The 144,179-nt window shown below is 43.0% G+C and overlaps 1 protein-coding gene across 2 annotated transcripts; it reads left to right on the forward strand.

Annotated features, from left to right (window-relative positions):
* The first annotated feature begins 47,107 nt into the window (after positions 1-47,107).
* On the forward strand, positions 47,108-103,298 carry MMD (monocyte to macrophage differentiation associated). 2 transcript variants are annotated; one of them, XM_073588113.1, is made up of 7 exons: positions 47,108-47,271; positions 72,444-72,525; positions 87,652-87,812; positions 88,965-89,039; positions 90,751-90,852; positions 93,239-93,308; positions 93,506-94,524. In XM_073588113.1, exons 1-7 carry the CDS (start codon positions 47,249-47,251, stop codon positions 93,524-93,526), a joined length of 534 nt encoding a protein of 177 aa, XP_073444214.1. In that variant the 5' UTR covers positions 47,108-47,248; the 3' UTR covers positions 93,527-94,524. The 2 variants fall into 2 exon arrangements, with proteins under 2 accessions (XP_073444214.1, XP_073444213.1); XM_073588112.1 differs by lacking the exon at positions 93,506-94,524 and adding an exon at positions 98,456-103,298 and having other exon boundaries at positions 47,111-47,271.
* The last annotated feature ends 40,881 nt before the right edge of the window (positions 103,299-144,179 follow it).

The following is a 144,179-nucleotide window of genomic DNA, read 5'->3' on the forward strand; positions in this document are numbered from 1 at the left end:
ACTCTTTGTGAGTCAGAGGTTTGCCAAGTTTACTTCCCTTAATGCTTTTGCAGGGATTTTTTTAAAGTTTATAAGTTTACAAAAGTGATTTATTAAAAAGTGCAAAAAAAAAAAAAAGTTACTTGGAATTTATAACCCATCACAGCTTTGCAGTTTAGGAGTCAGGTGGAAGTTGCAAGTTGCGAACACGTTAAGGTGGACTCATTTTAACTAATAGAGGAGGTAAAAAGCTCATGGTGGTGAACAGGCTCGGCTTTGGTGGCCAGCCTCAATGATATTGTAATGGTAGCATCAATCAGGGCGGGCACAGTGGTTATGCACAGGAGTGAGTACATTAGGGTCATTGGGGCCCTGAAAGTTTACTGGTTCTGCTTGAATGGCAAGCCAGTGTGTGCCGCCCCTTTATGGCTGTCTGTCCTGGTTCTGTATGTCAGACAGCTGGGGATATCACAGTACTTGTGAATCCCAATGTACTAGCACTTCACCTGACTCCTACTGTGATTGTTTTAATCTTGTGATTTAAATAAAGCTGTGGCCATTTTGACAACCAAAAATAGTGTTTTGTGTATTTATTCCAGTGCCTAGGTTTACTGTAGTTATGGTTGTTTTAAGATGGAGGTGGGATCCGTCCCATATCCAAAAGTCATGAGATTAACAGTCCACAATCAAACATAATTGACATCTCCCCCATGATCAGTCGGCCGGCAACCCAATACACATTAGACCACTGTCTGAACCCGTCACTGTCGATGAGTTTAGCCAACATAAGGTATATGGGGGACTTAAGGCGAAAAACAGGCATTGCATTGCAGAATTATACTGACCTTTGAATACACTATTTATCCAGAATGTGTTAGCTACATATATACAGTATAATATACTACTTATCTGGGCACTGGATACACTTTTTATCTGGTTTCTCAGTCCTGGGTAGCACTGTCTACCTGGCTGTTGCATGAAGCATTATTTCGGCACCGTTAGGAAATGGAGGATTGGAAACTTAATAACGAGAGTACACGGTCTCATTGAGGATAAGGAACTCCGCATGTACAGCTGCTGTAAGCCAAGGACAATATACCCATGTGATTCCATCATATGGCGGCATGAACATGGCATCACAAGCACAACACAACAGTCTTAACGCTGAACACCGCCTAGTGGCAGTAGTCGGCGACAGCACAATTTTGAGAGGGGACATTAGCCGCTTTATAAATGGAAGCATTGAAATGTAGTTTTTACAATACACATATGAAATTTAACTCATTTGGATCTGATTGTTGAGTTTTACTTTTAAAGATAATGTGGATAGTTTTCTTGTAGTCCTATGTCGATAGTACATGGCTGTATTGCCAATTGGAATGAAAAACTCCACCAGCTTCCCTTTAAGAGACACACGGGTACAACGAGGGACACAGTGTATTTCCCTTTGACATCAATTTTTTATATCAAGCTCACTGAGCAGGGACAATAGCCTTTGTCCAGTGAATGAATGCAGTATGTTACCCTGATGGATTTCGGAGAATCGCATCTATTCAGTCACTCCTGGCTGCTTCATTGCCTTAGTGTCATATATCTTTTTCAAGACCTCAAATAAAAGCATATAAGACATAGAGCAAATAGATATTTTAAACTGGGATTCCATTCAGTAATAATTACAATATGTAATAATGACCACATAAAAAATAAATAAGTAAAAAAAATGATTACTTAGTGAAAAGACAGAAACAATTTTTCTGAAAAGTAAATTGCAGTAATAAGATTCTATTTATTTGTAGAAAATGTTATGAAGTGCTGTTAGGTCTACTGTCACATATCAGCAGCCGTATGGGTCCACATCCATCTCCATTTGCAGATTGCATGTGTAAGGAGAAGGACATATTGCTCATGTTCTCTCTTGAAGAAACAAGTATAATGTTATGTGTTGTAATGTGAATTGTGATGTGTGTTAAGATTTTAGTAATGTTGATTATGTGAATTGCTTGACAGTAGGGCAGCCAAGAGGGAATGTTTGGGATTAGCCCAGAGTGGGAGGGGGTAAGTTGAAGGGAAAGTGACAATTTCCTGGTAGTGAGGCATATAGGGACTGGAGTGCATAGAAAAAGGACCTAAGGTCCAATGTGAGCAGAGCCACATTCTGGATGTCCCTAAGGTGAGAGGAGACTGAAGAAAAGAGATAACAAGATCCGGTACAGAAGTGACTAAGAGACACAGTGATTTATCTAAGATGGGTCCTGGGAGAAGATGCCTAGCCGCAAGGCCCAGTGTTTATAACTCTTGAAGGTAACGGGCATAAATAGGACAGAGTGCGTGAGAAGAATAAAATGCCTCGTGTGGCAGTTCCAGCACTAGAGAAGATATGTACCAAACATACTGGCACCCTTAGGCAAAAGAAGACGCAGAGCCGTGGGATGAGTACACAAATCTTGCTAAGTAGTACTCTAGTGCCAGGCTGAGTTGTGGTGAAGTAGTGAGAAAATAGTGAAATCAGAGGACAAGTAGAGAGATTAAAGAGGAAAGGTGAAGATAGAAACAATTAAGAAAAGATGGAAACTGTGTGAAAAATGCTTTGAGTTGTAAAGGAAGCGTTCATAAGACTATGTCGCTATCTCTTGTATATATTCCCTGCCATGTTTCCATTCAGTAAAAAGTTTATTTTTAAATGGTGGTCTCCCTCACTGAACTCCTGGTCCTAGCAACATCGGTTACATGCGGCCCTCACAGCACAAGTGCACACACCCAGCCAGGACCCCCACTTTCATGTAACATGTCAGGGTCATGAGTACCTTGCCCATGGCTGCCACTCTGTGCCACGTTACACAAAGTTTTCACAGAGAAAGGGGTTGGACACTATTTGGACGATACTTCCTTAAATGCTGTAGTCCGTTGTGTAAAATAAAACACCTAATATTCAGCCCACAATGTTGGTATCAAGTCTCCAAGCGCTTGCACAACATTGCTATTTTGCATGAGCACTACAGCCTACCACCACTCACACTTCCCACAAATTTCGGATATCCTAGGGAAGTTGGAGTGAAGCAGCCCATTAGCAGCTGATAGGCTGGAAAGCTCATGAAGCGCCCCAAGACGTGGACGTGTATTACTTGGTACCGGGCCGGTTGTCTTAAAGGGATGTGGCAGTGACCCGATCCGTGGTCCCAGGCGTTCATGTAAAAGTAGGGAATGGAATAGGGAATAAAGTTTGTGTATAAATTCGTGATGCCACTTGTGGTATTCTGGTCAGTAGTGACCAGCGCTGCAGTGTTGCTTCTCTGGGACAGATGGTACAATGCAGCAAAGTTGGTAAAGCTCTCCACAGGCAGAGCTATAGTCCCAGGGTAGTTGAGATGAGTTTAACCCCTTTCTGTCATGTGACGTACTATCCCATCCATGTGCCCTGGGACTTAATTCCCAGGGACGGGATACTACATCACAGCGATCAGCGGCGCCCACCTGGTGAGCACCACTGATCGCGGCCGGGTGCCAGCTGATTATCACAGCTGACACCCGGCACAATGTGTCAGGGGCGGTCACGGACCGCCCCCGACACGTTAACCCCTTGCACACCGTGATCAAACACGATCGCGTTGTACCGGGGGTTAAAGGGAAGCATCGACAGGGAGGGGGCTCCCTCCGTGCTTCCCTGAGCCCCCCACAGCAGCGCAATGTACAGCACTGCTGCAGGGGGCTCCTTCCCTGCAGGTCCCCGGATCCAAGATGGCGACGGGGACCTTCGGGGGCCTGCAGGGAGCTGGCTTCCTCAGTGCCTGCAAAGTGCAGGCAAGGAGGAAACCTGCACACTGCCTGTGACAGATTGCTGATCTGTCACAGTGATCTTTGATGTGACAGATCAGCGATCTGTCACAGGACAGTGAAGTCCCACCTGGGACAATGTAATAAAGTTAAAAAAAAGAAAAAGTGTCAAAATAATTTTGAAAAAAATCGCTAAATAAATTAAAAAAAAAAAATATTCCCTAATAAATTCATTCTTTGGAAATAAAAAAAAAAACAATAAATACACATATTTGGTATTGCCGCATCCGTAATGACCTGCCCTATAAAACTGTCCCATTAGTTAACCCCTTTAGCGAACCCCTTAAAAAATAAAAATAAAAAATGAAGCAAAAAGTAATGATTTATTATCATACCGCCGAACAAAAAGTACAATAATGCGTGATCAAAAAGACGTATATAAATATGCATGGTACCGCTGAAAACATCATCTTGTCCTGCAAAAAATGAGCTGCCATACAGCATTATCAGTGAAAAAATAAAAAAGTTATAGCTTGCAGAATAAAGCAATGCAAAAATAATTATTTTTTATATAAAATTGTTTTCATTGCATAAAAGCGACAAAACATAAAAAAAAGACCTAAATGAGATATCGCTGTAACCGTACTGACCCGAAGAATAAAACCGCTTTATCAATTTTACCGCAGGCGAAACGGTGTAAACGCACCCCCCAAAAGAAATTCTTGAAATGCTGGTTTTTGTTCATTCTGTGTCCCAAAAATTGGAATAAAAGCGATCAAAAGATGTCACGTGCCCAAACATGATACCAATAAAAGCATCAACTCGTCCCGCAAAAAATAAGACCTCACATGACTCAGTGGGTCAAAATATGGAAAAATTATAGCTCTCAATATGTGGTGATGCAAAAACTATTTTTACAATAAAAAGCGTCTTTTAGCGTGCGACAGCTGCCAAATATAAAAACCGTTATAAATAGTAAATCAAACCCTCCGTTATCACCCCCTTAGTTAGGGAAAAATAATGAAATAAAAAATGTATTTATTTCCATTTTCCCATTAGGGCTAGGGGTAGGGCTAGGGTTAGGGCTAGGGTTAGGGCTAAGGCTGAGATTAGGGTTAGGGGTGTGTTGGGGTTAGGGTTGGAGTTAAAATTGGGGGGTTTCCACTGTTTAGGCACATCAGGTGCTCTCCAAACCCAAAATGGCGTCTGATCTCAATTCCAGCCAATTCTGCGTTGAAAAAGTCAAATGGTGCTCCTTCCCTTCCAAGCTCTGCCATGCGCCCAAACAGTGTTTTACCCTCACATATAGGGTATCAGCATACTCAGGACAAATTGCAAAACAACTTTTGGGGTCCAATTTCTCCTGTTACCCTTAGGAAAATAAAAAATTGGGGGCAAAAATATCATTTTTGTGGAAAAAAATAATTTTTTTATTTTCACGCCCGGGCGTTATAAACTTCTGTGAAGCACTTGGGGGTTCAAAGTGCTCACCACACATCTAGATAAGTTCCGTGGGGGGTCTAGTTTCCAAAATGGGGTCACTTGTGGGGAGTTTCAATAGTTTAGGTACATCAGAGGCTCTCCAAACGCACATGACACCCGCAGAACATTCCATCAAAGTCTGCATTCCAAAACGTCACTTTCGAGCCCCGACGTGTGCCCATACAGTAGTTTTCTCCCACATATAAGGTATCAGTGTACTCAGGACAAATTGAACAACTTTTGGGGTCCAATTTCTCCTGGTACCCTTGGGAAAATAGAAAAATTGGGGACTAAATGATAATGTTTGTGGAAAAAATACGATTTTTTTATTTTCATGCCCTATCATAATAAACTTCTGTGAAGCACTGGGGGATTCAAAGTGCTCACCACACATCTAGATAAGTTCCTTAGGGGCTCTAGTTTCCACAATGGTGTCACTTATGGGGGGTTTCCACTGTTTAGGTACATTCGGGGCTCTCCAAAGGCATCATGACACCCGCAGAGCATTCCATCAAAGTGTGCATTCCAAAACGTCACTACTTCCCTTCCGAGCCCCGACGTGTGGACATACAGTAGTTTTCTCCCACATTTGGGGTTTGAGCGTACGCAGGACAAATTGGACAACAACTTTTGGGGTCCAATTTCTCCTGGTACCCTTGGGAAAATAAAAAAATGGGGACTAAAAGATCATGTTTGTTGAAAAAATACGATTTTTTTATTTTCACGCCCAGTCGTTATAAACTTATGTGAAGCACTGGGGGAGTTCAAAGTGCTCACCACACATCTAGATAAGTTCCTTAGGGGCTCTAGTTTCCACAATGGGGCCACTTGTGGGGGGTTGCCACTGTTTAGGTACATTCGGGGCTCTCCAAAGGCAACATGATACCCGCAGACCATTCCATCAAAGTCTGCATTCCAAAACGTCACTACTTCCCTTCCGAGCCCCGACTTGTGCTTATACAGTAGTTTTCTCCCACATATGGGGATCAGCGTATTCAGGACAAATTGGACAACAACTTTTGGGGTCCAATTTCTCCTGGTACCCTTGGGAAAAAAAAAATTGGTGACTAAAAGATCATGTTTGTGGAAAAAATACGATTTTTTTATTTTCACGCCCGGGCGTTATAAACTTTTGTGAAGCACTGGGAGGTTCAAAGTGCTCACCACACATCTAGATAAGTTCCTTGGGGGGTCTAGTTCCCAAAATGGTGTAATTTGTGGGGGGTTTTCACTGTTTTGGTACATCAGGGGCTTTCCAAACGCGACATGGTGTCCGATCTCAATTCCAGCCAAAAACATCAAATGGCGCTGCTTCCCTTCCGAGCTCTGCCATGCACCCAAATAGTGGTTTACCCCCACATGTGGGGTATCAGCGTACTCAGGACAAATTGCACAATAACTTTTAGGGTCCTGTTACCCTTTGAAAAATAAGAATTGAGGGTGAAAAGATCATTTTTGTGGAAAAAATGATTTTTTAGTTGTACGGCTGTACGTTATAAACTTCTGTGAAGCCCTTGGGGGTTCAAAGTTCTCACCACACATCTAGATAAGTTCCTTGGGGGGTCTAGTTTCCAAAATGAGGTCACTTGTGGGGGGATTCCACTGTTTAGGTACATCAGGGGCTCTCCAAACTTGACATGGCATCCGATCTGAATTCTAGCCAATTTTGCATTGAAAAAGTCAAACAGCGCTCCTTCCCTTCTGAGCTCTGCCATGCGCCGAAACAGTGGTTCCCCCCCACATATCAGATATCAGCGTACTCAGGACAAACTGCACAATAACTTTTGCAGTCCAACTTCTCCTGTTACCCTTGGTAAAATAAAAAAAATTGAACCTGAAGTATTTTTTTTGTGAAAAAAAGTTAAATGTTCATTTTTTTTAAATATTCAAAAAATTCCTGTGAAGCACCTGAAGGGTTAATAAACTTCTTGAATGTGGTTTTGAGCACCTTAAGGGGTGCAGTTTTTAGAATGGTGTCACTTTTGGGTATTTTCTATCATATAGACCCCTCAAAGTGGCTTCAAATGTGATGTGGTCCGTAAAAATAAAATGGTGTTGCAAAAATGAGAAATCGCTGGTGAACTTTTAACCCTTATAACTTCCTAAGAAAAAAAAATTTGGGTTCCAAAATTGCGCTGATGTAAAGTAAACATGTGGGAAATGTTACTTATTAAGTTTTTTGTGTGCCGTATCTCTGTGATTTAAGGGCATAAAAATTCAGTTGGAAAATTGCAAAATTTTCAAAATTTTTGCCAAATTTCCGTTTCTTTCACAAATAAAGGCAAGTTATATGAATGAATTTTTACCACTAACATGAAGTACAATATGTCACAAGAAAACAATGTCAGAATCACCAGGATCCATGGAAGTGTTCCAGAGTTATTACCTCATAAAGGACAGTGGACAAAATTGTAAAAATTGGCCCGGTCATGAACGTGCAAACCACCCTTGGGGGTTAAGGGGTTAAAGATGATGATGTAGTGTGGAGTAAAGGATGTAGCAGTGCTCTTGAAGCGATGGCCGGGGGGACCACCACAATGCAGGGAGACTACAGTACGCAAGATGAGGTGCAAACAAGAAAAGGGTTAATTTATTTACAGGCAAGGAATGCAGTGTTAGGAAAGTGAAAACAGGGGTATGCAATGACATAAAACAATTTACAAACGTGATATTCTCTAGCTGGGCCGTACAAATGGCACGGTGCACCAACTATTACAGACCAGTGTATTTTGCAAAAGGCCAAACAATACAATAAAGTATAGTATGCTGCAGCTCTAACTATAGCCTGACTGGCCGCTGCTACTCCAGCCGCATGGCTACCGTGCTCTGTCTATTGCAGCCTATCCTACGCCCTAAACATGTGTGCACATGGGGTTAACACTCACAGTAGTTGGTATCTCAGTCCATTCCCAGGGCCCCTGAAGCTTTGCAAGATGGTGCGCAGTTCTTCCTGGAAGCTCTGTGCAATGTGATCTTTTCCTTGTGTGCAAGTTCAATGATGCTCCTAGAAATGGTGGATTCCTCCTCTGTGTTACTTTCTTGTCTTTCCTTTGTGGCTTCTCACGATAAGACAGGAAAGCCACCTTTTAATCCCCAGAATAGATTACAAAGTCACAGTTGCAGACTAAATGTTCTTTTCCTCACAGCCTAGGCAGGCACACCTGCTTCCTGCAGAAATTTTGGGTCTCTTTAACACACAGAAAAGCAGCCCCTCCCCTCTGTAGTCTGGCAGATGAAACCAAACAGAATTTACAGCAGGGAAGTGCAGAATGTCCCACTGCTCTAACCATGGGGGTACTGTCTCTTAAAGGGGCAGCTTGTCTCTACTGTCCATAGCAATGCCACCCCCTTACATTGGGTTGAAGTCGCAGAAAACAGGCAGAGACACAGTTGAATGCAGTTCCAAGACTTTACTTACAGTTCTGATGCTCACTTCAGTGCTGCGCTCTCCAGGTGAGAGGGGTCCAGACAACTTCCAGGTAAAAAGTACACCCTTCCAGCACTCCCTGTCAGTATGTACCCTTTCCTGGCGCGTTCATTTGGCAACCCGCTTCCACCACTGTCCTTTCATCTAGCTTACCAGGTAATATACTACGCTTTATTATGTTACATGCCTTTCCTGCCATACAAGCGCTAGATACTACTCATTACACAGCGCTACACATGGTATTTCTGTGCTGGCCCATTTTTACCACATAGCGCTACATGGCAATTTACCTTATTATAGCAGGCTACATGCCCTTCTTGCTGTAGAAGCGCTGGATATTTTGCTCATTGCACAGTGTTACACATGGTATTTAGTGCCTTATACTAGGTAATCTACTACATTGTATTATGTTGCATGCCTTCTCTGCTGCATAAGCGCTAGACACTTGTTTATTGCACAGCGCTACACGATACTTTTGTACTCAATGTGGCCTTTGTGTTGTACACGATTATCTAGTATGTGGATAGTTTTGTTTTCGGTTTTGGCCCATTTCTATTACATAGCGCTTTATATGGCACTTTTTCAGTGGCTTTTTATATAGCGACTATAGGGTGTACATTGGTTATTAATTACATAAGTGCTTCTAAGTGCATCCTTATCAAAAGGATATTCTTCATACAGTGTATTTTCACTATTTTATTATATATTTTTCTATTTTTATTTTTTTGAAATCCTATGTAGCGCTATTATAATTGCATGTTTTAGCATTTCTCATGTGAGTCCAGTATTTTTGCCCCATTATCTCAGCAGCCTTTTTTTCACAATTTTGTGATTTCACTTAAGTCCTCATTTTATTATTATTTATATATATATATTTTTTTTTTTCACTGTGTTTATTGAATTTTTTACACACACAAGTGACACACATATATATTCCTTTACACTTCATTATGATTAATATATTTTTCACATTTTTGGTGTAGTGATTTATATTTGATAATTTTATTATTCTATTTCATTTTTTATCACTTCACTAATTTTGATGCACTTGTATATTTATCATTTTTGCTGCTTTATTTGGGGATCATTATATATGCTCTATTTATACAATTTTTTGTACAGTGGTGAAATTAACATAAGTATGAAATCAGATTACTAATATATTAGTGCGGTTTCTTTGCCAAATAACATAATATTTTATATGTTTTTATATATTATTTGTTCTATTGTTATGTGTTTTGCCAGAATCTATAATAAAGACTTATTTTGCTACATATATTTTGGTTTTTATTAAGTTCCTTATATACACATATTCATTTATCCTGGCGGTTCTTGTACATCACGAGTCAGTTTTTCCCCTCTACTGTCCATAGCAATGCCACCCCCTTACATTGGGTTGAAGTCGCAGAAAACAGGCAGAGACACAGTTGAATGCAGTTCCAAGACTTTACTTACAGTTCTGATGCTCACTTCAGTGCTGCGCTCTCCAAGTGAGGGGTCCAGACAACTTCCAGGTAAAATGAAGTACACCCTTCCACTACTCCCTGTCAGTATGTAACCTTTCCTGGCCATCTCCACACAATTTGCTGCTTTCCACTTTCCTTCCTTTCCAGCACTTCACAATTATCGTCCCAGGCCAGCAGCTGCGAATCCTGTCAGACAACGCATACCCTTCCGTTTCTTTGATCCTATATAGCTGCCTTTCCAGTTGGAATAACTGTGGTAGGGGCTGTGGTCCATAAAGTTACCACAGCTATTGGCTTGCTAGTAGCGCCCTGAAGTACGCTCACTAGGCTAGGGGCCGTGACCCTTTGCGACCAAGTCCTTCCTAAACCTGACGTCTGTCAGCATGGATATGAGCCGCATGGGGAGTACACTCCAACCGTGTCTCAGGAGAACCAACTTTCCATTTTGGGAGCTTTCTGTCAAGCTATTCAGTCCGGCAACTCCTGCTGACTGGAGCTGCACAAAACACTGAGGGAATCCAACCTAACTTCCTAGTAACCTACAATTCTCCCTCTCGCAAACTACGCTCCGCTCACCTCCCAACACCCTTCATGTTCCAAAGCAGGGGCCATAAAGTGTGCTCTGCTATGCCACGTGTGTGGGATGTGGGATGGAATGTGGTCGGGTGACTCCACCTTACCTGGTTGTGGGATACCACACCTCTGGGTGAGGTACAGCATCTTGGTGGCGACTGGACCCTCAGAGGCGCCACACTCACATGCCATAACAATGTCACCCACGAGCCAAGAGATGTGGTACAGACATCGCTAGAATGCCATTGGCATGGGAGGTATTAGGTTTTTTTATTACACAGTGGGGGATACAGCATTTATGAAGGGGTTTTTCAACTAGTTGACAGTCCCTTAATGACTGTATGATTTTGCAGATAGACAGCTGTTCTACCTGAAACACCACACAGGGATTGATATTCTAGTTGAAAAACTGTGCACTCATTTTGCAGTTCATGTGGTCTTTGGTCATCACTACCCAACCCAGACTATGTCTCCACTTTAAAGCAGTTGATAGGTCATCAATATCAGATCGGTGGGGTATGACACCCATCACGCCCATCTATCAACTGTTTTCCTGCTTCGGCATCAGGAAATGATGTTTCCACTTGGTAACAGCTGATCAATTGGCCTTACCTAGTTTCATACCCCTTCTGATCTGATATTGATGACCTCTCCTGCTGATATCAATATCCCAAGACTGGAAACTCACTTTAATCCATATTAATATACATCTATTAGCAAAATTTCTCCATTTTGAAGCCAGAGCATTATGGGTAATAAAATGGGCAGCAAAATTGCCTCTTTTTTAAAGTGACCCTCAACTGTAGCAACCAAAAAATGTAAGGATCTAGTAATATTAGCAGGGTTAGTCTAGGCTTCTGGCATTTTTAATGCAAAGACAGCATAATATAAAATACCAGAACCCAAATGAACCCCAGCCACAATACAATGAACAGAAAATTATTTAGGGTTAAACACAGTTTTTAGGGAAATATTCTGCTATTTTTCGAGACTCACTTCTGGCAGCGATCCTGAGGAATATTAGTCCATTCTTCATGGGCAATGGACTGCAGTTCACTAATATTTTTGGATTGTCAAAAGAGTGTTCCAAAAAGTATAAAGATCAATGCCTTGCACAAACAAGGAAAATTAAACAGTAAGATAGTAAAGGTATTGAATGTTTCAAGAGACACAATAAGGTGATGAGCTTTGGAAGCTTAAATTTTAAGGGGATTTCTTAAGATGATAAATTGGTAAAATAGCAAAGCAAAGCGTTTGTAAAAACAAGCAACAAGCTGTCAGACACCCCTATTATTACCCAATAAGAAAAAAACACACAAAAATCCTTTATTTACAAAAACACTTCCAAACAAATGCATACTCCCATTAAAAAAAAAAAACAAAAACAAATCCCATGCAGTTCTCATGTGTGGACTGATGGACTGCGCTCTGCGTGACCCAATGACTGTGAGGCCTGATAGCCTTAAGGGAACCTTTAAGGGAGATTTTAAGGTTACTAGAGTTCCCAGTTACTGGAACACCTGGAGGTTGTGAACTCTGGTAACCTTAGTTCACAGCATCGAGTAGTACCAGCAGCTGGGAACTTCAGTTACTTAACCCCTTAACAACCGCCGATACACCTTTTAATGGCGGTAGTTAAGGGTATGGAAAAAGTGTATCGCGGCCCCCAGAGTCAGAGTTTCTCTGAGGTCTCGGCTGCCGGGGGTAGACGAGACCCCACAGAACATGATTTGGGTCGGTTTTTTACCGACCTCGCTTTTGCGATCACCATTATTAACCGTATAACGGCAACTGCAAAAAAAAGTCTGATGCTCCATTTAATTTCTCTCTCCTCTGATGTGATCGCACATCAGAAGAGAGAAAAATAGGGTCCCCGATCCCCCGGTACTTCCCGGTGGTCCGCGGCCCACGTGCTTCTCCCCTTGGGCGCCACCATCTTCTTCCGTGAAAAAATGGCGGGCGCATGTGCAGTGCGCCCACCAAGATCTCCCAGCCGGCACCAGGCAACAATAGAAAGATGTTTCCTATTGGTTCATTTTGGTCACTGTGATAGGCCTATCACAGTGATCAAAATAAAAAAAATAGTAAATAACCCCCCTCTTTATCATCCCCATAGTTAGGGGAAAATAATGAAATAAAGAAAATATATTTATTTTCATTTTTCCATTAGGGTTAGGTTTAAGGTTGGAATTAGGGTTAGGGTTGGAATTAGGGTTAGGGTTGGAATTAGAGTTAGGGTTGGGATTAGGGTTAGGATTAGGGTTAGGGCTGGGATTAGGGTTAGAGTTGGGATTAGGGATACGGGTGTGTTGGGGTTAGGTTTGTGGTTAGGGTTATGGCTAGGGTTCGGATTAGAGCTGTGGTTAGGGTTAGAGTTGGGATTATGGTTAGGGTTGGGATTAGGGGTGTGTTGGAGTTAGGGTTGGAGTTACTATTGAGGGGTTTCCACTGTTTAGGCACATCAAGAGGTCTCCAAACATGACACGGTGCCACCATTGATAGCAGCCAATTTTGCGTTCTAAAAGTCAAACGGTGCTCCCTCCTTTCCGAGCCCTGAAGTGTGCCCAAACAGTGGTTTACCCCAACATATGGGGTACCAGGGTACTCAGGACAAATAGAACAACAACTTTTGGGGTTTAATTTCTCCTGATAACCTAGTGAAAATAAAAATTGCGGCCTAGAAACTAATTTTTTGTGAAAAAAAATGATTTTATATTTTCACGGCTCTGCATTATAAACTTCTGTGAAGCACTTGGGGGTTCAAAGTTCTGACAACACATCTAGATAAGCTCCTTCGGGGTCTAGTTTCCAAAATGGGGTCACTTGTAGGTACTTCTACTTTAGGCACATCAGGGACTCTGCAAATGCAACACGATGCCCGCATATCATTCCATCAAAGTCTGCATTCCAAAATGGCGCTTCTTCCCTTCCAAGCTCTGCCATGCGCCCAAACAGTGGTTTCTCCCCACATATAGAGTATCAGCGTACTCGGGACAATTTGCACAACAACTTTTGTGGTGCAATTTCTCCTGTTACCCTTGTGAAAATAAAAAATAGGCTAAAAAATAATTTTTGAGGAAAAAAAATATTTTTTATTTTTACGGCTCTGCGTTATAAGCTTCTGTGAAGCACTTGGGGGTTCAAAGTGCTCACCACACATCTAGATAAGTTCCATAAGGGGTCTAGATTCCAAAATGGTGTCACTTGTGGGGGGTTTTCACTGTTTAAGCACATCAGGGGCTCTCCAAACGCGACATGGCAATTCCAGCCAATTGAAAATGTCAAACGTCGCTCCTTCCCTTCTGAGCTCTGCCGTGCGCCCAAACAGTGGTGTACCCCCACATATGGGGTATCGTCGTACTCAGGACAAATTGCAAAACAACTTTGGGGGTCTAGTTTCTCCTGTTACCCTTGTGAAAATAAAAATTTGGGGGCGAAAATATCATTTTTGTGGAAAAAATATAATTTTTTATTTTCACCGCTCTACGTTATAAACTTCTGTGAAGCACTTGGAGATTCAAAGTGCTCACCACACATCTAGATAAGTTCCTTAAGGCCGGAGTCACACTAGCAAGATATATGGATGAGTACTATGCACAAACAAAACGCATTGCACTCGTCCCAATTTTACTCTATGGGGCACCTCCCATCAGCAGATTTTTTCTCGGCCATATTATACGTCCTGAGAAAATCGCAGCATACTGCAATTGTCACCGTATTACGCCTGTAAAACACCAATGCAAGTTTATGGGGGCGAGAAAAATATGGATTACACACGGACCACACGGGTGACTTGCGAGAAATACGCATCGGTGTCTTTTAACAAAAGCCGGCAATTCAGTGCACTATACAGTAAAATCACACTGACATGTTTAATAAAGAATAGAAAGAATAGATATATACACGTAGAATATATATACTGTATATACTGTATATACATGTCAATGAGACACATATATACTGCTCAAAAAATAAAGGGAACACTAAACAATACAATCTATTGTTTAGTGTTCCCTTTATTTTTTTGAGCAGTATATATATATTTATAGTTCATAGAGTTCTACCTAGCATAATAGCCAACAACTAAGTGAAAGATAACACAATTCACAAAATAATAAAGCATAAATGGATATTCATAATCAATACAATAACCTACTCAAAAAAATGAATACACCAAACGGAGTCCAAAACATTAAGACTCAAGTAAATTTATTTAATAATTACAAATGGATAAACAGAATCGACAAGACATAGTAAAATACCATAATATGTAATTACAAAAAAATACATATAAAAATGGACATAGTGACCACAATAAATAATCATACAAAAATGATAAGGATAATAATACTAATAAAGTGCATAATATATATGGGCTGAAAAATCAGCTACTCATAATGTGCATAAAAAATATATAAATCCAAATCATATATACCCGCAATGTGTGGCTCAATGTGTCCAGGCTCCCTCCAACGTACGTTTCGCCCACCGTGGCTTTTTCAAGGAGTGTCACTCCTTTTGATATTTGTTTACTTGTTTTTTAATAACTCATCTGCCAGTTAAGCAGATGTAAATGCTTAATGAATGTTCACTGCTTCCCCCGCCCATCTCTCGACGCCTAAAGATGGGCAGGAGAAGCAGTGAATATTCATTTCATCCTCTGATTTCAGAGGTCAGCAGACCGAGCACCGAGACCCCGGGCCTTAGATAGACTCAATGACGCGATGCAGCCAGCCAGTCACATTAAGGCTACTGCATTACTGTGTATTGCAGGCAATCCCTGCATATTGATTGGCTGTCTAACAGACGCAAAACATGCAGGACAGGGACACGAACTTGGCACTAGAGCACCCTGATACTCAGCTGAGTAATGAGCATGGTGAGCAGCCAGAGGCTCAACCACTATCTCGAACTGTCAATCTACAGGAGCGCACCGCCTCCTGGCAAATAGGAAGTTGAAAGGCAATGCTAAAGTGCTCTCCTGAAGTTTAACCTTGACAACACAACCTTTTAAAAGAATACTGGCTACACTACTTAGACGTGACAGAAAGAAAAAAGCCATCACTACCTGCCACTAGATACCTGAGAATGCAGGTCTTCAAAAATGTTCCAGTGACTGAAAAAGACCTGCAGGAAGATTTGGTGACAGCAGACATTTAGATTTCGGTTTGCAGCTTGGACATCCTTAGACCTTCCAACAGTAAAATTACACCAAGCATACCTCAAAGTCCACCAGGACATGGTTTCAGAAGACCTGGAAGATTGTAGAGAAAACCAAATATTTGGTGTGATTTGAAGAAGGCAGCTGCAGAATACAAACCCAAGAATATTAATAATATGCAGACCATTGCCCAAGAGGAATAAGTTAAGATTCCTCAGGAACACGGCTAAAAGATGGTATCTGGTTGTACATCACATTTGTAGCAGGTCAAAACAGCCAAAAGTTCTCCTCTAAGTACTAATGATGCTTGTCATGAATAATTTTGAGACTGCAGTGGACAGTAAAAGTTGCATTTTGTGGAAAATTTGCTAATAGACTTAATTTGCAATGGGTTTAAATATGTGTTAATGCAACTGTATCTCTTCAAAAAGCAGTGCTGGAATCTTTTTCAGGACTTACCTTCTCAGCCCCACTGATGTCCAATAATAATAATTCCTATCTATTAAGTCATATTAGAAAGCTGACAATAATTCACTGTACAATTTTTGTCGGCAGGAAAGAGCGACTCAGATGCCAATCAACATATCATAAACCTCCCTCCAGACTCTTATTACATAATTGTTCCATGGGGACTCTTTGTGAATGTCTGCAATAGTGAAGATGTTAAAGTCAGTGCTGATTCAACCTGTCAGAAACTCTTATAGTGCTTTATCTACTGGAGATGTTAAGTTAATACTGGACGTAAACTGTAGTCTCGCTCAGTATACATAAAACAGCTGAATCTGGGTTCCACTGCTGTTTCTGCACCCCAATAGCTGCATCCCTTTATATATACAGTAATGGATTACAATAGTCTGTTTAGTAGGACAAATTCTGGTGGACTGCCTAGTGCGTAATGATCGCAGTGACAGAGAATGCAACCACAATGGGTCTAATGCTATCAGCTATTTCAGCTGGATATGTACATTCAAGTGAAACACCCACCGGGTCCCTACGCTGCAATGGACGCTGCAGGCCAATCAGAGGCCGGAAGCTGACATTGGCGCACAAGTCAGTGGTGGCACATGGCAGTGACATTATTTACTGCCTGTTGCATTTATGCTGAAGTGAAGAAAGGATATCTAATATCAGGAAGGGATCCAGTATAGAGAGATTATTCCAGGATAGGGGACATTATACCTGGAAGGGGCCCGGATGAGGGACATTATCACAGGAAGGGGCCAGGATGACGGACATTATTACAGAAAAGAGCTAGGATGAAGGACATAATTACAGGAAATAGGTACAGTATGGAGGACATTATTACAGGAAAGAGGCAGAGGATTGGGGACATTGTTAGATGAGAGGGTGAACACGTATGTCTTTACAGGATATGGAATGCTACAATGGCCCATACATCTGATGAACATGCAGGTGGGGGCCCAGGTCCATATTTTACACTGGGGCCATCAGACTCTAGTTATGCCACTGTGGACTGGGGTAATTCAATGTATGATTCTGTATAGAACTACTACTGATTTCAGCCCTATCTTAGCATCATGTTCATTGATATTACTCAGCCCGTTTTACCCTCTTCAATTGTGCAATAGCAGGAAACCATATGTGTTTTCATATGAATGCTCGTGAGTGACTAAAGAGGGGTCAAATAGAAAAATATTGTAATTTAAGAGTTTAATGTGACTCATGAAAACTCCTTGTACATCTCAGTTTGGAGTTTGTTTAGTTTTTACATTACATCCGGGCACTAGGTTGCATAACATTGTGTTGTGTCTGTGGTTGTGTTAGCCATTTTTAGCTCTTGTTCTCTCTTAGGGCTGGTAATTATTACTGTTATACAACAATTGACATCCCCCCTGGGTAACACATATGTAGCATTACCGCTGCTGGATTGTTATCAGTAACGACAAACACACCGGCGCACTTATCGCAAACACACAAGTCATGACTACTACTACCACGCTTTAGAAAAACATAACCCGGGCAGTAAATTCACCATGAACAAATTTAGTACTAAGTGATAAGTCATTATAACTGTATCATATTAGACTCAATAATACTGATAACATGTTTAGCTAAGGATAAGAACATATTTTGCACAAACGAGTTCTGGTTACATTTCAGATAAATGGATTTTATCTAAATATGCTTTAGAGGAAATAATTTAATATTTGAAGTCCAAATTGTGGGACATTTTTAAAGAGACTTCTATGAGCTAGGGTTCGGCCTTAAGGTATGTTTCCATGGGCAGATTACATCCGGATTAGCTGCGGATTGAACGCTATGTACAGCCGCAGCGTTCAATCCGCAGCATCCAGTTGTTACAGCATAGTGAAGGGGATTTTTATGAAATCCTGTCTCCACTATGCGTGCGAACACGCATCCGGCGGCCCTGAGTTTCTGGACATGCTGCACGTCTTTTTAGACCGCACAGGACTCAAGCTGTCCATGGGGATAGCAGAAGGCTGAAGCAGTTAACAGGGATAGCACAAAACTCAAACTGTCCATGGGATAGCACAGGACTCAAGCTGTCTATGGTAATAGCATAGGACTCAAGCTGCCCATGGAGATAGCACAGGACTTAAGCTGTCCATGGGAATAGCACAGGACTCAAGCTGTCCATGGGAATAGCACAGGACTCAAGCTGTCCATGGGAATAGCACAGGACTCAAACTGTCCATGGGGATAGCACAAGGCTGAAGCAGTTAACAGGGATAGCACAAAACTCAAACTGTCCATGGGATAGCACAGGACTCAAGCTGTCTATGGTAATAGCATAGGACTCAAGCTGCCCATGGAGATAGCACAGGACTTAAGCTGTCCATGGGAATAGCACAGGACTCAAGCTGTCCATGGGAATAGCACAGGACACAAGCTGTCCATGGGAATAGCACAGGACTCAAGCTGTCCATGGGAATAGCACAGGACTCAAGCTGTCCATGGGAATAGCACAGAACTCAAGCTGCCCATGGAGATAGCACAGGACTTAAGCTGTCCATGGGAATAGCACAGGACTCAAGCTGTCCATGGGAATAGCACAGGACACAAGCTGTCCATGGGAATAGCACAGGACTCAAGCTGTCCATGGGAATAGCACAGGACTCAAACTGTCCATGGGGATAGCACAAGACTGAAGCAGTTCACAGGGATAGCACAGAACTCAAGCTGTCCACTAGGATAGCATAGAACTCAAGCAACCCATGGGATTGTGTAGTACTCAAGCTATCAAACTTATAGCACAAGACTAAAGCAGTTCACGATGATAGCACAGGACTCAAGCTGTCCATGCGGATAGCACAAAACTGAAGCAGTTCACGAGGATAGCACAGAACTCATGCTGTCCACAGAGATACCACAGGACTTAAGTTATCCAAGCTGTCCACAAGGGTAACACAGGCTCAAAATATTAGCCCTTTGAGACCCCCAAACCCCCAAAACATTGACTGAATTTATTGTTTTTTTTTAATCCTCAGTAAAATGGAAGTAACTTGTCCTGCTGGATAAATGACAAACCACAGTAGAAAATGAAGTGTCAATGCGTTTCAGAGTCAGGGAGTGACCAAAGTCCTATTTCAATATGTAGGAGGTGTAATATTGATAATATTAGCAATTACCTCCACTGAGAAATTAAGTATAGCTCTTCTGATTTGGTATGTCGCTTACCTCATGTAGAGCATTGCAGAAGCATAGGTATCCATGGTTAGGACCACTCATATAGTGACAGTTAGCTAGACAGCGCTTAGTGGTCGTAACCATGGATACCTAAACTACTGCAATGCCCTACATGACGTAAGTGACATAGTGAATCTGAAGAACTATACTACATTTCTAATTGGAAGTATTTGCTAATTTTATTATTTTTATTATTACACCTTCTATATAATGGGATAGGATCTTGAATACCCTTTTAAGCTAAGCATCTGCATCATCTGAAAAAAATGTCTACTAACTACGAACAGCTACGCACGAGGTCAAAATTGTTGATACTCCTCGTTTAAGACAGAAAAACCCACAATGGTCATAGAAATATTTGAATCTAACAAAAGCAATAATAATTAAATACAATGATAATGAACAAACGAAAGTCAGACTTTGCTTTTCAACCATGCTTCCACAGAATTTTTAAAAAATTAAACTCACACAATATGCCTGGACAGAAATGATGGTACCCCTGAAAATACAGTAATGTGACAAAAGGGACATGTTAAATCAAGGTGTGTCCACTAATTAGCATCACCAGTTTCTACAATCTTGGAGTCAGTGACTGGGCCTGTATATAGGGCTACAGATACTCACTGTGCTGTTTGGTGACATGCTGTGTATCACACTCAACATGGACCAGAGGAAGCAAAGGAAAGAGTTGTCTCGGGAAATTAGATAGAAAATTATAGACAAACATGTTAAAGGTAAAAGTTATAAGACCATCTTCAAGCAGCTTGATGTTCCCGTGACTACTGTTAGAGATATTATTCAGAAATTTAAGATCCATGGGACTGTAGCCAACCTCCCTGGATGTGGCTGCAGGAGGAAAATTGATGATAAATCAAAGAGACGAATAATACGAGTGGTAACAGAAGCGCCCAGGAAAACTTCTAAACAGATTAAAGGTGAACTTCAAACTCAAGGAACATCAGTGTCAGATCGCACCATCGGTCGTTGTATGAGCCAAAGTGGACTTCATGGGAGATTACCAAGGAGGACACCATTGTTGAAAAAAAATCATAAAAAAACCAGACTGGAATTTGCCAAACTACCGTACATGTTGAAAATCCACAAAGCTTCTGGGAGAATGTCCTATGGGCAGATGAGACAAAAATAGAACTTTTTGACAAGGCACATCAGCTCTATGTTCACAGACGGAAAAATGAAGCATATCAAGAAAAGAGCACTGTCCGTACTGTGAAACATGGAGGAGTCTCTGTTATGTTCTGTGGCTGCTTTGCTGCATCTGGCAAAGAGTGTCTAGAATCTGTATAGGGTACAATGAAATCTCAAGACTGTCAAGGAATTCTAGAGAGAAATGTGCTGCCCAGTGAAAACACTGGACTATTCTGAAGTGGTCTTCTATGATCCCTGACCTAAATCCTACTGAGTATCTTTGGAAAGAGCTGAAACATGCTGTCTGCAAAAAGGCAACCTTCAAACACGAGACAACAGGAGCAGTTTGCTCTTGAGGAGTGGGCCAAAAAACCTGTCGAGAGGTGCAGAACTCTCAATGACAGTTACAGGAATCGTTTGATTGCAATGATTGCCTCAAAAGGTTGTGCAACAAAATATTAAGTTAAGGGTACCATCATTTCTATCCAGGCCTATTTCATGAGTTTATTTTTTTTTTTTTTTAAATCCTGTGGAAGCATGGCTGAAAAGCAATGTCTGACTTTAATTTGTTCATTATCATAGATTTTTTAGTTATTATTACTTTTGTCAGACTCAAGTTATTTATGTGACCATTGTGGATTTTTCTGTCATTAAACGAGGGGTACAAACAATTTTGACCAATTTACACTAAAATTTCAAGTTTCACATCCATAGTAACCAGTTTGTCACAATATTCTGGAGGATTTTTAGCTTCATTTTTCCATCGCATATGTATAAATATTTTAGCAGTAGCACATGAGCCCTAAGAACTTTCAGTTGGTTAGGTCATGTGGCGGGTGATCATTACGAGGTCTTCAGTTTTGCATGTATTATGAGTGCTGTAAGAATACAGAATGAAGAAATACCAGTTAGGTAACGAACAATATGCACAATTCAATAAAAAAATATACTGTAAAATATGTATAAACCCCAAGGGGAAAGTGCATTTACATCCAAAAAGGCAGGACCAGAAATTCCTTATCTTTGGGACTGTGAATCTAATCTAGAAAAATACAACACTTAAAGAGAACCTGTTGTAAAGATTTTGCACCTCAAACTAAAGGCATTTATGTACAGTGTTGAAATCTTATGCAAATGAGCTGCAGGTGGTTCTGGGTGGAACTTTACACTTGCAGCTTTCCTGCTCTTCCTCCTTATTTTCTACCTGTCCCCTGCTGCTTGCCTCCTGTATTTGACATTTTAGGGGAGGCAGGTCAATAAAAGATGATGAGGGGCAATACCCCGAAACAGCTGTCTGTGGATGGATACCATGTTTTGGCATAGGTGGTTTCCTTCATTGGAGACTGCCCTTCCCGTGGTTGTTCCTTCCCGGGGAAAAACCTGGATAGTCATTGATTGCGTTGAGAAACATGTAATGGTGTCTCCGCGGCTTGTGTTTTGCATGTTTTTACATATTTCCCATATGGGATGGGGGCAGTGCTCTAGTATCACTGCGTTGACAAACATGTGATGTTGTCTCCGCAGTGTTAGATGTTGATCTCCATGAGTTCATTCATCCTCATTTTTCACAAAAAGAAGAGTGACCTATCAGACACAGGATGCAGGTGGGGAACGGAGAATAAGGAGGTGGAGCAGGAGGACTGCAAGTTCCACGTCCCACCAAAGTACTTGTGGCTCGTTAGCATACGGTTTCAACACTAGATTTCTCATAGACAAAACAGATTTAGACAATTAAGGTATTGTAAGAAAGCAGAATTTAAGGTCCTGAATGGTAGATGTGTCACCGAGGTGGTTGGCCTTTGTAGTGTAAAGTGTGTACCAGTAACACTAGGTTACTGAGAGAGTTTTAAGTTGATGGGATTTTGGTTCCAGGATTTAGGAGCAACCAAAAGAATCTGGATGGAAGGATGAAAAAAGGCTGTTCCCATAATCCAGTCCAGGGTTTATAGATGCCCAATAACAGCTCCTGGGTTAGCTCAGCAGAGTGAAGTTGAAGATGTGCTGGAGCTGAAACAGAGGTGTTTGCTTGGTAAACACATTTAATAGTACTTGGGCTAATTCTGCTTGGAATACTAAGATTGGGGAGGCTGCTGCATTTACTTTGTTCCATTGTGCCTGAAGAAAAAAATAATTATGCTATTCATTTGTACTGAATGAAGGCTGTTTCCTGTTCAGAGCTGTAAAGTTTATGATGGACAATAAACTTTACGCTGTTTTGATATAACAACCCTTTGACTGTGTGTATCCAAGCTGCTACCCGAGAGCTGAAACCCTACAGTACGAATTAAATCAGTCTCAAAGTGCCTCTACATACATATCATTATTAATTTAAGGAATAAAATCCTCATGATAGATTCTCTTTAATATCTAACAAAAAGTTACAATAAATGGAGGTAAAATAAAAAGACATTGCTTAATAAACATTAACAATGGATTCATTAGACCTATAGATTTAAAGGCAACCTGCTTAATTCTGAAACTAGAAGTATTGCTGTATAGATCATCTTTACAGAAAAAAACAGAAATGTAGAAATTTTTGCAAATTTATTAAAAAAGAAAAACTGAAATATCACATGGTCATAGGTATTCATACCCTCTGCTCAGTATTGAGTAGAAGCACCCTTTTGAGCTAGTACAGCCATGAGTCTTCTTGGGAATGATGCAAGTTCTTCACCAGAGATGCTCAATTGGGTTTAGGTAAGGGCTCTGGCTGGGCCAGTCAAGAATGGTCACAGAGTTGTTCTGAAGCCACTCCTTTGTTATTTTAGCTGTGTGCTTAGGGTCATTGTCTTGTTGGAAGGTGAACCTTCGGCCAAGTCTGAGGTCCAGAACACTCTGGAAAAGGTTTTCTTTCCAGGATATCTCTGTACAGGGGCGGACACTGACAGCTTGGGGCCACTGTGCAAGAAATGTGTCTGGGCCCCCTTCCTTTTATGGCGACAAAGCTACATATATATATATATATATATATATATATAGCCACACACACATACATGTATATATATTACATAGTCTCCTTTATTATGTATATTGCCATCCGCTATTATACAGTGCCCTCTCTTGTTATGTACAGTATGGTCACTTACATATTGGATTATATAAAGCCCTGTTTTTTTATTACATACCATCCTGTCTTGTTAGATGTAAAATGCAATGATGGCTGATAAAGCATGGGAAAGCTTCTTATGTGCTGGAGGAGCTGATGGACTGGTCTGGTCGTTTGATCACCAGCATCTCCATCAGCAGTCATTTTATATCTAAAAAGAGAGGGGACTATGTAATAAAAGAGGGTGCTGTGAATAACAAAATTAACAAGAATACACTATGTAACAGACAGCACTGTACATAACAGCAGAGGAAGTGATATAATAAGGGACGGCACCATATATAACTAGAGAGGATGGTACGTAATAAGGGACGGTATTATACATAATAAAAGAGGAAACTATGTAACTAAGGATGGTGTTATACATAATAAGGGTGTACACTATATACTAAGGGACTGTGTTAGACATAATAAGTGAGTACTATATACTAAGGAACTATGTTAGACATACTAAGCGATAATAATGTCTTCCTCTACCTCCCCCTTTCCTAAGTCCATTATAAGTCCCCCTTCCACCCATCCCAATCCCCCACACCCCTCATTGTCCTCCTCCCCCCACATTCCATTATTGTCCTCTCCCCCACCCCATCATTGCCCTCTTCACCACCTCCATCATTGCCTTCTCCCCCACCACTATCATTACTTTCTCCCCTGCCACCCCATCATTGCCCATTCCACCACCTCCATCATTTCCTCCTCCCCCACCACCCCCATCATTGTCTCCCCCCACCACACCCATTATTGCCCTTTCCACCACCATCATTACATTCTCCCCCACCACATCCATCATCATTGCTTTTTCCCTCACCACCCCATCATTGCCCTTTCCACCACCACCATCATTGCTTTCTACTCCACCACCCCCATCATTGCCTCCTTCCCCATCACTCCCATCATTGTCTTTTCCACTACCACCATCATTGCCTTCTCCCCATCTCTATCATTGCCTTCTCCCCCACCCCCATCATTGCCCTTTCCACCACTGCCATCATTTCCTCCTCCCCCACCATCCCCATCATTGCCCTCTCCATCATGCCCATCATGGCCTTCTCCTCATCACCCCATCATTGCCTTCTCCTCATCACCCCCATCATTGCCTTCTCCCTATCACCACCATCATTGCCCTCAACCCCCATAATTTCCCTCTCCATCACCCCCATCATTGCCTTCTCCTCATCACCCCCATCATGGCCTTCTCCTCATCACCCCAATCATTGCCTTCTCTCCATCACCCCCATCATGGCCTTCTCCCCATCACCCCCATCATGGCCTTCTCCACCTACACACACAGACAGCAACATTCACCTGTCTGCACATTCCCCCGCAGCGCTACACATGCACGCACACCCACACACACCACCACTCATCTCTACACACACAAATACAGGCAGCACCTCTCACCTGTCCACACTGCAGGCACTCCCGCAGCATCACCGGTGCCCACGCTTCATCTCTCTGCCACGGCCGGCTGCTGAATGATGACGTCATCCAGCAGCACTGCTATGTGAGAGGAAGCATGGGCATCGGGCAGGTTGGATCGCTGCAGCTCCACTGCTATTTTCTCTTAGAAAACCAAAAACAAAAAGCAAATATCCTAAAATAAAAAAGTAAAAAATAAATTACAAAAATTGCATGAAGGTAGTAATAATAATAAGGGTATTTAGCAAACTTAATTTTGATCAAAATAATGTACAAGCTATCTCGCCACGTCAAGGCATCCCTTGTGGGACAGTCCTAACTCTTGTATTTAAAACCTTTCCACTTGTCAAGTGATGTAAATGTGAACAAGGACCGAGGGACTGAACCACCAGTAAAGCATAGGCCAGACAGGATGGATTTTCCAACTCAGAAACAGGGCGGTCAAAAGTAAATTAATGTGTATGCAAAATGTAAATGCGTATAATCACATTACCTTTACACAGACAAAACCAAAACCAAAAAACAAATATCTCTTGTAGGCAGCAGAGCTGCAGGGATCGCTTCCTGCCCGCCGCACACGAGGGCAATCTGGCCAGGGGCCCCCCAGAGTCTCAGGGCCGGATACACAGGCCAGATTGCCCTCATTATTAGCCGCCCTGCAGGGGCCCCCCTCCACCTCTGGACCCCGGTGCAGCCACACAGGCTGCACATGCGGTATGTCCCCCGATGTCTCTGTACTTGGCCGCATTCATATTTCCTTCAATTGCAATCAGTTGTGCTGTCCCTGCAGCTGAAAAACACCCCATAACATGATGCTGCCACCACGTTTCACTGTTGGGATTGTATGGGGCAGGTGATGAGCAGTGCCTGGTTTTCTCCACACATAGCGCTTAGAATTATCACCAAAAAGTTCTATCTTCGCCTCATCAGACCACAGAATCTTATTTCTCATAGTCTGGGAGTCCTTCATGTGGTTTTTTTTTTAGCAAACTCTATGCGGGCTTTCATATGTCTTGCACTGAGGAGAGGATTCCGTCGGGCCACTCTGCCATAAAGGCCCGACTGGTGGAGGGCTGCAGTGATAGCTGACTTTGTGGAACTTTCTCCCATCACCCTACTGCATCCATGGAGCTCAGCCACAGTGATCTTGGGGTTCTTCTTTACCTCTCTCACCAAGGCTCTTCTCCCATGATTGCTCAGTTTGGCTTAACGGCCAGGTCTAGGAAGACTTCTGGGGGTCCCAAACTTCTTCCATTTAAGGATGGAAGAAACCAGGGGAAGAGTCTTGAGGAGATCATTTGCATATTCCCAGTGCCTTCTGGGATAAGTGAAGAGTCTCCGCGAGCTCAACGATCACTGGGTTTTGGTGGTTGCAGCTGAAAAGAGGAAATCGGAAAACCAGGGGAAGAGTCTTGAGGAGATCATTTGCATATTCCCAGTGCCTTCTGGGATAAGTGAAGAGTCTCCGCGAGCTCAACGATCACTGGGTTTTGGCGGTTGCAGCTGAAAAGAGGAAATCGGAAAACCAGGGGAAGAGTCTTGAGGAGATCATTTGCATATTCCCAGTGCCTTCTGGGATAAGTGAAGAGTCTCCGCGAGCTCAACGATCACTGGGTTTTGGCGGTTGCAGCTGAAAAGAGGAAATCGGAAAACCAGGGGAAGAGTCTTGAGGAGATCATTTGCATATTCCCAGTGCCTTCTGGGATAAGTGAAGAGTCTCCGCGAGCTCAACGATCACTGGGTTTTGGCGGTTGCAGCTGAAAAGAGGAAATCGGAAAACCAGGGGAAGAGTCTTGAGGAGATCATTTGCATATTCCCAGTGCCTTCTGGGATAAGTGAAGAGTCTCCGCGAGCTCAACGATCACTGGGTTTTGGCGGTTGCAGCTGAAAAGAGGAAATCGGAAAACCAGGGGAAGAGTCTTGAGGAGATCATTTGCATATTCCCAGTGCCTTCTGGGATAAGTGAAGAGTCTCCGCGAGCTCAACGATCACTGGGTTTTGGCGGTTGCAGCTGAAAAGAGGAAATCGGAAAACCAGGGGAAGAGTCTTGAGGAGATCATTTGCATATTCCCAGTGCCTTCTGGGATAAGTGAAGAGTCTCCACGAGCTCAACGATCACTGGGTTTTGGCGGTTGCAGCTGAAAAGAGGAAACCGGAAAACCAGGGGAAGAGTCTTGAGGAGATCATTTGCATATTCCCAGTGCCTTCTGGGATAAGTGAAGAGTCTCCGCGAGCTCAACGATCACTGGGTTTTGGCGGTTGCAGCTGAAAAGAGGAAATCGGAAAACCAGGGGAAGAGTCTTGAGGAGATCATTTGCATATTCCCAGTGCCTTCTGGGATAAGTGAAGAGTCTCCGCGAGCTCAACGATCACTGGGTTTTGGCGGTTGCAGCTGAAAAGAGGAAATCGGAAAACCAGGGGAAGAGTCTTGAGGAGATCATTTGCATATTCCCAGTGCCTTCTGGGATAAGTGAAGAGTCTCCGCGAGCTCAACGATCACTGGGTTTTGGCGGTTGCAGCTGAAAAGAGGAAATCGGAAAACCAGGGGAAGAGTCTTGAGGAGATCATTTGCATATTCCCAGTGCCTTCTGGGATAAGTGAAGAGTCTCCGCGAGCTCAACGATCACTGGGTTTTGGCGCATCTTTCATCGTTTTTAAGAAATCTCAAGATGGAAGAGGCCAGGAGCCATTTGGTGAGCTGCATTTCTTGCTACATGTTCACAGATTTACCAGTGGAAAAGCCAAACTTCACATGCCACAAATGCAAGCTTGTGTCCCTGTTGGAGGAAAAGTTGCAAAATCTCGAAGAGAGGTTAGCTACGTTGAAGATCATTAAGGAAGGTGAAGAGTTCTTGGACAGAGCAGAATTATCTCTTCATGTTACAGAAAGAGAAGAAATTCGAAGTACACCTGAAGAAACAGAGGAATGGAGACATGTGACCCAGAGAAGCAGGAGGATCAGAAGGCAGTCAGCACCCATACTGCTCAGAAACCAGTACCAGGCTCTCACGCAGGAAAACGATGAAGAAATACATCAGGATAAGACTTTGCCAACAAACAGCAACCTTGTACGCCTTCAGAGTCCTCCTGGATGGAGAAAGAAAAATGTTGTGAAGAAGAAACGGAGAGTGGTGGTCATGGGGGATTCCCTGCTGAGAGGAACAGAGGCCGCTATCTGCAGACCGGATATAACTACAAGAGAAATGTGCTGTCTTCCAGGTGCAAAAATTAAAGATGTGTCTGACAGGATATCAGGACTCTTCAGACCTACAGATGACTACCCATTCCTGCTACTACATGTGGGGACAAATGACACCGCAAGAAACGACCTGGAAATCATCTGCAGAGACTTTGAAGACTTAGGCAAGAAAGTGAAAGAACTGGGAGCGCAGGTGGTCTTCTCTTCCATCCTCCCAGTGGATGGCCATGGAACAAGGAGGTGGAATAAGATTCTGCAGGTGAACAACTTGCTACGTCGATGGTGCCGTCAGCAAGGATTTGGATTTCTGGATCACGGAGTGAACTACTTATACGATGGACTACTTGCTAGAGATGGGGTGCACCTTACGAAGACTGGAAAGCATGTATTTGGAAGTCGCCTTGCTACACTTGTAAGGAGAGCTTTAAACTAGAACAACATGGAAAGGGAAGCAAAAGACCAGAAAAAGCCATACACCTGACAAATGCTATTGAGAACTCTGCTATTAGAAGTGGAAAGGAAGAACAAAGACGAAAGAATCTAATTAATAAAAATATTGGAGAAAGAGAAACCAATCACAAACTAAAATGTTTCTATACTAATGCACAAAGCATGGGCAACAAACAAGGAGAATTGGAACTACTAACACAGGAACAGAAATATGATGTAATTGGAATCACTGAAACTTGGTGGGACAATACACATGATTGGAATACAAGACTAGAAGGATACAACTTATTTGCAAGAAACAGACTTGATAAACGAGGAGGGGGTGTCGCATTGTATGTTCGAAATGCGTATATCTGCACAGAGATTGAAGCTTCAGAGACTGGGAGTTCTGTGGAAACTGTTTGGGTAAGAATACAAGGACAGAACAATGGAAAGGACACCATTGTAGGCATTTACTACAGGCCGCCTGTGCAAGCCGAATATATAGATGAACTCTTTATGCATCAGATGGCCAAGTTCTCCAAAAAATATGACATAGTTGTCATGGGAGATTTCAACTATCCAGACATTTGTTGGGAATCTCTCTCAGGCAAAACTAACAGGTCAAGGAAATTCTTATCCTCTCTTGCTGACAACTTTATCTTCCAAAAGGTAAGGGAGAAAACAAGGGAAACTGCTACCTTGGATCTAATCCTTATAAACAGGGAGGAAATGGTTGAGGAGGTAAAAGTGGCTGGGACCCTAGGAGGTAGCGACCATGCTATTTTAGAATTTTGGATTACTAGAGGTGGAAGACCTGTGAAGACTCAGACGTCAAGGTTAGATTTCAGAAAGGCAGATTTTAAGGGATTCAGAAAGAGAATTGGAGGGATCCAATGGCTGGATATCCTTAAAGACAAAAATGTCCAGGAAGGATGGGAAATCTTGAAAAATGAAATTCTCAAAGCACAGTTGTTAACAATTCCGAAAAGAGGGAAGAATAGGAAGCATTTAAGGAAACCAGGATGGATGAACACAGAACTTAAGCACATGCTAAAAAGGAAGAAAAAAATGTTTATAAAATGGAAAGAGGGAGGCATATCTAAAGAAGAATATAATGCTGTCTGCAGAACCTGCAGGGCACAAATCAGATTAGCTAAAGCTGAAAATGAACTGAGGCTTGCAAGAGATGTCAAAAGCAATAATAAAGGATTTTGGGGATATGTCAAAAGTAAAAGAAAAGTCAAAGATGCTATAGGATTTTTACAGGATGAAAATGATGAAATGGTAAGACAGGATGTTGAGAAGGCTGAACTTTTAAATTCCTATTTTGCATCTGTTTTCTCTCAGAAAGGAAATGCAACATCAACTGTTATTCACTGTCCTATTAAGGGAATAGAAGAATCCAGGATATCTATAAACAGAAAGATAGTGAGGAAACACTTAGCTAACCTAAATGAATTCAAGTCTCCAGGTCCAGATGAATTACACCCCAGAGTACTGAAGGAGATAGCAGAAGAAATTTTTGAACCCCTCTCCATAATCTTTGAAAATTCTTGGAGAACAGGAGAAGTGCCAGAAGACTGGAGAAGAGCAAATGTTGTTCCTATCTTCAAAAAGGGGAAGAAGGTGGACCCAGGCAACTATAGGCCGGTGAGTCTGACTTCTATACCAGGAAAGATCTTTGAACAAATTATTAAACAACATGTATGTCAATACCTGGATAAGAATGAAGTGATTAAACAGAGTCAGCATGGGTTTCTAACTAATAAGTCATGTCAGACTTCTATGACGGTATCACTGATTGGGTGGATCAAGGAAATGCTGTAGATATAGTATATCTTGACTTCAGCAAAGCATTTGACAAAGTCTCTCATACAATCCTTATTGAAAAAATGACTAAGTATGGAATGGACAAGGCAACTGTTAGGTGGATTCATAACTGGCTTAGTGATCGGACCCAAAGAGTGGTCGTAAATGGCTGTACATCCAGTTGGAAGAATGTCTCAAGTGGGGTACCACAGGGCTCTGTCCTGGGCCCTGTATTGTTCAACATCTTTATCAACGATTTAGATGAAGGAATTGAGGGTAAACTGATTAAATTTGCTGATGACACAAAGCTAGGAGGGATAGCTAATACTAGAGAAGAGAGAGAGAGGATTCAAAAAGATTTAAATAAACTGGAGAAGTGGGCAGCAACTAACAGAATGGTTTTTAACAGGGAGAAATGCAAAGTACTACATCTGGGCAATAAAAATGAAAAAAGCATATATAGAATGGGAGGAATAGGGCTAAGTGACAGCACATGTGAAAAAGACTTGGGTATACTAATAGATCACAGACTGAATATGAGTCAACAGTGTGATGCAGCAGCAAAAAAGGCAAATGCAATTCTAGGATGTATTAACAGAAGCATACAGTCTAGATCACGTGAAGTCATTATTTCCCTCTACTCCTCTTTGGTCAGACCTCATCTGGAATATTGTGTCCAGTTTTGGGCACCACATTTTAAAAAAGACATCAACAAACTGGAGCAAGTTCAGAAAAGAGCGACCAGAATGGTGACCGGTCTGCAAACCCTGTCTTATGAGGAAAGGTTGCAGGATTTGGGAATGTTTAGTTTGCAAAAGAGAAGACTGAGAGGAGACTTAATAGCTGTCTACAAATATCTAAAGGGCTGTCACATTGTAGAAGGATCAACTTTATTCTCATTTGCACAAGGAAAGACTAGAAGCAATGGGATGAAACTGAATGGGAAGAGACACAGATTAGATATTAGAAAAAACTTTTTGACAGTTAGAGTGATCAATGAGTGGAACAGGCTGCCACGAGAAGTGGTGAGTTCTCCTTCAATGGAAGTCTTCAAACAGAGGCTGGACAGACATCTGACTGGGATGATTTAGCGAATCCTGCTTTGAGCAGGGTGTTGGACCAGATGGCCCAGGAGGTCCTTTCCAACTCTACGATTCTATGATTCTATGATTATGGAGGCCACTATGCTCTTGGGAACCTTAAGTACTGCAGAAATTATTTTGTAACCTTGGCCAGATGTGTGCCTTGCCACAATTCTGTCTCTGGGCTCCTTGGCCAGTTCCTTTGACCTCATGATTTTCATTTGGTCTCACATGCACTGTGAGGTCTTATATAGACAGGTGTACCTTTACAAATCAACTCTTATCAGTTTAATTAAACACAGCTGGACTCCAATGAAGGAGTAGAACCATCTCAAGGAGGATCACAAGGCAATGGACAGCATGTGACTTAATTATGAGTGTCTGAGCAAAGGGTCTGAATACTTATGACCATGTGATATTTCAGTTTTTCTTTTTTAATAAATTTGCAAAAATTCCTACATTTCTGTTTTTTTCAGTAAAGATGGGGTGCAGAGTGTACATTAATGAGAATAAAAATAACTTTTTTGAATTTACTAAATGGCTGCAATGAAACAAAGCCTGAAAAATTTAAAGGGGTCTGAATACTTTCCGTACCCACTGTACATACACAGTTACACACCCTAGTAAGGTGAGGAGTAGAGAAACATCGAAATGTAAGGCAAAGAGTAGAGAACCAGCCACAAAGTTCAAGTATGCCTATTCAGAAGAGGGGTAGAATCAAATATACTGCATAAAACAGCAAATATCAAGACAGATTTAAATGTTACCCAACAGCTGTAAAGAGCAATGCCTATCAAAAACCAGGTAAACAGCCAGAGACCCACTGCACCTGACGCGTGTTTCATTCCTGCTTGCCTTACATTTCGATTGTGGTGTGTATATGGGTGTACGTGCACATGTGTACCTGAGGCTCCCGTTTTCGAATAGCATACCTGGATTAGACCTAGCTACTTACTCCTTGCCTTAGGCTGGTTTCATATTTGCGTTTTTTAGCGCTGGAAAAAAACGCATACCTGCGCATGCGTTTTTTCCCCTATATTTAACATGGGTGCGCATACCTGCGCGCTGGTAAGCGCATGTATGCGATTTTCATGCGCTGCGTTTTTTTGGGGTGTGCGTTTGGATTTTCCAGACGCAGCATGTTGCATTTTTTGGCCCTGCAAAAAAGCGCATGCGCACATATGCGCACGTTTTGCGCTAAAAATGGCCATTATAGCCTATGGATGCGCATACATGCGCACTGGCATGCTCATGTATGCGTTTTTTTGCACATGCGTTTTTTTTTTTTAACCATGGAATTTAGGGGTTTAGGGTTAGGGTTAGGGTCAGGGTCAGGGTTAGGGTTGGGGTTAGGGTCAGGGTTAGGGTTAAGTATGGTTTGGTTAAGGGTTAGGGTCAGGGTTAGGGTTAAGTATGGTTTGGTTAAGGGTCAGGGTTAGGGTCGGGGTTAGGGTCAGGGTTAGGGTTAAGTATGGTTTGGTTAAGGGTTAGGGTCAGGGTTAGGGCTAGGGTCAGGGTTAGGGTTAAGTATGGTTTGGTTAAGGGTCAGGGTTAGGGTTGGGGTTAGGGTTAAGTATGATTTGGTTAAGGGTTAGGGTCAGGGTTAGGGTCAGGGTTAGGGTTAAGTATGGTTTGGTTAAGGGTTAGGGTCAGGGTTAGGGTTGGGGTTAGGGTCAGGGTTAGGGTTAAGTATGGTTTGGTTAAGGGTTAGGGTCAGGGTTAGGGTTAGGGTCAGGGTTAAGTATGGTTTGGTTAAGGGTTAGGGTCAGGGTTGGGGTTAGGGTTAGGGTTAAGTATGGTTTGGTTAAGGGTTAGGGTCAGGGTTAGGGTTAAGTATGGTTTGGTTAAGGGTTAGGGTCAGGGTTAGGGTTGGGGTTAGGGTCAGGGTTAGGGTTAAGTATGGTTTGGTTAAGGGTTAGGGTCAGGGTTAGGGTCAGGGTTAGGGTTAGTAAAGTCATGGTTTGGGTTAGTGTGAGGGGCCAACTAATGTTGGAAAAAAACGCAAACGCGGTAAAAACGCACTAAAAACGCATAAAAACGCTGCGTTTTTTTCATGCATGCTCATAAAAATGCTTGAAAAAAACGCAGCAGTTGTATGCTTTTGTATGCGTTTTTTCAATGCGTTTTTTTGCGGGAAAAACGCGCTGCAAAAAAAAGCAAGTGTGAAACTAGCCTTACTTGGTCAATTAGGTTGTGTATGCATGGGTCGCCCTCCCAGGGCTGTGGGGTACTCGGTACCGGGCCGGTCTCTCAGAGGGGAATGTCACAGCAGCGGTGACCCGGTCCGTGGCCCTGGGCGCCCATGTAAAAGGGGTAGAGTGATGGAATAAAGTTTTTAGTGGAAGATTCGTGGTGTTCGGCAATGACGATGTTAAGCCGACGCTGCAGACAGATCCTCTGGGACAGATGGTGTGGTGCAGCAATGATGGTGTAGCCCTCCACAGGTAGGGCTGTAGTCCCAGGGCAGTGTAGATAGGTGTTGGGGAAGAGGGTGCAGTATTAGGCACCGGGATGTAGCAGTGCCGGAGAGTTTGTAGGAAGAAGGCAAGGACACAACAGGGTGCAGTTTCTTTACCTTTACTATGGCTTTGGCAAATGCAGTCCAGGGTCCAGATTACAGATGGCACAGGAGCTACAGTAATTAGCCTGGAAGCAACTCAGGAATCTCTCTATGCAGATAGGTTGTGTAGTTTCCTTCCTAGCGCTTACTTGAGGTACATGCAGTACTGTGTTACACTGACGTTCCTCCTTCTTCTTCCCTTTTGGATCTACCTCGCATGGCAGACAGCTGTAGCCTTCTATCTCCTTTGGCTCACACGTTGCTGTTGTGCCTCCGAGTCTTAGGCTGGTTTCACATTTGCGTTTTTTTGCGCTGCGTTTTTGCGCATACGTGTGCATGCGTTTTTTCCCCTATATTTAACTTGGGTGCGCATACGTGCGCATTGGCATGCGCACATATGCATCTTTCGTGTGCTGCGTTTTTTGTGGTGTGCGTTTTTATTTTCCAGACGCTACATGTTGCATTTTTTGGTCCGTCCAACCACTTTAAAAAAACACATGTGCACGTATGCGCACGTTTTGCGCAAAAAATGACCATTATGGTCTATGGGTGCGCATATGTGCGCATTGGCATGCGCATGTATGCGCTTTTTTTGCGCATGCGTTTTTTTTGGTGTCCACTGGTTAGACAAGTTATAAAATTCCCAACCTAAAAAAAAATCTTGTCTATATAAAGGAGGTGTCTGCCAGCACTGTACCACAACTATAGAGACAGACTGGAGAGCAGAAATTCAGCAAAAAATGAAACCATCTTCAATCCCAGCTTCAGCGTCAAGAATGTGAGTATTATTACATCTAAAAATGTATGCCTGTCCTTTTAAATTGTATATGTACTAATGCATTTTATTATTTTTACATGCAATATGTCTTCGGAATCTGAATATTCCCCATCCCGGCAGGAACTGGCGCAAGCAGACCGTGAGGCGATTATTTTCGTGCGTTTGGTAAGTATATCTGCTGCTTCTCCAAATCTCTTATGTTTGTTTGTTTTTTTTCAGACATCGTCATCTTCTGCAGACGTGACTAGTGAGGGCGAACAGCAGGAGCAGCCAAGCCAAGTCCCGGTGGTGATACGGAATGTAAGTATCAAATGTTTTGTAATGTTCTTTATTTCTTATCTTCTATATTTCCTCTTCTCTGGATCTTTTTTGTAACTTTTTATTCACACAAAATTCGAATATTCTAATGAATGTGCTTTGTCTAGGGATGAAGACGTATACCTGGATAATGAGCACCTTATCTGCCTGGTCCAGGAGCGTGCCCCGTTGTGGGACAGCCATGACCGGCTGTACAAGGACAATGTGGTGACCCAGCGGCTATGGAATGAGGTGGCCGCTGCGTTGATGGATGGCTGGGACAGCGCCACTGCATCCTCCAAAAAGGCGTTTAGTAAGTATTTCCCTGCTCTGTTATGCCGCAGTGACTATTGTCCTTGATGGCACTGTTGGGTTTTGTGCTAGATATATTCTAGCAGGAAACCCAAAAGTGTCATCTAGCTCAACAGTGACTGCTTTGGGTATTGTATTGCTGTATTGTGCTGCAGTGACTATTGTCCTTGATGGCACTGTTGGGTTTAGTGATAGCATATGTCGTGCATCAAACAATTACATGTTTGTTTGTTTTTCCAACAGTGGACAAAGTTCGAACACGTTGGCGCTCGATCAAGGACTGCTTCAACAGTGATGTTCGTGCTGAGGGCCAGGTTCGCAGTGGTTCTGCGTCAAGGACAAGAACAAGATACTGATACTATCACGCGTTGCAGTTCCTAAGACCGGTCCTTGCCACCAGATCGTAAGTATTATAATTTTTTGGTTTATATTTTTATTAATCTGTGTTTTTCTAATCCACAGCTGATGCTTCTTGTAAAGGCATGATAGTAATGATTTTCCTTTCTTCCACAGCACCTGGAGCGGTCCTTCATCGGACGTCCTCTGACCCGTCTCAGCCATCCGACAGCCAGGAAGCACCTTGCAGGTCAGCCACACAGACAGCTGGTGACCAGGAAGCTGGTCCATCAGGTGTTCCCCTGTTCCAGGTCTCTGCCACTGGTTATGCGGGCACTACCCGCCAGCGGCAGAGGGCCTTGGACAGGAATGTCTTGCCCGAGTTTATGCACTTGAGCGAGGCCTTTAATGCCAGCCTCAAGTCGCTGTCAGACAGAGTGGAAAGCGGTTTTTCACTCATGGAACGTGGTTTTAACCACATGGAACACCGCTTCCATTCTGTTGAACAGCGACTTGACCGTCTGGAGGCCGACCTCAACAGACCAGCGCACCATTTTTTTAGCAAGATTGAAAAGGGCATGGCGGAACACCTTAGTCCTGAGCAACAGCTGAATGTGCTGCAGGCCTGCAACAATGCTTTCTTGCAGGCTATGCAGCATAATCGGTATGGGCAGCAGTCAGTGGTGTCATTTCCACCTGTGCCACCATTGACTCGCTTCACCTCATTACCGACTTGTGCTGCATACCACTGCACGGACACCTCTATTCAAAGCCAGGACACCCACCGTTATATCACCACAAGTCTGAGTGCTGATGGTAACTTCACCGACACCACCATGGCAAGCGCTGCTCCTGTCTGGAGCACCACCGCCACCCCCATGCATGCTTGGGGCACAGCCACCACTCCGCAAATGTGGAACAGCCCTGCCGCAAACACTACAACATGTAGTAGCCCTGCCACCACCACTCCGCAAACCTGGACCATCACTGCCGCCACCAGTCCTCCTGCAAGGACGAGCACTGCCACCGCCACCACAGAGCATCAGCAGCAGCCGCAGCAGCAGCCACAGCAGCAGCAGCCACAGCAGCAGACGGGTGACATTCGTTATTTGCCCCAAGTTCAATGCGCCAACAATCAAGGCGGGCATTGGGCCCAAGTAGGTCCAGGCAGACAAGTTTACGGAGACAAGCACTTAGGACCAATGCACCTGAACCTCTTTCCTCTCCTCCTAGTGTTTCTAGGTCAATTCCCAGAACTGGACTCCCTTCCACCACAAGTTTTGTTGCTCCTTCCCCTAGAACACCTTCTTCAACTGTAAGTTCTCCATCTTCACTGCACACCCCCAACTTGCAACCATCTGCCCCCAAACGCAGAAAAAAATAAAGTTTTTTTGTGGTTAAAAATAAATTTAAATTTTTGGTCCACCATAACAAAGTTTGATTAATGTTTTTGGTGCCGCCTACACACACTGCGCCGTACACACAATGCGACTTAAACTTTGCAAGGTGTCATAAAAAGTGTTTGGAGGATTGGCTGTTTTTACCATCCTCATTTCACTTATTGTGATACTAGGCAAGGGGGATTATTGACATACCTGGTAATTAACAACATACTCTTGTGTGTTGAATCCACTGATGGGTAAAATACATGTCATATGTAAAATACCAAGGCCTAGTATAATAACTAGAGTTTAACGACTGGGATCTGGTTTCATGTAACACAAACTGGTGAAACTTGGGGGAAAAAAAAGGTGAGTTTCGTTCGAAACACTACCACAATGTTAGATAATGGGAAATAAAAGTCGGAATTGAGCTGATTACATTCATCCACTCAATGCAGACTTTTATTCCCCATTGACTTGCATTGGGGTTTGGTTTTGAACGAATCTCCGACTTTGTTTCATTTGAAACAAATTTGGTTTCATGAAACCCGATCCTACCAAAGTCGCTCAAATGTCATAATCATAACTATTTATCAATCATGGCCTGGTTAATACACATATCATATTTAACCTGCAGCTTTGCTTACGTACCAATATATTTCACGCAGAATAGCGATGCTGCAGTTTAACTCATATGTGTATTTACCTGCCCAGGTGTGAGAACATCATGAATTCACAGATATATATGGGAAGTTTTTTTATTTTATTGGAGTGTAAAAAACAGTGCACACGGTACTGGTATCAAATCAGGTTTTTTATTAACGTGCACAAACGAAAACATTCTTACACCATTTCATCTTGCCAGTGCACCCGTCCTACATCAGAGATAAAGTAGGCTGCAAATTGGTCCCTCATTTGGCCAACTTCAACGGATGACCTGAGAGGGTGCTGAGTGAATTCAGGCAATGGGTTAGGAGCAGCATCATCGAGTTCAAAGGTCGGGTGCTCTTTAGCCATCTCAAAATTATGTAGAACCACACATGCCTTCACCACCTCATCGACTGTTTCAAGTTTAAGATTAATGGCTGTGCCGAGAATGCGCCATCTGGAGACAAGAATCCCAAAAGCACACTCGACAGTTCTTCTGACCCTGGTCAGCCTGTAATTAAATATTTTTTTGGTGTGGTCCAAGTCCCGGCTGGAGTAGGGTTTCAGTAGGTTTGCGCACATTTGAAAAGCCTCATCCCCAACCATTACAAAGGGCAGTGGCGGAGCTTCGGTGTGGGGAAGAGGCCATGGCATAGGGAAATTAAATTGGTTGCCATACAACCTCCGGCCCATGTCTGAGTTTTTAAAAGCCTGTGAGTCATTACCACGGCCAAATGCTCCAATGTCCACTGATACAAACATACATCCGGCATCCGCAATGGCCATGAGTACTATTGAAAAGTACTTTTTGTAATTATAGTACTCAGATCCAGTTCTTTGGGTTTGATGATCCGTATGTGTTTACCATCAACAGCTCCCAAACCGTTGGGGAAATTGCAGACTGTCCAGAATTTGTCAGCAATTTCCATCCACTTCTCAGCGGTGGGCAGGGGCATAAATTCTGGACAAAGAACGTTCCAGAGAGCCCGGCAGGTGTCCGCAACAATTCCAGACAAGGTGGAGATTCCAATACGGTACTGGAAGTGTAGTGAAGATAGGGTCTCTCCAGTCGCCAGGAATCTGCGAAACAGAGAAAGAAGTAAAATTAATATTTCTGTATATGGTTTTTTAAAACTATAAAATAAAAAATTAGTACATTCACGAAAAATAATTATCCCAGGTTTTGAATAGTATATGCAAAAAAAAAAAAAACATCAGACCCCACCCCTTGGTTTTTAAATATTAGGTACCGTAATGTCACCAGGAGCCGTTCCTCAGGAGGAATCGCACGACGGAGCTGTGTATCCTGTCTCCGGATGGATTCTTGAACACGAGCAAGCAAATCCCTGAAGCTTTCTTGGGACATCCGGATATAATCTGTAAATTTCTCCGGGATTTCCTGTAGCTCACCGTAGAGGGTGTGGTACGCCCCACGGCTCTCCCGGAGTTCAACAATCGGATGTATCCACATACGCCGCCGCTACCATCTTCGCTGTCTCTCTCTCTCTTCCTTTGTTCATGGCAAGCAACTGCATATGCCCTAGCCATCGCGATGTCCAAATCCAAGTTGAAGTGAAAACTCTTCCAGCGCAGATCCATGTTGACATGAGAAAAATCAAGGAAATGTGAAGAATACTGTAGACAGGGTCTATATATTAACATACCACACCGCCACTGACGTCCAATTGGTCGTGTGTGTAGCCAGATTGTTATCTAGATTTTTTTTTGGGTGAGGACAAACAATGTGCAAAAAAACGCAAACACACTAAAAACGCATACAAACGAATACAAACACTGCGTTTTTTTCCTGCATGCGCATAAAAATGCTTGAAAAAAAGCAGCGTTTGTATGCATTTTTTTCATGCGTTTTTGTGCGCAAAAAACGCGCTGCAAAAAAACGCAAGTGTGAAAGTAGCCTTAGATGGGAATAGAGCATTTACAGCTTCCTATTCCCCTGATTTCTGTTGCAGGACCTTCAGTATCCATACAACTGTGGAGACAAGGCTCCCGATCATGCGCTCCAGCTGGGAACGAGCTCTCAACTCCGCTCAGTCCCCCAGCTTCTCTCTCCACGTCTACACACTTCGGTCTCCTCACACTGACTATTTTCCTTCCTGGCCCTCAGAGCGCGCTCCTCCCCCAATCCTGGTTTAGAGCTCCCTCTGCTGGCCCGGAGTGGGAACTGTGTTGCATGTTATGGTTAACTGCTAGAGAGACCCTTCATCACCCTCCCTGGAGGAAGGCAATGCCACTGTGGCGACCATACTCCTGGGGGCGCCACATGCACATAATTATATTTATATGAATTTATACATTTTGTGAACCTTTGTAGGCCAGTTCATAATATATACTTACAGTACGAGTTGTGCCCCATTCCTTTTAGTCTGTGCACTTTCCTGTGATGTCTCAATGTTATCATATTATACTGTATATTTATATTGCTTTTTGAATTTTTATATATTTAATAAAAATGATTTTCTTTTACTTTTTGGGCTTGCATTTTTGTATCGTTGGGGTTGTTATGCATCGAATTTTGTCTAAAGGAAGTGAGAACGCAGAAACCCATTAGTGGCTGCTGATCACCTGCAGCGCTCATGTAGCATAACAATGTCACATGAGCACTCGGAGACCCATCGCTGACGTTGCTGGAATGACACTAGTGTGGTAGGTGATTTAAATTTTTTATTATTTTATATGGTGCATTATTGTATTTGTAAAAGGGTACTTCAGATAGTGGAAAACCCTTTTAAAGATTCAAACCGATTTTACCAATAGGAATCTTCTCACTACAGTCATGTCATTGGGGGATGCCATGGGTCTTGCTATATGTATTAATAGATGCCACAGGGATAGACCTATAGTGAACCCACCCCCTGAGGCACTTCCTATAACTGAAGTTCTCCCCATGTGATCTAAAGAACCCTATGCATTTCATGAGGGCTTTCCCCCTTTATGGGTCTCTTGCGGTTCGATGCAAAAAGAGGTGTGCTTTTACTGTGGCAAAAAGGGTAATTTCATTGGTGTTTGTCCATCTATACCTAAACACCAGAAACCGTTGGAAAACTTCTGACCCCAGGTTGTGTGGAGGATTACAATCTGGGCGTACAGTATCTACTTCACAGGTGTGTCTCAGTTTATCCAACCTGCAGAAGTGGTTATAGGTACAGAAACTGCGACACTGGACTCTCTTGTAGTAAGCTGGTGAAATCCATTCCCATATTTGCGACAGACTCTGCACCTCTGGGTCAGGGAAACTTTACGCAAATAGCACATAAGGTGAACCTTCGTATAGGGGCTCTTCACAGGATCTCCTTTCCTGTTACCTTCTGGAAGATCTTCCTTCTCTTATTGTGTTGGATCTTCCCTGGTTGACTAAGCATAATCCCTTCATAGACTGGCAGGCGAGAGAGATAATTAAGCGGAGTGATTTTTGCAAGAATAATTGCCTCGGTACTATTATCTCTAATGTCACCACTAAAAACATTCCATCTTTTCTGTCTAATTTTGAGGGGGTGTTCTCTGAGAAGGGGAGTCAAGGACTAGACCCTCATCTTTGCCTGTAGTGGCAGGGTTCTTCTTTGATAAGAAGAAAGACGGTGGCCTGCATCCCTGTTTAGACTTTGGTGAGTTATATCCGATTACTATCTGGGACCCATATCCCTTCCCACTCATTCCTGATTTGTTCAATCAGATTAATGGGGCTAAATGATTCTCCAAGTTGGATCTCAGGGGAGCCAATAATCTGATTAGGATTAAGGAGTGGGATGAGTGGAAAACAGTTTATAAAAATCTTGTCATGCCTTTTGGTTTGACTAACGCTATGTTCCAGCATTTCATTAATGACATTTTCCGTCACCTCTTGTGTAGATTTGTAATACTGTATCTTGACGATATTTTGATCTACTTGCCCAATCCCAAGTTTCATCAGGTACATGTTAGGCAGGTGTTACAGGTTGTACAAGATAATACACTGTATGCCTAGTTGGAGAAGTGTGTATTCGCCGTGCAAGAGGTTCAGTTCTTAGGTTTCCTAGTGCCAGTCGCAGGTTTCTGCATGGATCCTGATAAGGCTCAAGCGGTTCTGGAAAGGGACTTCCCAGAAAATCTGAAAGCTTTACAACGCTTTAGGGGATTGCAAACTATTATCGGAAATGTATCCGAAACTTCTCATCTATTGTCAAACACCTCACTGACATGATTAAGAAAGGTAAGGACTGTTATGATTAGGTAACCGAGGAGGATAGCAGGGGAATAGGCTAGGCAACCAGATAACAAGAGAGGTTGGTAACTTAGCGGATTGCAGACTCCTGACCTGACAACACAACTAGTATTAGCTGTGGGACGTACCTACGATGCCCTAGACGCCTCGGCACAGCCAAAGAATTAACTAAGCCTAAAGAGAGAAAGGGGAAAGCTAAACTGCCCCGGAGTAGAACCCCAAAGAAATAAATAGCCCCCGAACATATATTGCCGGTGAGACAAGATGAGGCACAAAACACAGGCAGAAAATAGAGTAAGCAAATGATGGGGCCCAAACTGTCTAGTTAGAACAGGATAGGAAAGGATACTGTCTGTAATTACACAAAAACCCCTAAGAAAAAATCCAAGATGTCTGATATGCAAAAATACTGAGGCCACACGACCTCTCCCCGGCTAAATCAGAACTCTGGTGTGAACTGGACGCAAAACAAAAGATTAGAAATACTGAAAAGACTGACATGAGCTGTGGCATATGGAACAGAATCCAGCACAGGTCCCAGCAGGGAACAAGGCTGAACTCACACCAGCAGAGCAAAAATCAGAGAAATGCAAAAAATGGATCAAATGCAAAAAGATTCAAGCAGACAAATAACTTATCTGAAAGATGCAGGACAAAGCAGGAGGCAAGCCGACTTCCAAAATGCTCAGGAAGAAAACAAAATCACCGGCAACAACTGAGGGAAGGTTGCTCACACCTGACCTCCAATCATCCTCCTCAGGTGATTGACTTCTGTCAGTCAGACCAGCTACATTACCTGCAGCAACCACCAGAGGGAGTCCAAACTCAGAAGCCAGGTCAAAAGTGTTCACAACAAAGAACTTCTTAAGGTGGTCCGACTGCGCTCGGCAGGCATTTTCTTCTTTGAAGAGGTGTTTTTCCACTCAACCGGTGCTCATCCAACCTGATGGTTCTCAACCATTTACTGTTGAAGTTGATGTGTTAGAGGTGGGGTTGGGGCTGTAATGTCGCAAGGGTTGTCACCTAGTAAATGGCATCCTTGTGCCTTCTTCTCCAAAAAGTTGTCATCAGCCAAAAGAAACTATGATGTAGGCAATAGGGGACTTTTGAACAATAAGTTGGCATTTAAAGAGTGGCATCATTTTCTGGAGGGGGAAGTTCACCTGGTCACCATCATCACTGATCACAAAAACTTAATGTACCTGGAAGCTGCTAAACATCTTAACCCCAGGCAAGCTATATGGTCTTTTTCACCAGGTTTAATTTTGTGATCCCTTACTGTCCTGGGATTAAGAAAGTCAAAGCGAAAGCTTTGTCTCCGAGTATCCCTCGGGGAGGGAGTACTGATGATGCTGTCCCTATTTTACAAGAAGCGGTGGTTGTCTCCTCAGTGTGTTCTGAACTTGAGGGTGAGGTATTGAAGGCTCAGGGGGACGCTCCTGCTGGTCCTTCAGGGAAATTGTTTGCACATGTATTTCTACATCTTACCATTTTAGAGGCACATCATAACTTGACTCAGACTGGTCACCCTGGTAGTAAGGCGACCCTGGACCTCCTTTCTCATTGTTTTTGGTGGCCAAGGTTGCGTAAGGATGTAGTTGATGTGGGTCCTCATGTAGTGTCTGTGAGCGTTCCAATAACCCGCATACATGACCGGCTGGAGCTCTTTTACAATTATCCATTCCTGACCATCCATGGACACATTTATCCATTGATTTCATTTTGGATCTTCCTTCATTCTCTGGTAAAACGGTTATCTGGTGGTGGATGGGATTAGTAAAGTGGCACGCTTTACTGCTTTACCTGCGCTCCCTAATGCCAAGACACTGGCTCAGGTGTTTGTCACTGAGATCATGAAGCTTCACGGGGTTCCCTCTGATGTGGTGTTAGATTGGGGGACCATGTTTGTATTTAAATTTCGAGGGCCATTGTGTTCCCGTTTAGGGATGCATCTTTTTCCTTGGCGTTCCATCCTCAAACTAATGGCTAGACTGAATGCTTAAACATACCTCATATGTTTTGTCAGATAACCAGGAGAATTGGCCTGCTTTTTTAACACTCGCTGAGTTTGCTTTAAACAATCGTCGTAGCGTTTCTACTGGTAAGTCGCCATTTTTTGGCACATATGGCTTCCATCCACAATTCTGTTCCTTCAGTAAAGATGAGTCATTGGGGGTTCCTGGGAAGTAACAATTTTCTTCTTCGCTCTCATATGTGTAGGAAGGGGTTCAGAAAATTTTAAAGATCACGGGGGACAAATACAAACGTATGGCTAATAAAAACCGTTTGTCAGATCTGAACCTGGGGTGAATGACTTAGTATGGCTCTCCACCAAAAATATTAAACTGAACGTTCCTTCTTGGAAATTAGGTCCTAGGTTTATTTGTCCTTATAAGGTGGTCGACATAATCAACCCTGTAGCTTTTTGTCTCAAGCTTCCTCTCTCAAGATTCATAATGTTTTTCACAGGTCTTTGCTCAAAAAATTTGTTGCACCTGTGGAACTGTCACCTTTACAATCGCCGCCGGTTATTATTGATGGCAATTTAGAAATTTAGGTAGTAAAAATCGTTGATTCCCGTATGGTCTGGAGGAGAGGATGTAGGTGCTAGCATCTGAGACTAATGCCGGTAGATTGATACAGTCCTTTCATTTGGCCCATCTGGATAAATCAGGCCCTGAGGGTCCTGTGGCCCCTTGTAGAAGGGGGATTACTGTCACAAGTTGGTCACGTCCCGATCTGGGGTTAGAAAATCACTACGTATTGTAAATCTCAGATCTTCCATTTAGCCTGGGTGTTTTGTTTCATGTTAAATGGATTTCGTTTCCTTTGGTGCCGAAGAGGTTAACGCCCCTTTCTATGCTGGTTAGAATCTTGCAGTTCCATCTTACAATTGTTCCTGACCTGATCATTTCCTCTCCCTATAAAATCTGACCAGATCTTCTCTTCCTTGCCAGCGAAAGTTTTACTTCCAAGCTCCTTGGAGTCGCTGAGATGGCTGTTGCTGCTGGAGATTGTTGCAAGTTGTTTTGGGGTGCATGCTTTCCTCATTGCCCTATTCCTTTTTGGTTTATAGTATGTTTTTATACACTAGCATTTCTGTTCCAGGCCTCCTGGTAAGGGGGAGGGGACAGCTTAGGGCATAACAGAACAGTAAGGCTGGTGGCCCAGAACTCCTCACCTTCAGAGGTGACTTTGGCAGAAGGGATAGTTAGGATCCCAGTCCTGGGGACAATGCAGGGCCCCTTTCCTTATTTACGTACAGTCACAGTGTGACAATGGATAGATAATAGATATTAGATAAACTGATGGATAGACAGATAATAGATAGATCCATAATAAGTGGATGTGTGGCTAGATTAAAGAGATAGCGATTTAAATGGATGGAGAGATGATAGATAGATAATGGATAGATATGGGATAGATAGATATGACATAGATATAGAGATATAGATAGATATGGGAGGGATAGATAGACAGACAGACAGATAGATATGGGATAGATGGACAGATAGATAGATAATAGATAGATAGATGATAGATAGATGATAGATAGATAGATGATAGATATAGATAGATATGGGATAGATAGATAGATAGCTATGGGATAGATAGATAGATATGGGACAGATAGATAGCTAGCTATGGGATAGATAGATATAGAGATAGATAGATGATAGATTGATAGACAGATAGATAGATGATAGATAAATAGATATAGATAGATATGGGATAGATAGATAGATAGATAGATAGATAGATATGGGATAGATAGCTATAGATAGATATGGGATAGATAGATGATAGATATAGATAGATATGGGATAGATAGATAGATATGGGATAGATAGATATGGGATAGATAGATAGATAGATAGATAGATAGATAGATATGGAATAGATAGATATGGGATAGATAGATAGATAGATAGATAGATAGATAGATAGATATGGGATAGATAGATAGATATGGGATAGATAGATATGGGATAGATAGATAGATAGATAGATATGGAATAGATAGATATGGGATAGATAGATAGATAGATGATAGATAGATAGATAGATATGGGATAGATAGATAGATAGATAGATAGATAGATAGATAGATATGGGATTGATGGATAGATAGATGAGATAGATATTTGGATAGATGGACCGCTAGCTAGAGACCCAGCAGTAATCTTCTAGCTGAAGCTCTGCCCTCATATATGACCCCAGCTCCATGTAGCTGTTGTGCTGCGGTTTCTTCCCCAGGTGCGGCTATGGATCAGTCAGAAGGATCATGAGAAGCGCATTACCGCCGGCCCCTCGTCCATGTGTCATTCTCACCACGTTGATGCGTTTTTCAGTCCCCGGCTCGGAGGACTCTCTATAGGAAGCATCAGGTGCTCGTGTTTACATGCCGCACCAGAGTGTGGGGGATAGCGTCCGCCATGAGCAGACACCTGCGTCCGTCCCTGCGCCCATACTGGGTGCAGTGGTCACAGGCGGTGCCGCTCATCACTGGGCGCAATGCTTCGCGGGGTCGGGCGTCAGCTGTTGTTGGGGCTGGGTTTAGAACAGAGCACTCGTCCACCCCCTGACGGGAGATTTTATCATAGGGTCTATCATAAATATAATGTACCTAGAAGCACTGAGCGCCTGCAGATGGGGGAGCGCAGGCACTGTCCTGTCTTCATTTTCATTTCTCGCTTGGCTCAGAAGCGATGAACCGGTTAAACTGGAAAGGGGCGGGGTGAGCGGAGCTGTCAATCACACACCCGGCTTTCATCGGGGGGGTGTGTGCCAATGATTGGCGTGAGATGGGTGACGTCACTGTGAGGGGCGGGGATTGGTGCGGTGGACTGAGCAGGGGGCGGGGCGAGCGCCCGGCTGGCTGGAGAGTGGGGCGCTCGGCGGTGCCAGTGTCGGGGCTCTGCCTGCCGCCTGTCCGATGTGGGCGCCATCTCTCCGGCTATCACTGCCTGTCAGCTGTCCCGGAGTGGCTCAGAAATGGTGGCGAAGGACTTCAAACGGTGAGTGATGGAGAGAGAGGGGCTCAGGCGTCCCCGGTTGTGGACGGGAGGAGGGGGCTGTATACTCCACTGGCAGCATGCTGCCTCCCCTCCATGGCCGCCCCCAGCCAGCACAGTGTGCAGCACAGCCCTGCTCATTCATTCACAGGCTGCACACATGAAGCCCACGCTACCCCCACTCATTGCCTTTTTGGGAGATATGCTGTTCCTGCCCTGTCCCGGAGGATGGTTACCCGAGGGGTCCTCTATGTATACCACCCACCATATACAGGGTACAGCACGGCACTGATGCCTGCTATGTATACCACCCACCATATACAGGGTACAGCGTGGCACTGATGCCTGCTATGTATACCACCCACCATATACAGGGTACAGCGTGGCACTGATGCCTGCTATGTATACCACCCACCATATACAGGGTACAGCATGGCACTGATGCCTGCTATGTATACCACCCACCATATACAGGGTACAGCATGGCACTGATTGCCTGCTATGTATACCACCCACCATATACAGGGTACAGCGTGGCACTGATGCCTGCTATGTATACCACCCACCATACACAGGGTACAGCACGGCACTGATGCCTGCTATGTATACCACCCACCATACACAGGGTACAGCACGGCACTGATGCCTGCTATGTATACCACCCACCGTATACAGGGTACAGCATGGCACTGATGCCTGCTATGTATACCACCCACCGTATACAGGGTACAGCATGGCACTGATGCCTGCTATGTATACCACCCACCATATACAGGGTACAGCACGGCACTGATGCCTGCTATGTATACCACCCACCGTATACAGAGTACAGCATGGCACTGATGCCTGCTATGTATACCACCCACCATATACAGGGTACAGCATGGCACTGATGCCTGCTATGTATACCACCCACCATATACAGGGTACAGCACGGCACTGATGCCTGCTATGTATACCACCCACCATATACAGGGTACAGCACGGCACTGATGCCTGCTATGTATACCACCCACCATATACAGGGTACAGCATGGCACTGATGCCTGCTATGTATGCCACCCACCATATACAGGGTACAGCATGGCACTGATGCCTGCTATGTATACCACCCACCATATACAGGGTACAGCACGGCACTGATGCCTGCTATGTATACCACCCACCATATACAGGGTACAGCATGGCACTGATGCCTGCTATGTATACCACCCACCGTATACAGGGTACAGCATGGCACTGATGCCTGCTATGTATACCACCCACCGTATACAGAGTACAGCATGGCACTGATGCCTGCTATGTATACCACCCACCATACACAGGGTACAGCACGGCACTGATGCCTGCTATGTATACCACCCACCATATACAGGGTACAGCACGGCACTGATGCCTGCTATGTATACCACCCACCATATACAGGGTACAGCACGGCACTGATGCCTGCTATGTATACCACCCACCATATACAGGGTACAGCACGGCACTGATGCCTGCTATGTATACCACCCACCATATACAGGGTACAGCATGGCACTGATGCCTGCTATGTATACCACCCACCGTATACAGGGTACAGCATGGCACTGATGCCTGCTATGTATACCACCCACCATATACAGGGTACAGCATGGCACTGATGCCTGCTATGTATACCACCCACCGTATACAGGGTACAGCATGGCACTGATGCCTGCTATGTATACCACCCACCGTATACAGGGTACAGCGTGGCACTGATGCCTGCTATGTATACCACCCACCATATACAGGGTACAGCGTGGCACTGATGCCTGCTATGTCTGCCACCCACCATATACAGGGTACAGCGTGGCACTGATGCCTGCTATGTCTGCCACCCACCATATACAGGGTACAGCGTGGCACTGATGCCTGCTATGTATACCACCCACCATATACAGGGTACAGCACGGCACTGATGCCTGCTATGTCTGCCACCCACCATATACAGAGTACAGCATGGCACTGATGCCTGCTATGTATACCACCCACCATATACAGGGTACAGCATGGCACTGATGCCTGCTATGTATACCACCCACCGTATACAGGGTACAGCATGGCACTGATGCCTGCTATGTATACCACCCACCGTATACAGAGTACAGCATGGCACTGATGCCTGCTATGTATACCACCCACCATACACAGGGTACAGCACGGCACTGATGCCTGCTATGTATACCACCCACCATATACAGGGTACAGCACGGCACTGATGCCTGCTATGTATACCACCCAACATATACAGGGTACAGCATGGCACTGATGCCTGCTATGTATACCACCCACCATATACAGAGTACCGCATGGCACTGATGCCTGCTATGTATACCACCCACCATACACAGGGTACAGCACGGCACTGATGCCTGCTATGTATACCACCCACCATATACAGGGTACAGCACGGCACTGATGCCTGCTATGTATGCCACCCACCATATACAGGGTACAGCACGGCACTGATGCCTGCTATGTATACCACCCACCATATACAGGGTACAGCACGGCACTGATGCCTGCTATGTATACCACCCACCATATACAGGGTACAGCACGGCACTGATGCCTGCTATGTATACCACCCACCATATACAGGGTACAGCACGGCACTGATGCCTGCTATGTATACCACCCACCATATACAGAGTACAGCTTGGCACTGATGCCTGCTATGTATACCACCCACCATACACAGGGTACAGCACGGCACTGATGCCTGCTATGTATACCACCCACCATACACAGGGTACAGCACGGCACTGATGCCTGCTATGTATACCACCCACCATATACAGGGTACAGCACGGCACTGATGCCTGCTATGTATGCCACCCACCATATACAGCGTACAGCACGGCACTGATGCCTGCTATGTATACCACCCACCATATACAGGGTACAGCACGGCACTGATGCCTGCTATGTATACCACCCACCATATACAGGGTACAGCACGGCACTGATGCCTGCTATGTATACCACCCACCATATACAGGGTACAGCATGGCACTGATGCCTGCTATGTATACCACCCACCATATACAGAGTACAGCATGGCACTGATGCCTGCTATGTATACCACCCACCATACACAGGGTACAGCACGGCACTGATGCCTGCTATGTATACCACCCACCATATACAGGGTACAGCACGGCACTGATGCCTGCTATGTATGCCACCCACCATATACAGGGTACAGCACGGCACTGATGCCTGCTATGTATACCACCCACCATATACAGGGTACAGCACGGCACTGATGCCTGCTATGTATACCACCCACCATATACAGGGTACAGCGTGGCACTGATGCCTGCTATGTATACCACCCACCATATACAGGGTACAGCGTGGCACTGATGCCTGCTATGTATACCACCCACCATATACAGGGTACAGCGTGGCACTGATGCCTGCTATGTATGCCACCCACCATATACAGGGTACAGCACGGCACTGATGCCTGCTATGTATGCCACCCACCATATACAGGGTACAGCACGGCACTGATGCCTGCTATGTATACCACCCACCATATACAGGGTACAGCACGGCACTGATGCCTGCTATGTATACCACCCACCATATACAGGGTACAGCACGGCACTGATGCCTGCTATGTATACCACCCACCATATACAGGGTACAGCATGGCACTGATGCCTGCTATGTATACCACCCACTATATACAGGGTACAGCATGGCACTGATGCCTGCTATGTATACCACCCACCATATACAGGGTACAGCATGGCACTGATGCCTGCTATGTATACCACCCACCGTATACAGGGTACAGCATGGCACTGATGCCTGCTATGTATACCACCCACCATATACAGGGTACAGCACGGCACTGATGCCTGCTATGTATACCTCTCACCATATACAGGGTACAGCACGGCACTGATGCCCAGACGGGTCCTCTCTATGTATAATACCACCCACCATATACAGGGTACAGCATGGCACTGATGCCTGCTATGTATACCACCCACCATATACAGGGTACAGCACGGCGCTGATGCCTGCTATGTATACCACCCACCGTATACAGGGTACAGCACGGCACTGATGCCTGCTATGTATACCACCCACCATATACAGGGTACAGCATGGCCCTGATGCCTGCTATTAATACCACCCACCATATACAGGGTACAGCATGGCACTGATGCCTGCTATGTATGCCACCCACCATATACAGGGTACAGCATGGCACTGATGCCTGCTATGTATACCACCCACCATATACAGGGTACAGCATGGCCCTGATGCCTGCTATGTATACCACCCACCATATACAGAGTACAGCATGGCACTGATGCCTGCTATGTATACCACCCACCATACACTGGGTACAGCATGGCACTGATGCCTGCTATGTATACCACCCACTATATACAGGGTGCAGCATGGCACTGATGCCTGCTATGTATACCACCCACCGTATACAGGGTACAGCACAGCACTGATGCCTGCTATGTATACCACCCACCGTATACAGGGTACAGCACAGCACTGATGCCTGCTATGTATACCACCCACCATATACAGGGTAGAGCATGGCCCTGGTGCCCAGATGGGTCCTCTCTATGTATACCAGCCATCTTATACAGGGTAGAGCATGGCACTGGTTCTCCTACGTATGCCACCCACCATATACAGGGTAGAACATGGTACTGGTGCCAAGACAGGTCCTTTCTGTGTATACCACCCACCATATACAGGGTAGAGCATGGCACTTGTGCCCAGACGGGTCCTCTCTATACCAGCCATCTTATACAGGGTACAGCATGGCACTGGTTCTCTCCTATGTATACCACCCACCATATACAGGGTAGAGCATGGCACTTGTGCCCAGACGGGTCCTCTCTATACCAGCCATCTTATACAGGGTACAGCATGGCACTGGTTCTCTCCTATGTATACCACCCACCATATACAGGGTAGAGCTTGGCACTGTTGCTCACACTAGTCCTCTCCTGTGTATACAACTTATCATACATAATAGAGCATGGCACTGGTGTCAAACTGGTCCTCTCGTCATGTATACCACCCATTTTATGCAGTGTAGAGCAAGGCACTGTTACCCAGACAGGTCCTTTTACCATGTATCCTACTCATCATATACAGAATAGAGCATGGCGCTGGTGCATAAACTGGTCATTGACACCTGGTATACATGATCAAAGGATGAGCCTGTTTTCCTGGGAAATGACATGTATGTATGTGTGTATGTATGTATGGGTGTTATATATATCGCATCAGGAGGGCACACACGCAGGATTTCCATTACAAACAGAGAGATATACTCACCTTCCGACGGCCCTCGATCTCTCCACGCTCCCGGCATCTTCTGGTCCCAGTAATGCTTAGTGCGAAGGACCGGAGATGACGTCACTTTCGCAAGAGCGCGACGTCATCAGCGGTCTTTCGCGCAAAGCATTACTGGGACCGGAAGATGCCAGGAGCGTGATGAGAGGAGGGAAATAGTCCGGGGGCCGTCGGAAGGTGAGTATATCACTAATTTTTTTTTTATTTCAATTCTATTTTTTACAGGTTTATGATACCCAGGGCCTGGAGGAGTGTCTCCTCCAGACCCTGGGTATCATCGGCACATTGAGCGCTGCGCCGGTCATCTCCCGGCTGCATCGCCGCTGACCTCCGTGCGGCAAGAGATGACCCGCGGCAACCGTCGGGAGATCATTGGCTAGCGCCGCAGATCTCCCAACGGTAGCAGTGGCATGGGTCGTTCGAATGCCGCGCCAATTCGCGGCTGGACTGCGCTTGTCGCGACCAATCATCGACGCGGGATTTCCATTACAGACAAACAGAAGTAGACGATTATATAGTAGATAGATATATATATATATATATATATATATATATATATATATATATATATATATATATGTGTGTGTCTCTGATCATGTATATCATGTGTCATCATATGCAGAGCAGACCATGGCATAGAGTCATGGCCAAAAGTTTTGAGACGGCAATTTTGGTTTTCACAAAGTATGCCACTTGAGTGTTTTTAGATCTTTTCATCAGATGTGTTTCTAATCGGTGTTCATCACAATTTCTGTCCTTTTGTTTGTCCACCTTCGTTTTGAGGATCGACCTCAGGTTCTCAATGGGATATAGATTTTGGGTTTTTCCTGAGTTGAACTGAAAATTTCAATTTTTATTTTCACCTAAACACTTTTGTGTTCTGATACGTTACTCCATCTTTTATGATGGAAAAATCATTGTTCTTCAGCAAATTGCTCTTGAATTGTTGGGAGAAGTTGCTCTTGGAGGATGTTTAGACGCCATTCTGTATTCATAGCTGTGTTCTTAGGCAAAATTGTGAGTAAGCTCACTCCCTTGGATAAAGGACAACCCCATATATGACTAACACGGGACTCATGGTAGCAATCAACTTTTCTTCAATCATTCTGCCATATGTTCCATCAGAGAGTATAACTCCAGTCAAATCACTGTCCTTCAAAGTTATTTTCTCAGATGATGCCACCACCATAGAATCATCTGACAAAAAGATCTAAAAACACTAAAGCAGCAAATTTTGCGACAACCAAAATTTGTGTCAGTCTCACAACTTTTGGTTACTAGTAAACTTTCATTTAAATTCAGCAAAGTAATCTGATCTAACATGGCAGCGGTGCCCAGACTTGACCTCTCTCCATGTATAAAACTCATCATGTATACAATAGAGCATGGCACTGGTGCCCAGAATAGACCCCTCTCCATGTATAACGCTTATCATGTATACAGTAGAGCATGGCACTGGTGCCCAGACTAGACCTTTCTCCATGTATAACACTTATCATGTATACAGTAGAGCATGGCACTGGTGCCCAGACTAGACCTTTCTCCATGTATAACACTTATCATGTATACAGTAGAGCATGGCACTGGTGCCCAGACTAGACCTTTCTCCATGTATAACACTTATCATGTATACAGTAGAGCATGGCACTGGTGCCCAGACTAGACCTTTCTCCATGTATAACACTTATCATGTATACAGTAGAGCATGGCACTGGTGCCCAGACTAGACCTTTCTCCATGTATAACACATCATGTATACAGTAGAGAATGGCACTGGTGCTGAAACTAGTCCTTTGGCTTTTTCTTGCCTTCCCAGCTCCAGCGCTGTGTTTCCACCATAGCCTGGTCTCTTTTGTTTGGCTGCAGCGTTGTCAGTGTCAGACAATCACTGAGCTCAGTGGCTCATGACATTTATAGTGGCAGGGCCGCTGAAATCTTGATTGGCCGCCGCTCAGTAAAAATGGCATCAGCGCTCCAGGCAGAGACTGGGTGAGAGGTGGAGACACAGTGCTGGACCTGGAGAGGGCAAGTAAAGAATAGATTGATTGGCTTTACTCTGAATTGTGCCGGGGATAAATGGTTTCTTGAAAACTGGAAAACGCCTTTTAAGAAATCTCTAATATTTCATTTATTCAGTATAGCTCATGCTACCAATGCCCAGTCTGGTGTGTCCTACACTACATCCTGTACCGGTCCACAAGTGTTCCCATCATGTCTCCTATGTATGTATACGTGTATGTGTGTGTGTGTAAAATATATTAATGGTACAGATGCACAAATACGCTATGTGGCCAATGTGTTATGCGTCAGCACACTTCGTTAATGAATGCCGGACATGAGTTCCAAAATTGCTGCATACGTTAAAAACATAAGGTACTTGGTTAACATTTTTTGATCACGAAATGAAAAATCCATCCAGCTATGTCAAGGTGTACCTTTATTTTGGATGGTCCCCAACTCTAACGACTCGCCACTCCATGTACCGAGGTCTTATTTGAAAACTGGAAGAGGTGGGATCCAGGTAATGTCTTTCAGGGAAACATGGCTGGACCAGGGCACTTAGCCTTGGAGGGGGTCAACCCTTCTTGCACACCTTTAGTATAAGATGAATGTTCAGGTGAGGTAAGTGATTAGAATGAAGAGCTAAGCCTGGATCACATCACTTGCCAACTTCTCATGACCTCTGTTGGGGCACATCGAGAGGCGAGTCATTACAGTTAGGGACCATCCAAAATAAAGGTACACCTTGACGTGGTTGGATGGCTTCTTCATTTTTTAATCAAAAAATGTTAACTACCTTACATTTTTGATGTGTGCAGCAATTGTGGAGTTGATAATCACAGTGTACTAACACGTAGTGTAGGTATTCTTTCAGGTTAGCCATTGTATTAAAGGGAACCATAAAAGCTCTGTGTATCTACTTATTGATCATATTTAGACACTTTAACCCATAAATGTTTTCATAACTTTGCAATATTTCATCTTTCCTATTTTTTTTTTCTATGGATTCTGGAGTTTCATTAGATCCTTAAGTAATGCATGTGTTTTATTAGATTTGTAGATTGCAAGACTAGATTGAGAATTCTGACTTGTGCCCTGACGTAGGGTCAGTAGCTCGAATTGACTTTGTGCCTAGGAAATCTTGTAGGCTGGCTGTAGCAAAAATCCAAGTTGGGCACCACTTGTTTCAGGCAGGTGGGCAGAGCTGAATGCCAACATGAGACTAGATGGCTTACCTCATTGTGAGGAGGGGGGTAGAGGTGATGGTGTTCTCATCGATTGGCTTCTCTATTGACAAGGCAGCTCCATCAGTGGCAGGTTGGGTCCAGACCTCCTCATTGGTGCAGTAGCCTGTATGGAGAGAAGACTTGGATTGAGATCTTTAAGCCTGAGTGATTCTTTGGACTTCAGGATTGTCTCTGGCCACTCATCTCATCATGTTCACCGTTGGAAGGTAGCCTCATTTATTTAGCACTTGTGGTGAATATTTTTTGTGTCCTGGTAAGAAGGGTGGACTCTTATGTATAGTTATATATATTTTATAATTATATATATGCATCTTTTACATTTTTGTGTTAAAAAAAATATATATATATAATTATGCGTGTGTCTTTATATTATTGTGTGAATTTTATGAGTCTGTCTTGTTCGTTTTAAACTCTTTCTGATCAGAAACCTGTAGATTGTTCTTTGTGGTGTAAAGCTTTTCTTTTCCTTTACTCCATTAAGAATGGCAAATATTAGTGTTACAGAATCCTGATTTTTTTTTGAATACTGCATTCAACTTTGAGTCAAAAGGTGAAAGCGATCCTTTAAGTATTCTTTAGTGTATTACAGTGTTAGCGTCAGCCTGAAGCGATTAGTTAGAAACGTATAAGGCTATGTGCACACGTAGTTTTTTGGGTGTGCGGATTTTGGAGAGAAAACCGCAGGTAAATCCGCAGGACAAAAGTCCTGCGGTTTATCTGCGGTTTTGACTGCGGTTTTGCACCTCATAATGGATGAGGTGTAAAACTGCAGCGTTTCTGCACCAAACAGTTGACATGCTGCGGATTGTAAACCGCGGAAAAATCCGCAGCATGTGCACAGCGTTTTTTAATTTCCATAGGAAATAAAGGTACTGTACAACGCAGCAGGATCTGCTGCGGACCTGCAGCTGCAGAAACGCTGCGGAGCCGCAGCAGAATCCGCACCGTGTGCACATAGCCTAAATGTATCGAAGATTCAAGAGAACGTTGTCTGTATTTATTTTAATAATTTTATATGGTTTTGTTGGCACAGATTTACTATTGAGTATTATAGTTAGACAATGATAAAATTCAACACATGTATACCACAGTGCCTCGGAAAGCGCCAGGCATTCTCTTTGGCTGTCTCGTCTCTACACTTTCTAGTATTGCGCAAAAAGCCTAATAAATGAGGCCCGTGGCGGTACTATACACCAAAATGCTGCCTCAGCTTTTACGCAGAATTCTGGTGCACTTTGGCTCGGAAATCTGCCCTTCCTTGTGTTCGGTCACCTTGATACAGTCGCCTATTATCTGTTCGGTTACTGTTGAATGAGGCTGTCAGTCGACTAACCAAAGTTCACTTGCTATCTTGTTGCTCTCCATCAATGACCTCTAGAACATTATTGATAACATATATCTGCCTTCTTGCAGAACCGTCTGATGAAGTTTTCTGCTCCTTGCCTTCTCTTATTATGGTCTAAAATGGCATTGACAGTAGGCAGATGGTTCATTTTCTAACGTTCCACATTTTTCAGCACTTCCTTCAGAACATTCTGGCAGTTTTAACACTGGTTGAGATCCCACCATCCATCTGCTGTAGGATGACTTATTAAGGACCATGTGATGAGTGATAGGTTTCCATACAGATCAAGAGATGTCGTTTATGTACAAATGTGTAGAGAAAAAACAAGTATTTCTGTGCATTTCCTGTTGCCAATATATTCTATAGTCTGGAGCCCTGATCCCCAACATGTGGCACTCCAGCTCTATGTGTGATAATGCCATCAATCAAAGAACAAAATCTAGATATTCTTATACATCCTCAAACCTGCCCAGTTCCTCCATGTATGAAAATGATTTTGTTGCTTTGCCTCCTGCCTATTTCTTACCCCCACAGATCTCAGAAGTAGTTCATTAGCTTGTAGGTGATGTCTCTGGTTTCTAGTCTCATATTCTCTTTTTTTTTGTCTATTTCCACAGTAACAGCATTTTAGCAGCTTTGTTTCTGTTTAGACCCATAGCGTTGAGTTGGCTACTCACACTGAAAGGATAAATTTAATGTCTGATGCAATAGTGGAGTTGGATTTTTTTTCCTATTTCTCCAAAGTGTAATCATTCACCAAGTTGTCTCATCAGAAAAACCCTTGTCCATATGCCATTTTAGGACTTATGAATGGCACTTCAATACCCACCTTGGCTTACCATGTGCCAGGCTGGAGAGCCCCTTTGGCAACCCTTGCATTACATGGACAGTAGAGGTGATCAAAATCATTTGCTTGACCGGGGTCAAGTCACCATCGTAAGTTTGTGGCCTCTGGACCAGAATTCTCCAAACCTACTACAAGCCGGCATCTCCAGCTATTTTTCTAATTATTAGGTCTGATGTAACATCATCTTCTTGGCAAGTCTTTACGCCAGGTCTACCAATTCGGAGAGGTGATGGGGACACCGGCTCATAACAGGAGGATAGCCATGGACTACTGATGTGGCCGCTTGACCAGGATCCTGCCAATCAATTTGCTCAACTCTAATAGACAATCAAACCAATCATTGTAATGACTGCCTTGAAATACTCTATCCCTACCTAGGAGCCAGGACTTCTCTGGTGACAACAGCTGATTACTGGGGGTGAGGAAAGCTGGACCACTAGTAATTAGCGTTGGGAGATAACTTCTTTAAGAACTTTTTAGAAACCGTCTTGGTGGTCCACCTGGTCTTGATGATGCTAAACATTCAATTTTCTCAGTATCTTTTGGTATCTCATGGATGCTTAACTTTCATTGTAGAATTCCGTTTCATTTTATTCGTTTTTACTAGTCACATTCCAAAAAAGATAACCTGATCAAAAATGGGAGGTAACACAGATGCGAGAAGATCTACTTAGAAAGATGGATAATATACATAGAAATACATGGTGAATTCAGATGGGGTGCGCGTTCTGTACAGAATGTACATGTTCCATTGCTCATACCTCTTAAGACTATTAATGGTTTTTGAAGGTCACATCATGTTACCTAAATCCTGGCTTCTTAAACCAATGAACCAGAGGAAATCTATATATGAAGGTGCTTGACAAAGACCGTGCTGTGAGGTTGAAACGTTGCACCACTTGGTGCTGGATTAAAGTCCACATTTTTCCTGTAACTGGAGTGCTGCCTGATTTTTTTTTTTTTTTTTTTTTTTCCTATTTTTATATGAAGATGAGAATGGTATTTGTTGGAGATATACCCCACCCGCAGGGTGTGCTGTAGAGGGACTAAACCACCTTACAAAATTTTGTGCCTCTATCAAAAAAATATTAATTAACTTAATAATAGACGTTCTCACATTATCTGAAGATCGCTTAGCGTGCAGTCCTCCAAGGGATAGTAAATGTCCATGTTTGGCTTTCTACGGAACATCTGATGTAGTGCCAAGTGATGACCAGCACGACTAAGCAATCTCCCAATTAGCTTGCCTTGTGCCTGATTCGGGTTGAATACTTGAAGATTAATGAGACTTGTTGGCAGATGCCCGGCGCTGCTGATTAGAGAGCAATATCTGGCATCTGTACTTGGAATATTCTTAAGGAGGGATTAGTAAAATGGAATACTTCTGCATGGGACACCGGAGACAACCACCCCCTCCAAACACAAATGCCCCAGTGTGGCTGGATAATCCCCGTTATTAATTTGGACCAATTCTACAGGGGGGAATTTGCCCATTAATTATGTTTCTCTATGTGAAATCTAGAGAAGAAAAAGCAATCTTTTCCTTTGTGCGTTATGGCATCTGTCAGACGTAGATGGTGTGTAACGGTCTGTGCACACAATGGTTTTGTCTGGAAAGTGATTTTCAAGAGGAAGACACTTAAGGAAATGTCTCCATTTCTTACCCCTGAAATCTATGGGGTTTTGTTAGTTGTGTTTTTTTTTTTTTTTTTTTTTAGCATATTTTGGTTGTTTCCTGAGAGCTTTTTTGACAGTTTTGACTGTTGGTGGGATTGTTTTTTAGTAATTTTCCAGCGTTCTTCGCTGTTTTCTTTGCTGCAGATCTCGCACTGCACAAATGCTGAGCTCCATATAACCCCGTCCACAGCACTGATTGGCAATTCTGTACACTGCATATGCAAATCAGTGATGGGGCGGGGCTGGACTAGGAGGCACAAGACAACTAGTCCTCTAGTGATAATCTCCTGCTGATAAAACACTTATTTTATTGACACAGCAACACACAGTCCAGTGAGTGACCTATCTCTGGAATTCGACTCTCCGCCCCTACACTATGCTGCTCTCGGATTATGTAGCAAAAATCTGCTGACAGATTCCCTTTAACAATGAAGAAATTGCTAATGTTTTTTCAAGCAACAGAGTACAGCGTGTCTTCAGAGCTGAAAACACCTGGAGAATGGTCATCTCATTTCTTTTAACCACTTGGCACCTTTGGAAGCCGCAGGAAGACACTGAACACGTGACCAGCAAGAAGTTTTACATATGTTCATTTTTTTGAGCTTTTAGTTAATGCTTATGTCTTGTGCCCCAGCAATGGTTTCTCAGTTGGAAGCCGGGTATATGTATTAGATAAGCAGTTCCTTGTGTCTGGAGAGCTATTAGCTGACGGCTCCAGGGCTCGTGGCAACCTCAAGTAACCTTTAGCACACTTGGATCACTGAGACCTGATGCAGGATCCAGCTTTTGTAAGAGAACTTCTGTATTCCTCTGTGATTTGCATGAACTGAAGTACATTACTTTTTCCCTTTTTTATGTAAGGCTCCATCTTCCCATTGACTTTGTAGACATCTAATCTAGCATCTTACCTTGTTTGGCATTCTTTTTCAGGGTGACTAAAATGCTCTTAATACCGGAAAGCTATCAATAAGCTGCTGTTGATAGATCTTTTATTTCTCTTCTCTAGTTGGACTGTTTGTCTGCATGGTTTATTAAAAACATACCGTATATTTCTAGAATTGTTGAGATGACGTGTCCCTGAGTAATGTGAGTGCAGATCAGGGCGTCCAGCAGACGTATTGTTCGAAAATCTCCTGTCCTCTTTTGTTTTTTCTTTTTTGCTTTTGATGCCTTTTGCTGACTGACAGATTGTTGACAAGTGATATTACATTAGTGCTTTGCACAGGCTTTTCTTTTCTTTCTAGAAAGGTTTACTGGTGATCAGCCTCTGAGACTACTAGAAAGAACCTATAGAACCAGTGTTCCTCAATTTTGGTCCTCAAGAGCCACCAACAGGTCATGTTTTCAGGATTTCCTTAGTATTGGTCAGGTGATAATTCCATCACAAGCACAGGCAAAAATGCTAACACCTGGGCAACACTAAGGAAATACTGAAAATATGACCTGTCTGAGGCTCTTGAGGACCAAAAAGTTGGGGAACACTGCTGTAGAAAGACCATCAGTATTAAGTTTCCCTACAGTACCACAGCAGAAGAATGAGACCCATCAAAATCAGTAGGTTGTCAAAAAGAATCCTGGTAAAACCCTATCTGAAGGGGTCTTCACAATATTATAAATGGTTAAGATTGCCCATTACTTGTAAAAGACAAGCAACTATGCTAGCTACTTGTTAATAAAAATCCTCTGTTCTAAATAAAAAAGAGGGATTTTTAACTGTATTGTATTCTACCCATTGTCTAAGTTACTGGCAACACCTATCGGCTCTTTTCGATAGCGCTTGTAAGCACTTCTCTGAAGCTGGTCGGATCTTCATTGTCACGGTGCTCCTCTAATTCTGGTTGAAGCATTGGACAGCGCACATTTCAGGCCAGCAACAACCAATGCGCTGGACCAATCATTGGAGATTGAGGAGTTGAATAACCCTTTAAGTTGTTTAATGTTGGTTCACATAGTGATTTGGGATTTCGTTCAGGTTAATTAATGTCAATCCACTTTCCACGGGGAGCATCAGAAGCCGACGTCTTATGAAAAAAAGTTGCAGATGTAATATTGAGACACCCGCCGGGAGAACAGAGGTTTCGCCTTAGGTATAGTCATCCCACTTATGCAAGCCTACGTCAAATAGTGCCGCAGGGATGTAACCCACACGCAGGGCTTATGGAGTAGCAAGGAAGATAATTATATAGCAAGTTACTTGGCTTGAGCTAAAGTAGTGTTTAAAGATAAATAGGATTACACCAAATATTCCCTATTGTTCCTCAGTGAGGGATTACTCCCACTCGTGCATTACGTCATCTACTGATGTGGCTCCATTTTTCCTTTTTTTCCCAATTAGCAGTTTGTCATCTGTTTGGGGGGGGGGGCAGTCAAGGTGTCCAAAATCTTGCAGTTTTTCTTTTTAAATGTGATCTCCAAAGTCCTCTTCATAGAATTTCCATAATTATTTTCCATGTCCATAATAATACTTCTAGAATGCAGTAGTAAAGCGTGGACCATGCCTGAAAAGGTTAGGGACAAGGAATCTCTCCAGATGGTCGTGATGTTGGGCTAGTGTAAAGGAATAATGAGCAACAAGCCATGAAAATTGGGTGCCAGACTTTAAAAAAAAAAAAAGTTCCGGAAATGTGCCGAGGCCCTATCAGCAGAACACAGATGCCTAGACTTAGAGGAACCGATGGCCCAACGATGTCAAATTATGGTTTGCTACATCTGTGATAGTATTTTTAGAACTCCAAGTAGTGTTCCTCTATTATTCCTCCTGGACATTTACTGATGAAATGACACGTGACTCCTTGTCAGTTGGAAATGTCCCCACAGATTTGGCTGCTGGGACAAAATACCCTCTGTAAAATCCAAAGTCTCTAGTATGGTCCATCTACATTTCCAAGCTTTATGGGCTTTTTTGCAGCCTACATGTCATCCAGAACCAGTACTTTGAGTGCCATAACCCACTGATAGGGATGGAAAGCTGCAGGGTGTGCTGATTGTAAATCCGTTCATAGCATCTCTAATTTGCATTTCCAGAAAATAAGGTAAAGTCCAGTAAGCCGCCATGCTTTGCATTCATATAATTTGGATGTGAATCTTGCTACCTGTTGAAGAATGGGAATACTGTATATGTACTATGTGTAGTTCCTCTCCACGGCCGCTTCTTCCATGACATATTCTGCAGTATCTCTCGTGAGGAGGCAAAGAGCCGGCCCCTGAGATCGCCACCTAAAAAGATCAACCTCGATAATGTTGCGTGGAGCAGGTCAGGGTGTGTGGACCGGGCTCAAGAGCTGAGCCTGCTCCATCCGATGCTATATTACAAAGCCTGCATCTGCCAGTAACCACAGCGGCCAATGTCAGTCTCATTTTCTGTCTAAGAAATAAAAAAATAGGCCCAAAAACTCCCTAGTCTATTTTTCCACCCCCCTCTGGCAGCTAAAATTGAAACCCCAGTAGATATGCCTGCAGATAGGTAGAAAACAGGGCTGTGGAGTCGGTAAGCCAAACCACCGACTCTGACTCCTCAATTTCCCTGACCATGACTCCAAGCGTTACCTCACTACTGAGCATGTACATAATGTGCAGCACAGATTCATCTCAACCAAAAGCTGAGATGCTTAGGTCAGGAACAGAACAGACATTTATAGGTCATTTCATAACTTTCCCAAATTATTTTGCAAACATTTACCTCACAGACTGCATTGTACGACTGTACTGAATTTATTATATATTGTCCATTTTATACCGACTCCACCAATATTGACGCAGACTCCACGGTCCTGAGAATACAATTATTTTATGTCGTCTTGTGCAGGTAGGTGAAATAGCACTTGTTGCTCTTAAGTCAGTCTTCCCAAGTTTTATCAGCTTTTGATTTGCTGCTGCACATTTTCTGGTCCTTTTTTAGGCTACATTGTTGGTCGGAGAGCAGGGGATCACTATGCCAAAAATGGACTGAGTATTTGGTGTCATGGAGAGTGATGTATGTGTATCTAACAGGTCTCCTCAATGTACAGGTGCGTCTCACAAAATATTAGAATATCATCAAAAAGTTGTATTTATTTCAGTTCTTCAATGCAATAAGTGAGTCTCATATATTATATAGTCACTACAAGCAGAGTGATCTATTTCATGTGTATACCATCAACAAACAACCAAATTTCTATTAGTAAAGATTTTCAACTTCAACCTTTTTGATGATTAAGATTTAATGTGCGGTTTAATGTTTTACTTGGTGATTGAGCATTGGTTACATGGCTTCTTTTTGCTTTAAAGACTTAGGGTCCCTAAGTACACGCCAGTCTTAATGAAGGGGTGTTTTAGAGTAGAATGCACCAAATACATTAATAGTCACATGCTATTGAATTAATTCGGTATACACCTCGACAGAAATGTTGCCCCAGTTGGGGACTGAAATATCATTTTTGGCGTGAGTTACTGGGTCGCCCTCCCAGGGCTGTGGGGTACTCGGTACCGGGCCGGTGTCAGGGGGATGTGTCACAGCAGCGGTGACCTGGTCCATGGCCCTGGGCGCCCAAGCAATGGGGAGATGTAGTTAATGGTAGAATAGTTCGTGACGCCACCCGTGGTGTTTGGCAAATATGGTGTTAGGCCAACGCTGCATACAGATCTGCTGGGACTGATGGTATGTGCAGCTTAGATGGTAAAGCTCCCCACAGGTGGAGCTGTAGTCCCAGGGCAGTGTAGATGTAGCTGGTACGGGGATGTAGCAGTGCCAAAAGCGTAGGGAACAGACAAGATACAGCGGTTGTAGTTTCTGTACCTTTACTGAGTATATGCAGCCCAGAGTCCTGATTACAGATGGTATTGGAGCAGGTTAGCCTGGAAGCAGATCAGGATTCTCTCTCAGCAGAAGGGCTGTGCAGTCTCCTTCCTAGCTCTTTGTAGTGTGAAGCACTCCAGTACTGGTAGTTGCTCTGGAATGCCTCTCTTCAGATGTTCCTAGAACTTTACTTGTATGACAGACAGCTGTAGCCTCTCTCGGGGACTCCTCTCCTGAGTTCTGGCTCTCTATTCAATTGCTGTTGTGTCCCAAGTCTTTGGTGAGAGCAGGGCATTTACAGCCTCCTACTCGTCTGGTATCTGTGGCAGGACCGTTAGTATCCGTACCACCGTGGAGACCAGGCTCCAGTCTTTGCGCTCTAGCGGTGAGGGAGCTCTCCTCCCGGAGCTCAACCTCCACCCCGCTCCACACGTCTGCCCACGTGGACCTCCTCACACTATCTGACTACTCCTTTCTCCTGACCCTCAGAGAGTACTCTGCTCCTCAACCTTGGTTCAGAGTTCCCCCTGGTGGCTGCAGAGTGGAACTGTGTTGCATGCAATAGGTTAACTGCTGGAGAGACCCATCACTGCTTCCAAGCCTGGCATTACCCTCCCCTGGAGGAAGGCAAAGCCAGTGTGGCGACCATACTCCTGGGGGCGCCACATTACCACACTAAAGTTTTCGTGAATTGGGTGGGCGCTGATACGTCCCACGCTCTGCCACTTTGACGAAGTTGGTCTGGACTGGCGTGAAAATTTCAAGTCGCTAAATGTTTCCACAGCTTTTCAAAAGCGTTTTACGCCAGTTTGTAGGCATAAACACTCGGCTGTATCAGCCCCTATCATTTCTGTATAGGGACTAGTTTTAGAATCATCATAGAATCGCAGAGTTGGAAGGGACCTCCTGGGCCATCTGGTCCAACCCCCTGCTCAAAGCAGGATTCACTAAATCATCCCAGTCAGATGTCTGTCCAGCCTCTGTTTGAACACTTCCATTGAAGGAGAACTCACCACTTCTCGTGGCAGCTTGTTCCATTCATTGATCACTCTAACTGTCAAAAAGTTTTTTCTAATATCTAATCTGTGTCTCCTCCCATTTTTTCTACATATGTATTGCTATTATTAAAAGCCTTTTCCTGTGCACCACACAAGCACTAATTGGATAAAAGAAAAGCTATTAAGGTAATAAGGAATGTTCTTCGCATAGTTGTTTTTGGCAAAATGGCGCCAATTGATTCAATGAAGGTAAAAGATTGCATCTTTAAAAGGTGCTCAGTACGTCTTATATCTGTAAGTACATCTGTAGGATAACAATAGGTAATTGAAAATTTTTGGGCTTGTGTACTCCTGCCTTTATATCATCGCCCACACTGTGTGGAATGGAAGAAACCCTTATACAACAGGAGACAACGTCTTCAGGACTATTAATTGTCTAGACCAGTTTTTTCGGTACATCCCTCCAGTCTTTGGATCACTGAGTGATCTGTCTGCACCTGCCTTCCTGTGCAGCATTAATTCACTTGGTAATGTAGACCTCAGGCTGTGCCTTTAGGATGACTTATGCAAATATTTCTTATCCAAAAGACACAGCTAAATATACATAAGAGAGGGCTTCTACTTAATATGATCACCAAGCAAAATTTGTATTATTTGCTATTAGACTGCGTAATTTTTGTGCACCTAACTGCTAAAAACATAATGGTCCAAAAATTTTGACCAGTAGTCACCACCCTCCAACTTTTGGCTGGGTTCACACGTAGCGGAACTCTCGCGGAAATTACCGCGAGAGTTCCGGAATTCCATTCCGCGGGAAAATCGCATTTTAAATTCCCGCGATTTTCCCGCGATAAAACTAGCATTTTGCAAGCGTAATTAGCTTGCAAAATGCTAGCGTTTTCCAAGCAATCTGTAACATCGCTTGGAGAACTGATTGACAGGTTGGTCACACTCATCAAACATAGTGTTTGACAAGTGTGACCAACCTTTTACTACTGAGGCCGCCTATGCGGCCTCAGTAGTAAAAGATAAAATGTAAAAAAAAAAAATGGTGTTATTCTTACCTTCCGACGTCCCGCGCAGCCTTCCCGCCTCTCCACGCTCCCGTTCCCAGTTATCCTTTGCGAAAATGCCCGCGATGACGTCTCGCGGTAATTCACGATGACGTGGCGCGAATGACCGCGAGAACGGACGTCATCGCGGGCATTTTCGCAAAGGCTTACTGGGAACGGGAGCGTGGAGAGGCGGGAAGGCTGCGCGGGACGTCGGAAGGTGAGAATAACAATATTTCTTATTTTAAATTCTATTTTTTACAGGGATATGGTACCCAAAGCCCGGAGGACAGTCTCCTCTCCTCCGGACCGTGGGTACCATCCACAAATGTTCTGCTTACTTTTCTCATGGTGTGCACAGCCACATGCGAAAAGTAAGCGGAACAATGCATTCCTATGGGTGCAGGATCGCCGCGATTCCGCCGCGGTAAAAACCGCAGCATTAGCATAGCATTGCGGAATCCCATAGGAATGCATGGGATGCTTTTTTTTTCGCGGTTAAAACCGCCGCGGAAACGCAAAAAAAAACACCACGTGTGAACTCAACCATGTTAGCCATTGCATCCCCCTGACTGATTATCCTTTTCAGTAGTAGGGGCTGCCAGGTTCAATGATGCTGTGTTTAATTGAAGCACTAGAAAGAAACATGTCTTAAAGGTTACATTGCTGTGATTTTCTGCACCAATTGGGTTACTTGTGTTTTTCATTGCATTTTTTAGTGCTTTTTATTTAAAAAAAAAATTCCGTTATTGTGTTTTTTTGTTTTTTTTCTTTTTCTGCTGTGGTATTTCTCTTTTTGGTATTTTTTTTAACCACTTTTGGAAATTTCCTGGTTTTTGGCTTTGACAAAATTTTATTGATACAGTCATGTGTGGATTACCGTAGGTACTCGCGTATAAGTCGACCCGAGTATAAGCCGAGGCACTCAATTTTGCCACGAAAAACTGGGTAAGCTTATTGACTCAAGTATAAGCCGGGTATGCATTGTCACCTCATCCCTATCCTGGTATGCATTGTCCCCTCATCCCTATCCTTGTATACATTGTTCCTATAAAACAAACAAAAAAAAAAAACATCCTTACCTTGCCTGCGCACCCTCGCTGCATCTTGTTCCGGCGCGAGCTGCTCATCCACCCGAGCGATCACGTGGCCCCGCTCATTAAGGTAATGAATATTCACTCCACGCCTATGGGGAGTAGAGAGGCGTGCACATTCATTACCTTAATGAGCGGGGCCACGTGTTCACTCTGCAGGAAGAGCTGCTCGCGCCGGAGCGAGATGCAGCGAGGGCGCGTAGGCAAGGTAAGTAGGATGTGTGCTGGAAGCCGGCGGCTGCAGCCGTAAAAGTGCATGCTAAAAGAGAAATGAACATTAATTTCTCTTTAGCAGCGGGCACAGGCTTTAGCCGCAGCTACCGGCTCCTGTCTGTGACCTGCTGCTCCCCCTCCACCACTGTCTTTCTGGGACAATTGACTTGTGTATAAGCCGGGGGGAGTGTTTTCAGCACAAAAAAAGTGCTGAAAAACTCTGCTTAGGCTACTTTCACACTTGCGTTTTTTTGTGGTGCGTGCGCAGTGCAAACGCGCATAAAAAAAACTCATCATGCGTTTGTTATGCGTTTTCTTGTTTTTTGCGCATGGTTTTTTTTTTTTTAAAAAAAAGCATGCTTTTTTTGCGCTGACATGCGCATGACCATGCGCACGTCAGTGCTCCCATAGACTATAATGCGTTTTTGGGTGAATTTTGTGCGCATTGCGTATGCATGCGTTTTTTTTTTAAACCGGTCGGACGCACAAAAAATGCAACAGCATGCGTTTTGTGTGCCCAGGCGCACACTACGAAAAAAATGCATGCGCATACAAACGCATGACTATGCGCACCCATGTTAAGTGTAGGGGGAAAAAACGCATGCGCATTTATGCGCAAAAAAACACAAGTGTGAAACCAGCCTTATAAACGAGTATATACGGTACTTGTTTTTTTCCGAAACAGGAATGCACTAAGAATGCACATGCAATTTTTATCTGTTGATTTTTCTTATCTTATTTAAGTCTATGGAGAAAATCCGCAAATAAAGCACGTTTATTGCTAGACAAATTGACATGTTGCGGACTTGAAAAAAAAAACGCACCTCAGGTCCGTTACCGCAGCATTAAAAAGCAGGAGAAACGAGAACTTTATATATCACATTCTCTTTGCTGTAACTACTGAAAAAGGTGCTAAAGGATATGGACCCCCTTCAAAGATCTTTTATACTTTTGCAATTGAATTGAAAACGTTAAATTGTTTAGCTTCACAGTATATAGCTCACTGCAGAATTAGAGGTTTCCCATTTTATAAGTTTTAACGCTTATTGGCCTGTTCTTGTTTAAAAATAAGCGTTTATTTATTGATGCCCAATCTCCGATGCTACTTCTGCTGATTGGCTGCAGTGGTCACGTATGCAATATACAATCACTGGGCCTATTAGTTCATGCCATCCACATCGGCAGAGCAGCTGATCAGTCATTGGCTGCTGAAGTCACATGACTGGGAGGAGTGGGTGGTGCGTTGACCAAAATAACGCAATCTTCACGGGTTTGAATTTAATTTTTTCCTCTTATATTTTCCATACAAGTTTATCAGTTGCATATTTTGATTGATAGATCAGACTTTCATAGATACGCTGCTACGAAATCTCTCTCTCACTAACTACTGCATACTACAGTGCCGCAATCTTCCATCTGTGTTAGGGCTCTATTCACACTTCCGTATTTGGTCAATATTTTGCATCAGTGTTTGTATACTAAAGCCACGTGTGGAACTTTTAGAGGAAAACTATAATTGAAAGATTGACATCTGTTCTGTGTTTTGGAGACGCTTCTGGTTTTGAAACCCAAATATTGATGAGATCAAAAATATTGATGAGTGCATAAAGCCTTACAAAGTATGGTACAAATAACAATATGTTTATATTGATTGTCAGTTAATTTTAAGGGGTTAACTAGAGTTGAGCAAGTTTGATCGGGTCCCTGCTTATTCGGCACGCCATAGCGGTTACTGAATAAGCTACAGCGAGAAGCCGGATACATGGAGCACTGCGGCTGATCAGCTGTTCCCAACACACAGGCTCTCCATGCATGCGCAGTGACTGTCACACAGCCGCGATACATGTAGCTGTGGAGCTGATCAGCCGGAGCGCTCCATGTATCCGGCTTCTCGCTGTAGCTTTTTCAGTAAGCGCTATAGCGTGCCGAATAAGGAGGGACCCGAACAAATTCGCTTAACTCTAGGGTTAACAGCAGTGTTATGAGCTGCTAGAGGCAGATGCTGGCTGTGTAACATATCCGGCATCTGCGTTACATAGAGCGGGCTCAGCTTCTGAGAGCCCGTTCCAGCTCCATGACCTAATGGTACGTCGTTAAGCATGAAGGAGGCTGCTCCTATGCAAATGGTTAATTGGGCCAATTTGCAGTTTACAACCTTCTGGTAAGCTTGGTGACAACACCTGTGAGTGATATAATGGACAGCTATATTAATCATTAGGTCCGACATCAGAGAGTCACATACGTGTCCTGTCCAGCTTTTCACACTAATAACACATACCCATTGTAGTCTAAGGGGCCATTGACACAATGTTTTTTGCAGACAGTGTGTCCAAAAACGCGGCACTTCTGGACGGTAAGGGCTCAAGTAGGTTCCTAACCCGTAATGATGTAGATATGAAAACTTGGCACTCTCCACCCTCCATTCCTCACTGCGATGGACACCACAGACACAACACAGCGCTACCTGCAACCAAGCGGTTTTCTCCTGGGCAGTCTGTGAGCTGCTGAAGGTCCGATTATTGGACTGAAACGATTTCTCATTCTGGATAGCATTTATCAGAATAAAATTACTTTTCTTTTCAGTACAATTTAGTGTTAGGTTTTCATATGTAAAAAAAAACATGGAGACATGTCCGTGACGGATCAGATTTACCAAGACAAGTCTATGGTTCATGAAAATGACGGGCAGCACACAGATGGCATCCATGTGCTGTCCGTAATTAACATTGCATTTTGTCATTTAGTTCTTTAAATCACTGATGGTAAAAACTGACATTGACCAAACACTGCTGTCACTCAGACCCAGAACACTGATGGTAAAATCTGGCACTGACCAAACACTGCTGTCACTCAGATCCAGAACGCTGATGGTAAAAACTGACACTGACCGAATACTGCTGTCACTCAGATCCAGAACACTGATGGTAAAAACTGACACTGACCAAACACTGCTGACACTCCGATCCAGAACACTGATGGTAAAAACTGACACTGACCAAACACTGCTGTCACTCAGATCCAGAACACTGATGGTAAAATCTGGCACTGACCAAACACTGCTGTCACTCTGATCCAGAACACTGATGGTAAAATCTGGCACTGACCAAACACTGCTGTCACTCTGATCCAGAACACTGATGGTAAAATCTGGCACTGACCAAACACTGGTGACACTCCGATCCAGAACACTGATGGTAAAATCTGGCACTGACCAAACACTGCTGTCACTCAGATCCAGAACACTGATGGTAAAAACTGAGACTGACCAAACACTGCTGACACTCCGATCCAGAACACTGATGGTAAAAACTGACACTGACCAAACACTGCTGTCACTCAGATCCAGAACACTGATGGTAAAATCTGGCACTGACCAAACACTGCTGTCACTCAGATCCAGAACACTGAAGGTAAAAACTGACACTGACCAAACACTGCTGACACTCCGATCCAGAACACTGATGGTAAAAACTGACACTGACCAAACACTGCTGTCACTCAGATCCAGAACACTGATGGTAAAATCTGGCACTGACCAAACACTGCTGTCACTCTGATCCAGAACACTGATGGTAAAATCTGGCACTGACCAAACACTGCTGTCACTCTGATCCAGAACACTGATGGTAAAATCTGGCACTGACCAAACACTGCTGTCACTCAGACCCAGAACACTGATGGTAAAATCTGGCACTGACCAAACACTGCTGACTCTCAGACCTCTTTTTGCTTACGGACTGAACGAGGCTTTACACAACGCTCATTTCACACTGAATCTAATTTCAGCAGCTTTATTTTTTCCCAGGGTGTTTTTTTGCTTTTCTGTCAGTGCTCCTGATGTATCTATAAGGATGGATGATGTTTCTTCCCAGTGCCTCCTAAATTTATTTTCAGTGCCTCTGGAATTCGTAGGTTTCCAGCAGACACCAGTGGCGCACATAGTCTCCGAGGGTCTGCGCGCCTGTTTACTTGCTGCCGTCTCGGATAATGGATTCTGGAAAATAACACCTTGGATAATGGATTGTGCTGCCTATATTTAGAAGAGGACATTATGCCTAGCACTAAATGTTATGGTGTGCTTCAGTACTGAAAGGACCAAAATTACAGTCATTGCCTGTGTAGCGATATGTTGTCATAGCAACAAGTTAAAAATGGATTTCATTTTTTTTTTTATTTTTTTTTTAGCATCATAATTCCCATGATAGCAATGTGTCAGACTTCCTTTATATTTCTAAAAAATGAGATGTGTAAATGTCATCTGTATGGTTTCTGTGACCATCACTGGATAAACAGCAGATATTCTGGAATATACATGGAATGTGGGGGACCACCAGAAGCAAGCCTAAAATAAAGCATTAACTCAAAATTGACAAAAATCACTTTCTTTTATGTCGAATTTTGCACAAAACTAGAAGCGATATAACAGCTTCATGTGGCGCTGAGATTGATGCCTTCACTCTCTGTCGTATAAGAGTGATATAATTGATTTGAAGAGAAAACTCGGCACCTCCTGATTCCTGTAGCCTTGATTGTAATGACTTCCTCCTCTCTCCCTAGGTTTATGAACCACAGAGCCCCGGCAAACAGCCGCTATAAGCCGACCTGCTACGAACATGCTGCCAACTGCTACACACATGCAGTAAGTGGACATTGTCATTAAATCTATGAGAATTTTAGAGTAAATGTAGAGTTGGACTATGTACATCACTATCATTTCCTATTCTGTCCCATGATAGATCGTAGAAAAGTATATTTCCACCTAAAAATATTAAGAAATTGCTTTGATGTATCTTCTGGACCTGCACTCCTGATTCCTCAGCTCCTCAACTTGCTGGATCTTCAAGCAAGATAAACGTTCTACTGCCTCCATCCATTATCCATATGACCGTCATAGTTGTTGTCACCTAGTTTAAGGCCCTTGATAGAAAGAACCTAGTGTCAGGGCTGCCACCAGTAATTTCAGGTCCCCCTATTGGCAAAGTTATCAGGCCCCCTTTAGACTCTGCCTCCACCCCGCGAACCTTCCACATTCCCACCGCCCACTCTTGGGGGAAAAAACTCCCCTTCTGCACCACATCCTCACCAATCACACATTAACAGTTCTATCGCACACCATGTCACACACATAGCCATCAGCTTTATTTTTGACCAAAAGATTTTTTAAGCGACATGGTAGACCCTTCGGGCAGCGCCCTACTCTACTCTACCGTATTAAATATTTGTTAACGAGCCCAATACGTTTTTTTGTTTTGGTATATTTTTCATTATGGGAATGTGTCACATACATTTTTTTAACCCCTTCATTCCTGCCAATACGTATATATACTGACCTGAGATATAAGGGAATATCATTCCCATACAGGTGGCAATCCAGCAGCTGACGGCTGTCCACTATATCTGACAACTTGCTGTATCACAATCTAATTGACACACCGAGATCATGATTGTGTGGTCTTGATGTTTACCATAGCAGTTCATAGCCAAATAGCGGCCTTAGAGTCTGCCGGCTATAGCGGTCAGTTCAGAAGTTAGCGACATTTAGGTGGTAAACAAACACTTTTTCATTCCGGCTATACCACTTTGCATTAATTCCTGAAAATCACCTGAAGGGTTAATAAACTACCTGACAGCAGTTTTCAATATGTCAGGGGGTGCAGTTTGTAAAATGGTATCACATTTGGGGTCTTCCAATATATAGCACCCCTAAAGTCACTTCAAACCTGGATAGGTCCCTCAAAAAAAAATAAATTTTGTAAATTTCCTTGAAAAAATGAAAAATTACTGCTACATTTTTAAACCTCCTAAAAGGCTAACAAAATTGGCATTTTAAAAATGGTGCTGATGTAAAGCAGACATGTGGGAAATGTTATTTATAAATGTTTTTCTGTGGTATGACTATCTGGATTAAAGGGATAATCATTCAAAGTTTGAAAATTGCAATTTTTTTTTTACATTTTTGTCAAGTTTCTGATTTTTTTTTTTTTTTTTTATAAATACAAAATATATCAACCTAAATGTACCACTATCATAAATTATAATGTGCCACGAAAAAACATTCTCAAAATCAATGGGATTTGTTGAAGCGTTCCAGAGTTGTCACCACATAAAGTGATATTGGTCAAAATTTAAAAAATTGGCCCGGTCACGAAGGGGTTAAATGACCAAAAATACCCTATACAAGGGACAAGTATCACCAGACCATGTCCAGACCACATATTACCACCACATAGTGACTGAATACTACAATACTGATTATTAATAATTAAAACACAATACTAATATTACCATATTTCAAATAATGCACATGAGCTTTGTATATAGAATACAATATATGGTGACGCGCAGGAGTTCTGTATATAGTGTCAGTGAACAGGTAATACAGTGATCACCAGTGACATTATACACAGGAGCTCTGTATATAGTGTCAGTGAACAGGTAATACAGTGATCACCAGTGACATTATACACAGGAGCTCTGTATATAGTGTCAGTGAGCAGGTAATACAGTGATCACCAGTGACATTATACACAGGAGCTCTGTATGTAGTGTCAGTGTACAGGTAATACAGGTATCACCAGTGACATTATACACAGGAGCGCTGTACATAGTATACAGTGTTAGTGTACAGGTAATACAGTGATCACCAGTGACATTATACACAGGAGCTCTGTATGTAGTGTCAGTGTACAGGTAATACAGGGATCACCAGTGACATTATGCACAGGAGCTCTGTGTATAGTGTTGGTGTACAGGTAGTAAAAGGATCACCAGTGACATACACAGGAGCTCTGTATAGACTATATAGTGTAAGTATACCTGTAACATTGACTTACCAGTGACATCTCTAGTTAAAGATATTCATCCTAGCTTTGCTTCTGAGTCATCCAGTGCAGACCGCCATCATTTCTTTCAGTCAGGACTCTTCGGCAGAAAATAAGTTATCTAGAGCACATTCCCCAATTTTTCCTCAACTTGTACACCACGCCAGATGAAGGAAAAAAGGGACCGTGTCGCCCTGGAAAAGTAACAGGACTTCCATTCCCCCTCACTGAAAACTGTTTTGTCAAAAATAAAATACACCACAGCAATAATATCCCTTAATTAGCCCCTACAGTAATAATGTCCTACATCCTGGCACCTTCCTGTAATAATGTCCCCCATCCTGGCCACCATGTGTCTCATTCCTGCCCCCCCCCCCCCCCCCACCATATGTCTCATTCCTGCCCCCCACCATATGTCTCATTCCCGCCCTTCCGTATTGCAGATTTCACTACAAAAAGTTTCTCCTTGCCTGTCCGCTGTTCAACTGTGTCCTCTTCCTCAACCTTTTGAGGCGCTTGTTGCCGGCGCATGACAGTGCGCTCCAATGTCAGCTGCTGCCTCTGCCTGGCGGCTCCTATTGCAGTGCAGGAAGCGGGTCTTGCATGGCAATAGGTTTCAACTAAACGTGCATCCTCGGTTACTGAACAGCCGAATCGTGCCCCTTGGGCCCGGTGGAGAGGGGGGCCCGGACCGAGCACCCCTCCTCTCCGGACCCCATACGCCAGTAAGGAGATGGCCCTGCCTATTGTAGCACAACTTTTGGTTGCTCTATTTCACCATATTTGATCATCTCTTCTACCAGAGTTCACACTGAACTTCCTTGAGGTGATATAGACAGTTAGGGCTTACTCACACGTCAGTATTTTGCATCAGTGTTTGTTCCACTCCTGGTTTTGAAATTCAATCGGAGTAAATCTGTAAATGAAAGCTTGACACCTGTTCTGTGTTTTGGAGTCACTCCTGGTTTTGGCATACAAATACTCATCAGAAATACTGATGTGTGAATAAGGCCTTAAGCCACTGTCTTGAGGTTTATGATTCTTTTTGGGAGGCTTTTCTCACGCACCATTCCTGTTTGTCGACGTTGGAGAGTCCTGTAGCGACTGTGGATGCTAGAAAATATTCCACAAGCAAGTATTATTTTATTGAGTAGCGTTTTACTGCTTTCTTCAGGAGGTACATGACCTGTAATGTGGTTGTTCACAAAAATAAAATAAGTATTTTCAGTCACCTTGTAAAAGTGAAGAGTACTAAATGGTTTTCTGCACTTTATTGCTGCAGATATGGCATGGGGCCAGCCAGGACCTGCAAGGAAATAATAAACTTGCTTGTTTAGATCTTAGCTCTTGTGTGTCCTCTTCACCAGAAGGTTTCCCAAGCATTTCTGTGTGAAGGGCGATGGCATGGTTCAGTGGATGGCTGACTTTTCAACTTAAAGACAACATACACTTTGAGCTAGATCTCACTCCGTGTATCTTATGCATTCAGAGAATGCAAAATAATCCTTCTATACAGTGTCAACATATTCTTACTGTGTAACGCTGACATATTGTACTGTACAGAGATTGTCATCATGGACATCAGTCCAAGTGACTATTGGGACCAATCGGGGTTTCCTAGCTGAAATACACATACACTAGGACCAATGTCATGAGAACTCTGCATTTATGTTGTCTTAAGCCAGACCCCTCTGAAAGTGGCTTACCTCCCCTCTGGACAAAATTGTATTCTAATGTCTGGATCCTTCACTGCCTTGGTATCATCAGTAAGGGAAAAGTCCTGAGACACCCATACACATTAGATGGTTGGCCAAAATATGTAGGTTCAGCTTTTATCTAACATGTAGGGGAGCCTTAAACAAGATGTGTCACAATGTCAAAAGTGGCCACTTTTTGCTCTTATTTTATTCCTGCTGCTTCCAATCTGTCATACCATTCCAGATATGGGTGTTTTTAATTAACTGCTATTCTGTTGTGGGTGTGGCTCACAGGATCCTCTTGGGTGTGCCTCTAGGCTGCTCTGCATAATTACCCTGTGAGCATCGCCCCCTTGGTAAAAAGTAACACTAAATAAAAAGAGCCATATCTCTGAAACCATATGGCAGATCACAAACGAAAAAAGAAATGGAATATTCTTGGAGCAGGAAGAATAAAATAAGTGACCTGTCTTTAAGTACTGCTTCAAATGATGTGTGACTTCATCTGAACTGGTTCATGACAATCGCTATACATAGGTAAGGCCGGTTTCACATTAGCGCTTTTTCAGCGCGCGCACGGCCGGGGGTAGCTCCGCCCCCGAGCCGGCTCTCTGCCCGGCGTGCCCGCCCCTTGCTTGTAGCGCCGCCTACTAGCGGACAGCGGCGCCTGCGATCGGCGCACCCTATCTTTAGCATAGGGTGCGCAGATCGTGCGCAGGCCGTGCGCTAGTTGCGCTTTGACCTGCGCTGCGCACTTTTGACGGTGCGCCGTGCGCGCCAAAATCAAACTTTTCGGATTTTGGCGCGCACGGCGCACCGTCAAAAGTGCGCAGCGCAGGTCAAAGCGCAACTAGCGCACGGCCTGCGCACGATCTGCGCACCGTATGCTAAAGATAGGGTGCGCCGATCGCAGGCGCCGCTGTCCGCTAGGAGGCGGCGCTACAAGCAAGGGGCGGGCACGCCGGGCAGAGAGCCGGATCGGGGGCGGAGCTACCCCCGGCCGTGCGCGCGCTGAAAATGCGCTAATGTGAAACCGGCCTTAGGCTGTGTTCACACGTTCAGGATTTTCTGCAGATTTGCAGTATGCATTGTGCAGCAGTTTCCAGTACAACTAGATCACAGTTGTCCATTTGGCTTCTGAAATAAAAAGTGATCCAGTTACCCGAGGTCTCATGTGGGCGATGGGAGCCTCCTTTTCCAGTCACCAGCTTGGTGTTTCGCATTTATTCTATGATTTATTAACTGAAAATATCTCTAAATACTGTAAAAGGCGGCAAATTCTGCCTTTCCCAACATTTTATACTGTTGTTGTGCTTCATACAGATTAAAAACAGGGTCATAAATCTTTAGTGTGGTCACACCACTGCCAACAGGAACATTTAGTAATTGCATTGAGCATTTCAAGTCCTCGCCATTATTGCTAAAAGTTTCCTTCTCCCTGTAAATAATTGAACAAAACTTGCACGCATCATTTAGTTCATATCTTGAAAGCGCTCCATAATTAGCGTACAAACTCATTTGCTGCCTATATACAGCATTTCAGTATGCTAAAGGAAAATTCCAGAGTTACGTGGATGTCTCCCCCATCTTCCTTGTAAGACATCGGTAATGATAGGATGGAAAAAACGAATGAAATAAAGAGAAGAATCCATAGCATAATGTAGGTCCACTTAGTGTAGTAATACCAATTTATGGTTATAAATTGCACCACATGTCCTGCAGCTGTATATGTGTTGTACATTGTAACATTTCATCCTAAAATCAGAACTGTACAAAATGAAGTTTCCTATATGCATGCACCTATAAGATTTTGAAGCCCTGGCCACAAATTTGAACAGCCAATGATGTTAGGCAAGGAAAGTTGGGCAATAACCTAGTTCAAAGGTCCCCAAACTTTCTGACCTTGAGAGCCACATTCAGCTCTGAGAGAAGGTTGTGAGCCACATGCAACTCCTGCCTCACTCACTGTAGTGACACCCAGAGCCCCCATTACCAGTATAATGACAGCCAAAGCTGTTCAACTGAAATCATGCCAAGGCATCATGCCAAGCTCCAGGGTTTCCTATCTTGCCAGAAAAACGAGTTAGATTATACTCACCCAGGGGCGGTCCAGGTCCGATGGGTGTCACGGTCCGGTCCAGCGCCTCCCATCTTCTAGCGAAGACTTCCTCCTCTTTGCTCCCCGTTGTGGCTCCGGCGCAGGCGTACTGCTCTGCCCTGTTGAGGGCAGAGCACTTCAGTGTACAGGCGCCGGACCAGGTCAAAGAGGTCCGGCACCTGCGCACTGCAGTACTCTGCTCTAGCCTCAACAGGGCAGAGCAGTACGCCTGCGCCAGAGCCGCAGCAGAAGTAAGGAAGGGGACGTCATCGCTAGAAGATGAGAGGCGCCCGACCAGACTGCAACACCCATTGGATCCGATCCGGACCGCCCCAGATTGAGTACAATCTAACTCGTTTTTCTTATCTTTCAGGTTACATTGGGAGCTTATCTGTAGTATTACAGAATGCTGTAGATAAACCCCTGATGGCGGTGACCGCATTTTATATGCGAAAAAATAGGTGACAGATTCCCTTTAATAGCGGTTTGCTACACCTGATGCTAAGCTGGCCGACATCCGCGAGTCACACATCACGGGCCCACTCTATAGCCACAAGTTGTGGATTCCTGACCTGTGACTCTGAAGCAACAGGTTGTGGATCTCTAACCTAGTTGATTCGATTCTCTCAAGCAACAGTCTCTTTCAAGTGATAAGATGTCCTCTAAGCTTGTCAGTGGCTAAATAGCCAATGATTGTGACTAGCTGTAGACTGATCTTTCAATAGAGAAAATGGATTGTAAGCAACAAGAGGACCTGTCGCTTGCTGAAAAAAATGGGTAAAATGCCTTCCCTGATTTTGCGCTCTTTACCATTTTGCCCTGCATGGGCCCCATTGCAGATAGATTCATATTTGTCTCTTCTGGAGTGCATGATGTGAAATCTCTGCTTGTAATGCAACAGGGTATTTGTTCAGTCTTTGCGAGTGTGTGCTTTCACCCCTCCCTCCCACACACTGCCAATTACAGCTCAGCAGCATATGAGATTGCTGGATTATTAGATAAGCTGCTGAGCTGTGAGTGTCTGGGAGGGAGGGATGAAAGCATGCTGAAGAAACGTCCTATTGTATTATAAGCAGAAATTTCACATGATGTACTCCAGAAGAGACAAATATTAGTAATTCTTCAATGGAGCGACACAGCGCAAAATGGTAAAGAGCTGCAGAATCAGGGGAGCTTATAGATTTTTACAGGGCCCTTATCTCAATTTTTTTTTTTTATCAAGTGACATGTCCTCTATCAGTTATGAAAGGCATCACCATTGATCTTTACGTATGAAAACAGACTTTCTATTGCGCCCGTACAGTGCTCTTTGTGCACAGCATTTCTTCCTTCTGAGCAACAAACTACAGAGTAGCTTTTTGCGCTTATCATGAAAAATTACTGTTACAAAGCGTGGACTAACTGAAGAAAGAATCCATCAGGTATTCTAATTTCCCATGAGAAATAGAAATAAGGAGGATTAGCTGACCACTGAAGTAACATCTGCCTTCATGAAGCCAGAATGACTCATCTATTGATTGATTAAAGAGGTGGATGTGTCTGCTCATCCTCTCCGTCGCTTATCAGGCTGCACAAGTCACAGTCATATGTTGTAATCCTAAATATAATGCTTCAGATGACGTCAACGTAGTTCTAGATCGCAGTCTTGCTGTATTGATGAGAAGACTGTATCAAGTGGCCAATCTATGAATCACGAGTAGATATTACTTTTGCCCTTTTCCAGATTACTTTCGGGAATGTTCAACTTTGCACCATTTTGTACTTATAAAATGCTTGAAAACGAAAAAGTAAAGCAACTAAAAATGATTTCTAATAGAAGAAAAAACATAATTATAATCTATTGTAATGTGGTCTTTTTTCATTTTAGATGTTTTGGGACAGTAGAATAATTGTATATCATAGTGGACTATAAAGTGAAGCTGCATCTACTAGAGATATTTCCGTGAAGGTTATTATTGGAAAAATTCGTCAGAGAAAAGAATAATCTGCCATTAAATAAATAAATATATATATATATATATATATATATATATATATATATATATATATATATATATATATATATATTAGGAAATTACTTTTCATGAAATTCATTATCTAAAGTACTTCCAAAGTTGAAGGTTTATCTGTAGTCTTGAGCCTTTGCCAAGGCTACAGGCGGAGAACTAAATCCTATAGATTTGACTAAGCTGAGAATTAAATTGTCGCGTTTGACCATTGCAAAAAATGCTGCGCATCAGAAGAAATATTATTTGCAAGCATCAGCCGTTACCAATGCAAACAGATGAAATATCTGCTCTTACCTGACGTGACAGCCAGAGGTTCATGATGAGGACTGTGTGCAGTAGATAGATCCAGAAAGAGGATAACGCCGTGAGACGCATTTATTTGTTGTACCCACCCAGCAAACAGCCATCATTTGCTTCTGTCAGTAATTTGGACCAAAGATGACAACTGAAGTGTTAACTGTTGGGGTAGGTACACAGTTATACTGTGCTCTTTGCTGAGCACACTGTCAGAAAAGGACGAATACTGCCAGGACGGAAGCCAGACTGTGTACATTATCTTCATAATAGACAACAGTAGTACTAGAAGAATTATCAATTTGAGATTTTGTAGAAACCCTGCTATCACCAGTAAGCAAGGAACTTGCCATTAATTCCCAATGATAATTAATGACACAGTGGAAAGCCGCTGAGACTTTTAGAAGAGGCTTTGTAAACAGCCGTGACTTGGACAAACACAACTTGGGACCTCAGCCCAAGAAAAGATTACTCAAACCTAAAATGATAACAGAATGTTCCTCCAGCTGGGAACAGACGTGATCAGTGGTAATCAAGAGGGAACTTGTCAGCTGGTGTTCAGTTTCCTGCAGTGCCCCCGCAGGAGAAGTAAGGTATTATATGAATTCAGTTCCTTGTCTGTGCAGTCTCCAGATGATCTTGGGTACTTCAGAGACAAGTAAATTTTCTTTTTTGCTGCTCTCTACTCGTTTTATTCCTTGAGGTCCAAAATGGGTCTTGGTCCCTGTTCTCCTTTCTTCCCTTCCACTCCCTGTCCCCCGCACCCTTCCCTCCCCTTCCTTTTGTTATATAAAACCCTAATAAAAGTTTTGGAAAACAAAATGAGTAACACCAATAAAGTCTTTGGTCACGGGTTTTCGAAACCAGTCAACCACTCAATTCATCTAGCAGTTTTCTAGCATAAAATGGTGCCAATAGTGCAACTTGAAATTGCATTCAAAAAACTCCAGCTTTTTAAAAAGAGGGCAGAGCTTATCCATGATGGGGCGTTCCCAAGTGTGAGAAATTTGTCATCATTTACACCAAAAAAGTTATGTACTTTACGACAGAAATGTACTTCAGTCTCCGCCTGGAATAACATTTCTTGCTGTACTGCACACTAAAGATGAGCCAAAATTAAGGGTTTTTTTCCACAGAGTACATTTTAATCAATAGATCTTGGAATAATATACATTTCCACAATTGGATGTGTTGAAAAAAGTGCCCTTTTCTGTGACAATCTTATAAATGTGCACCTGCTATATGCACTGTAATGGCTGTGTCCGACCATGGAGAGCTGGTCCGGTTTATGATTTGCCCATTTTGCACATAATACATCTCCTGGCCTGGGGGGGGCATATGTCATTTATGATAAGTGAATATACAGACAGGGGCTCAGAACTGCTACTTTCTTAGGCAGCGCATTTCCCTGCCTGAGGCAACACGTGATTGAGTGTTTCTGCACATCTCCAGCCGTCTGTGTTTATCATAAATCGTCAGGGAGGTAGGAGTTCCAGCAGCATCTTATATGTCACGGACTTGACTTATGATGTGCTCACAGGCTACAGAAACACTCATCTCTGAAATAAAACAGACATGTAAAGGAATTACCTCAGAAAGCAGCAGCTCTGAGACCCTGCTGTTTTGTCTGTATACTCACTTATAAGTAACTTATGTTTCACCCTGGCCAGGAGCTGTGGTATGTGATGACAATGAACTGGAGCAGCTCTGCATGGTCAGACACAGCCATTAAACAGTACACAGCAGGAGAACATTTATAAGATTTTCTCAGCACAGGAGCATTTTTTTTAAACTCATCCAATCAACATATTTTTTTTCCCCAAGATGTAATAATTATAAGGTACCTTTTGGGAGAACCCCTTTTAAGCGGCAAATTAATTTTGGTCATTTTACTCCAGCGCACTGTTTATCAAGACTGCTGTGGAATATAACCGTATGTGAGTCATGTAAACAATAACTCCGATTTTACCTAATGGAATGTAAACTGCTGATGAGTAACTTCATCTCTTAATTTATCACGTGGGTTGGGCACTGGGTTTATTTGCATCCAAGCGGATCAATGTGCACTTAAAAGGCCCCGTCAGTTCTCATGACATGTTGGTAATTACGTTTCCCAAAATTTTTTAAATTCTCTCTTCCTGTCTCAGAACTTCGCAATGTGTTGCTCCTGTTATTTCTCCTGAAGATGTGTAACAAACTGGCAATTGAATGTTCTTGCTAAACAATCTGACACTGTCCACACCGAACATCTTATGAAGGATACATACTGACAAAGATAACACCAAGTTGTCATTATATTCATACGTTTCCAGTAGATATGACAGAGAGCAGGAACAAACCAGAGTTGTACACTATTTCACAAGAAATATGAGTATTTACTAACGCAGAAATGTCAAAAGAAGTGACCTGTCCTCTTTAAGTGGTTGCTTAGGCTGCTTTCACACATCCGTCTTTTTGAATCCGGCACGATGCGGTGAAAAGTGTGACAACCCGGATCCGGAATTGGATCCGGTTTTGGCACATAGAATGTAATCATCGTGCCAGATGGACATGCGGCGCCTCCGTTTTTTGCCGGAAACGGCAAACCTGCGCCGTCCGGCGTCAGCAAAAAATGTTGGCTGCAACGTTTTTTTGCAGCGCCGGACTGGCTTTTTCAACAGCGCATGCCCGGGCACTGTGAGTTTTAACCCCACAAGTGCCCGGCGCAGCACAGCGCGCGCGCGTCTCTTCGTCTCTCTCTCGTCCCCGATGTGGCTCCTTTAAATGATTAACAAGCCAGATCAGGCGCCACATCTGCATCCGGTGTCACCGCTGCAGGCCTGATCCGGCGGTCCGGCTCTCCGCCGCAACCAACAAAACGGATGTGTGAAAGTAGCCTTTTTGGCTGGGCAGAAAAACAGTGAATTGTTTAACTGAAGGGCTGGATTTGGCGATCGTGGTGCCCTAGGCATTTTAAGTGGTCACATCCCTAAAGCCCCCGTTACACACTGCGATATCGCTAGCAATATCGCTGTAAAGTCACCGATTTTGTGACGTTGCAGCGATATTGCTGCATGTGATACTTACCTCCGACCCGCTCCCCCGCTGCTCATCGTTGGTCGCGCGAGAACTCCCTGGACCATTTCTCGTCAGGCGCTTCCTGCTGGGCTTCCTGTGGCGTCGACAAGCGAGGCATGGAGCCGGGCGGGAGGACATCAGGCTCGCCGCGTCTGACAGGTAAGTAGCGACCCCTGCGACAACTTAGCGACCACTTAGTTGTCGGGATCGCTGGTGCATCGCTACGTGTAATGGTACCCTTACTGGTAAGTCAGACTGAGTACCCATACTCTTTAGATAGTAGTTAAAGCCCCCATATAGATTAGACTAAGGTGGACTGAACCTGCCGATATTGACGAGTTGGGCTGACCATCTAATGTGCTTAGAGTCCTCTGACAGATGATGTCAGGGGTGATAAGGATCTGGCATGTCCAATTTCAGACTTAAGATCACCACCGCAGCTCTCTGATAGGGAACACAGGAACTATGCTGGCTGAAAAATCTGAGTGATTGGCCAAGCAATTTTAGTCAAACACTTGTTCTGCTGCCATACATGGTCTCGTTCAGACTGCTCTATTTTCAGTCTTTGTCTTGTCAATGTGTGCAACTGACAGCACACTGACCCTATAATAATCTGTTGTCAAGTAGGAAAAATTAAGGATTAATACATCTACACTACTACAAAAGAACCATCATCAGTACATGCATGCATCACAAGAACCAACATCAGTACATGCATGCATCACAAGAACCACCATCAGTACATGCATGCATCACAAGAACCACCATCAGTACATGAATACGCCACTAGAATAGTATGAGTACATAACCCCCACATTCTCTGTTATGGTACATGGCCTCTGCACTATCTACTTCTATAAAATATTGCCTCCACACTGTCCCCAGTTATATACTATGACTGCCACACTGCTCTCCCTTATAAGCTATAACCACAGCATCGTCCTCCCATATGAATTATAACAGCCACATTGTCTTTAATGAATTATTTCAACTGCACAACCGCCCTTACGTATTATATCCACCATGTCATCCTCCTTTATGAACTATTGCCTCAACACTGTCTCCACTTCATGCAGTTCATATCTTTACACTGGCCACCTCTGTTAGCCAGTCTCCACACTATGCCCTCCTCATAATGTCCCTCTACACTACCTCTCTACATACTGTGCTCCCTTTTTACACTGTCCCCTCACACACTGCTTGTTCTCCATACTGTGCCCCCTTTTTAAACTGTGAACCCCACACTGCCCTTTCCTTGCACTGTGCCATCACACTATTGCTCACTCTGTATGCTGAGCACTACCACCTCCCACTATAGTAAAATTCCCCAGTACCTCTGGCTTCATGGAGTGCTTACCTTCCGGCTCCCCCATCTCTATCACCTCTGAGACACTGCAGTGACCTACATAGCAGGGCTGTGGAGTCGGTAAGCCAAACCCCCGACTCCTCAATTTCCATGACACCGACTCCAACTCCCTCATACCAGGGCTGTGGAGTCGGTAAGCCAAATCTCCAACTCCCGACTCCTCGAATTCCATGACTCCGACGCCAATACATTTGGACACATTTTTATTTTTCTTTCACGCTGGCACCGCAACTTGCTGCCATAGGCATTGGATCTACTGGGCCCAGTGGCAAATACAGCTGTAGTCACTGTATTCTGGAATAAATTCTGATTTGAAGTTTAATAACATGGACCTCTTATATCTACTAATATAGGAGATTTTGGCCACGAATACAGCTGTGTGATTTGTTTTTAACATCTGTTACTCTTAGAAATGTGCTCCATGAGTATCACCAATACCTATGGCAGCATGTATATCTGGAGCATTGATAATCTAGGACCAGAATAATCTTGCGCTACCACCAGCCATAATGAAAATGTCCATCAGCCTTGTAGTTTTCGTTAATCAAGGTCTCCTGTTCTTGAGAATTAAATTGGTAAATGATGGAAATATGGCCAGTTTATCGTAAAGTGTTAGGGCGATAACTAGAAACGGGATAATGGGCAGCACCAAAAATGATATATTAGGAAAAGTAGAAGGAATAGATCGAAATACAGTATATGACTATGATGTATCCGATATCAGGTATGTTTTCATACCCCAGAAATTAATAATTTAAAATCTATAATGTAAGATTCATGCGTGCAGGACCCACAAAGAAGGTGTGTGTATGTTGCATTATTCAGTATGAGAAGAAGCACCGTGAGCACTGCTATAGATGGTGCCGAGGTAAGTTCCCAAACCATATAATAGTGAACACAAAGACCTGGCACTCAACTTAATATGAGAAATTGCTTTTATTATAGTACTTGAACTTGAAAACGTTTCGGTCACCTGGACCTTCATCAGTTACGTACTATTGCAAATATAGGATTTCCTATGGGCGCTTAGTTGAAGCAAGTATGGATGTGTCAGCATCCATGGGCATACGGTACTAGAAGAGGCGTTAGACCTAGTTGGCGATCTCATAGGATGTGGGGGCGCGCGTGTGTTCTCCCAAACGCGGTATTCACCGCTCGTCTGCCACACATCCATACTTGCTTCAACTAAGCGTCCGTAGGAAATCCTATATTTGCAATAGTACGTAACTGATGAAGGTTCAGGTGATCGAAACGTGTTCAAGCACTAGAATGAAAGCAGTTTCTCATATTAAGTTGAGTGCCAGGTCTTTGTATTCAGCATTATGCAATATGTCGCATGTCCTCAGATCTGTTACTTTTGAAAATCAACAATAATTGACATACCAAATCTAGTGGGGTGAGCGGCATCTGGCAGTAGTCTTATCTAGCTGGACCGTTCAGGGTGCACTGCTGCGTGTTTGTACTGCTGAGCAAACATTTCCCTTTGCCACTTTCCTAGAAACCACTGGGCATTGTTTGTACTGAGAATCAAGGGGAAAGTGACCTGATAAATATTTTGATAATGCTATCAGAGTTATAGAAATTTTTGACATTCCTGTAGAGGAGTTCTGATAAATGGGCATATACTTGGGGAGGGAGGTATTAAAGGGAATATGTCGGCGGTTTATCGGAGAGCAGCATAATATAAGGCAATAGAGCCTGATTATAGCTATTTCACTTCCTAAGCCAGGAGATTATCATTACATGACTAGATCACACTAGTCAGACTAACCTGTGTAGCCCCGCCCCCAAAACTGATCGGCATCTTCATGCGTACATGGTGCAATCAGGGGGGTGGGCGGGGTTATACGCAGAACAGAAGACTTGGCTGCGCTACATCTACAGCAGAAAAAAAACTGATTTTATCAAAACTGCACCAGGCGGCCCAGTAAGTAATATATTGCAGGAATCAAGATCCCTTGCCCTATATTATGCTGCTCTCATTTTACATAGCAAAAAAACTGCCAACAGATTCCCTTTAAGTAGCTGAATTTGCCAATTCCTTGCAATTTACCAAAGATGAAGCAAAACTAATGCACCCATTAAAAAATGTATTAAAAGTTGTATAAAATTAAAAAAAACAAAACAAAAAAAAAAGATTGCTTTTCTTTTCCAGAACTCCTCCAACTCTTTCCCATTAATGGTGTCTGGCGGCTCAGTCCCTTCACTGCCGTATATCAATGTCGTTTTAAGCAAGAAGGACTACTGTCATTGAGCGTTATTTCCAGAAAAGTTGAAAATCTGTGGAAATATAATGTATACTATAATGACTTTTCTAGTTTCAGTAAAGTACATATACACAATGAAAGTCTGTTTTCTGAGAGGTGATAACAGGCTTAGGCCTCGTCCGTGCACGATCCTTTACAAATGTCTATATTTTGCAGTTCCTCATCGTCCCGTCTATTGTGGGAAGTGCTTTATTACACCGCATGTCAGATGATCGTTGGGAAAAGATAACCGCATGGATTTATGGAATGGGCCTCTGTGCCCTTTTTATAGTGTCCACTGTGTTTCACATAGTTACCTGGAAGAAAAGTCATCTTAGGTATGTATCTCTAGGAGGAGTCCATTATTGTCGCCCTAAAGGTTAATGGGAGCCTGTCAGAACCTTCTGCTCCACTAAACCATTTAGATGCCTGTCTATCGTTTTAAAAGGGGGTGTGAGTCTGAGGAGTTGTAAGTGCATCCTCACGCCCCAATGCACTTCCAGACACGTATAAATGTGATTTCTCACTGCTGGAGAATCGCTTTGGGGTCATAAGGGATCACCTTGCTTTTCTTTGAACGGTCTACACAGATTAGTTTAAATTTCATTTGGACCTTGATACAACTGTCTGGACCATTTAGTTGGGCCTCAGTCAAGCTTCTTCTTTGTCGTTGGGTAAGAAGTAGTGATGAGCGAGTATACTCGTTGCCCGGGTTTTCCCGAGCATGCTCGGGTGATCTTCGAGTATTCTGGCGTGCTCGGAGATTTAGTTTGTGTCGACTCGGCTGCATGATTTGTGGCTGCTGGACAGGCTGAATACATGTGTGGAATGCTTCTTTGATAGGAAATCCCCACATGTATTCAGGCTGTCTAGCAGCCACAAATCATGCAGCAGCTTCGACACAACCTAAATCTTCGAGCACGCCCGAACACTCGAAGATCACCCGAGCATGCTCGGGGAAACCCGGGCAACGAGTATACTGGATCATCACTAGTAAGAAGCCATCTAGTTGCATGTGGCTGATGTACTGTAATTAGTTCTTTAATCACTCCTTGGTTATGCGTTACGTATACGTTACATGAGTCATTGGAGCTTCACCCAATAGTAAAGAACAAATATGACGGAATTGACAATGGTGGCAGATTAGGTCACAGGACAGCCCCAGTTCTTGCATTTGTTTTGATGGCCTACTTCTATTGTTTGTCCTCGGTTTATCACTTCTTCTAGACTATAGATCTGTAGTGTCCTCTCCATTAATGATGCATAGCATATGGCCGGTAGTTTTTCTACCGCTCTTGTAAGCTGGCATACCATAATGGATCTCTCCATGCTTTTTTTTTCTTTCCCTTTTGACTTTGTGAATGAGCTCCCTGGAGCGTTGTCACCAAGCAGAAGAACAATTGGCCACTTTCCCTAATGTATTGCATTATTGATGTGACAGCAGATCATTTCCAGAACCATCCAGATAAGCTTTCTTTTCTTCTTCCCAGAACTGTAGAGCACTGTTTCCACATGTGTGACAGAATGGTCATCTACTTTTTCATTGCGGCATCCTATGCACCATGGTGGGTATTGAAATTCCAATTAGCGGGTGTTAATGCCAAGTATGTCGTCTGCATGCCGTATTCAGGAATATTATCCTGAGCGTATTAATCCCTTTAAAATTTTAATGAATGTTTTTCCGAACTACTTTTTGACGCAACCATGGTGAAGATACCTTTTACAATGTTTTAAAGGTAGTGTACTATAGAGCAAAAACAGACTGGGAACAGATTACTTGTAATATATCATTTTAGGCCCTGTTCCCACAGTGAGTATTTGACGAGATTTTGATGTTGTAGATTTTCTGCTCCTATTAGGTGTTTTGTGTTTTTATCACTTTTTTTACTCTGCGATTTTTGTTTCTTTATATGTTATGTCAAGGCTGCTGTGTTTTTGATGATTCCTGGTATTTGGATTGGCCAAACTTTACTGATCAGGTCATGTCTGGCTTGCGTGCATTTTTAGTGCGTTTCGGCAGCAGAAGTGCATTAGAAACTCATGTGTTTTATTTTTTTCATGGATTTTCCACAGCTCATGCAGTTCTTTGGGGGAAAATCTGCACATAGAACACAAAAAAAGCAACAAAAAAAAAAGACAGTAGACATGAGATTTCGATAAATCCCATCCACTTTGCCGGAACTGTAAGACATAACAAAAAACACGCACAACGTCAAAAAACTCATAGTGGGAACTAAACTTCTTATGGTCTTGTCAGTGATCAATTATATATACAAGAAATGGCTAACAATCATTAAGTAGGACTGCCCACTGGACTCCTCCTAATCCCAAAGTGAGTGTTTAAATGTCTCAGAGCAAAGAGGCAACGCTCAGCGGTTTCTACACATTAGGCCGGGGTCAGACTTGCGAGAAAGTCGCACGAGTCTCGCATATCAATACCCGGGACTGCCGCCGGCACTCGGGACCGGAGTGTGCGGCTGCATAAAAAGACATGCAGCTGCACACTCCGTGCCGAGTGCCGGCGGGAGTGCCGGGTATTGAGATGTGAGACTAGTGCGGGTTTCTGGGAAGTCTGACCCCGGCCTTAGCCACATTCTTGTGGTCTAGTCAGTGATCATCAGCCTTCCCTGTACAACTGTATTTGCATTGATATATAACAATCTGTAAGTAGGACCGCCCACTGGACTCCTAATCCTAGAATGAGTTGAAATAAAAATTCTAGGAGTTAAAAGGGCAATTCTACACATTGAATGGAGGGTGCACTGTACAACTCTGTTCACCGTTTACATCCAGCTAATGGAGCTTATAACTGATCATGGGGGGTGCTGGGTATCGTATTCTCACCGGTCAGTTATTGACACCCTGACACCCTTTTTAGAAACAATATATTTCATTGAGCGCTTTGTAAACACATGCCCCACTCAGTAACCTGGTGTATACCCTATGACATCAGTTCACTAACTACAGTCTAAGAGATTACCGTAATATCCATATTCCTCTATTTTAGTATCTTGGAGTAGTATTTTCCATAAAGTTATTCAAAACCGGCCGGCACGTTGCTCTAGATGTTACTCATCATATATATATATTATGAATGCTTCTCTACATATCATGGTGAATCATCATATTTCTTCTTGTAGACAGTAGTCTCTGCGTAATTGAAGGAGTATTTCCATTGTGACTTTATTGGCTTTTGTTTTTAGTAGCCTATAATTATTCGGGAATTAGCGGAAGTCTACTGAATTCTAACCCATTAATGTTTCCTCATATATCAAGGTTGAATCTACGTGAACTTGGACCCCTGGCCTCTCACATGAGGTGGTTTATATGGTTGATGGCTGTGAGTGGAACTATTTATGTGTTTTTATACCATGAAAGGTAAGTTTTTCCTTTTATTTTGTTCTTCGTTTTACATATTTTGCCTCCACTAGTCTGTGTTCTTTTATGTCAATATTATTGCCGAGCACTGGCTCAACAGTTGAAAGGATTACAGTCCAGGAATTTTTTTTTATACTATATACCTAAAAACGAGCAGTCAGGTAGTTCCTATTAGAAGCAGCTACCTGCCTTTTGTACCTGGTGTGGCCCAGAACAATTAGCAGCTTTACATGAACAGAGCAGCTCCTCTTCTTCCAGGCTGCTCTGTTGCCGGGGCGTGGCTCCTAGTGTCATGCTGATTGACAGCCGGCTTCTTGCAGTTAGGCAGCGCGGCGTCAGTTGGCAATCAGCGTGACTTCGGCAGTCATGTCCCTTCAGTAGGGCAGAGCTGAAGAAATGTTGCTGCTCTGTCGACGTGATGGCTATAATCGCTGGCAGAAGCAGTCTGTGACCACTCTGTGGTGGCAGAGATGGGCACCAGACACAACAAGCAAGTAGTTGGCAATTATGTGCCTGTTAGGCCGGTTTCACATTTGCGTTAAAGGCTGCAGCGTCGGCCTGCGCACGGCCGCCGCTAAGCCCCGCCCCTGCCGGGCCTCCACCGGTAGCTCCGCCTCCGGGCACATGATGCTGCATGCGTCATGCGTCCCCTATCTTTATCACTGAGGACGCAGGCCGTGCGCAGTATGCGTTTTGGCGGTGCCTGCGTCCTTTTGACGGTGCGCCGACCAGCGCCAAACGCAACCTGTTGCAATTTGGTTGCGCTCGGCGCACCGTCAAAAGGACGCAGGCGCCGCCAAACACATACTGCACACAGCTTGTGTCCTCAGTGATAAAGATAGGGGACGCATGCAGCGTCATGCTCCTGGAAGCGGAGCTACCGGCGGAGGCGGGGCTTAGCGGCGGCCGTGCGCAGGCCGACGCTGCGGCCTTTAACGCAAATGTGAAACCGGCCTTAGTGCTTGGACTCCTGGATAATCGGTGGCTCCCCCATCCTTTAACACCATTGAGGCTCTAATATCTGACCAAGAGCAAAATTTGCAAGGAGTTTGCATTTCCTCACTCCAAAATGTAGTAAAAGGTTATAGGGAGAGTTTTTTTTTCTATTATATGGAGTATTTTACATTTATTTTAGCTGTGTAATGCAATGGCCTCTTTGGAAAGACATTAAACTCTAAATCACTGGAAGATTTTTAAAACTGACTTTTTTACCACCTAATGTCACCAATTAAAGGGGATTCCCATCACCAAGATCCTATCTCAATTAGTGATGAGCGAGTGTGCTCGTTACTCAAGATTTCCGAGCATGCTCAGGCGTTCGAGTAGTTTGGGCGTTCCTCGGAGATTTAGTTTGTGTCGGCGCAGCTGCATGATTTGTGGCTACTAGACAGCCTGAATACATGTGAGGATTGCCTGTTTGTTAGGAAATCCCCACTTGTATTCAGGCTGTCTAGCAGCCACATATGAAGCAGCTGGAGAAACTGAAATATAATCTCCGAGCACGCCAAAATACTCTGAGGACACCCGAGCATGCTCAGAAATCTCAAGAACCGAGCACACTTGCTCATCACTAATCCCAATAAGTAGTAGGTGTAATAATAATATTCACAAATGCCTCCAATTAGAAATGTATAGTTCTTCAGATTTGCTATGACTCTTTCCTCATGGGCAGGCATTGCAGGACCTTAAGGATCCATGGTGGCAACCACTAGCAACTACAGTATCTTTCACTTTCTCAGTGGACGTAACCATGGATGCCTAAGGTCCTGCAATGTCCACACATGAGGAAAGAAACATAGCGAATCTAAAGAACTATAATACATTTCTAATTGGAGGTATTTGCTCTTATTATTATTATTATTATTATTATTATTATTATTATTATTATTATTATATATATATATATTGGAATAGGATCTTTGAGACAACCAAAAGGTTTGAAAAGGGATTCAGGACAGAAGCCGAAAAGCGTTATTTATTTTATGTATTGAACAATCCATGGAATAAAGTCCAGAATTTATACTTGTGTGAGTGCAGGTCTTCATATTTGTTTGGCTAAAGCAGTGGGGCAAGGAAAGGGAAGAGTAAGAACATGCTTCATGGGAATGGCCTCTGATCTCCGAGCTGGAATTTACCCAAAGACTAGGTCTCCCAAGTAAAAAAGAAATGCAGAAACGGTACATACTGTAGGCTCCTCTACAAATCAGGTTTACCATGATCGAGGTTGCATATAACCTTTAAGAGTATACGTGGTTCCTAATTAGATTTGGTATTGTCGCTGTTAATTTGTGGGTGTGAATGCTCTCTCGTGATTTGGCATTTTATTTATTTATTTTTATTTTTTTTTTAACATTTGGGCCATTAAGAATGTATTTCATTCTTCTAGGTATAAGATTGTTGAATTGCTCTTCTACCTAGCAATGGGATTTTCTCCAGCTTTAGTAGTGACATCAATGGTAAGAATTTCTATGTTCATGTGAAATCCTGTTTTCTTCCATAAACATAAGAATATTTTTGACAAATGATTATAGAAATTAAATGAGAGAGACGGTAGTGTATCTGGAAAAAAATAACTTCCCACAGGCAGTGAACCATTAACTTTGTGAATGTAGTAATGGGTTTATTTTTTTTTTTTTTTTTTTTTTTTTTTTAGTTAAAGCGACGCTTTACCTGACATGAAAGAATTCACAATGAATGCATAATTAGGATATCTGGTGTCCTCCTTTTTAGCCGTTTCTGCTACTATACCGGATTCCTTGTCCTCTCTTCTCTATGTAAAATGTCTGCCAGCTTCTTCTAAATGCTTTGTAAAATGGAGCCAGTCCTTCTACACTGGACTGGTCAATCGAAGAGAAAGTGGGGTGTGTGTAAAGAGGTGAAGAGGAGGAAGAGCCTAAAAGGGGTTACCTCTCCTGCTCTGTCTGCGGAGCCACCTAGCTAGACAACAGGGTTGCCGAGGGGGAAGACTTTCTGGCCCGGACCGACTTAACCATGTGACCGTGGGGGGCAGTGACCATAGAAAAGGAGCGTTGGACAGGAAGCTGTGCAGGGTGAGGGCGAGAGAACAGAGCGCGAGAGACAGATTGCAGGCTGCAGCACTGTGCTCCCAAAGAGAGACTGAGACCGAAGGACGAGGTGTTGAGAGCGCCGTATGTGAGTACGTGGACTCGGTAGCCTCCATGACTAGAGGATACTTCTCCCCTGACAGTGCAGAGACAGTGACACGAGTGCGCTGTCCCGGGGACCGCAGTGACAAGCTGGAGCCACTGAGTGTGGTAAAGAGACTTCACAGTGTGCGTAGCATCGTTCCTGTGGAGAGACAGGCGTGGTATCATACAGAGACTCAGAGCAGGGGAGACTCAAGTCCGCATCATCTCCCTGCTTCTTGCTTCAACCTCTGGAGGCCCCAGCTTCATTCAGAGTAGAGACTTTAGAGACTGCAAGCGCCGCTGTTGTCAGTGCCAGTGTGGGAGAAGTAGACTCTTCAATCAAGCTTTCCCTGGACTGATATGTTATAATTATCTTAATTTAACAGTTTCAACGCTGCATTACTGTTTTATTGCTTTCCTCAGTTCTGTTGTGCTGCTTTACTGTTTTACACTGTCACATTTAACCCCCTTATGCTCCTCCATGCATGGAGAGAAAATCCCTGTAAATAAACCTTTATCTCTTGGTCTGTCTCGGATCCGTGGCGACATCCTCACTACCTGCAATATATTACATGTGTCTCAGGCTAGATTATGCACACTGTTCTTTGGTAGTATGAGATAGTGCCGCCCCCCCCCCCCCCCTTAGATGGACTAGTCCAGAGCAGGGCGAGTGACTCAGACTTAAAAGGACAGTGTACATAGTGGAAGCTGGCAGCCATTTTACATACATGAAAAGAAGATGGGGAATTAATGGACTAGTGGCAGAAAAAAATAAAGAGGGCTACAAGTGTTTTCACTATCTATTATGTATTTAGTGTGATATTTCTAATTGTGATGAGGAAAATCACCAAGACGCAAAAGTTGCCAATTGTATTAAAATGGAACCTCTCGTGTGTAAAAACGCTATTAACCTGAAAATATGGGGTTAATCTGCAGGTTAACAGCATTGTGAACCAGCCAGATGTCCGCACTATGAGGAAGGGATTTTATTCCTTCCGGCAGTGTTCGGCATTCAGTCATGGGGCGGTGCCAGCATGGGTTCAGTCACTGCACTGTGCATAGAAAGCCCCAGCTCTGACTGAAAGCAGGCTGTAAGGCTGATCTTGCTTTCAGTCACTGCATGGAATGGGGGTTTTGAGGCGTAGTTACAGCCTCCGCTTTCTATACACAGAGTGGAACTGAAACCGTGCCACTGCCACCTCGTGACTGAAATACCGTTTTTTCACGCGACTGGTTCCCTTTACCCTTTCATTGATGCTTTATGGCTGACTCACACACCACAAATATGGCTGTGTTATAGGGCCAATATTCACAGTAGGTGAATTTTTTTAGGAACAAAAGAAACATGAACATAAATTTTCAATCATTGACTTGTATTTGTTTTTTGTTGTCTTTTGTACACATCTTTAAGCCCTTTCTCCACAAAAATTTGGCAAGAAAAGTTAGAAACCCATAGGAGAATGCAATAAAAACATTGCTGCATGAGTCACATATTTGCCATTCCAGTGCACGGAGGTCGTAATACATACTATCCATGGAATGAATGCATTCTTTCTTATTTTACACGAGTTGAACGTCGTGCGAAATAAAACTAAACTTATTCTACTTAACGCTTCAGTCTTGGATGACTCACAGGAGGTCTAGCTTAATGCATTTCGGTAACATCTAAAGTCTAGTTTGTATAAAGTAGAAATAAAGAATATCCAATCCAATATACAATCTCCAGGTATTTAGATGAATGATTGTGATCTTTCAGACGTCCATGTGTTGCATCCGTAATTTTCACCGATAGATTATAGTGGGTACGTATTCTGTGATGCTATTCACATGTCTGTGTTTTTTCACGGATTTTGTATCCATGCAAAAATCATGTAGACTTCTCCGGCCTTATGGATGAAAAGGGCCAATACAAGTCTATCGGTCAGTCGAGCCATCTGTGTTCAACATTTGTAAAGGATAGAAGATTTACGTACATGAAAAACACTGACACATGGGTGACACTCTTACCTACCTGGGATGATACACGTGTCTAAACCTCTTTAAAAACTGGGTTAGAGTGATGGCCAACCAATAGGACCTAGAATGAAGAGGTCCCATCTAAATTTTCCCTATTTCGGTCCTACTTTCATCCATGCCCTTAGGGAGTGATGGCACCAAGGAGAACCGCTTTACATTTTGAAACCTAGTTTTCAAATCTAGAAAATATATTCTTTAGATATATTATTTTTTTCTGTATTAATGCCTTTTGTTTCTTTTCTTAAAATAGCACATTGTGACCTTCTAATAGGTCATGTATATAACCTGGGAGGGTTCTCCACCTACATTTAATTGTTCAAACCATTGCATCACTAGTAAGAAATAGAATTCCATAGAACCCAAGTCATTCACCCTGGAAGTACTGTTTGCTCTCTGAGTAGTGCTGTAGGAAAGTGGAGAGGTTTGGAAAAAGTGTTGATGTAAAATTGCCCATTTTAATTGAAAATATAACACTACTTTGCTACTAATATAAAAGCCAAGCCATCTTACTATTCTAAGGTATGTTCCCAAGATTGTTCCATAGTTGTAGGTAGTTCAAGTTGGAGTGTCGTCTTATCATGTGAATTGTTGTAGAGTACCTCATAACTCAACAGTATACCTGAGAATAACACACTTTGTAAGATATCTTATTAGAAAAATCCTCTTCTTTCTCCCCCAAGACTGATAGTTCTCAAAATTCAAAATTTGCCGGTGAAATCTGTCTTCAGTGAATACAGATTTTCCCAAGGCTGAGAAACAAGATGGCAATTGGTGCTCATACAGTTTTCCATAGAATATAGAATTTTAACTGCTGTTTTAGGAGAACTGATAGCAGAATCTCTGTGTCTGCCTCCAGCAACAACCTAAAAGTTGAATACCAACTATCATCTCCTATCTCAGGCTAGTTTCACACTTGCTTTTTTTTGCAGCGCGTTTTTCCCGCAAAAAAACGCATTGAAAAAACGCATACATAAGCATACAACTGCTGCGTTTTTTTCAAGCATTTTTATGAGCATGCATGAAAAAAACGCAGCGTTTTTATGCGTTTGTATGCGTTTTTAGCGCGTTTTTACCGCGTTTGCGTTTTTTTCCAACATTTTTAGGTGGCCCCTCACACTACCCAAACCATGACTTTACTAACCCTAACCCTGACCCTAACCCTAACCCTAACCCTGACCCTAACCCTTAAACAAATCATACTTAACCCTAACCCAAACCCTAAACCCTAACTAACCCTGACCCTAACCCTGACCCTAACCCTTAACAAAACCATACTTAACCCTAACCCTAACCCTAACCCTGACCCTAACCCTAACCCTTAACAAAACCATACTTAACCCTAATCCTGACCCTAACCCTGACCCTAATCCTTAACAAAACCATACTTAACCCTAACCCTGACCCTAACCCTAACCCTGACCCTAACCCTTAACAAAACCATACTTAACCCTAATCCTGACCCTAACCCTGACCCTAACCCTTAACCAAACCATACTAAACCCTAACCCTGACCCAAAACCCAACCCTAACCCTGACCCTAACCCTAACCCTAAACCCCCTTAACTAACCCTAACTCTAACTCAAACCCCTAAATTCCATGGTTAAAAAAAAAAAACGCATATGCAAAAAAACGCTTACATGAGCATGCCAGTGCGCACATATGCGCATCCATAGGCTATAATGGCCATTTTTAGCGCAAAACGTGCGCATATGTGCGCATGCGCTTTTTTGCAGGGCCAAAAAATGCAACATGATGCGTCTGGAAAATCCAATCGCACACCCCAAAAAAACGCAGCGCATGAAAATCGCATACATGCGCTTACAAGCGCGCAGGTATGCGCACCCATGTTAAAGATAGGGGAAAAAACGCATGCGCAGGTTAGCGTTTTTTTCCAGCGCTAAAAAACGCAAATGTGAAACCAGCCTCAGGAATGGGAAAATCTGTCCTTATCAAATACAGATTTTACCACTGATTTTAGAGTAAAAGATCAATCTGGCAGGGGAAAGAAGTAGATTTCTCTGAAAAGATAGATTACAGAAGTGTTTATTTTTAGTTGTACTATTAATTTATGAAATCCAAATTAAAATAATGGTTACATTTTAAGCTGGCCATACACATTAGATGGCTGTTGGCCAGACAGCTATCTTCCATGACTCCACCCATGCACTTGTGCTGGGCTCTGCCAAGCATTAGTGAGGGGGAGGGGATATATTTGGATCTGGTGATAAAAATTTCAGCTGCCCTATCCTTCAGCCCCCCAACACTATCTGGGAAGGAGGACGTACACATCAAGTTGTTGGCTGGTCCTGCTGAAATCTGCAGGTTCAGTTGACTTTTTTGCTGATGTACGTTAGGGGCCTTAAGCATTCATTTGGTGGTGTTGGTTTTTTGATTATTTTGGCCGTGATCATTGATAGCACTTGGTTTTACTTTACAGAACAACACAGACGGCCTACAAGAACTTGCCTGGGGAGGGCTGATCTACTGCATGGGCGTGGTGTTCTTCAAGAGCGATGGAATCATCCCTTTTGCACATGCCATTTGGCATCTCTTTGTGGCACTTGCAGCCGCTGTGCATTATTACGCCATTTGGAAGTACCTTTACAAAAGCCCGTCTTCAGATCTGATCCGACATGTATGACACAATGAGGAAGATTAAAACAATAACACTATCAGTATTACTTGACTTGGCAAAGAATGTAGGACAAGGGGAAGGAGGTATTGTATTCTGCAGAACATGCACTGAAGTATCCGGTTCTCTGCAGCTTACTGTGAACAAGATGTGAATCTTAATAGCAGTTAATAATGAGGGTCATTCCTCGCCAATATTTTGCCCATGGCTGGCATGGTCCAAAGCTTTCCTGCCCGTCCCAGCCACAGAAATGCTCAGCAGCCAGCTCTTAGGGCCGTTAAAGTCAGGTCCTGCAAATGGCTTCTCTAATGTTTACAACGCGGGAAATTCTTTTCTATCAACGGTTTGATGACACTTTTTAAACACAGATGTATTTCCTTACAAGTCGAATTCAAACATTTCAAGTTTTAAAATGCCAACAAATGAGGGTATTTTCATTCCTCCGTTTCTACAAGCACTTGCAAAAATGAAAACTCTATACATTCCAAAAGCGAGAGCTGCATCTGCTTGTAAAAGAAGGAAAGCAGTTGTCCTCTTACTCCGGAAGCAGAAGGAAAGCTGGCGTGATTTCACTCACACATTACCACCATTTCCACCTTCTGTTATATCCATGAAAGCTAGAGGGGTTCAGCATTGTGTCAAAGGGACAAAACCTGCAAAACTTGTTTTTAGTGTTGAAGAAATGCTATTTTTTTTTCTTTTAACCTCAGTGGTTCTTAAATAAGTGGCAACCAACCAGGACCTAATGCAAATTTAGAATAATATATTGAGGGTAGGGGCAAGTCTCATCAGAAAATGACTTATTGTTGCAATCAGGTTTTTGTATTACATCTATTTAAAAAAAAAAAAAAGTTACCTTTTTTGTTTTATAGCAAGATTAGTGATGAGCGAGTATACTCGTTGCTCTGGTTTTCCCAAGCATGCTCGGGTGTCCTCTGAGTATTTTGGCGTGCTCGGAGATTGTTTTCATCATCTCATCTGCATGATTTGCGACTTGTAGACAGGCTGAATACATATGGGAATTCCCTAACAAACAGCCATTCCTCACATGTATTCAGGCTGTCTAGCAGCCGCAAATCATTCATCTGCGTAGTACAGAAACGAAATCTCCGAGCACGCCAAAATACTCGGAGGTCACCCGAGCAACGAGTATACTCACTTATCACTAATCAAGATCTTTATTAGAAAAATAAATAAAATGAGTAATCTTGCAATTTTTACACTGGCCACTAAGGCTTTCTTAGACTCGTACTTCCTGTTCTTTAACAAAGGGTTTATAAGAGTTTTCTTATCACATTGATTACAATGGGTGATAATAGAGGATCCACAAATCACAAAAGGCGATGTCACAACTTTCTTTGTTCCGTCTCCTTTCACAATGACCTATGCACAGGCTCTTTGGACACTTCAATACAAAAGATAGGGTTGTGGTCTGACCATTGTGTCTATGTACATATGTTGTTTCCTTAAACGAAAAGCAGCATAATCTGTAAGAGCCCCAATGGACAGTTTGAAAATTGCATGATTGCTATATATTCTTTTTAATACAGATTGTGATATATTAAAAAAAATTCAAAGATTTTCAAAAACATATATTTAACACAAACAAATTTGATTTAATCAAGAGGTCATCCCTAATGATGGGCTCTTTTTTCTAACAGCCCCACGAGCCAGTCTGCAGATGGTCTTGAAACCCTACCATAGCTGGGCTATGCTTTACACTTTACCTTAGGCTTTTCTTTTGAGTATTTGAAGATACTGGCTACAGAAGGGTCTTGTTGATGCCCCTTGCCAGACACTTCTAGATATGCCCCTGAGACACTTCTCTGGCGTCTTTGTGTGACTGCTCTAATTGACTCTTAAAAGCTATTTTGTAAAAGTAGCCACCACACGGCATTTAAAGTTTAGGACTGAAAGTTGAAGTGCTAACATAAGATATCCCTTGCTGAAATGCAGACAAGTCAATGACTATAATTTGCCTTTTCAAGAATCGGGCTATCCATTTTCTCGTTGTATTCTAATAACCACTAGGCTGAACAGTATTAAGAAAAATGAGATCGAAATAATAACAAGTGAGACGCATAGTATTTAATATGTATTTCTGTGGTGCTGGTGTGGTGTTCATGAGTATTGTAATGACCAGCTTGTTGCTATAATGTCTGTAGCATCGGGCACTTAACCCTGAGGTTCTTAGACTATGGGGCAACTGCCGACACCCCTGATATAGGATATTTACCCATGAACCTTTTATGTATGAGCAGATTATGCCTGACACTTATAATGTACAATTACCAATATCATATGCAAATACATTATAATTTTATAAATAAAAGTTACTGCCTATAAAAATAGTTCATGTAGATTAATGGAGCATTCGGGCAAAATTAATACCCGGTGTTATGTCCAGGGTAATGCCTGACACAGGAATTTGATTCACATGTCCGAGAGAGGATGCCTGTGCCATGTACCACCTTGTCATGCCCTGTACTAGAAATAGCAGTGTATAAGTTTACCCCAAATGTTCTTACTGAATACTATTCTTGAGATCTAATCTTTATATTTCAGTACCCTGAACCATTAGAATTTGCACCATCTTTATGGCACCTGATGCATTTTTCAAATGTCTTATATTAAGATGAATATTTCATTAATCTTTTTGAACTCTATTTTTCACATGGTTATACTAAAGACATGCTGCCTTTTCTGAAATATATTCCCTTTTGTCCTCCCTCTTTATTTTATTTTTTTTTTTGTGTTCTTGCCTTTATGGACATAGTGGGGAAAAATAAGTATTTGATCCACTGCCGATTTTGCAAGTTTCCCACCTACAAAGAATAGTAGAGGTCTGTAATTTTTATCATATATGCACTTCAACTGTGAGAGTCAGAATCTAAAAAGGAAAACCAGAAATTACATTGTATGATTTCTACATAATTAATTAGCATTTTATTGCATGAAATAAGTATTTATACAATAGTAAAACAGAACTTAATATTTGATACATAAACCTTTGTTGGCAATTAAAGTTCAGGCATTTCCTTTAGTTTTTGACCAAGTTTGCATACACTGTGGCAGGGATTTTGGCCCACTCTTCCATACAGATCTTCTCCAGATCTTTCAGGGTCCGGGGCTGTCCCTGGGCAACATTGCGTTTCAGCTCCCTCCAAAGATTTTCTATTGGGTTCAGGTCTGGTGACTGACTAGATCACTTCAGGACCTTGAAATGCTTCTTACGGAGCCATCCCTTAGTTGCCCTGGCTGTGTGTTTTGAGTCATTGTCATGCTGGAAGACCCAGGCACGACCCATCTTCAGTGCTCTTACTGACAGAAGGAGGTTGTTGGCCAAAATCTCATGATACATAACCCCATCCATCCTCCCTTCAATACAGTGCAGTTGTCCTGTTCCTTGTGCAGAAAAGCACCCCCAAAGTATAATGTTTCCCTCACCATGCTTCATGGTTAGGGCAGTGTTCTTGGGGATGTTCTCATCCTTCTTCCTTCAAACACGGCGAGTGGAGTTGATACCAAAATCTTCTATTTTGGTCTTATCTGATCACATGACCTTCTCCCATGTTTCTATTGGATCATTCAGATGGTCATTGGTGAACTTCAAACAGGCCTGGATATGTGCTGGCATGAGCAGGGGGATCTTGCGTGCCAGGCAGGATTTTAATCTATGATGGCGTAGTGTTACTGACAGTAATATTTGAGATTGTGGTCTCAGCTCATTTAATGTCATTGACCAGGTCAACCTATGTAATTCTGGGCGGATTTTTGACATTTCTCAGAATCCTCCTTACCCCACGAGGCGAGATCTTGCATGGAGCCCCAGGCCAAGGAAGATTGACAGTCATCTTGTGTTTCTTCCATTGTCTAATAGTTGTGCCAACAGTTGTTGCCTCCTTACCAAGCTGCTTGCCTATTGTCCTATAGCCCATCTGAGCCTTGTGTAGGCTTACAATTTTGTCCCTGGTGTCCCAAGACAGCTCTTTGGTCTTGGTGGGAAGGTTGGAGTGTGATTGTGTGCACAGGTGTCTTTTATACAGGTAATGAGTGCACAGTAGGAGGGCATCTTAAAGAAAAACTAACAGGTCTGTGAGACACAATTCTTGCTTGGATGGTAGGTGATCAAATACTCATTTCATGCAATAAAATGCACATTATGTAAAAATCATAGATTGTGATTTTCTGGTATTTATTTTTAGATTCACAGTTGAAGTTAAAATTACCGACCTCTCCATTCTTTGTAGGCAGGAAAACATGCAGAATCCGCAGTCTATCAAATACTTATTTTCCCCACTGTATAGTATAATATATCTGAGACTTTGTACCACACTCCTCAAATAGATTCTAACAGAACATCTATTGAAAGTATTGAAACTATTTTCTTAAATCAATGTACTTTTCTTGTCGGTAGCCGTGTTTTTTTGTTGATCTGGTAATGTTGTTAACCGTTTTTCTGTCATGTGCAACCACAGGTGGAGTTTATCTACATTGAATGTCTGAGCTGGTGGTGGCGTTAGGCTGACTACTTTGACTTGTCAGAATATTTGTGGATCTCCTATAACGCATTTATTTCAATGGGCGGACACCTCACCCTATAAAAAAAATAAATTACAGGCACTAGAGTCATTTTTTTTTTTTTTTTGTGAACCTCCAGCAATGCGATCCCCTTACCAGTCAGAAGGTTTTTACATGCCCTTAAAGGGAATCTGTCACACCATTTTTGGCCTATAAGCTGCGGCCACAGCCATCAGGGACTTATCTACAGCATTCTGTAATGCTGTAGATAAGCCCCCGATGAAGCCTGAAAGATAAGAAAAAAGAGTTAGATTATACTCACCCTAGCGTTCGGTCCGGCGCCTCCCATTTTCATACGATGTCCTCCTCCTTGCTTCTCCCTCGGCTCCTGCGCAGGTGTACTTTATCTGCCCTGTTGAGGGCAGAGTAAAGTACTGTAGTGCGCAGGACCGCACTGCACTACTTTACTTTTCCCTCAACAGGGCAGATAAAATAAACCTGCGCAGGAGCCAAGGGAGAAGCAAGGAGGAGGACATCATCGTATGAAAATGGGAGGCGCCGGACCGCGACACCCACCGCACCCGCCCCCCGGTAAGTATAATCTAACGTGTTTTTCTTATCTTTCAGGTTTCATTGGGGCTTATCTACAGCATTACAAAATGCTGTAGATAAGCCCCTGATGGCGGTGCCGGCAGCTCATAGGGCTAAAATGGGGTGACATCTTCCCTTTAAGGAAGATCCTATAAAGTGGGACATTAAATAAAGAGTAGAAAAAATATAAACCCATTTTAACTTTTTTTTTTTTTTCACCTTGTTGACCATAATCCTACATATACCAATAGACAGCGTGACAGCTTGGCTCCTATGAGTGTAGAAGTCCAACTATATTGCCCCCCCCCGAAAAAAAAAAAGAAGAAACAAACAGCCTTACTTGCCAATACCTACTCACATTACCAATAATATATGGCAGGGTGTATGGGGTGGCGGTAGCCCAGGTACAAGATACTAATAACCACTAACAGAGTGGTGGTTACTTAGTATTATAGATGCAAATGGATAAGGCTTGTATAAGGAGCCAGTCGCCCGATGTATGTACAGTGCACCATACCGGTCTACAGCCTATTGGTAACATAGAAGTGCCTAATGTCCTACAGATTGACTTACAGTGAGGAGTACTGACTAACACAGTGTCATTGCTTGTCATGTACTTGACCACACCTTCCATATATCTTATTTGTGAGCTTTTTAGATTTGTTTCCCTTTTTATTCTATTAAAAAGATGCTCTTATATAACCAATTAGAACAGAAAAATGAGTGTCTTTTTATATAGGGAACATTCTTAACAGTATTCCTTTAATTGCCAAAATTCTACAGTTCTATGGCTTAGTGGTGAGGATTTTATAAGTATTTGCTTAAATATGAACTGTAGACTTTGAAGAAGAAAACGAGAAGCAACTACTAATTCATCTTCCTCTTTAAAGATGTAAAAATTAGAAAAACTATAGGCCCCTATAGGAGCTCTACTGTCTTATGTGTTACCACATCACTAAGAATGAGTGCTTTTTCATGTGAAAGGTTACATAAATGGGTGCATCACAGTTGTCCAGATTTCCAATTTACCTTGGGTTATATTGCCATTGGTTTATGTATATGCGCCATGAATTGGAAAGTTGCTCAATTGTTTTTTTGACTTTTGCCTTTTTCATGCCAGATTGAATCAGCTCTGCCGAAATGGGCGGAGGGGAAGAAGGGAAGGGGGGGTGATGGCCATGCTGACACGTCAGTTCATCCAAAGAGCTGACTATTTGCATAGCAAAAATTCTACTCCTGTTCCTGAATGGACAAGCATTTTTGGCAGAGTGCATGCCACTCAAAATTGGCCTGTGCCTCTTAATGAATTGGGCGTATTTTGCTCCTGCAAGACTACCGTATTGTGAACGTGCGCTACGACAGCCTTGATGGATCGACCCCTTAAGCATTTTGTTGAGGACTTCAAAAACTAATAGGCATTACATTTTTGGAATAAAATAATGCCCAGCTTGTACCCAGAACTTTCAGAATCGATCCCTAGTCGTCTTTAGAATATTTAGGCCACCTAATTATGTATTCAGTCCGAATATGTCCTACTCGGTCTATGAAAGTTTTATTTATCGTATGTGGTTACTTTTCTGTACAAAACCAGAAACAAAATATTCAAAGTGTTACCCCTTGTGTGTTGGGATTTCCTAATATTAATATAAAACACCAAGCTACTATACTTTTTTTTTTTTTTTTTCTTTTTTTATTTCTTGTCATTTTATTCCATGCAACCTAATCTAATCTCACGAGTATAAACATACTTACAGGTGGCCACACTAGGTATGAGGTATAGCGTGTTAGTCTGCTATATTGATCAATCAAGATTGTTTGTACTCCGTTGCGACTGACTTGTTTAGGTGAGAAGTGACTGCACAAAATTGAAAATCTAGGGCCTGTGCAACCTCCTAGACCTGTGGTCTCGCATCTGCAGCTCTTGTAAAACAGCAACCTCTAGCATGTACCGAAAGCCGCCTTTCTGCCTGCAATCATGTGTGCGCTTTCCATCTAAGAAGAAATGAGATTCTTCTACAGTGTCCCCAAAAAAGTTCACATTTTAACAAAAAGGATTTAGAAAAAAAAAATAGTCTAAAGGGCTACTTAATTCTTTAAGTGTGTGAATTAAAATACTTAACGATCGCTGTCTTCTGCCATTTCCAGCGCTGCTCCAGTCCCCTCCCTTGCAGCATATGACGGCAGCTCTCGCTGATCACCTCATTTTGTGGACTGTCAGCTCCGAGCCTTGTTCTAAGTCTTATAGACTTAAATTGAGGAAGTGGCTTCCAGTCCACACAAAAGACACTGTGTGAGCCGGCTGGTCTCCACTGCACTCATGTGATGCAGGAGAGGAACAGAGCAGCGCTGCAAACGGCAGAAGACAGTAGTGTTTCAATTCACTCACTACTTACATTACTGATTGGTAACAGAGGATCCAATAAAAAAAATTTAAAAATATTGGAATAGTTTTAATGCAGAGTTGAGATGACCAGTCCAAAAGGAAGGTCTCTGCTTCATAGTCAGGAGTCCTAGAGCCACACCAGTTGGAGAGACTTCTTAGGCTTAATTCAGACGTCTGTATGCGGATCATGATGTATGGACTGGCCGCAGGTGTCCCGACCCGAACTCTGCAGCCTCATACATGCCTACGAGACTGCTGTTAAGTTCAGGTCAGGAGACCTGTGGTCATTCCGTATAACACTGACCATTTTTCATGAATGTCTGAATTCGGACTAAATTTCTAAATGCCTGTCTATAGAAACTTTTTTTGTGCTATTTAGAGTTTAATTGCTAACCATTCCCAATGCTTTTTTTTTTTTTTCCTTTTTTATTTCCTCCCCAAGTCTGTTTCAGCTCCTATGAAACGTCATGTGATGGACACATGGTATTAACCACTGTAACACATAGCTGCTCACTGTGTTTGATTATTGTAGCAATTATTGTCCTATTTTTCTCTTTTCGAAGCATTACTAGAAATGTTTGAACTTGAACATTTTTCTGTACATTTTTTATCTGTCGTCTTGATACATTTGAGCGTAAAAATAATAAAACTTAATTATCTTGCTAAAATGTCTTTGTTGTTGAGTTGTTAATTAAAACATATTACAAATTTAACTTATAAATTTAACCTGCACCCAAAAATGAAGCGAGTTCAATAAATAGTGTATAAACTCTTTGAGCATGTTCGATTTTATGCCGTCATGATGGATCTCTCACTCCTCTAAAACACGTTAGAAATAGTCACATTCTACACTTATTGCTTTCTTCTTGCACAATTTTCTTCTTATTAAATATTGCACAAAGGTACATTCAAATTCCGAGAAGCTTTCACAAATTTGCTGTGTTGCTCACAAAGGGAGCAAATCCTCCTAGATGCAGAGATGTTGGATAGTGATTCTAGAGACCGTCCACTTCTTCAAGCTAAAAATGAACATCCAAATTCATACAATATATTGTACCAGGGGTGATTGAGCTTTGGTTCCTTTGGCCGACGTGTTCTATAAGGGCTTCTAGAACATGTAACACTTATAGATTTAGGACAAGAAAATGCATTCTGTGTATAGTTTTCATTTCATTTGCTACATTTATGTTTATTTGGGATAATAAAAGAATTGTTTTTTTAAAGTTGTACTTTTTTTTTTTTTATTTCTTCAGGTCAACTGTGATTACTCTTTGACACTTTGACAGCCTAGTTTACACACACACTCTACGGTGCAGGCTGTCAATCAGTGATCCCTACTGTGCTCACCATATAGTGAGAGGTGACAATCTCACCCTTGCACCCCCCCTAGTGACTCAGAGGGAAAGGTTACAGGGATGATAAAACTTAAATTTTCTCCCTGTAGCTGTTGATCTAATAAACTATACAGGAATTAACCCCTTAACGACCGCCGATGCGCCTTTTAACAATGGCAGTTATGGGACCTTATTCCTCAACGTCGCTTTTTATCAGCACTGAGAAATAAGGGCATAGCGCCCCCCCAGCGTTAGAAAATCTCCGGGGTCTCTGCTACCGGGGGAAGCTGAAACCCTGGAGAACATGATTCGGGTCAGTTTTTACCGTCCCCAGTCTTGTGATCGCCGTTATTCACAGAATAATGGCGATCGCAAAAAAAAAGTCAGATTTCCCATTCATCTATCTCATCTGATATGATCTACCATACCAGAGGGGAGAGAAATTGGGTCCCCCGATCCCCTTCGGTAGCTCTGCTATCCCCCGACTCTCCGGCTCCGGCCCTCCGCATCTTCCTGGAAGAAAATGGTGGGCGCATGCACAGTGTGCCTGCCGAGATCTGCCGGCCGGTAACCGGCAACAATAGATTTTTCCTATTGGTTAATTTTGATCACTGTGATAGACCCTATCACAGTGATCAAAATAAAAAAAAAAAATAGTAAATCAAATCCCCCTTTGTCACCCCCTTAGTTAGGTAAAAATAATAAAATAAAAGTATTTTTTCCATTCTTTGCAGTTATGGTTCGGGTTAGAAATGGGGTTGGGGCAAGGATTACGGTTGTGGTGTAAGGGTTAGGGTGGTGTTGGAGTTACGGTTGAAGTTAGTGTTGGAGTTAGAATTGGGCGGTTTCCACTGTTTAGGCACATCTGGGGGTCTCCAAACGAGACATGGCGCCCACCACTCAGCTAATTTTGCGTTAAAAAAGGCAAATGGTTCTCCTTTGCTTCTGAGTCCTGCCGTGCACTCAAACAGTAGCTTTCCCCCACATATGGGGTATCGGTGTACTCAGGAGAAATTGCACAACACATTTTGTGGTCCATTTTCTCCTTATACCCCTGTGAAAATAAAAGTTTGCGTAAATTTTTTGTGAAAAATGTTAAATGTTAATTTTTTCCTTCTGCAATGCTTTAGTTCTCGTTAAGCACCTTAAGGGTTAATGAACTTCTTGAATGTGGCTTTGCGCATCTTGAGTGGTGCAGTTTTTAGAACTGTGTCACTTTTTGGTATTTTATGTCATATTGACCTTACCCCCCCAAAAAAAAAGTCAATTCAAATGTTAGGTGGTCCCAATAAAAATGGTTTTGTCAATTTTGTTGGAAAAATTAGAAATCGCTGGTCAACTTTTAACCCTTACAACTTCCTAACAAAAATATTGTTTTTTTTCAAAATTGTGCTGATGCAAAGTTGACATGTGGGAAATGTTTATGCCAACAACTTAGTGGGATATCCACCCAATGATCTATGTGGGATATTCATGATACAACTTGTTAAACCTACTCAATAAATGAATAAACCCAAATACAAATCCAAATGAATGGAAATATTAAAATACTTTACTAAGTTCTATTTTTATAAAAAAAAAAAGGAAGAAACCAGCTACAATAGATATATATAATACCATAAAAGCTTGGCGTTCACACAATGGACATAAGGGCAAATTTCATACAATTTGTTAACATACAATCCTCATAAAATGAAACATAAAGTGCAGTGCAAATAAATAGATAAATCTGAATTAAAGTGCATAACAAATGTAAACAGGATTATATACCAGTGATAAGGTGCCCAGTAAATCTCCAGCTGGTTTAAAAAAGCATTTATATTGCACCCGTTTTCTATGCACATGAGGGCTTTGACTAGTCGTTGGGGCGTTAGTTGCCCCAGATTAGTCAGCCCTCTTTCCATGTTATACCCCTGTGGGTGTGATGACATAAATTGTAGGAGCGGTGTCATCGCCAGCCCCTGCAAATCTCGCACACGCGTGCTGCACATAGCTCATGGTCATGTGCAGTGCACACTTCTGAAGTCAGGAAGCGTACACCTGGATTCAGTGACGCTATCTGAATTGGCGACGTGCATGCTCCAAAATTGCAATGGTGATGATGCGCACACTAAACATACAAGTATAAAATCACAAAACTGGTGGAATTAAGATTTTTTTTATATAATGTCAAGATACTTGGATTTTTTTTTTTCTTCACTTTTCGGTCATTTATAGAGTAAACTTAATGGTGTCATTCAAAACTATAGCTCCTGCAAAAAAAAAAAAAAAAATCAAGTCCTCATGTATAGTATGTCCACAGCAAAATCGAAAAGTTGTGACGCTTGAAAGAAGAGGAAATAACGAAAATGCAAAAAATGAAAAATAGCTGCGGTAAGGAAGGGTTTATCTAATAGAAATGAAAGGAATTGCTGATATTTAGTAAGATAATATTCCTCTAATGTGTTGTACTGCAGGACGTACTTTCCGAAGGATCTAGCTAAGAATATGGTGCTGTTCCTTCTGGGCTGACATCCAGTGATCAGTATTAAGCTTCCCTTAGTAGTTATGTCAAGCAATGCTGTAAATAGACACTAAAGGCCCCGTCACAAGTTTTGTGACACAACAGCGATCTCACCAGCGAGATCGCTGTGTGTGACAGCGATCAGCGACCGCCCCCCCTGCCGGTATCGCTGATCGCTCTTGGAAACCTCTGGACATTTCTTCCATCGCTGGTCTCCCGCTGGCCAGCATGCATCGTTGCGTGTGACAGGCGGGAAACCAGCGATCAGCTGGTAACTAACGTACACATCGGGTATCCAAGGGACGTGTGTCCCTTAGAAACCCGATGTGTACGTTAGTTACCAGCGCGCTGATGCAGGGAGCTGGTAACTAACGTACACATTGGGTATCTAAGGGACGTGCATCCCTTAGATACCCGATGTGTACCTTAGTTACCAGCTCCCTGCATCAGCGCGCTGGTAACTAACGTACACAGCGATGCCGCGCGCTCGGCGTCGCTGTGCTGATCGCTGGTGAAGCTATCTGTTTGACAGCTCACCAGCGATCATGTAGCGACTCACCAGCGATCCTGACACATTGATATCGCTGTCGGGATCGCTGGTGAGTCGCTATGTGTGACTCCAGCTTTAATAGTGTGAGTCACGTCAACCTAATCCGCAAGATTAACTTTACATAAACCTTCATTTTTAATGTGTCGGATACAAATGAATAAATGCCAGAACAGTAATATATGATAGGAATAAAACAAACAAAAACATGTCACATACTAATTGGCAAAGAATAATAAAAATTCAGTAGATAAAATTTCTAGAAAAAAGCAGATTTATTCCAGTATATGGATGGAATAAATACTGTCTTATTTGTTTTTAAGTATACTCTATGCTTTTTCTGTCTACTTTTCTGTTCTCTTCAGTCCACTGTATCATTTTTGTTTGTGTGTGTGTGTGTATATATATATATATATATTTATATATATTATAAAGATTTTATTTAGCAGAACAAAATGGACATCACAAATGGAAAAAAATGGTATACAATATTTATAAAATTAGGAAAATCAGGAGATTTTCAACATCACCATCAAGCGAGCTTTTTTGACATCCTATTCTAAATCCTTAGCCACTCTTCTGGGAAACGCGTTCTACAAGCTTCTGTGGCAATTTTTGCCCACTCATCCAGAAGACCATTTTTTGACAAGAGGGTCTGCCTTACAATTTCTATTGTAATTCATCTCAATACTGTGCCATGGGTCCTTTGTTGAGGACACTGTACAGCCAAGCAAGTTCTTCAATATCAAACTCAACCAACCATGTCTTTATGAACCGAGGCATTAAGCATAGTCATGCTGGAACAAAAAAAGGGTCTTCCTCAAACGGTTCCTACCAAGTTGCATGCAATTGTCCAAAACTACTTTTGTATACTAAATCAATAAGATTTCTCTGAAACTAAGGGGCCAAGGACAATCCTTGAAAAAATATTTGCATTATCGCACTGCCACTAAGCTTTACAGTTGGCACAATGAAGTTGGACAGGTAAGTCTCCTGGCATCCGGTAAACCCAAGCTCGCCCACCAAACTGCCAGAAAGAAAAGTGTGGCTCCCCAGGGTCCTTTTGCCACGGTGATGTCATGTCTGGAAGCAGAAGGAGGTTCCCACATCAGGTAATACACATCATGCAACACAATTCCTATTCCAGGCCAGAAGAGGGAGCTCTACAACCTGACTGTAGGGAGCTGCTCTCTCTGGTCTGGAGAAGGTGGCAGTTAGGTCGGTTAGAGGAGTTGGTTGAAGATGAGACAGGAGGTGAGACAAGGGCTCTGGGGAATTTGAGGGGGTGTCTAAACTGACCCCAGAGCGGAGCGCTGACCAGGAATCATGCCAGAGTCTTGGGCTGTGCGAGTGCTGTACGCCCCGTCAGCCGAATCTGGAGGGCAGGGGGCTGTCTGATTGTGGGCCGCCTTGTCTGCTACATTAACAGAATCGGTGTTCTCAAGACACCCATACTGTTATCAGATGTGATGGAGCACAAAGTGGCTGACTCTGTTACTTAACCTTTAGGCCACAGGTATCATTAGAAATATTGGTCTTGTAGAAAATCTTCCTATCCTCCATACAGGGCAATAATAGTAATATATCCCCATCTGGTGCTTGGAGATGAGGACAACATGGGCCTATGTGATTCCAAATGCCAAAGCTGAATTTGTCACAGTCCGTACCTGCCCCGGGCCAATGCTGGCACCAAGCCCTCCCACCAGACGTTGCACTTTCAATTATCTGTGAATCCTCAGTGCCAATATAGCTAAAAGCAATGATATCATAGGGAGCCATCTGCTCCCTCCTCCATCATTCTCTCTGTGTCTGAGCTCTGACGTCTCAGTGCAGTGAGCGTGATGACGTCATTGCATCATGCCTGCTGTGCAGAGCTTCTGAACACATGCTACGGAGACCAAAGCAGAGGGGAAATGAGGAAAGGGCTTTTTTTTTTAAATAAGTTAGTACATTGTGAGGGTCCATTGTGCTATTTGAACGGCTACAGTTGTGGCCAAAAGTATTGACACCCCTGCAATTTTGTCAGATAATACTCAGTTTCTTCCTGAAAATGATTGCAAACACAAATTCTTTGGTATTATCTTCATTTAATTTGTCTTAAATGAAAAAACACAAAAATAATTGTCCTAAAGCCAAATTGGATATAATTCCACACCAAACATAAAAAAGAGAGTGGACAAAAGTATTGGCACTGTTCGAAAAATCATGTGATTCTTCTCTAATTTGTGTAATTAACAGCACCTTTAACTTACCTGTGGCACCTAACAGGTGTTGGCAATAACTAAATCACACTTGCAGCCAGTTGACATGGATTAAAGTTGGCTCAACCTCTGTCCTGTGTCCTTGTGTGTACCACATTGAGCATGGAGAAAAGAAAGAAGACCAAAGAACTGTCTGAGGACTTGAGAAACCAAATTGAGAGGAAGCATGAGCAATCTCAAGGCTACAAGTTCATCTCCAAAGACCTGAATGTTCCTGTGTCTACCGTGCGCAGTGTCATCAAGAAGTTTAAAGCCCAAGGCACTGTGGCTAATCTCCCTAGATGTGGACGGAAAAGAAAAATTGACAAGAGATTTCAACACAAGATTGTGCGGATGTTGGATAAAGAACCTCGACTAACATCCAAACATGTTCAAGCTGCCCTGCAGTCCGAGGGTACAACAGTGTCAACCCGTACTATCCGTCAGCGTCTGAATGAAAAGGGACTGTATGGTAGGTGACCCAGGAAGACCCCACTTACCCCGAGACATAAAAAAGCCAGGCTGGAGTTTGCCAAAACTTACCTGAAAAAGCCGAAAACGTTTTGGAAGAATGTTCTCTGGTCAGATGAGACAAAAGTAGAGCTTTTTGGGCAAAGGCATCAACATAGAGTTTACAGGAGAGAAAAAGAGGCATTCAAAGAAAAAAACATGGTCCCTACAGTCAAACATGGAGGAGGTTCCCTGATGTTTTGGGGTTGCTTTGCTGCCTCTGACACTGGACTGCTTGACCGTGTGCATGGCAATATGAAGTCTGAAGACTACCAACAAATTTTGCAGCATAATGTAGGGCCCAGTGTGAGAAAGCTGGGTCTCCCTCAGAGGTCTTGGGTCTTCCAGCAGGACAATGACCCAAAACACACTTCAAAAAGCACTAGAAAATGGTTTGAGAGAAAGCACTGGAGACTTCTAAGGTGGCCAGCAATGAGTCCAGACCTGAATCCCATAGAACACCTGTGGAGAGAGCTAAAAATGCCAGTTTGGAGAAGGCACCCTTAAAATATCAGGGACCTGGAGCAGTTTGCCAAAGAAGAATGGGCTAAAATTCCAGCAGAGCATTGTAAGAAACTCATTGATGGTTACCGAAAGCGGTTGGTCGCAGTTATTTTGGCTAAAGGTTGTGCAAACAAATATAAGGCTGAGGGTGCCAATTATTTTTGTCTGACCCATTTTTGGAGTTTTGTGTGAAATGATCAATGTTTTGCTTTTTGCTTCATTCTCTTTTGTTTTTTCATTTAAGACAAATTAAATGAACATAATAATACCAAAGAATTTGTGTTTGCAATCATTTTCAGGAAGAAACTGAGTATTATCTGACAGAATTGCAGGGGTGTCAATACTTTTGGCCATAACTGTATGTGTGGATATTCTACTATTTGGAGGACTATGTCGATGCCCTTATACTATATGGTGAGCTTGGTTGAGGCCATTTTAGTATTTGAGGCACTATGTAGGGCCCATTGTACTTATATGGAGGGCCATACTGTATAAGGGCTATCGTACTATATGGAGGACAATGTGGGAATCTTTATACTAATTGGAAGGCTATGTGGGTAACTATTATACTATTTTGGAAGCCATTATACTGTTTGAAGGGCTATGTGTGGGCCATTAAACTGTTTGGAGGGCTATATTGGGGAGGCATTAAACTGTTTGAAGGGCTAGTGGGGACAATTATACTATATGTAAGCATTTATACAGTGTGGAGGTTTGTGTCGGGTCCATCATACTGTTGGCAGGGTTGTGTGTGGACTATTATGCTGTTTGGAGGGCTAGTGGAGGCCATTATACAGTGTAAATGGCTGTGTTGGATCCATTATACTGTATGGAGGGTTGTGTGGGGGGCCATCATATTGTGTCGAAGACTGTGTTGGGGTCAAAATTGGAGCATCATCATACTTTGCCAGTTGGTGGGGGGACAGTAGGGTCAACAAACTGTATATGGAGAGTATTGTTGAGGATTGGGGGGCACTTTGGCATAATACTTTATGGGGCAATGAAGAGGGAATCTAAGGGCTTCAATAGGAGGAAAATTACTTTGTAAGGGTTGCAAAGTTGTGATATGCTCTTCTGTGTCCCTGCTGAATATTATTTTTTGTCTATGTGGGCTCAAATAGATCTGCAATGTGGCCTCATGACTTTATGTATGCCCCTGTTACTCGCCTTTTGTTTACAGGCAGTAAATCTGGCTTTGGCCTCGTAGCGGATATTGATGGTTGTCATCTTGTGAGAAACTCTTTAAGATTTAACCCCTTAACCACCGATACACCTTTTAACGGTGGTAGTTAAGGGTACTTAAACCACAGCCCCATTAATTCACAGCGCTATGGAAAAAGTGTATAGCGACCCCCAGAGTCAGATTTTCTCTGGGGTCTCAGCAGCCGAGACCCCAGAGAACATGATTCGGGTTACCTCCCAGTGGTCCTCGGCCTGCTGCTTCCCCCTCATGGGCGCTGCCATCATTTTCCAGGATGCATGCGCCCGCCGAGATCTGCCGACCAGCACCCGGCAAAATTTAATTCATTCATTCAAGATACATTTTGATCACTATGATAAACCCTATCGCAGTGATCAAAATGAAAAAAAAAATGGTAAATAAACCTTCCTTTATCATCCCCTTAGAGAAAAATAATGAAATAAAGAAAATATATTTATTTTCATTTTTCCATTAGGGTTAGAGTTGGGCTAAGGTTAGGGTTAGGGTTGGAATTGGGTTTAGGGATGGGATTAGGGATAGGGGTGTGTTGGGGTTAGGTTTGTGGTTAGGGTTGGGATTAGAGTGGTGGTTAAGGCTATGGTTAGGGTTGGGATTAGGGTTAGGGGTGTGTTGGTGTTACGGTTGTTGTTAGGGTTATGGTTAGAGTTGGGATTAGGGTTGGGGTGTGTTAGGATTAAGTTTGTGGTTAAGATTATGGTTAGGATTGGGATTAAGGTTAGGGGTGTGTTGGGGTCAGGGTTGAGTTAGAATTGAGGTATTTCCACTATTTAGGCACATCAGGGAGTCTCCAATTGCGACATGGCGCCACCATTGATTCCAGCCAAGTTTGTGTTCAAAAAGTAAAACAGTGCTCCCTCCCTTCCGAGCCCCGACGTATACCCAAGCAGTGGTTTACCCCAACATATTGGGCATTAGCGTACTCAGGAAAAATTGCACACCAACTTTGGGGGTCTAATTTCTCCTGTTACACTTGGAAAAATAAAAAAATTGGGGACTAAAAAAAATCATTTGTGGAAAACAAAAATGATTTTTTATTTTCACGGCTTTGCATTATAAACTTCTCTGAAGTACTTGGGGGTTCAAAGTGCTCATCGCACATCTAGATAATCTCCTTGGGGGGGTCTAGTTTCCAAAATTGGGTCACTTGTGGGGGGTTTCTACTGTTTAGGCAAATCAAGGGCTGTGCAAACGCAACATGACGCCCGCAGACCATTCCATCAAAGTCTGCATTCCAAAAAGGCAGATGTTGTGAGTTCATTTTCCCCTTCGTCACTGGGGTCTGGTGAACTCCCTATTCTGGTAAAGGAAGGTAATGAGCCACATTATCAGGCATCTGAGTCTAATGAGGATGACTGACTGTGTGAAGTCACGGACTGGATATAAGGCTGCCGACGCCCTCCTGCCCTGCGGGTGATTTCTCTGTGAACTTCTAGGACACCAGTCTGATTCCTGCTCCTCTCAAGCTAAGTTTTCTGTTTTGCCTGTTAAGCTTTTGGTGTTTTTTGTTTTCCTTGCTTTTCTGTATTCTGCCATTCCCTGCTGGGGTGAGCTGAATCTCCTTTTGCCTGTAGCTCTGTCTTCAGTATATTCCTGAGTACTGACATAGCTTTTTGAAGCCTAGCATCTTCAGGGCCTTTTTCACTGTCAGTCTGTTGGCTCTTATTTTCATAGGGTTTTTCACGGATTGCAGACAGCAGCCTTCCTGTCCTTTTCTGTCTAGTTAGCTTGGGCTCCTCTTTGCTCAGTCTATCTTTCTGTCTGTGTTAGTATTTTCATCTTGCTTCACCGTCATTATATGTTGGGGGCTGCCTATTGCTTTTGGGTCTGCTCTGGGGCAGTTTTGATTCCCCCTTTCTTTCTTTAGGCCTATTTAATTCTCCGGCTGTGATCGAGGGGTCTAGGGCATCGTAGGAACCCCCCACGGCTACTGCTAGTTGTGTTGATAGGGTCTGCAATCCGATAGCTGCCAACTTCTCTGGTTTTCTGGACTTAGCTAGCATTTCTGTTTTTTGCCTCCTACGGTGACTCAATCATAACAGAATCACCCGCCATACCGCAGATCCTAGGGTACTCAATAGCAGGAAAGAATTGTGTTTAAAAAAAAAAAAAAAAAAAAAAAGGTGTGTGTATATTCTTTCCTCTATATCTCTGAGGCCATAGGGGGAATTTTTTTTTTCTCTCTCAATGGAGATAAAGCAATTTTCTGATTGTGTGGAGCAGCTCGCTGCGGAAGTGCGGGGAATTTCCGCCTACCTTGCTCGTTCGCATGCTGTTGAACCAAAGATCGCTACACCTGATGTATTTTTTGGGGATCGATCTAAATTTTTGAGTTTCAAAAATAATTGTAAATTATTTTTTGCCTTGAAGCCTAACTCGTCAGGGAGCTCCGCGCAGCAGGTTAAAATTGTCATCTCTTTGCTGCGTGGTGATCCCCAGGATTGGGCGTTTTCTTTGAAACCAGATGATCCTATTCTGACTAATGTGAACGCATTCTTTCAAGCTTTGGGGTTGTTGTATGACAAACCTAATGCTATTGATCAGGCTGAAAAGACCCTGTTGGCATTGAACCAGGGTCGAGATTCTGCAGAGTTGTACTGTCAAAAGTTCCGAAAGTGGGCGGTCCTTACTACCTGGAATGATAATGCCTTGGCTGCTCTCTTTCGGAAGGGTTTGTCAGAAGCCGTAAAAGATACTATGGTGGGATTTCCTGTTCCCTCTGGTCTGGATGATTCTATGTCATTAGCCATTCAGGTTGATCGCGTTTACGTGAATGCAGGATTGCACGAGAGGTGTTGCCACCGGTTGAACAGACGTCTGAACCTATGCAATGTGATAGAGTTTTGTCTAAGGCGCAACGTCAGGAGTTCAGAAGGCGTAATAAGCTGTGTTTTTTCTGTGGAGATGCCTCGCATATTATTTCTGTTTGTCCTAAACGAGAGAAACGCTTTGCACACACGTTTTCTGTTGGTGGTGTTCAACCTAAGTTTCTTCTGGCAATTACTCTGATCTGCTCCCTGTCCACATTTTCCACCAAGGCTTTTGTGGATTCGGGAGCAGCGCTAAACCTAATGGACTTGGATTTTGCTAAACGTTGTGGATTTCCGATGACACCTCTGCAGACGCCTATCCCTTTGAGGGGGATTGATGCTACTCCTTTGGCTAAAAATAAACCTCAGTTTTGGACCCAGGTGGTCATGCGGGTCGCCCCAGACCATCAAGAAAATTGCAGATTTTTGGTATTGCATGGTCTGTATGATGCCGTTGTTCTGGGGTTTCCCTGGTTGCAAATTCATAATCCAGTTTTGGATTGGAAATCTGTGTCTGTGGTGAGTTGGGGTTGCCGGTTTTTTCCACCTCTCCTCAGTCGCATGATGTTCCTGACTATTTGGCGGACTTTTATGATGTATTTAGTGAGAATGAGTCTGCGTCCTTGCCTCCTCATAGGAATTATGACTGTGCAATTGAACTAAGCCTGGGGTGTAAATTTCCCAAGGGTCGGCTCTTCAATTTATCTGTACCCGAGAACGAGGCTATGCGGTCCTATATTAAGGAGGCATTGGAGAAGGGTCATATTAGACCATCCTCTTCACCCTTAGGTGCCGGGGTTTTTTTTGTGGCCAAAAAGGATGGTTCTTTAAGGCCTTGTATTGATTATCGTTCCCTCAATAAAATTACTATTAAATATCAGTATCCGTTACCCCTGATTTCGGATCTATTCTCTAGAGTTAGAGGTACTTGCTGGTTTACCAAGCTTGACTTCAGGGGGGCGTGTAATCTTATCCGCATTAAGCAGGGGGATGAATGGAAGACGGCGTTTAATACTCCGGATGGACATTTTGAGTACCTGGTGATGCCTTTTGGGCTCACTAATGCCCCTTCTGTCTTCCAGTGCTTCATGAACGATATTTTCCGAGTCTTTGTCGATAAATTTTTGATTATCTATGGATGATATTTTGATCTTCTCCAAGGATTGGGATTCTCATGTGGAACATATTCGGACTGTGTTCCGGATCTTGAGGGAGAATTCCCTGTATGTCAAAGGATCGAAATGCCTTTTTGGAGTACAGAGGATTTCATTTTTGGGATTTATTTTGTCTCCGTCAACTATTGAAATGGACCCGGCCAAGGTACAGGCCATTTATGATTGGGTTCAGCCCACTTCTTTGAAGGCCCTCCAGAAGTTTTTGGGTTTTGCTAATTTTTATCGGATATTTATAGCAAAATTTTCTAGTATTGCCAAGCCATTGACTGATCTGACTAAGAAGGGTGCTGATGTGTTGAATTGGTCTCCTGAGGCTGTTGCTTCCTTTCAGGAGCTGAAGCGAAGATTTACCTCCGCCCCGGTTTTGCGGCAACCTGATGTCTCACTCCTGTTCCAGGTAGAGGTGGATGCTTCTGAGATTGGTGCAGGAGCTGTTTTGTCCCAAAAGGATCCTGTAACATCTAAAATGAATCCCTGTGCTTTCTTTTCCCGAAAGTTCTCTCCATCTGAACGTAACTATGATGTGGGGAATCGGGAACTGTTGGCCATGAAATGGGCATTTGAGGAGTGGAAACATTGGTTGGAGGGAGCTAAGCATCAAGTCGTGGTCCTCACTGACCATAAGAATTTGATTTACCTAGAGTCGGCTAAGCACTTGAACCCTAGACAGGCTAGGTGGGCCTTGTTTTTTACACGCTTTGATTTTGTGGTCTCTTTTCTTCCTGGAACTAAGAATGTCAAGGCAGACGACCTCTCTAGGAGTTTCTTTGCTGATTCTCCTGTGGTGACCAAGCCTGCTACCATCTTAGGCGAAGGGGTAGTTCTTTCTGCCATCTCGCCCGATTTGAGACTTGCTCTGCAAGAGTTCCAGGAGGACAAACCTGAGCGTTGTCCCAGTGGAAAGTTGTATGTTCCTGACCAGTGGAAGAAGAGAGTGATGTCTGAAGTTCATTGCTCTGCATTGGCTGGTCATCCAGGTATTTTTGGTACTAGAGATCTGGTGAGTCGCTCTTTTTGGTGGCCCACCTTGTCTCATGATGTCAGGAATTTTGTGCAGTCCTGTGGGACTTGCTCCCGGTCTAAATCTTGTTCTCGCTCTAGTGGGTTGTTGATGCCTTTGCCGGTCCCCAGGAGGCCATGGACCCATATTTCAATGGATTTCATCTCTGATATGCCTGTCTCTCAGAGAATGACTGTTATTTGGGTGATTTGTGATAGGTTCTCTAAGATGGTTCATCTTGTACCACTCCCTAAGTTGCCATCTTCCTCTGAGTTGGTGCCCCTGTTTTTGCAACAGGTGGTTCGCTTACACGGGATTCCTGAGAACATTGTATCTGACAGAGGAGTTCTGAAGTAAAATGTTTATAATAAAAAATTTAAATGTTAATTTTTTCCTTCCACATTGCTTCAGTTCCTGTGAAGCATGTAAAGGGTTAATAAACTTCTTGAACCTTGATGGGAGCAGTTTTTAGAATGGTGTCACCTTTGTGTATTTTCTTTCATATTGACCCCTCAAAGTGACTTCAAATGTGATGTCCCTAAAAAAAAAAAAAAGGTTTTGTAAATTTTAACCCTTATACGTTCCTAACAAAAAAAAAAATTGTTTCCAAAATTGTGCTGATGTAAAGTAGACATGTGTGAAATGTTACTTAAGTATTTTGTTTGACATACCTCTGATTTAATGGCATTAAAAGTTTGAAAATTGCAAAATTTTAAAAATTTTCACCATATTTCCATTTTTTTCATAAATAAACGCAAGTCATATCAAAAATTTTTTTAGCACTAACATGAAGTAAAATACGTCATGAAAAAACATTCTCAGAATCAGCAGGGATCAGTTAAAGTGTTCCAGAGTTATAACCTCTTAAGATGACAGTGGTCAGAATTGTAAAAATTGGCCTGATTATTAAGCTGCAAATTAGCTTCATCACTAAGGGGTTAAAAAACTTCCCAATAGTTAATTTTTTATAATTCAAAGTTATTTAGAGTGGTTCTGTCAACACACATGACATCTTTTAGGCTGTGGCTACACAGCAACTTTGGTTGCGATACAGCTTGTGCGGCCAAAAATCGATGTGTGCTGCTGCTACTTCATAGTGTAATACAGGTGAATGGGGTCGCATTTCAACCACTAGGTTAACCCTCCGTCAGGCGCAATAGATCTGACAGGCACACAGTAATTAGTAGAGTTGAGCGATACCGTCCGATACTTCAAAGTATCGTATCGGATGGTATCGGCCGATCTTTAAAAAAAGTATCGGTATCGCCGATTCCGATACCGGAAGTCCCATTCAAGTCTATGGGACTTCCGGTATCGGAATAAGAAAAACCCTTTCCTGCCCTTGTACAGCCTCTCTGGGGTCTGTACGGGCCTTTCGGGGGGCTGTGCAGGCTCCGGTGGTCTGTGCCGGCCTGCCGGGGGGCTGTGCAGGCTCCGGGGGGCTGTGTCGGCCTGCCGGTGGTCTGTGCAGGCTCCGGTGGGCTGTGCCGGCCTGCCGGGGGGCTGTGCCGGCCTGCCGGGGGGCTGTGCCGGCCTGCCGGGGGGCTGTGCAGGCTCCGGGGGGCTGTGCCGGCCTGCCGGGGGGCTGTGCCGGCCTGCCGGGGGGCTGTGCCGGCCTGCCGGGGGGCTGTGCCGGCCTGCCGGGGGGCTGTGCAGGCTCCGGGGGGCTGTGCCGGCCTGCCGGGGGGCTGTGCAGGCTTCGGGGGTCTGTGCAGGCATCGTCCGATGGGACTACAAGTCCCATCGGGCGATGCCTGCTACCATGACAGTGATTGACACATTAGCCAATGATGGGACAGTAGTAGTCCCATCATCCGGCTAATGTGTTAAATGTTAAAAAAAAAAAAAAAAAATACTACATACATACTACATGCATGCTACATACATACTACATGCTACATATATACTACATATATACTACATACATACTACATACATGCTACATACATACTACATGCTACATACATACCACATACATACTACATACATACTACATACATGCTACATACATACTACATGCATACTACATATATACTACATGCTACATACATACCACATACATACTACATACATGCTACATACTACATACATACTACATGCATGCTACATACATACTACATGCATGCTACATACATACTACATACATACTACATGCATACTACATGCATGCTACATACATACTACATACTACATACATGCTACATACTACATACATACTACATACATGCTACATGCATGCTACATACATGCTACATGCATGCTACATGCATGCTACATGCATGCTACATGCATGCTACATGCATGCTACATACATACCACATACATACTACATACATGCTACATACTACATACATACTACATACATACTACATACATGCTACATACATGCTACATGCATGCTACATGCATGCTACATACATACTACATGCATGCTACATGCATGCCACATACATACTACATACATACTACATATATACTACATGCATGCTACATACATACTACATGCTACATACATACCACATATATACTACATACATACTACATGCTACATACATACCACATATATACTACATACATACTACATACAATACATTCATACAATACATACATAGACATACAGTACATATAACATAGAGTAACATACTTACCAATACTTGTCACATTGTTCCCCGAAGCCATTGTCTTTTCCGGAATAAATATTAACATAACAAACCACAAAAATACTCACCCACGATCCGAAGCAGTCCACGAGTGTGTCCCACGACGATCTTGGGTAGAGAACGGCAGCATCAGATGATGCTGCCGTTCTCTACGGGCTGCAGGAATCCAATGACGGAAGGTAGGTATCCTTCCGCACTGTATTCCTCCGCCACTTAAAAAAAAAAAAAAGTCCCTAGTCTCACTTTATGCCATTGCTGTGTGGGAATTTCCCACGCAGCAATGGCATAAAGTGAGACTAGGGACTTTTTTTTCGGGGAACAATGTGACAAGTATTGGTAAGTATGTTACTCTGTTATATGTACTGTATGTCTATGTATGTATCGTATGAATGTATTGTATGTAGTATGTATGTAGTATATATGTGGTATGTATGTAGCATGTAGTATGTATGTAGTATATATGTGGTATGTATGTAGCATGTAGTATGTATGTAGCATGCATGTAGTATATATGTAGTATGTATGTAGCATGTAGTATGTATGTAGTATGTATGTGGCATGCATGTAGCATGTATGTAGCATGTATGTAGTATGTATGTGGTATGTATGTGGTATGTATGTGGTATGTATGTGGCATGCATGTAGCATGCATGTAGCATGTATGTAGCATGTATGTAGTATGTAGCATGTATGTAGTATGTATGTGGTATGTATGTAGCATGTAGTATGTATGTAGCATGCATGTAGTATGTATGTAGCATGCATGTAGTATGTATGTAGCATGCATGTAGCATGCATGTAGTATGTATGTAGTATGTATGTAGTATGTAGCATGTATGTAGTATGTATGTGGTATGTATGTAGCATGTAGCGTGCATGTAGTATGTATGTGGTATGTATGTAGCATGTAGTATGTATGTAGCATGCATGTAGCATGCATGTAGCATGCATGTAGTATGTATGTAGCATGTATGTAGTATGTATGTAGTATATATGTAGTATGTATGTAGCATGTAGTATGTATGTAGCATGCATGTAGTATGTATGTAGTATTTTTTTTTTTTTAACATTTAACACATTAGCCGGATGATGGGACTACTACTGTCCCATCATTGGCTAATGTGTCAATCACTGTCATGCTTGCACAGACCCCCGGACATCAGCACAGCCCCCCGGCAGGCCGGCACAGCCCCCCGGCAGGCCGGTACAGACCCCCACAGGGTGCACAGCCCCCCGGCAGGCCGGCACAGCCCCCCGGCAGGCCGGTACAGACCCCCACAGGGTGCACAGACCACCGGCAGGCCGGCACAGCCCCCCGGCAGGCCGGTACAGACCCCCACAGGGTGCACAGACCACCGGCAGGCCGGCACAGCCCCCCGGCAGGCCGGTACAGACCCCGGGCAGTCCACACAGCCCCCCAGCAGGCCGGCACAGCCCCCCGGCAGGCCGGCAGAGACCCCCGGAAGGCCCGAAATGACGGCGCATCATGATGCGCACACACCGCGCATCATGATGACGTCAGTCTGTCAATCAACTTTGAACTTCCGATTCCGATGCCGAATTCCGATATTGAAAAAATATCGGAAGTCGGTATCGGAATTCCGATACAGCAAGTATCGGCCGATACCCGATACTTGCGGTATCGGAATGCTCAACACTAGTAATTAGTTTCACTTCTCTCTCCTTGCCCACTTATCAGAAAACCCCACCCCTCCTAGTTATCTCCTGACTCTACAGGCTCTGTGAAACCTGATATCACAGTGACTCAGCAGACCTTCTAGTGAGCAGATATCAACACTTTGGCTTCTCAGGCACATTGCGCCTGATTTCAACACAAATTGAAAGGTTAGTATTTTCTTTTTTAATTCATCACGATTGTGTATTTAGCTTGTTTTATGAAGGATTAATGCTAAGTTAGTGTACATAAGTACTGTTTTCTTAGACAAAAGGAGGGTGGCTTCTAAGGCACATTGCGCCCTAACACATACTCTTTCTCTCTTGCTTCAGATTTTCTGCTGCAATGGCCAGAAAACAGTATGATTCATCTAAACCCCTTCATTTAGAAGAAATGAAGATTTTTTTGTTAGAAGATGATGAGGAAGAACCAGCAGTAACTGAGGATTTAGAGGAATCTAGTGACATTTCATCTGAAGATGAGGTAGCAGAATGTAACACTGATTCTGGAACAGAGCAGGATGGTGATGACACTGATACAGAGGAAACAGACACAGATCTAGCTTATTATTTGGGCAAAGATAAAAATACAAAGTGGAACAAAAAGGCACCCAAGAACAAACAGCGCAGAGAATCCCACAATATTATTACACACCTTCCTGGAGTTATTGGAAGTGCTAGAAAAGCTAAAACTGCAGTGGAATGTTGGAGTAATCTAATTACAGATAGCATGTTGGAAACTATTGTTCGGTTCACTAACCAGTATATTGACACAATCAAAGAGCAATTCTCCAGAGAGAGGGACATCAAAAACACTGATGTGATTGAACTCAAGGCATTTATTGGCTTGTTATACCTAGCTGGTGCTTTCAGAGCAAATAGGCAAAGTTTGGAGGAGCTGTGGGGGACAGACGGTGATGGCATCGAAAAATTCAGCCTTGTGATGAATCTGAAACGATTCAAAGTCCTGATCCGTTGCCTCCGTTTCGATGATCTTCTGCTGCAATTGAAACCACTGAAGATGAGTAGAAAATAATTAAGTAACATCTAAGTGCAATATCCTTTAAGTTTTTTTCCATAATTTTATATTTAAGCAATAGTAAAGTAAAGATAACTGGAGCCTATTTGCCGGTACTACCGAAAAGTGGTACTTTTAGTTTTAATAAGTTTATGGTTAATAAATGGTTTTTTTTGCATCTGATTTGGTGTAATCTCTTTTAATACATTCCTATGAAGGTCACTGACTACTTCTATAGTCCTGAAATTGAAATATGTAGCTACTATAGGTGGTTTTCTGACCTGTGCTTGTCAGGCACATTGCGCATGAACTGAGGAGAATCTATATTGCGCCTGACGGAGGGTTAATAGCACCATTGCGGTACCTTAAGTCAAAATGCGGGACTATTCACCTGCAATGCGCTGGGATGTAGGGACAAACATAGTAATCGATGGGCCCAACGTTCAACAATTTTCTTTATTCCTAATTAAATATGTAAGGCTTGTTTCACACTTGCGTTTTATCTTGCAGCGCATTGTGTGCTATCGGTCGCACGCACAATTGTCCTCTATCTTTAAAATGGCAGGCGCAGTGTCCAGCGATTGCACGCGGGCCTCAGCATTTGCGTGCGCTGCGCATTTTCCAGGTGTGCGACCGGACACTACATGTTGCATTTTTTTGTTCCGCCCAATGTCATTAAAAAATCGCATGTGCGCGTCAGCACACGCAATGCGCAAAAAATATTATGCTCTATGGTGTCGCTGACGTGCGCTGTGAAGTGTGCATGTCAGCGCTTTGTGAGTGCGCGCGATTTCAGTAAACAATGTCTAGACACTTGTTCAATACACCCCCTAAACAAGCAACATTGTTTTGGAGGAGGGTAGATAAAACAAGGGGTCTGTAGTGCCAGATCTTTACTCTCCCTCCAGACAGACTGCAAGACAAAGAAGACAAGACAACACCCACCCAGCCAGAGACAATCCACTACTTTGGAGAACACAGCAGCAATAATGTGAGTATTCTGAAATCAATTTATGTGAGCCTGTCCTTTGAAATATATTATGTACTAATGTTTTGTTTTTTTTCCAGCATGTCTTCTGGATCCCAATACAGTCCTTCCAGGGAAGAATTGGAAGAAGCAGAGCGTGAGGTGAGTATTTTGCTGCCTTTGTGTAAGTATACCGGCGTCTAGAAATGGGTAAATATTTCTGTTCTTTTTTACAGACCTCAGCATCAGAACAGCCAAGTGAGCCGGAGCGGCGTACACAAGTCCCGGCGGGGAGGAGATGCAATGTAAGTATCCATTATTTAAAGTTACCTTTTATTTTAAATTCTGTTTTCTATTCCTGTTTTTCATGTTTTTTTTTTCTCTCTATACCTTTCTCCAAAATTTCCACGATTCTAAATGTATTTCTTTTCTAGGTTCCACAACGGGATGAAGACCTGTACATTGATAATGAGCAACTGATCATCCTTGTCCAGGAGCGTGTCCCATTGTGGGACAGCCGTGACCAGCAGTACAAGGACATTGTGGTGACCCGGCAGCTCTGGAATGTGGTGGCCACTGCGTTGGAGGGCTGGGACAGCGCCTCTGCAACTTTAAAGAAGGCGTTTAGTAAGTATTTCCCTGTTGTGTGATGCCGCATTGAGTCTTTGTCCTGAGGATACTGTTTTGGTTCCTGATTCTATCAGGGACCATAACAGTGTCCTCCAGAACAAGACTGAATGCATTGTGAATTGTAATGTTGTATTGTTCATGCTTTATCTCTTGCACCTGATGATACTTGTGTGTTTACTGCAAGATATATTCAGGTTCAGCAGTAAATGTACTGATTTTTTTTTTTTGATGCCGCATTGACTGTTTGACAAGGAAAATCAGGTGTGCGTGATTATACAAGATTTTGCCAGCTGTGCATTGTATAATGTTTATTTTATTATTTTTTCAACAGTGAACAAAGTCTGCACACGTTGGCGCTCAATGAAGGACCGCTTCAACACTGATGTTCGTGCTGAGGGACAGGTTCGCAGTGGCTCATCGGCAAGGAGCAGAACCAAGTACCGATATCATCGTGCTTTGGAATTCCTACAACCGGTCCTTGCCACCAGAGCGTAAGTATAATTTCGGGGTTTTTTTATGTTTTCATTTGACACAATCAGTGATTTTATCTTCCACAGATGATCCTTCTTGTAAATGCATGATACTAATTTTTAACTTTTGTTTCCACAGCACCTGGAGCAGCACCCTGCAACCTGTTACTGGAGCGATTCTTCATCGATCGACCTCGGACCCGTCCCAGCCATCCGACAGCCAGGAAGCAAGTTGCAGGTCAGCAACACAGACAGCTGGTGACCAGGAAGCTGGTCAATCAGGTGTTCCCTTGTCCCAGGTCTCTGCCACTGGTTATGCGGGCACTACCCGACAGCGGCAGAGGGCCTCGGACAGGAATGTCATGCCTGAGTTTATGCACTTGAGCGAAGCCTTTCATGCCAGCCTCAAGACACTGGCCGAAAGAGTGGAAAGTGTTTTTTCACTAATGGAACGTGGTTTTAACCACATGGAACACCTCTTCCACTCTTCCGACCAGCGCTTTGCACGGCTGGAGGCCGACCTCAATAGACCAGCGCACCTTTTTTTTTTTTTAGTAAAATTGAACGGGGCATGGCGGATCACCTTAGTCCTGAGCAACAGCTGAATGTGTTACACGCTTGCAACACTGCTTACTTACAGGCTATGCAGCAGAATCAGTACGTGCAGCAGTCAGTGGTGTCATTCCCACCTGTGCCACCACTGACTCGCTTCACCACAGTACCGACTTCTGCTGCATACCACAGCACGGCCACCTGCATTCCTAGCCAAGCCGGACACCACTACACCACACCAATGCCGAGTGTTGCTGGACACTCCACCCCTGCCACCACCATGTCAAGCGCTGATCCTGTCTGGAGCACCAGTACTGCCATTGTTTCCACATCGTGGCACACCTCCAGTGCAAAATCTGCTTGGGCCACTGCTACATCTTCTCCTGTTCGGACCACAGAGACTACATCATCTCTGGAACGGAGCACCGCCACTTCGCTTCATCAGCATGGGAGCACAGCCACAACTCCTCACCATTCCAGGAGCACCTCCACCACTCATAATTAGAGGAGCACCGCCACCTCTTCTCATCGTAGCACCGCCACCATCACTCTTCACCGCCCCCACTTCACCTACTCGGAGCACCACCACCACTTCTCTTCAGAGGAGCACCGCCACCGCTTCACCTACTCGAAGGACCACCACCACTTCTCTTCAGAAGAACACCGACACCGCTTCGCCTACACGTAGCACCGCCAGCACTCCTCATTACAAGAGCACCGCCACTGTTATGCCTGATAGGAGCACCGCCACCTATTCTCCCACCAGAAGCACCGCGCACACTTCACCTTCAATTAGCACCGACACCACAAGTTCTCCTGCAAGGAGCACCGCCAGCGCCTCCACCGAGCAGCCCAGGGGAGACCCACATTCCATATTTTATTCTTCAGAGACACGATCCAACATCTCGAGGCGGTCAACAACTGTAAGGTGGTCACAAGGTGGTAGTCGGTACCGGCAGGTGACTCCTGCCTGCTGCAAAGAAGAAACAAAAGACTTTGTTCTGTCCTCCCTCTCCTTCCAACGTTTCTCAACCAGCCTCCAGTTCCATGCCTGATCTCCTATCCCCCCGTACTTTAGTAGCCCCTTCACCTAGAACCCCTTCCTCAATTTCCAGCCGTTCCTCATCTCTCCACACCCCCAAAGTATCCCACTCTTCCCCCAAACGTCCTTCAAAAGAAAAATAAGCTTTTTTTTAGTTTTACAAAATAAATGTGCAATTTTTCTGGTTCAAACAAAGTTTGGTTTAATGTGTCTCTCAATGGCAACACACACTGGGCCGTACATTTTTCTCTTTTTTGTCAACACATAGCTCCATTAATGACATGTTTTTACGCGTGTCAATCTTGGAGATATGTGTAGTCAAAACAAGAAATCTAGATGACTTGTATTTTCAACATCAGTCTCTTCAGTCAGGTAATAAAACACAGACTGAATAGAGGATGGTGTTGAGTGCAAGGCCTATCTATTGTCACCTTGGTTATTATCCAAAACGGTAACTTCACTATGGTGTTTTTTTAACATCATTTAACTTTTTTGGATACAATCCAAGGTTATTATAGCTAGACCTTGTAATTAAACTCATCCTCTATTCAGTGTGTGTGGATAAACTGAGTAGATGATGTGGAAAATACCCGCCATATGTACAATACCCTGGCCTTGTATCATAACGATCACACCTGGGCAGGTGAGTACACATGAGTTGTAACCAGCAGCGTCACTTCAGTCTGCATATATATATCTCAGACTGTAGCGCTGCTGCAGTTAACCTCTGTGTATTCTCGTGACAATGTGTGATAAGCGTCTGAAGTGTGGATGCGTTAGTTTTGCCGTCCTCACTTCAGCATGACACCAGGCCTAGGTATTGTAGAAGTTGTATCAACTTTATTATGTCTACAGTCTTGAGTTCTAAACTGGCCACAGTGATGCTAATACAACTAATATGGATAGTCACAGTGTTCTTAGGTATCATAAATAGTTAGGGATGCTCCTGCTTTCCAGAATGCATAATTGTAACATCATGACAGGTGACACAAATATTAGTGGCATTATCCCCACCGTCGCATCACACCGAACTCAAAGTGTAAAGATAATAAAGAACATACAAGCTGTGTGTATGTATAGTCACCTGGTCTTGAGTACTATTAAATGAAGGATGCACAAAACACAGCGTCATGAATTCAATCGTACACCTGGCCAGTTGATTATTATATTGAAGTGTAAAAAGACAGAGTGCACTCGGTACAGGTATCAACAAATTTTATTTATTAACATACACACAAAAGTAAACTTTGTTACACCATTTGGTCTTGCCCGGCCACCCGTCCTAGATCTGAGTTGAAGTAGGCCGCAAATTGGTCCCTCATTTGGCAAACTGCAACGGATGACCTGAGAGGGTGCTGATTAAATTATGGCAAGGGGTTAGGAGCGGCATCATCAAGTTCAAAGTTCGGGTGTTCTCTAACCATAACAAAATTGTGTAGAACCACACAGGCCTTCACCACCTCATCCACTGTTTCCAGTTTCAGATTAATGGCTGTGGTTAAAATGCGCCATCTAGAGACAAGTATACCAAAGGCACACTCTACAGTTCTTCTTGCCCTGGTCAGCCTGTAATTAAAAACTCTTGTTGTGGTCCAAGTCCTGGCTGGAGTAGGGCTTGAGCAGGTTTTGGCACATCTGGAATGCCTCATCCCCAACCATTTCAAAGGGCTGTGGTGGACCTTCGGTGTTGGGAAGAGGACGTGGCATAGGGAAATTGAACTGGTTGCCATACAACCTCCAGCCCATATCCGAGTTCTTAAAAGCTTGGGAGTCATTCCCACACCCAAATGCACCAATGTCCACTGCAACAAACTTACAGTCTGCATCAGAAATGCCCATGAGTACTGTAGAGAAGTACTTTTTGTAATTATAGTACACTGATCCAGTTCTTTTTGGTTTTATAATCCGGATGTGTTTCCCCATCCACCGCACCCAAACAGTTGGGGAAATTGCAGACTGTCCAGAATCTTTCTGCATTTTCAATCCACTTTTCCACGGTGGGGAGGGGCAGAAATTCAGGACAGAGAACATCCCACAAAGCCCGGCAGGTGTCCACAACTATTCCCGACAAGGTGGAGATTCCAAGCTGGTACTGGAAGTGCAGTGAAGAGAGGGTCTCTCCAGTAATCAGGAATCTGGGAAACAGAGAAACAACAAAAATTAATATTTGTGTATCTGGAATTTTTACAACACCAAAAAATAAAATTAGAAACCAAAAAAAAAAAAAAGGCATAAACATAAATATGCAGCCTTTTCTTTACTACATGGCATAAAAATAAGGTTGCAGCCTTTGGTTAAGTACATGGAAGAACAATAAATTCATAATACATCTGAGAGAACAAATAAAATTAGGCAGGCATTGCTTTTTAAATACGTACCGTAAGGTGACCAGGAGCCGTTCCTCAGGAGGAATCGCACAACGGAGATGTGTGTCCTGTCTCCGGATGGCAAAAGGTGAGGGGGTAGTGAGTGTGTGTGTGTGTCATTATTATTATTATCCTGGATTATACTCTGAGGGGACTAAATTATACTGTGTGTGTGGGGCTGCAGTATATTCTGAAGGGGCTGCATTATACTGTATGTGTGTGGCTGACATACTCTGAGGGGGGCTGCAGTATACTCTATCAAGGACCATGGTCAGTGCATTATACTATATGGGACCTGCATTATACTGTATCAAGGACTATCTGTCCCCATCATTCTTCCTCAGCCGGTGTAAAGAAACTCTGGAACCTTTATTGGCCTGAACTCTGCACATGTAAATACAACCAAAATGTTTCTGTGTGATCATAGAATCGTAGAGTTGGAAGGGACCTCCTGGGCCATCTGGTCCAACCCCCTGCTCAAAGCAGGATTTGCTAAATCATCCCAGACAGATGTCTGTCCAGCCTCTGTTTGAAGACTTCTATTGAAGGAGAACTCACCACCTCTCGTGGCAGCCTGTCCCACTCATTGATCACTCTAACTGTCAAAAAGTTTTTTCTAATATCTAATCTGGGTCTCCTCCCATTCAGTTTCATCCCATTGCTTCTAGTCTTTCCTTGTGCAAATGATAATAAAGATGATCCTTCTACACTGTGACAGCCCTTGAGATATTTGTACACAGCTATTAAGTCTCCTCTCAGTCTTCTCTTTTGCAAGCTAAATATTCCCAAATCCTGCAACCTTTCCTCATAAGACAGGGTTTGCAGACCGGTCACCATTCTGGTCGCTCTTTTCTGAACTTGCTCCAGTTTGTTGATGTCTTTTTTAAAATGTGGTGCCCAAAACTGGACACAGTATTCCAGATGAGTTCTGACCAAAGAGGAGTATAGGGCAATAATGACTTCACGTGATCTAGACTGTATGCTTCTGTTAATACATCCTAGAATTGCATTTGCCTTTTTTGCTGCTGCATCACACTGGTGACTCTTATTCAGTCTGTGACCTATTAGTATACCCAAGTCTTTTTCACATGTGCTGTTGCTTAGCCCTATTCCTCCCATTCTGTATATGCTTTTTTCATTTTTATTGCCTAGATGTAGTACTTTGCATTTTTCCCTGTTAAAAACCATTCTGTTAGTTGCTGCCCACTGCTCCAGTTTATTTATATCTTTTTGAATCCTCGCTCTCTCTTCTCCAGTATTAGCTATCCCTCCTAGCTTTGTGTCATCAGCAAATTTAATCAGTTTACCCTCAATTCCTTCATCTAAATCGTTGATAAAGATGTTGAACAGTACAGGGCCCAGGACAGAGCCCTGTGGTACCCCACTTGAGACATTCTTCCAACTGGATGTGCAGCCATTTACGACCACTCTTTGGGTCCGATCACTAAGCCAGTTATGAATCCACCTAACAGTTGCCTTGTCCATTCCATACTTAGTCATTTTTTCAATAAGGATTGTATGAGATACTTTGTCAAATGCTTAGCTGAAGTCAAGATATACTATATCTACAGTATTTCCCTGATCCACCCAATCAGTGATTCCGTCATAGAAGGAAATTAAGTTAGTCTGACATGACTTATTAGTTACAAACCCATGCTGACTTTGTCTAATCACTTCATTCTTATCCAGGTACTGACATACATGTTGTTTAATAATTTGTTCAAAGATCTTTCCTGGTATAGAAGTCAGACTCACCGGCCTATAGTTGCCTGGGTCCACCTTCTTCCCCTTTTTGAAGATAGGAACAACATTTGCTCTTCTCCAGTCTTCTGGGACTTCTCCTTTTCTCCAAGAATTTTCAAAGATTATGGAGAGGGGTTCAAAAATTTCTTCTGCTATCTCCTTCAGTACTCTGAGGTGTAATTCATCTGGACCTGGAGACTTGAATTCATTTAGGTTAGCTAAGTGTTTCCTCACTATCTGATGGTGCAATATGATAGCATTTGGGGCCCCACTTTAAACTTTTGTCCAGGGCCCCTCTTTCCTAAAACCGGCCCTGGTCACAGGAAAAGAGAGCGGGCGTTCGGTGGGATCATCCCTAGTACAAGCAGTTTAGGCTAGCGGACCCCCCCTCCCCCATTTTGTTATGCTTTATTTCTCCTTTTGCACTGAAGGATTTTTGTTTGCATAATTCTTGCTACCACTGGCTCTATTGCCAATACCAAAATTGTGCCATATCTCTTTAGTTCTTCATGTGAGCTTAAAGGGAACCTGTCAGTAGGATTATGCATAGCAACCTACACACAGTGTCAGGTCGGCACCGTTATACTGAATAAAATTGATACCTGGGTGATGAAATCCGTCTTGTGGCTGTTTCTTAATCTTTATTTTCAGTTTTGTGTTAATAATATGCTCGTGTCCTAAGGCGGGGGTTCAGATATGTGATGCTCTGATTAGATATTCATAATGCAGACTGCGGACAGGTCAATGCTCCCTCACTGACCTACCCCTTAGTTTACTTAATGAATATCATCACATAGTGTATAAAGAAAAAAAAAAACACTTCTGCAGGCAGGTGACGGCCATGGCACCTGCGCTGCAACATAATCGCACGGTTACTGTGCATTTATTCCCTTTTGCAGATTTACTTAAGCGAGATGAAAATAAAAAAAGTCATTTTGAAAATGGTGCCCGGGGCGCCTGTGCAGTAGCTGCTATCAGTTTGTATAGAGATCCGACAGCTGCTGTTGCACAGGCATTGGTGGTGCCATCTTGCTGGAGAAGAAAAAAAATTGTCCTCCAAGATGGCGCCACCTGCGCATGCGCCATAGCAGCTGTCGGCGATCTCCTAGAGCTGCTACTGCAATCTTAGTAAAGATTGAGAAACAACCACAAGACGGATTTCATCACCCAGGTATCATTGAAATCAGCATAATGGCGCCGACCTCACACTGTGTGTAGTTACTGTGCACAATCCTGCTGATAGGTTCTCTTAAGTTCTGCTTCTTTTCTACCTGCCATATTAATCTTTTTTCTGGTAGTGCATATAGGTTTAGTATATTCACAAAGATCTATTTTAGTCCTACTTCATCCAATGCTAAGACACTATGTCAAAAGCATATTCACTTGCAATCGATGCAAAAATTGAGAAAAAAACATTTTACACTTACAATTTTTGCACTCCAAAGAAACGTATGATGTAATTATCCCAATGTTCTGCACCTTTGAACAGGACCAGACCAATTAATTTTAAATCTTAAAACAGAATCAGAGCAGCATCCAGAATATATTTCATTGCAAGAAATGTATAATTGAGTAGCAGTTGAGTGACACCTAGTGGATTGTAAAGGTATTTCATGAAAAATACTTTGATAACCGATGAAAAATGTTATTCAAATCCTAAATATATAAACTATATATTTTTATAGATCAATCAGCCACAAAGTTAAAACCACTCTTTGCTAAACAAACACATCATATTAAGGCCCCGTCACGGGGATCAGCTACCGACTCCCCCACCGGGTATCGCTGATTGTGCAGCAATGTCCTGGGCCATTTTTTGATCGTTGCTCTCCCGCTGGCCAGCGTGCATTGCTGTGTGGCAGCGGGAGCCAACGATCAGCGAGGCTCCCAGCGCTCTAAGCAGACGCTGGGAGCTGGTATCGGAGGTAAATATCGGGTTACTAAGCGGCGCGCGGCGCTTAGTTACCCGATGTGTACCTTAGAAACTTGCTTGCTGGCAGCTCCCGGCGCGAGCACGCAGGTTTCTAAGGTACACATCGGGTAACTAAGTGACGCGCGCCACTTAGTATCCCGATATTTACCTTGGATACCAGCATCCTCGCTGGTGCTGATCGCTGGTGAAGCTGCCTGTTTGGCAGCTCACCAGTGATCATGTAGCGACACACCAGCGATCCTGACAAGGTCATATCGTTGTCGGGATCACTGGTGCATCTTTATGTGTGATGGCGCCTTGAGATTATTAATCTAGAGATCTCCCATATTTAAAAAATAAAACTATTGACATCCAAAATGTCAACAACAAAAAAACTGGTAAAAACATGGGATCATTGTAAAAACATATGAAAAGTTTGGAAACTTATTAGAGAGTATGAACATGTGCTGGTGCTCTTTGACCTTTCCCGGCGCATGAGTAGTGCAGTACTTTGCACTGCTTTCGGCAGGGTAAAGAGAAGTGCACCTGTGCAGGAACGCGAAGGGGGACACTGCGTGGATGACATAGGACGCGTCATCCGCACGAAGCAGAGTAGGAGGATGGAGGAGGCACAAGATGAAGACCAGCCCATTGGATCGGACCGCCCTGTAGGTGAGTATAATAGAAGGAAGAATTGGAGTCATATATTCAGCAGTATGGAATGCTGTCATATGGGGCAGAAAGGTGGGGGTCTACGGTTATATGGGAGGTGGTGGAGGATGCTCTGTACCTGATGGCGTCTTCTCCCACCCTCAAATTCATTATGAAGCTATCAAAGACTTATAATGAATGATGAGGACCCAGGACAGGGACTCAGGCTGTGTGCACACATTCAGGATTTGCAGGAGAAAATTCTGCTACATAACATAATGTGTTGGCAGGAAGAAAGTTGTGTAATATATTTTTCTTTATGCAAATTGTCTCTTCAGAGAGGAAGAGGGCTAGAACTCTAGTGCCACCTATTGGAGGTAGCAATCCTAAAAGTCAATGTTGACCCTTTAACGAGCCTAGTTACATGACTTAGGATAAAAGCCAAGCCAGAATCTCCATTTGAGGACACTGTGTTTCGGGGTACTGCCCCTCATCAGTGCAAAGTGGGAGAAGATCTGGTTTGGCTGTGTGAACCGCAAGGAGAAATGATACTTCTTGGATATTTTTCTTTGACATATTTTTTACCTGCTTTTGCTGCGTATTGTGAAATACGCTGCAAGAACTGGCATTATGGAGATTTTATTCTGCTGCAAATCTGCAAGGAAAGACTAAGCAGCGTGTGCATGATACTTCAGGGATCTCATTCACTTTTCCTGTACTGTAAAACCTTGCATATTTTCCATGTGCACATAGCCCTACAGTTAATTGGGGAGAGTCACAGACTGAATAGTTTATATTATTGGGCGGCAGAGATTATAGTTAGTGGGATGGGTACGTCGCTGCTTATCATTTTATAATTTTAACTCCTTTACTCCTGAGGGTGGTTTACACATTAATGATCAGGCCAATTTTTACAATTCCGACCTTTGGAACTCTTCAATGGATCCTGGTGATTCTAAGATTTGTTTTCTCGTGACATATCGTACTTCATGTTAGTGGTAAAGTGTCTTTGAGATGACTTGCTTTTATCTGTGAAAAAAAAAGAAAATTTGGCGAAAATTTAGCAATTTTCCAAATTTGAATTTTCATGCCCTTAAATCACAAAGATATGTCACATAAAAAACTTGATAAGTAACATTTCCCACATGTTTACTTTACATCGGCACAATTTGAGACTCAAAACATTTTTTTGTTAGGAAGTAATAAGGGTGAAAAGTAGAGTTGAGCGATACCGTCCGATACTTCAAAGTATCGTATCGGATGGTATCGGCCGATCTTTAAAAAAAGTATCGGTATCGCCGATTCCGATACCGGAAGTCCCATTCAAGTCTATGGGACTTCCGGTATCGGAATAAGAAAAACCCTTTCCTGCCCTTGTACAGCCTCTCTGGGGTCTGTACGGGCCTTTCGGGGGGCTGTGCCGGCCTGCCAGGGGGTCTGTGCAGGCTCCGGTGGTCTGTGCCGGCCTGCCGGGGGGCTGTGCCGGCCTGCCGGGGGGCTGTGCCGGCCTGCCGGTGGTCTGTGCAGGCTCCGGGGGTCTGTGCAGGCATCGTCCGATGGGACTACAAGTCCCATCGGGCGATGCCTGCTACCATGACAGTGATTGACACATTAGCCAATGATGGGACAGTAGTAGTCCCATCATCCGGCTAATGTGTTAAATGTAAAAAAAAAAAAAAAAAAAAAAAAAATTACATGCTACATACATACAACATGCATACTACATACATGCTACATTCATACTACATGCAACATACATACTACATATATACTACATGCATGCTACATACATACTGCATGCTACATACATACCACATATATACTACATACATACTACATGCATGCTACATACATAACACATATATACTACATGCATGCTACATACATACTACATGCTACATACTACATATATACTACATGCATGCTACATACTACATGCTACATACATACTACATATATACTACATGCATGCTACATACATACTACATGCTACATACATACTACATATATACTACATGCATGCTACATACATACTGCATGCTACATGCATGCTACATACATACCACATATATACTACATACATACAATACATTCATACAATACATACATAGACATACAGTACATATAACATAGAGTAACATACTTACCAATACTTGTCACATTGTTCCCCGAAGCCATTGTCTTTCCGGAATAAATATTAACATAACAAACCACAAAAATACTCACCCACGATCCGAAGCAGTCCACGAGTGTGTCCCACGACGATCTTGGGTAGAGAACTGCAGCATCAGCTGATGCTGCCGTTCTCTACGGGCTGCAGGAATCCAATGACGGAAGGTAGGTATCCTTCCGCACTGTATTCCTCCGCCAATTAAAAAAAAAAAGTCCCTAGTCTCACTTTATGCCATTGCTGTGTGGGAAATTCCCACGCAGCAATGGCATAAAGTGAGACTAGGGACTTTTTTTTTTTTTTAAGTGGCGGAGGAATACAGTGCGGAAGGATACCTACCTTCCGTCATTGGATTCCTGCAGCCCGTAGAGAACGGCAGCATCATCTGATGCTGCCGTTCTCTACCCAAGATCGTCGTGGGACACACTCGTGGACTGCTTCGGATCGTGGGTGAGTATTTTTGTGGTTTGTTATGTTAATATTTATTCCGGAAAGACAATGGCTTCGGGGAACAATGTGACAAGTATTGGTAAGTATGTTACTCTATGTTATATGTACTGTATGTCTATGTATGTATTGTATGTATGTAGTATATATGTGGTATGTATGTAGTATGTATGTAGCATGCATGTAGTATGTATGTAGCATGCATGTAGTATATATGTAGCATGTATGTAGTATGTATGTGGTATGTATGTAGCATGTAGTATGTATGTAGCATGCATGTAGCATGCATGTAGTATGTATGTAGCATGCATGTAGCATGCATGTAGTATGTATGTAGTATGTATGTAGCATGCATGTAGTATGTATGTAGTATGTATGTAGCATGCATGTAGTATGTATGTAGCATGTAGTATGTATGTAGCATGCATGTAGTATGTATGTAGCATGTATGTAGTATGTATGTAGTATATATGTAGTATGTATGTAGCATGTAGTATGTATGTAGCATGCATGTAGCATGCATGTAGTATATATGTAGTATGCATGTAGCATGCATGTAGTATGTATGTAGTATGTATGTAGCATGCATGTAGTATGTATGTAGTATATATGTAGTATGTATGTAGCATGCATGTAGTATGTATGTAGCATGTAGTATGTATGTAGCATGCATGTAGTATGTATGTAGCATGTATGTAGTATGTATGTAGTATATATGTAGTATGTATGTAGCATGTAGTATGTATGTAGCATGCATGTAGTATGTATGTAGTATTTTTTTTTTTTTTTTTAACATTTAACACATTAGCCGGATGATGGGACTACTACTGTCCCATCATTGGCTAATGTGTCAATCACTGTCATGGTAGCAGGCATCGCCCGATGGGACTTGTAGTCCCATCGGACGATGCTTGCACAGACCCCCGGACATCAGCACAGCCCCCCGGCAGGCCGGCACAGCCCCCCGGCAGGCCGGTACAGACCCCCACAGGGTGCACAGACCACCGGCAGGCCGGCACAGCCCCCCGGCAGGCCGGCAGAGACCCCGGGCAGTCCACACAGCCCCCCGGCAGGCCGGCACAGCCCCCCGGCAGGCCGGCAGAGACCCCCGGAAGGCCCGAAATGACGGCGCATCATGATGCGCGCACACACCGCGCATCATGATGACGTCAGGCCGTCAATCAACTGAACTTCCGATTCCGATGCCGAATTCCGATATTGAAAAAATATCGGAAGTCGGTATCGGAATTCCGATACAGCAAGTATCGGCCGATACCCGATACTTGCGGTATCGGAATGCTCAACACTAGTGAAAAGTTGACCAGTGATTTCTAATTTCTCCAACACCATTTTTTTTTAAGGGACCACATCCACATTTGAAGTCACATTGAGGGGTCTATATGATAATACCCAAAAGGGTGTGTGCACACGCTGCGGATTTGGCCCTGCGGATTCACAGCAGTTTCTGCTGCGTTGTACAGTACCTCTATCTTCTATGTAAAATGAAAACCGCAGTGCAGATGGTGCGGAATTTTCCATGCGGATTTGCTGCGGTTTCAAAACCGCAGAAAGAATTGACATGTCAATTCTTTCTGCAGATTCCGCTGCGGTTTGCCATCTGCTCCATTGTAGAGATGATAAACTGCAGGGCAAAACCGCAGGCTAATCCGCAGATAAACCGCAGTTCTTCTGACCTGCGGATTTACCCGCAGATTTTACTAAACCCGCAAAGACAAATCCGCAGATCATTCCGGAGCGTGTGCACACACTCAAAGTGACACCATTCTGAAAACTGTACCCCTCAAGGTGCTCAAAACCACATTCAAGAAGTTTATTAACCCTTCAGGTGCTTCACATGAATTTTTGGAATGGTTTAAAAAAATAAACAACTTTTTTTCACAAAAAATTTATTTCAGATCCAATTTTTTTTATTTTTCCCAGGGTAACAGGAGAAATTGGACCCCAAAGTTGTTTTGCAATTTGTCCTGAGTACACTGATACCCCATATGTGAGAGTAAACCCCTGTTTGGGCTCATGCAGAGCTCAGAAAGGAAGGAGGGCCGTTTGACTTTTTCAACGCAAATTTGGCTGGAATTGAAATCAGACACCAGGTCGCGTTTGGAGAGCCACTGATGTGCCTAAACAGTGGAAACCTCCCCACAAGTGACCCCATTTTAGAAACTAGACCCCCCAAGGAACTTATCTAGATGTGTGGTGAGCACTTTGAACCCCCAAGTGCTTCACAGAAGTTTATAACGTAGAGCCGTGAAAATAAAGAATCTTATTTTTTCCTGCTATTTTTAGGCTGGGGGACCACTTACCATGACCACTTACCAGCCTGTGAATACCAGTCCCCAGCTGTCTGCTTTAGCAACTCTGGTTGTCAAAAATAGAGGGACGCCACGCATTTTTTTATTTATTTAAATAATTTTAAAAAACAGCGGGGGACCCCTCTGTTCTTGATAACCAACCTTGAGGGTTGCAGCCACCAGCTGTGAGTTTTGCCTGGCTGGTTATAGAAAATATTGGGGAACCCACGCCATTTTTTTTTTTCATTTATTTATAGCACAGGCGTCGGCTGATGAATACCCCTTCAGCCGTTCCTGCTGTCACTGTTATTAGTGGCAGCAGAGGTAGACTGATGGGAGTAATTGTCTCATCATCAGCCGCCGCCTGTTGACTCTTTGTCAGAGCAAGGGAGAATGATGACAGCTGTTTTCAGCACCCAGCGCCGGGGAACAGCGCTTACTGTAACGCTTCTCTGGAGCCCGTCCGTGTGGTACTGATGCGTCACACGGATGCCACACGTGTGCTGCAAGTATTACACACACGGACGCTGACTTCTCCGGTACCATTTTTTTCTGGTACCTGAAATGTCAGGACATGTGAAAGAGGGCTTATACCGGGTTTTATGTTTGGCAGCTGTCATACGCTAAAAAACTCTTTTTATTGCAAAAAAATAGTTTTTGCATTGCCACATTTTGAAAGCTATTTTTTTCCATATTTTGGCCCATGGAATCATGTGAGGTCTTGTTTTTTGCGAGACATGTTGACATTTTTATTGGTGACATTTTTTGATCGCTTTCTATTCCGATGTTTGGGAGGCAGAATGAACAAAAGCCAGCAATTCATGAATTTCTTTTGGGGGGGAGGGTTATGCCGTTCCGTGTGTAGGAAAATTGATAAGGCAGTCTTTATTCTTCGGGTCAGTATGATTACAGCGATACCTCATTTCTATCTTTTTTTTCTTTTGACGCTTTTATACAATAAAAACTATTTTATGGAAAAATATTTTGCATCGCTTTACTCTGAGAGCTATAACTTTTTTATTTTTCTGATTGAGCTGTATGGTGACTTGCTTTTTGTGAGACAAGATGACATTTTCAGTGGTACCATATTTTTTTTTTATATCCGTCTTTTTTATCACGTTATTCCACTTTTTGTTCAGCAATATGATGATAAAGCATTGTTTTTTTGCCTCCTTTGTATTTATTTTTTTATAGTGTTTGCTGAAGTGGTAACTAGTGGGACAGTTTTATAGGTCGGGTTGTTGCGGACGGGGCGATACCAAATGTGTACTTATTGTTTTTTTTTTTCATTCAAATATTTATTTTTATTTTATCTTTTGATTTTTTTTAAATTAGTTTTGATTTTTTTAAAAAAAAAACATTTTTACATCTTTTTCAGTTTTTTGTTTTACTTTTTTCTAACTTTTTACTTTGTCCCATTACGGGACTATCATTTTTTGCAGGCTGATCACTTCTATAGCAACATTGCCTTGCCATAGAAGCTGTCAGCTCTGCACTGACAGACTTGTTGATCATGCACTGCGCATGATCAGCAAGTTTCCTAGCTCTGGTGACCCGGAAGTCTTCACGGCAATGATCGGGACCTCGCGTAACGCTTCGGGGTCTCCAATCCTAAGGCAGAGGGGCTGATGTTTTATATGTATATACAGTATACACAGTCATATGTTAAAGCTTGGGCACCCCTATTAATGTTAACCTTTCTTCTTTATAACAATTTTGGTTTTTGCAACAGCTATTTCAGTTTCATATATCTAATAACTGATGGACTCAGTTATATTTCTGTATTCAAATGAGGTTTATTGTACTAACAGAAAATGTGCAATCTGCATTTAAACAAAATTTGACCGTGCAAAAGTATGGGCACCCTTATCATTTTCTTGATTTGAACACTCCTAATTACTTTTTACTGACTTCCTGAAGCACTAAATTGGTTTTGTAACCTCATTGAGCTTTGAACTTCATAGCCAGGTGTATGAAATCATGAGAAAAGATATTTAAGGTGGCCACTTGCAAGTAGTTCTCCTATTTGATGCTCCTATGAAGAGTGGCATCATGGGCTCCTCAAAACAACTCTCAAATGATCTGAAAACAAAGATTATTCAACATAGCTTTTCAGGGGAAGGATGCAAAAAGTTGTCTCAGAGATTTAACCTGTCAGTTTCCACTGTGAGGAACATAGAAAGGAAATGGAAGAACAAAGGTACAGTTCTTGTTAAGCCCAGAAGTGGCAGGCCAAGAAAAATGTCAGAAAGGCAGAGAAGAAGAATGGTGAGAACAGTCAAGGACAATCCACAGACCACCTCCAAAGACCTGCAGCATCATCTTGCTGCAGATGGTGTCACTGTGCATCGGTCAACAATACAGCGCACTTTGCACAAGGAGAAGCTGTATGGGAGAGTGATGCGAAAGAAGCCGTTTCTGCAAGCACGCCACAAACAGAGTCGCCTGAGGTATGCAAAAGCACATTTGGACAAGCCAGTTACATTTTGGAAGAAGGTCCTGTGGACTGATGTAACAAAGATTGAGTTGTTTGGTCATACAAAAAGGCGTTATGCATGGAGGCTAAAAAACACAGCATTCCAAGAAAAACACTTGCTACCCACAGTAAAATTTGGTGGAGGTTCCATCATGCTTTGGGGCTGTGTTGCCAATGCCGTCACCGGGAATCTTGTTAAAGTTGAGGGTCGCATGGATTCAACTCAGTATCAGCAGATTCTTCACAATAATATGCAAGAATCAGTGATGAAGTTGAAGTTACGCAGGGGATGGATATTTCAGCAAGACAATGATCCAAAACACCGCTCCAAATCTACTCGGGAATTCACGCAGAGGAACAATTACAATGTTCTGGAATGGCCATCCCAGTCCCCAGACCTGAATATCATTGAACATCTGTGGGATGATTTGAAGCGGGCTGTCCATGCTCGGCGACCATCAAACTTAACTGAACTGGAATTGTTTTGTAAACAGGAATGGTCACAAATACCTTCATCCAGGAACTCATTAATAGCTACAGGAAGCGACTAGAGGCTGTTATTTTTGCAAAAGGAGGATCTACATGTCTCTTTTATGCTGAGGTGCCCATACTTAAGCACCGGTCAAAGTTTGTTTAAATGCAGATTGCACATTTTCTGGTAGTACAATAAACCTCATTTGAATCCAGAAATATAACTGAGTCTATCAGTTATTAGATATATGAAACTGAAATAGCTGTTGCAAAAAACAAAATTGTTATAAAGAAAAAAGGTTAACATTAATAGGGGTGCCCAAACTTTAACATATGACTGTATGTATGTATGTATATATATATATATATATATATATATATATATATATGTAATAATCTGTAGCTTTGTCGCCTTAAAAGGAGGGGGGCCCAGACAATTCTTGCACAGGGGCCGCGAGCTTTCAGCGTCCTCCCCTTTTACTTCAACAATGTGTTAGTTTAAGGGTGTGCAATTCATGCAACCACATTATGTAATCTTTGCTTAGTTTTTGCACCAGAAAAGATGTCAATTTATTTTTCAATTGAACTGTGTAGATGACAGGTGAAATTAAGGCTGTGCGCCCACATTGCGCTT

Source organism: Dendrobates tinctorius, unplaced genomic scaffold (genome assembly GCF_039654945.1).
Source record: "Dendrobates tinctorius isolate UK_male_01 unplaced genomic scaffold, ASM3965494v1 ptg000103l, whole genome shotgun sequence".
Classification (NCBI taxonomy): Eukaryota; Metazoa; Chordata; class Amphibia; order Anura; family Dendrobatidae; genus Dendrobates; species Dendrobates tinctorius.

Coding starts and splice junctions, on each gene's coding strand:
- MMD (XM_073588112.1), top strand. CDS start 47,249: ATGGTGGCGAAGGACTTCAAACG. Junction 47,272..72,443: donor GTGGCGAAGGACTTCAAACG/GTGAGTGATGGA, acceptor CTCTCTCCCTAG/GTTTATGAACCACAGAGCCC. Junction 93,309..98,455: donor CTTTAGTAGTGACATCAATG/GTAAGAATTTCT, acceptor TTTACTTTACAG/AACAACACAGACGGCCTACA.